This window comes from Ammospiza caudacuta, chromosome 16 (assembly GCF_027887145.1).
Source record: "Ammospiza caudacuta isolate bAmmCau1 chromosome 16, bAmmCau1.pri, whole genome shotgun sequence".
Taxonomy (NCBI): domain Eukaryota; kingdom Metazoa; phylum Chordata; class Aves; order Passeriformes; family Passerellidae; genus Ammospiza; species Ammospiza caudacuta.
This window is the reverse complement of record NC_080608.1, coordinates 1,610,677-1,747,355: the sequence shown is the minus strand read 5'-3', so window position 1 is coordinate 1,747,355 and position 136,679 is coordinate 1,610,677. Positions and strand designations below refer to the sequence as shown.

At 52.0% G+C, this 136,679-nt stretch overlaps 10 protein-coding genes across 16 annotated transcripts; 6 read left to right on the top strand and 4 right to left on the bottom strand.

Moving 5' to 3' along the window:
- Window positions 1–5,718: 5,718 nt before the first annotated feature.
- Window positions 5,719–24,271, top strand: DELE1 (DAP3 binding cell death enhancer 1). The gene is made up of 12 exons (XM_058815567.1): window positions 5,719–5,784; window positions 5,860–6,044; window positions 6,139–6,235; window positions 6,343–6,463; window positions 6,994–7,137; window positions 13,386–13,441; window positions 15,149–15,242; window positions 15,959–16,101; window positions 16,913–17,071; window positions 17,898–17,990; window positions 21,277–21,424; window positions 22,268–24,271. The coding sequence occupies exons 1-12, from the start codon at window positions 5,719–5,721 to the stop codon at window positions 22,585–22,587; spliced, it is 1,626 nt and encodes a 541-aa protein (XP_058671550.1). The 3' UTR covers window positions 22,588–24,271.
- Window positions 24,272–25,339: 1,068 nt separating this feature from the next.
- Window positions 25,340–35,719, bottom strand: PCDH12 (protocadherin 12). Its single transcript, XM_058815408.1, has 4 exons — window positions 32,816–35,719; window positions 32,283–32,377; window positions 30,967–31,178; window positions 25,340–25,941 (listed from the first exon to the last, which is right to left on the bottom strand). Exons 1-4 carry the CDS (start codon window positions 35,717–35,719, stop codon window positions 25,577–25,579), a joined length of 3,576 nt encoding a protein of 1,191 aa, XP_058671391.1. The 3' UTR covers window positions 25,340–25,576.
- A 7,518-nt stretch (window positions 35,720–43,237) lies between these two features.
- On the bottom strand, window positions 43,238–44,163 carry SMIM33 (small integral membrane protein 33). The gene is made up of 2 exons (XM_058815608.1): window positions 44,071–44,163; window positions 43,238–43,637 (listed from the first exon to the last, which is right to left on the bottom strand). The coding sequence occupies exon 2, from the start codon at window positions 43,619–43,621 to the stop codon at window positions 43,238–43,240; it is 384 nt and encodes a 127-aa protein (XP_058671591.1). The 5' UTR covers window positions 43,622–43,637; window positions 44,071–44,163.
- Window positions 44,164–46,300: 2,137 nt separating this feature from the next.
- On the top strand, window positions 46,301–64,737 carry ECSCR (endothelial cell surface expressed chemotaxis and apoptosis regulator). 2 transcript variants are annotated; one of them, XM_058815421.1, is made up of 11 exons: window positions 46,301–46,435; window positions 55,904–55,945; window positions 56,460–56,510; window positions 57,816–57,932; window positions 58,397–58,450; window positions 60,263–60,331; window positions 60,863–60,961; window positions 61,735–61,833; window positions 62,393–62,429; window positions 63,526–63,625; window positions 64,130–64,737. In XM_058815421.1, the coding sequence occupies exons 1-11, from the start codon at window positions 46,384–46,386 to the stop codon at window positions 64,136–64,138; spliced, it is 729 nt and encodes a 242-aa protein (XP_058671404.1). In that variant the 5' UTR covers window positions 46,301–46,383; the 3' UTR covers window positions 64,139–64,737. The 2 variants fall into 2 exon arrangements, with proteins under 2 accessions (XP_058671404.1, XP_058671403.1); XM_058815420.1 differs by lacking the exon at window positions 64,130–64,737 and having other exon boundaries at window positions 63,526–63,652.
- A 1,852-nt stretch (window positions 64,738–66,589) lies between these two features.
- DNAJC18 (DnaJ heat shock protein family (Hsp40) member C18) lies at window positions 66,590–81,984 on the top strand. Its single transcript, XM_058815258.1, has 7 exons — window positions 66,590–66,681; window positions 66,793–66,938; window positions 68,262–68,447; window positions 72,192–72,301; window positions 74,060–74,169; window positions 75,830–76,002; window positions 79,509–81,984. Exons 1-7 carry the CDS (start codon window positions 66,644–66,646, stop codon window positions 79,631–79,633), a joined length of 888 nt encoding a protein of 295 aa, XP_058671241.1. The 5' UTR covers window positions 66,590–66,643; the 3' UTR covers window positions 79,634–81,984.
- Window positions 81,985–85,085: 3,101 nt separating this feature from the next.
- Window positions 85,086–89,785, top strand: PROB1 (proline rich basic protein 1). The gene has a single exon (XM_058815566.1). The coding sequence runs from the start codon at window positions 85,086–85,088 to the stop codon at window positions 89,466–89,468; it is 4,383 nt and encodes a 1,460-aa protein (XP_058671549.1). The 3' UTR covers window positions 89,469–89,785.
- Window positions 89,786–90,384: 599 nt separating this feature from the next.
- Window positions 90,385–91,767, top strand: MZB1 (marginal zone B and B1 cell specific protein). The gene is made up of 4 exons (XM_058815244.1): window positions 90,385–90,642; window positions 90,898–91,004; window positions 91,180–91,284; window positions 91,360–91,767. Exons 1-4 carry the CDS (start codon window positions 90,451–90,453, stop codon window positions 91,532–91,534), a joined length of 579 nt encoding a protein of 192 aa, XP_058671227.1. The 5' UTR covers window positions 90,385–90,450; the 3' UTR covers window positions 91,535–91,767.
- Window positions 91,763–97,204, top strand: SLC23A1 (solute carrier family 23 member 1). The gene is given in 17 exon segments (XM_058815243.1): window positions 91,763–91,829; window positions 91,832–91,886; window positions 91,888–91,957; window positions 92,430–92,501; window positions 92,691–92,792; window positions 92,881–93,038; window positions 93,113–93,201; window positions 93,278–93,345; window positions 94,025–94,206; window positions 94,787–94,907; window positions 95,008–95,164; window positions 95,321–95,468; window positions 95,588–95,693; window positions 95,770–95,899; window positions 96,060–96,203; window positions 96,326–96,421; window positions 96,532–97,204. Coding segments are annotated over 17 exon segments (2,004 nt in total). The 3' UTR covers window positions 96,771–97,204.
- A 1,829-nt stretch (window positions 97,205–99,033) lies between these two features.
- PAIP2 (poly(A) binding protein interacting protein 2) lies at window positions 99,034–107,300 on the bottom strand. 2 transcript variants are annotated; one of them, XM_058815205.1, is made up of 4 exons: window positions 107,183–107,300; window positions 103,687–103,852; window positions 101,368–101,547; window positions 99,034–100,164 (listed from the first exon to the last, which is right to left on the bottom strand). In XM_058815205.1, the coding sequence occupies exons 2-4, from the start codon at window positions 103,822–103,824 to the stop codon at window positions 100,099–100,101; spliced, it is 384 nt and encodes a 127-aa protein (XP_058671188.1). In that variant the 5' UTR covers window positions 103,825–103,852; window positions 107,183–107,300; the 3' UTR covers window positions 99,034–100,098. The 2 variants fall into 2 exon arrangements, with proteins under 2 accessions (XP_058671188.1, XP_058671189.1); XM_058815206.1 differs by having other exon boundaries at window positions 103,687–103,846; window positions 107,183–107,245.
- Window positions 107,301–109,734: 2,434 nt separating this feature from the next.
- MATR3 (matrin 3) lies at window positions 109,735–135,341 on the bottom strand. 5 transcript variants are annotated; one of them, XM_058815627.1, is made up of 16 exons: window positions 135,264–135,321; window positions 126,408–127,489; window positions 122,067–122,128; window positions 121,470–121,511; window positions 121,104–121,207; window positions 120,771–120,821; window positions 120,044–120,096; window positions 119,455–119,580; window positions 118,722–118,847; window positions 118,371–118,541; window positions 116,999–117,130; window positions 115,760–115,803; window positions 114,904–115,294; window positions 112,979–113,372; window positions 112,276–112,397; window positions 109,735–110,800 (listed from the first exon to the last, which is right to left on the bottom strand). In XM_058815627.1, exons 2-16 carry the CDS (start codon window positions 127,296–127,298, stop codon window positions 110,750–110,752), a joined length of 2,760 nt encoding a protein of 919 aa, XP_058671610.1. In that variant the 5' UTR covers window positions 127,299–127,489; window positions 135,264–135,321; the 3' UTR covers window positions 109,735–110,749. The 5 variants fall into 5 exon arrangements, with proteins under 5 accessions (XP_058671610.1, XP_058671609.1, XP_058671612.1 ...); XM_058815626.1 differs by lacking the exon at window positions 135,264–135,321 and adding an exon at window positions 134,903–135,153; XM_058815629.1 differs by lacking the exon at window positions 126,408–127,489 and having other exon boundaries at window positions 135,264–135,341.
- Between the last annotated feature and the right edge of the window lie 1,338 nt (window positions 135,342–136,679).

Sequence of the window (136,679 nt, the reverse complement as noted above, 5' to 3'; positions counted from 1 at the left end):
CCTCAGCCTGAATTCACACCCCTCCCCTGTGCAAACTCTCCTGGAGTGTTTGTGGAAACCCAGAAATAACTTCCCTGGACCATTCAATTACAGACAATCACCACCCAGAGCTCCCTGTCCTCGTGGCACGGCTCATCAATCAGGTTTGCTGTCACCGTGTCTCTTCTCATAGCAGTCACCAGAAGGCTCTGAGCTCCCTCTGAATCCATGTGACATTTACTGTCAGGGGCTGTCAACACCAAGAGATTCTCCCAGGGCCTCTGAGTTCATCACAAAGCAACGAGATCTATGCCCAAAGCTGCTCCCAGTCCCAGCTCTGGATTACAGTGACTGACTGAGGGGCTTTGCAGCATGCCAGGAACAGGGAAGCAGCAGAATGAGCCACAGCTTATGCCCAAACACCTTTATTTCTTATTCTCTTCTCTTTCCTTATTGTACAACTGCTTAAGAGAGGTCTCAGACGTGTGATTAATTAGCCTTCCTCAATAATATTCCTTATAAATTTATTAAGAGAAAGCTGAGATTGTTTACTTGGAAATTTTGCCTTCTCATCTTTAGCATTGATCCTGCCTTCACTCTCTGTTTAACAATATAGTGACCTAGTGGAAAAAATTTATAAAACTTAATAAATTGCAGTTGGCATTATTGACAGAGTGTGTATATGCACATTTGGGTTTGTATGAACGTATTATAAGAAATCTAATAAAGTAAAACAAACACATTTGCTTTGTCTGTGAGCTGTGAAACGAGATATCCCCTGTAATTACACTGTTTGAAGTATATTTGGTCAAAGGGGGATGGCGAGATTTTTGGTCATAAATTTCTGGGTTTAGTTTAAAATAACAACTATTATCTATCAAAGCTTACATGGTCCACTAAGTTACTTTGCACAAGATGCAGAAAAATAAAAATGCAGATGAAACCTTAAGTTAGCAGGAGGCCACTCTCAGACAAGAGGAACTAACTCCAGAGAATAAAGTTCCGGTGCCAAATGTGCCTCAAAAAAATAATCAAAACCTTGGAAATACATTCATTTTTTTCTGCACTTCGAGGGGGAATGGGGATTAGTGACTGTCCAAACCAGTGACTGAAAGAGTGATTTCAACTGCAAAGGTTTTTAAAAGAACTCACAATGTGTATAACCTTCTAGAACTTCCATGTCTATTTTTAGCTTGCTTTCCACAACCAGCCTGGTTCCCTCTTCCAACCAAAATAAATATATTTCTTAAGGAGCACGGTATTTATTTCCCTCAGGAGCAAAGTATTTATTTTCCTAAAATTATCATGATAACAAGCACGGGTTTCTCAGCCCCTTCTGGTACGTTCTGTGTGCTGCTAACCCTCTGCTGACCAGCAGCTGAGCCCAGCAATCCAGGCTGCTTTCAATCCAATTTATAGCCCATCTGCCCATCCACACCTCATCCACCAGGCTGGTTAAACGACACCTTTGTGGTAGAGTCCAGTAAACAACACCCATTATGCTCTGAGCCATCTCATCACTGAGGCAATCGGGTTCCTTTGGCATCATTGTCCTTGTTCCCCATCACCATCTTGCTTAAAACAGTTTCCAGAAGAAAGCTCCCCATCACCTTCTCAAGAGTCAGGTTAAATCAAATGTTTTACAACTGTCCAATCCTTCTTCTTACCCTCCTTATAAAATCCTAGAATGATTTGTGTTGGAAGGGATCTTAAAGATCACCCAGTGCCACCCTGCTTTGGACAGGGACACCTTCCACTGTCCCAGGGAACTCCAAGCCCCAGTGTCCAACCTGGCCTGGGACACTGCCAGGATCCAGGGGCAGCCACAGCTTCTCTCTCCCCACCCCCCTCCCAGGGAGGAATTCTTCACTGAGTGTTTGCTGCTTGCCCTTTCTCAGTCAGCAGAATCTCTCCTGATTGCTGTGACCTTGCCAAGGGCCCTGCAATGACATTGGCCACGTCCCCCACCGCCCCTGGGTGCACAGAACAAAATCCCAGCACCAGCAGGCAGAAAAGCTGCAGCAAGACACTGCACCTGCAGGAGCTCCTCAGGGCTGGTCACCTCCTGCTCCTCAATGTCCTTTCCACTCTGCCTTCAAGGACACAGACTGGCTGAGCTGGGCAACCCCAGCAGCACAACCTCAGGTGGAAGAGTCTGAACATTCTCCTGCCTCAGCCTGGGCAGCTCTGTCTTCAACATTTCCTCCTTCAGCCACGTTCCTGCACAGCAGCCCCAGCTCTGAGCTTTGCCTGGCTCTGCACAGGTCCCTTCACAGACCCCAGAGTGGGTCAGGCTGAGGGACCCCAGGGCTCAGCTGTGTCACCTCGTGCCCCAGCAGGGCCATGCCAGAGCTCAGGGCACAGCAGGGTGTGCTCACAGCTCTGCAATGTCCCCAGGCAGGGACACTGCACAGCCCCTGCACCATCTGCTCAGGGCTGGCACTGCCAGGGCAGCAGTTCTGCCTCCTGGGCAGGGGCAGCTCCTGGGCTCAGGCCCTGCCCGTGGCTCTGGGGCCATGGCTGGGCCTGGAGCAGAGCCTGGGGTGCCCTGAGCCTGCACACAGGGACACACTGGGGACACAGGGACACACTGGGACACAGGGACACACTGGGGACACAGGGACACACTGGGACACAGGGACAGACTGGGACACAGGGACAGACTGGGACACAGGGACACACTGGGGACACAGGGACAGACTGGGACACAGGGACACACTGGGGACACAGGGACAGACTGGGGGACACAGGGACAGAGTGGGACACAGGGACAGACTGGGGACACAGGGACAGACTGGGACACAGGGACACACTGGGGACACAGGGACAGACTGGGGACACAGGGACAGACTGGGACACACTGGGACACAGGGACAGACTGGGACACAGGGACAGACTGGGGGACACAGGGACACACTGGGACACAGGGACAGAGTGGGGACACAGGGACACACTGGGGACACAGGGACAGACTGGGACACAGGGACAGACTGGGGGACACTGGGACAGACTGGGGGACACAGGGATAGACTGGGGGACACTGGGACACACTGGGGACACAGGGACAGACTGGGGGACACAGGGACAGACTGGAGACACAGAGACAGACTGGGGACACAGGGACACACTGGGACAGACTGGGGGACACAGGGACAGACTCACAGGGACAGACTGGAACACAGGGACACCCAGACAGGGACACCCAGGCACCCCCAGGGCTGAGGCCCCTCTCTCTCCCTGGGCTCCTCTCCAGGCTGAGCAGCCCCAGCTCCCTCAGCCTTTCCTGGGCACGGAGCTGCTCCAGGCCCTTGCTCAGCTCCAGGAGCTCCTGGCCCTGCTGTGCTGAGGAGCCAGAGCTGGACACAGCAGCCAGAGGTGTCCCCAGGGCTGGGCACAGGGGCAGGATCAGCCCAGAGGTGTCCCCAGGGCTGGGCACAGGGGCAGGGTCAACCCTGTCCTGCTGGAAAAGCACCCCAGGATCCCCCTGGCCTCCTTGGCTCCTCCTTGGTCCTTTCCTGCAGAGCTGTTTCCTCATCCCTCAGCATCCCCTCACCTTCATCCCCTCACCTTCAGCCGGTGATTTTCCTTCTCCAGGGTCAGACACCAACCCACAACTGCACCATGGACACTGCAGCTCCTGGGGAATCCCCACAACAGGAATCCAAACAGAGCAGCTCTGCTCATGCCTTGCCTGCCACAGAAAATCAGAGTATCCCTCAGCACCTGGCTGGGGACTTGAAAGGAACCCAGGACCAAAGCATTAAAAATTCAGTGATCAGCTGAGAAGATTGTGGATGAACCAATACCAACAAATACAGGTTCAGTTTTTGGAGCATTAATTAGTGGTATCAACCTGATGAGCAAGAAAATTAAGGCAAGATTATAGAGTGGAGATGCTGATATTTCTATTTTGCATGTAATTTTCATCCCCAAACAAACTGTAGTAGCTTAGCAAACACCAGTCTACTAACATGAGACAATTACAGACACATTTAGTGAAACAGGCAACTAAATGACTTTGTAATTACACTATTAAGCCAAATCTGGGGTGAAAAGGATAAAGGATTTGTGTCCCATATGACACTACCAAAAAAAAAAAAAGGCTGTGGAGCACCAAGAGAAATTTGGTAATTTAGAGCAAGTGTTTAGGTTGATGAAGGAGAGCAATTATGGATCTTCCACAGTTGGAATTAAACCTGCAGCCATTCAAGCATAAACCACAGCTAATACTGAACAAGAATTCTGAGCTCATAACAGGAATTACCAGCACAGAAAACATCACATTCCAGAAAGAGACCAAGCTGGAATGACCAAGAATTTCAGTGCCTACGGAACAAAGAAATAAATGAAAGTGTTTAGCTGGAATGAGCAGGGCAATATTCTTTCTCCTGGAGGAAACCCAGGGTGAGGAGGACATGAAGCTGTTTTTTTCTCAGGCTGGCATGGTATGGTCTCTGTTGGGTGCAGCTCTGGGTAAGGGAAAGGCACTTTACCAGTTTACAGTACAATAACAGGAATCCTTCAGCACTCCCCACTATTGAGGTGGTTCCTGTATTTTGTTACCCCCAGGGCTCAGGGAGCACTCACACACACCCCAAAGCCGCAGGAACAACCTGGGTATGACAAGCCTGGGGTGTGTCCCTATCCCTGCTCTCCTTGAGGAGTTACCCCCCATCCCACACAACAGCAGATCCCCAGGGATCCCTGTTAGCCCAAAACTGGTTCTGTCCTCTGTGCAAGAGGCTGATCCACACGGACCCGAGGCATTTGATTTATTTAGTTTACATTTTAGCAAACAAAGGCATCAGTGTTCACTGGCTACATGTCACCTAGTTCTCCTATTAATTAGTACTCTATTTTCTATTGCTTAATGAGTCTCTCGCTTCTCATGCTAATTAGTCCCAGGCTCAGTCCTTCTCCTCTTTTGGGTCAGTGGTTTCTTGGGCCATGGGTCAGTGGTTGTGACCTGCCCCTGCTGGAATTACCTTCTACCCAATCGGAGCTGCCTTCAGCCCAGCTGCTGAGTTGGCTTTATCACATTCTTCCTTATCTTGTGGGTTCTGCAAAATGTCCTCGTGCCTATAAATCCTGCCTTGTGTCCACCATCCGTGGTACATCCTTCTTTACAGTTTCCTCAACCTCCCTGGGGTCTGAGGTCATTGAAATGTGTCCAGCCCTAAACCTCAGCAAGGCAATTCCAAGTAATTTGTCCTTCTGACACTTGGACATCACTTAGAGCTTGTTAGATGCTGTTTGTTCCAGGGATTAAATCTCCTTGCTTGTTGATACAGCTTGAAAGCATACAAAGATCAAGCACCAAAGAACATCCTTCCTTAATTTTAATTTATTCTGCATTCTGCAACAAAAGGCAGCACTCTGTTTCATAACCCCCTTCTCATTCCTTGTTACACTCTGGACAAATTGTTAAATATTTCTGAGTCTGAAAAGTCAGCGTCATTTGCAAGGTGACTCTACCAACAAGCAATCGGTCTTTGGAACACCTGGACATCGCTTAGAGCTGCGAGCTGCTGTTTCACGGACACAATCACCATTGTTGCTGATGAGGCTGGAAAGCACACAGAGATCAGACCCCGGTGAACGCATTTTCTTAAAAATGTTTCACACATTCCCCATTTTGCGGAGCGGGACCCCCGCGCCCTCAGTGCCCACACGGGACCTCCCGGCGGGGCGGCGCTCTGTGCGCGCTCCGTGGCGGCGGGGCCGCTCTACCCGCGCTCTATGGTGCTGCGGCCGCTCTGCGCTCGCTCCGTGCTGCCCGTGCCGCTGGATCTCCTCTCCGCGGCGGTGCTGCCGCTCCGCCCGCCCTCCCCGTAGCCGCCCTTGTCCCCGCTGTCCCCTGCGTGCTCGCCGTGCCCGCAGCCCCGGCCCGCCGTGCCCACGCCGTGCCCGGCCGCCCGCCCGTCTCTGTGGCCCGCGCGTTCCGGCGGGGCGGGCGGGATGTGGCGGCTGCTGCTGCTGCTGGGCCGGGGCCGCTGCGCGCCCACCCCCGCCCGCCCCGCCTGTGCCCCCGGGCTGGGCGGCGGCCGCGGCCGCAGCCCCGAGCGGTGAGTGCGGCTCGGGGGTCCCCGTCCCCCCGTCCCGGGGCCGGCGGCGCGGCCCGGTCTCACGGCGCCCGTGTTGTGTGTGCGGTTGTTGCAGGGCGCCCGCGTGTCAGGATGGCCCGGAGCGAGGAGGACGGCGGCAGCCGCTGCCCGGCCTGGTGCCCCGCTACTCCGTGCGGGAGGCCGTCACCTGGGTGAGGAGCAGCGCGGGGACACCTGGGGGGATCCCCGAGCAGAGCCGGGGGGAAGGGGAGCGGGAGCAGGAGCGGGGCTGTTCCCTGACCGTGTCCGCTCTCCGCAGGGAGCTGTGGGCGCGCTGCTGCTGCAGCTGCTCCGGCAGATCGCGGGGCTCCGCTCGCTGCAGGACGCCCGGGCAGAGCGAAGGCTTCCCTGGCGCTCCCCGCTGCCCCCGCAGCCCGCAGGTCAGCGGCTGGGCCCGGGAGGGCGGCGGGGGGCGGCCGGATGGGATTCCTGCCTCGGGCTGGGATCCTGCTTGGGCTGGGATCCTGCCTCGGCTGGGATTCCTGCTTCGGCTGGGATTCCTGCCTCGGGCTGGGATCCTGCTTGGGCTGGGATCCTGCCTCGGCTGGGATTCCTGCTTCGGCTGGGATTCCTGCCTCGGGCTGGGATCCTGCTTGGGCTGGGATCCTGCCTCGGCTGGGATTCCTGCTTCGGCTGGGATTCCTGCCTCGGGCTGGGATCCTGCTTGGTCTGTGCCCAGTACGGCTGGGAAAGGCTGAGGGCCACTCTCGGGCCCTGGGGAGAGTGTCAAGAGAATCTGTGGTTCTTAATGGTTTGGTGCAATCCCACACTGTGTGCCCTTACCTTTGTTTTCCGTTCTGGATTCTGCTGCACGAACTTTCCTCCTGCTTGTCTGTGTGGTCAGAGGACACTGAGTGCATGCACAGCCCGGTGTTGTCACCCGGAGCAGACACTGTGCTCTGTGTTACAGTGGTGACTGAAGCCTCAAGCAGCAGTCCTGGCGAGCAGCTGGGCCCCCAGATCCTGCAGAAAGCGAGTCCAGAGGCTGTAGCAGAGAATTCATCCTCAGGCATCCCCTCGGGGCAAGCAGAGAGGCTGCCCTGGGCAGAAGCAGGTATGTGCCATGTGCTGCAGGGCAGGATACTGTGGCAGAAGGACCTGGGAGTTCCTCCAAGGCAGGCTTGGAGCCAAGGAGTGTGTAGCCATTTATTGACATTACAGGAGGCAGGTGAGAGTGGAAAGGCAAATTTCAGAAAAATGAATCCGGGTCCAGAGACAGGAGGAATAAACCTCCTGAAGGCAGAGACAAGGCTGTGCTGTAACTGCAGGTGACAACAGCTTTCCCAACAGTGCTCTGCCTTAGCAGACTGATTGCAGCATCCAGTCCTGTTCTTTTACTGTGGACAGATGTTTGCAGCCAGAAGGATTCAGGAGGATGCTGCACCATTGATCTGGGAGACTGGTGTACATGGTGTGAAACTGGAGGAATTATTCTCTTCCTGCAAGATGAGGATGCATTTCTGAGCTCTTATGCCATAGATAAGACAGTGGAAGGAGGTATCAAAGACATTATTAAAATGAGTTTTATAAAAATAGAAAGACTCCAACAAAATTGAAGTCTCGCCCAGGAAAGCGTGTCCTACATAGGGAATTTAAAGTCACACCAAGGAAGATCAGATGAGGCCTACAGCTCACCTGATATAGAAACACTGATAATGGCCTCAGGAAGGCTTTTGGAAGCAGGAAGCCTGCTGGAACAGGTGGCAAGGGGACAACATTCAGTAGTGGTGTAGAAGAGGCACATCAGGAAACCAACCACAGATGTTGGTTAAATCACAGGATCACAAACTGGTTTGGGTTGAAAGGAGCCTGAAAGCTCCTCTTGTTTCCTGCCATGGGCAGAGACACCTTTCATTATCCCAGGCTGTTCCAAGCCCTGTCCAGCCTGGCCTTGGACACTTCCATGGATCCAGGGGCAGCCACAGCTGCTCTGTGCCAGGGCCTCAGCACCCTCACCGAGGAGAACTTAAATAATGAAGGTGCTGCAGAAAAGGTTGGAGCTGTTTCCCATTTTCTGCTTGCCTTCAGAATTTTGGCTTCCTTTTGTGCTGATTTCAGCTAGTGCCCATCACTGCTTATCAAACCTTCTCCTGCCAGAGGTTACCATTCCCATCAGTTGGCAAATGGAGCATTTTGTTTCCATGTCTCCTAATTAACTCCAGGAAAACAGCCAGGTTAATTTACCTAAACTGCCAATTAGACTGTTTAACCCATCTGCTTTAGCCTGGAGCATATTAAGAAGCACTCCAGCACTGGCAGGTGACTGGACATGGACCTCTGGGAGGAGTGGTGGGAAGAAGTGGAGACAGCAGTGCCTGCAGTTGGCACAGCTGAACGTCCTGGAGTGCCTGTGTGTCTGACAAACAGCTCCTACTGAGAGTCAACAGGAAGAGCTTTTGGGCAAACTGATAAATTGAACAGTGACAAGGCACCAAGGCCACGTGGTCTTTGTTCAGATGTTCTTCAGAAGCTGGGAGATCACCGAGCCTCCAAGAACAATCTGTAATCCCATGCTCAAACCTGCTCCGTGGCCAGGGGAATGAGCACTCACAGATTGCACAGCTTGGCTTTTAAAAAGGGGTGGGTGGCTGTTAGTTTAAGGCACAGAACTGCAAAAAAGGTGATTCTAATTTGATAGAAACTCTGTTACAGGGTAGAGGTGTCAGATGCTGGGATGAGTGGGCTGTATCAGAGGTCTTGGAAGGATTTAGGAAGCCATTTCTCAGGCCAGCTTGCTCCCTTGCAGGGACTTGAGAGAGTTGTAAATCTATTAAGACTTCTTTGGAGAAGTCAACAGGCATGTGGAGCAAGATAATCCAGCTTTTAGCTTTCTGAAAATCATCCAGACAGGACAGGACCTAAACCAAAGCTATCCAAAGAATTAAAGCTGTTATGAGGGAACATGGAGGGGTTACACTTGGGCTGGTAACTCCTTAAAGCACAAGAAAGTTTTCACAGTGGAGAGCCATTGCTGTAGGATTCCCCTGTCCTTTGTTAAACCTGTTCTGCTCAGCACAGTCAGCTGTGCTTTGGAAAAAAGAGGTGATGAACGAGGCAGCAAATGGTACAAAATTCTTCAGGACAGTCAAATCTGAAAGTCACAGGCAAAGGTTGCACAGAACCAAAGCCAGGGTAATCCCCAGGTGGGTTAAGTGAGTGTGCACAGGGGAGTGTGGCTGTAAATACACACACAGAGTTATGAGTGTCAATTTAATAATTGTCTTGCAGAGGGAACATTTAAAGTCACTGTGGATGTGCTTTTGATAAGGTTAAGGCAGTGCTCGGCAGCAGTGAGGCCAATTAAATGTTAATTATGGTGAAGGAAGGAGCTGAGGACAAGGCAGTGCTGTGGGTTCATGTGAGTCTGGGATGCAGCCATGTCTTGAGCACTTAAGGAAAAGACAGTGCCTGAAAAACAGGGACAAAACTGCAGAGAAAAGATGACAGGGAGACAATTACATCCAAACACAGACTGACTCTTCAGCTTAAAAAAGGAAGTGGCAGAAAATGTGCTGGTGCTCTGTGAAACCAAAAGTGTTGAGAGAAAGTGAATAGGGACAGGCTTTTTCATAATGCTGATGTTAAAAGGCAGCACAGAAGGGTCAGGTGGCAAGTTTGGAAAAAAGCAAAAGGCATTTTGTGTTTGGCCAGTGCCCAGGTAAATTGTGGAACTCGCTGCTACGGGCCAGAAATACAAGTGGGTTCCAAGAAGTGATTAGGTAAAATTACACATTGAAATGAGACTTAATTGGTCCAGCCAAGCCTCCTGCTCAGATCACAGAACAGCTGATTGCTGGAAAGTTCTGCCAGGGAGAGCGTGACTTTATAATCCCTGCTCCTCACCCTTTCTGCCCAAGCATCTCCAACTGTCACTTGTCAGAGATAATATATGTCAGAAATAATTTGATTTTGCTCTCTACATAAGTCCTCGGGTTACATTCCACATTTTGTTGTGCCTCCATTTTGTGGGAATTTATGGAGAAAAGTCAGAGGGAAGAGATTTGGTAATCTGCACTGAAGAGCCTGAAAAAATGCAGGGTTTTGTCATGTGAGAAGTCCTGGGAATCTTTCCACGGAAAGTGAAGCTTGATGATGCCTTTCTTTCACTACGTTTTGCTTTCTACAGAAAAACCTGCCTGAGGTACAGGATTTTTTTTTCCCTGGTGTTTAGCTAGTGAAAGAGGGTGAGGCTGGCAAAAAGAGGATGCAGCAGGAAGCTGGGGAGAGCAGAAGGAGGGGAAGGACAGACGCCTGGCAGATGATGCAGGGGAATCTGGTAGCAAAGCCTTGCCATGAGAGAGCAAGCTCAGAGTGCAGCAGAATGTACCCTGGCTGCTGCCAGCAATGGCAAGGGATCTTCTGCAGAGAATTCCATGTCCTTCCCCTTTCTCTGGGTGTTTCAGTTCATTTCCACACTTGCTGGTGCTGGTGTCCCTGTGCAGTGACAATCTGCTGTTGTTGTGGCAGAGATCTGTGGGATGGGTCCCAACATATCAGCTTTCCACAAGAGCCATTCCAATTTTGTTGGAGCACAATATGAACAAAATCTATTCCTTTGTTTAAAAAGAAAACTTCAGGAAATTAGCTTAAAACTTACTTTAAGTAGCATTCTAGATATTGCTACTAGCTCTGTGTTCACATCTTATTTTTTCCCATGCAATTTCTGCCTCACTCAGAGGCTTTTTGCTGGGAGTTAAAGGCACAGAGTGAGCAAGCAGGTGATTACAGCCAGTCTCAGTGTTACAGCAGCTGAATGATCCCCTGGGGAGTTGTATTTTACCCCTGGCAGAACTGTAAAATTCGTTATTTCAATTCCGAGATTACAGACATTGCAAAAGTGTGTTTTCATTTCAAAGCACAATGAAACCAATTGGAAACAGTGAAATTTTCCATGAGGCAGAAATGCTGGATTTTGGCCAGCTCTTGTTGTGACTTCGTTCTCCTGGATGTTTTGGGATGAGCAATCTAGGCTGTCTAGGAGAAGATTATTAATTCCTCATTTGGAGCTAGCTGTGAGCAACACTTGATTAGTCCAGGATGAACAGTGAAGAGAGACAAAAATATTTATGAACTGCTGAAGATGTGAGCATTGGGCATCCAGAGCACTGAAAGCTGCAAGACTGCATGGAAAAAAGAATGTGCAGTCATGTTGCATCATAGCATGGGTTTGAAGTAGTAGAAATAAAGTTGCACAGAAAATTCCAGCTGTGATATTCCCATCTTTTAAACATAACCTGAAGAATAATTTATCTTGCCCAGCCTCAAAGGTGATTCTGAGGGAATTCAGGTCCCCCAGAGCAGCTCTGGCTGCCCCTGGATCTCTGGAAGTGTCCAAAGCCAAGGCTGGACAGGGTTTGGAGCAGTCTGGGATGGTGGGAGGTGTTCCTGCCATGGCAGGGGTGGCACTGGGTGAACTGTAAGTTCCCTTCCAGCCCAAACCATCCTGGGAGACTCTGATCCTTCAGGACTGGGTCTGGGTGTCAGGATAGGTTGGTCCCTGTGCTTTTTTCTAGATGTTCTCTGGAATTGGTAACCCTGTCTGTGGAGATTTGAGTGAGGAGGGCTTTCCATGGTAGAGGCGCACAAGATGCTTCTGCAGGCTGACAGAATTCAGAATTAGTGCTGTTTATTTTTCATGGTTCAGTGGTTTGTCCAAATTCCAACATTTTCACAGTAAACGAGGAGTCTCTGATTCAGGAGTAGACACCCATGCAAAATGTACAGTTTCTTTAAAGTGTGGATGTACTAATGCTGTTTAAACAAGTAGTGGGAGAATTCCTAAAACAGACCATTTTTTTTTCCATGGGATTTGCAGTTGTTTGTGTGGCAAAAACCCAAATTACATCACAAGGGAGATACACGATAGAGCCTTACAGTGAGAAATATCAGATAATTTGATGCCTGCTCTGCAAAGAAACAGAAAGCACAACTAATAAATTCACAGATTATACTACTTTAGGTGGAATGCTACATAGAAGTCATGTTTGCCACAGTGATGTTGCTTGTTGGGTGAGTGGGGCCTGTTGAGATAACACACATTTCAATACAGCCAGGGGGGAATTGTTTGTCTGGGAATAATGAGGCTGCAGCTGGCACACAGGCCATGGCTCCCTGCATGCTGTACAGCACAGGCACTGCAAGGAGCACTCCTGCCTGCTGCACACCTCATTGCTGCTGCTCCTGGAGCCAAACACTGCCAGGAATCAGGCCCTAAAAGGACATTTTGTGTCGCTTGTGTTGGCTCTCACACAGCTGGAGAGGGAGGCACAGGGAGGGCACAGCTCTGGCTCAGAGTGGTCCAGGCTCCACCACCTGGAGTTCAATGTCCTGTGGGATCCAGCTGCTTGTGGTGATCCAGGTTTAAAATCCTCAGCCTCCAGCTGTGTCCTCTTTGTGAGGTCATTGTCCCCTTGGCAGGAGTGATGCCACTGTGACCACTCTGAGCAAGATGGCTTATCTCGGGCTGGAGATGCTCTGTGAGATAATTCTGATTGAAACTGGTGACAAAGTGGCTGTCCCAGTGTGTCTGAGAGGGCTGATCACCCCCTGGCACAGGAGCAGGGCTGTACCCTGCAGAGGAATCACCTGGAGAAGGACATGGGGAGGCAGCATCTCAGCTGAGGCTTGGCTGTGATGCCCTGGGTGAGGTGGGAGCTGCAGCAGTTCTGATCCAGGCAAACTGGGCAGGAGGAGGCAATGTCACCCCTCCTGTGACACTGCTGAGAGGGGCTGCGCCTCAGTAACCACGTTGGAAATTTAGGAATAGGAGCAAAAAGTCATAAAATTAAGCAAGGCTGGCAGAAAAGTGCTGCAGTTGAAAGATGTGAATGGTGCAGTCTTTTTAGAATCACAGACAGGAATCAAGAGGGGCTGATTAGTCATGTCAGGACTTTCAAAAGGAGGAATTGGCTTTTTAGTAAAGAAGAAAAAACCTAGAAGAGCCAGTGCCTGGAAGCAGAAACCCAGAGTAGGAGTACTTTAATTTGAAATGAAGCACAGGGGTTTAAAGCAGTGATTACAAGTTACTGGAACATTTAGGAAAAGCAGAAGATTCTCTACTTTTGGTGTCTTCAGATCAAGACCAGGGGCCTTTCTGGAGGCGCTGCAGCCACAGGGCTGGATTCCAGAGCTTGCTTTTGCTCCAAAGGTCAGATTGGTTGGGATTCCTGCTGTTCCTGATGTCCCTGGCTCAATGGGAGATCAGACTTTTAGGAAAGAGGTATGGAATAGAGAGGATGAGAAGAGGCAGAGATGCAGCACTGCTAACTTTGCTTTTTTGTTGGATTTCTTTTTTTAATTCAGGGGAGTTCCAAATCCCTGTGAGCTCCAGGGTGGGGCCAGTTCTCCACAGTGCAAAGGTAAGGTCTCATTTTCCAGCCCCTGTGTCTGCACCTTCCCTGCAGGAACACATCCCAGAGCTACCCAAGCACAGCCTGAGCAACACTCACACACAAGACTGGGAAAAAAAGGGGAGATGGGATATACTGACCTTTGCTATAGCCAGAAAATTCCAGGATTTACAAACTGCCATCCCCAACCTTTGATGTATCTGTGTAACAGGACTGCTGGCAGGGAAGCACTGAAAGAAAATGGTGAGAAACACCAAACCAAGCAACCAAACAAAAAAATCAATTGAGCAGCACCGGTGTGTTGCTGTGTATATGCATTTTGATGCAATCTTTCACTAGGTGATTACATGCTGTTGCTATTTTGGTGTTTACCAGACAACCCATGACTGGAGAAGGTGGTGTCACTCCAACTGCTGCAAATCAGGGCTGGCTCTTGTCTGGTAAAGAGGGAAGCACTTGGGGCTTGAAGAGAGTGCATCAGCTCGAGAGTCACAAGGCCATAAATTATATTATTGTTCTTGTTGTGATTAAACCTGCCAATTTTTTGCAATTCACATCTTAGATGCAAATAATTCCATTTTTAAGATAATCACTCGGCTGAGCAATCGCTCAAGGACACTGTGAGCAGAGTGAGGTAAATTTAGCTTTTAGCAGAGTGAGTTCCTGCAAAAGGCACCAAGGAGGAGTTTGCTTGATCTGCTGAGGGGGTGAGCATGGATCTCTGCATCCTGGGAGGTGCCCCTTGTGCAGGGCTGGAGGAAGAGCCTGCAGCTGGCTCGTGGAGCAGCTCAGGGAGGGGCCTTGCACCTGGCTTGGCCCCTTGAGCCAAGGGGCATTTTCCAGATTCCCTGTGTGCACTGAGCTCTGCTGCCACTCGATGGCACTCGGGGTGTGGAGCTGGGCTGAGCCTCCTCCCATGTCCCAGGCTGTTCATTGCCTAGGAGGAAAGGATTTGCTGTGCCCTGCAGGGTTTCAGCAGCACTGGGCAGTGCTCAGTGCAGCTGGGGGGGCAGCTCAGCTGGCACTGGGTAAAGCAAAGGTGTGAGGGTGTTTGGGCAGGGACCCTGCTCTGGGCACAGTGTGGCAGAGGGAACAAGGGCTAATGTTATTTTTGGAGGGGGGAGTTATCTTAGAATCATGGAATATACTGATTTGGAAGGGATCCACGAGGATCATCAGTCCCAGCCCTGCCCAGACACCCCAACAATCCCTGGCAGTGCTGTCCAAAGGCTCCTGGAGCTCTGGCACCCTTAGGGCCGTGCCCATTCCCTGGGCAGCCTGGGCAGTGCCAGCACCCTCTGGGGGAAGAACCTTCTCCCAAAATCCAGCCTGGCCCTGCCCTGGCCCAGCCCCAGCCATTCCCTGGGTGCTGTCCCTGTCCCAGAGCAGAGCTCAGAGCTCTCCCTGCGCTGCCCCTCCAGAGGAGCTGCAGACTGCTGAGTAGGATGAGGTATTTGCTGAATTCTGAAAGTCTCCTGGTGCCTGAGAGGCTGCACCAAGCTCCCTGGCCAGGGGCAGGGCAGCAGTGTCTATACAGCTTCCCCAGCAAGGTGGCTGTGTAGGACAGGGAGGGTTTTGTGTGTACACATGACCTCACCCTCCTGATGCCTGAACTACCATACTAACAGGTCTCACTGCTTGGTTTCCAAACCAGCATCTCCTCTAGGGTTGATATGATTTAGCTCTCTTTAATAGCTTTTTTCTCTGACTCCTCAGGGTGACCCTGCTCAGCGAGGGCATTTAGAGGAAGCCGCTTTCCAATTGCAGCAGATTTTCCGAATTGATATTTCCATTGCATTGAATATCCTTGGTAATGTGGAGTTGGTTTTGTTTTGCCCTTAAACCACAGGTTTCTCATTTTGGAGGACCTCCAAATGGTTGGAGGTCTTGTGAGAAGGCAGGGATGGCAAATACCCAAGCTGAAGCCTCCTTTCAGCAATTTTAACTGTGCTTGGAGAGATTTATTGCCCTTTGTCCCATCGTACCTCCTGATTTATCTCAGCATATTTCAATCCAGGCTTGCTTGAAGCCTGCACTGTTGTCCTGACATCTGTAGCTGGAAATTAAGCCATCTCTGTCTTTTTTTGCAACACAAGATGTCATATCCTTGTATCCTTCTTTTATTGTCTGAGCTCACGGTTTTCCTGGCAAGCTGAAAAAGCAATTGCAGGATTGCAACTCTAAGAAAAGCAGAAGGAAGATGCAATGAGCTTAGAAAAGTCCCTGCCCTATATACACCACTAGTTGCAGCACTGAAAAGCAAGTTGTTTCTGTGTGAGCCATACGTTGTGTTAGCCTGTGATCCCTCTCTGCCACGAGCCCAGAAAAATCCCTAAAATGCAGTGTTGCCATTTTTCTTATGGAAACTGTGGAAGGAGGGTTGGTGAGCCAGCTGGAAGTGGCCCAGAGCACTTGGTGTGAGCCAAGGAAGGCCCAGTGGCTGTGGGGGAGGTTGCTGCATTGGAGGCTGGGTTGTGGCTGTGTGCTTTTCCCTGTTTTCCATGCTTTGGGCTGTGTTTTCCTCAGGCACCGAGAGCATGAGGGCGGGGCACTGCCGGGTGGCCTTCACCTGCTTCAAGCTGGCGGCAGATCGGGGCTACAGCAAAGCCCAGTTCAACGTGGGGCTGTGCTACGAGCACGGCAGGGGCACAGAAAAGGACTTGGAGAAGGTATCCAGGGCCTGCCTGGGGGTGGGGGTGGGAGCACACATCAGGAGAGGGATCTGTGCTGGGTGCTTGGAGCTTTCTTCCTTTTACATGGCTGGGAAAGTCATGGAATGTCCTGAGCTGGTGGGAACCCCCAGGGATTACTGATCCAGCTCCTGGCCCTGCACAGACACCCCAACAATCCCCCCTGTGCATCCCTGGGAATGCTGTCCAAATGCTCCTGGAGCTCTGGCAGCCTCAGGGCTGTGCCCTTTCCCTGGGGAGCCTGGGAGAGCCCAGGCTCTGAAGACTCAGTAGAAAATGCTGGAAATAATAAAAATTGCAGCTTTGCAGAGCTGCTTTCAGTGTCACCAATCCCCTCAGAGGTGCTCTGAGATCCCTTTCCCACAGCTTCTGAGGGTTCTCCAGGTGCACAGGCTGTGCTACCAGCACCCAGCGGGGTTCCAAGGAGAAACCTGTCATGTTGCTGTATTTAAGACACCACTGCACATCCCAGGGCTTCTCAGATCTCTGCTTTGGCTCCTGTAACTCCAGCCTGCCACCTAGTGCAAGCTGGCCAGCAGCTGCTGGAGCTGGGAAGAGCTGCACAGGCAGCTTGGTTTGAGTCATGGTTGGCCCAGTGCCACCCCTTCAGCTCGGGCAGGGTGGTGCCAGGGTTTGGGGGTACTCACTGTCCCACCTGAGCCAGCTGATGTTCTGCTGTGGGAGGGATGCAGTTTGTGATGGGTCTGCCTGAGAGGTGAAGCTTGAAGGGAGCCATGTCATGTTCAGGGCATGCATCAGCTGGCTTTCTCTCTCTCTCTCTGTCTCTCAGGCAGGTTTTTATTACTGCCAGGCAGCCAGCAGCCATCACCCCATGGCCCAGTACCGCTACGCCAGGTACCTGCTGCAGCACGGCCCTGGCAGCCCCTGGCACAGGCAGCACAAGGCTGTGGCACTCCTGGAGCAAGCAGCAGGGGCTGGCATCACAGAGGTTGGTGTCCCTAGGTCAGAGAGCCCTGACTGAAGGGTTGGAGCCACATCTAGACAGCACTGCAAGGGAAAGCCTTCCAGTGTGTTTGTCCCTGCTCACAGCATGGGGGTTGGAACTAGAGGATCTTTAAGGTCCCTTCTGAGCCAAACCATTCTCTGATTGTCTGTGTATATTCCTGACAGTGTCTGGGAGACAGCCCTGCCTGCAGACAGAGCCACTGTGCCACACGTTGGTTGGCTGTTGTCAGTGGGGCTCTTACATTAAACCTTTGCCTGGGAGAGCTCACCTGTGCTTGAAAACACAGCTCAGTTTTCATCTCCTCTCAATTCCAAGAGTACAGGTCACTGTACTGGAGGAAATTCCAGTGCTTGAAGCAAGAACAGATCCTCGTTTTGTGTCTGTGGCTTTCTGAGATGACTCATCTGTGCAGATCTGTCTCCTGCCCTGCTTTCCCCCTCCAGGAGATGCATTTAGGCATGTGCCGTCTCACCCTGGGAATGCCAGGCTGGCAGTGCCTGTGCCTCCTGGAGCTCACTGGCCACAGGGTGCATCTGCTGGGTCTTGGGGACAGGACATGAGTGGGAACCATTCCCTGGCTCTGACTCCCACAGGAAGTTTGAAATGATACTCTGGCTCTCAAATGTGAATTCTTTGTGTTTACCAAGTCATGCCGGTTTTTCTTAGGGCAGCCCTGACTCTCCCAAGAGCCTCTGCACAGGCAGGGTCCTTACCACACTGCCACAGTAACCCCAGCAGCTTGAAAAGTCAGTTAAAAAGCCAGATAATTAAAATCCTGGCTGATCTGGACCGTGTGGCTTTGTTGCAGGCACAGGCTTATCTTGGAGTGTTCTACATGAGGGGGCTGCAGCCTCAGGAGAAGAGAGGTCTGAAGTACCTGCTGCAGGCAGCAAACAGTGGGGTAGGTAATCCTTCCTTCTGCCAGGGATTGTCCTCAGCTTGGGACCTGCAGGTGGAGGATTTCAGGGTTTCTTGGAAACGGGAGTGAGTGTCAGGATTTTACTGCCCAGTGTGAAGGGACAGAGTGGAGCCTTGGTGCCTCTTGGAGAGGAGACAGACCCTGGGCACAGACCCTGCAGAGACAGCCCTGTTGGGCTGGAGGAGTTCCTACAGCACCAGGGCCTGTATCCAGCCTCCAGCATTGTGCAGCTTTCCCATTATGGAGCATCTACACCCTCTTCAGTCAAAATCTTTCACTACTGCACCACATGGAGAACTTCATTGTGTTTATCTCAAATCTGTTCTTCAAAATTGGCCCTTTGTTTCTCTCCTTTTATACAGAAGATGGAAAGACTGTTTCTGGATTTATTTTCAAATTCATGCACCTTTAGCATACTGAAACATTTGAATCTCCATTCAGCCTTCCCCCATTTTTGCTGTTCCTCTTCACAACTCATGTCAGATCCCAAAGAATCTTATTGCATGCACTTTCCCCAAGTGGCGCAGGCTTCTCTTTTTTGAAGGGCAGTGCCACAGTGTGGGGACAGCACTCTCCTGAACTCCCACCAGGATTTAGAGGAGCACAAGTGTGGATCCCATGTCTTGCAGCCAGGTTTCTGCATCCCACAGTTCTGTTTCTTGCCATTGTCCCCTTGTTTTCAGCTGCATTTTAATGGCCAGGGTTTTTTTTTTCCTGAAGAACTTGTTCATTTTTAACTGCAGTTCCCACAGCTTTTGTGCAATGGAAAATAATGAACAGCTATTGCCTCTTCTGCTGGCTAATAGTTGTGGTTGTGGTGCCCTTTAGTGTGTCCTCTCTGAGTCATTTCTTTTGCAGGCTGCAGTGCTGGTTTAGTTTGTGCCTCCATGTAGTTAAGCTGTTCTACTTTGCTTGTCAGTCTTCTGTCTATTTTTCTAATTCTCCTTTGACCATTTTAAGATGCTTGGACTAAAAGTGGACTCAGGATGGAGGTATGCCATGGATCTCACATAATGAGCTCCTCTGCTTTGTTCTGCATTCCCTTCCAGTAATTCCTAGCCCTGCTTGCCCTTGCCTGGCACTGAGCACTGATGAGATGGTCTCAGGGAACTATCACAGTGTGATACCCAAATTTCTCCCTATCAGCACTACTTTGCATCTGGCAGCACTGTTTCCTTCGTGATTGTGTTGCCCATTCCTTAGGTGTGTGAGATCTTTAATTAATTCCTTATAGTAAGTTTGACCATTTTGAATGGTCATTTTTATATCATTGTAAACTTTGCCACTTGGGGTTTCACCCTCTTTCCAGCATGGAGACACTCTCAGTGTGCTGGGACAAAGCCTGACTTGCCACAGCAGCTCAGACATCACAGTACACAGCATTTAGTTCTAAATCTGCTAAAGATCTCTCCTAAGCTTCATCCTTGGCTCCTTTTTTCCAGCCTGGAGTCAGAGGTTTATGCTGAACAGCATCACATTGAGTTATCCCATTAAACACATGATTGGCATTGACTGGTAATGCCTTAACAACACAAAATCTGGCAGGTAACTGCAGGTCCTCAGGTGCACCCCTGGCATGTTTTGGTCAGAGTTTCAGACCCCAAGCATCCTTCCCCGTGCTGTGATGCTGTGGATGCTTCAGGGTCTCAGCCTTGAGGGCAGGCTGATGGTGGCTCCCTGGGATGGGATGTCCCCATTTTCCTGGGAGAAGGGCTCCATGGACAGGTTCACTTCCCATTACCCTGCAGTTGGAATTATGTTTAGTTGGCTGAAAGAACTCTTGGCATGGATGAGGCAAGGACAGCATGGTTTAGTACAAATCCAGAAAAAGGAAAACAGCACAAAAAGTCACAGATTCAGCATTTCTCTGGTTGTTCTCTCTGCTAGAGCTGAGCTGGGAACTCTGACAAGTGTTTTTCCAACACAAGAACTGTGTTCTACTTTGTTTCCCACTTTTTATCCTCCCTGATTTCCTACATGCAGCCACAGACTATAAACCCCTAATAAAAAGTTCTGTTGAGGAACTGGGCCTGACCTGCAGATTTCCAAGGGTGTCAGTCACTCCTGCCCTGCTAATTTGGGGCTCTCCCCTCACTGCAGGCTCGGCCCTGAGGTGTTCATCCTGTGAGAGATGGTGGTGCAGCTCTCCTGATTGAACCCTATCTCTTGTCACAGCTGAAGTGCCAATCCTTCAACGTGTTCATCTCATCTCTAAAGGAGTTTATTGCTGTCATAAGCTGAGACTTGCAACATTTTGCAAAGCACCCACTCACTGAGTTCTTCACTTGCCTCTACCAGCTACATCCTAGACAGCAGCACTTGCAATATGTTCTTTTCTAGTGGCTTTATTAAAACTTGCTACTTACTTGGAGTTTTTTGCTACTTACTTGGGGTTTTTTTCTGTTTCTTTTTTTTTTTTTTTTTTTTTTTTGCAAAGCCTTGTTTAGCTCATGTTTCTGGCAGTCACACTCTTCAGGCTGTGCTGCTGGCTTTGTTGCTGGAAAGGTCTGTGTGACCACAAGTCTGTGCAGTCTTTTTAATGTCTTCAGGAGTGTCATCCTGCTTTCCTGCTCTCTGAGACCCTTTGTCTCCCATTGGATCTCAAGGATAAAATGTATAGCTGACACATAAACATGTCATGGGTTTGGATTTGGCTTCACTGCAGTGCCAACCTTTGCTTTCCAGTTTGTTCCCAGCAGTTACATATATCCAAGTGGTTCAGGTGCTTTTTCTCTAGTGCATATTTGCTTCATTTACTTCATTTCTGCTGCCTGAGATTTCTTCTGGAATAGAATGAGGTGAGGCTGAGCAGGAGAGTGCTGCACTCTTGTGTTAAAGGGGAATTTCCCAACCCTTGGCAGCAAGTACCTCTGTGCCATTTGTGATGTTTTTACAAGACTTGGACTTGAACTCTCTTAGGGCAGTCTCAGGGCGTGCTCGGAGTTTGGGTGGGATCAGGATGTGGCGCAGTCACTGCTGCCCAAGGCACCTCAGCTCTGACCTCTGAGACAACTGGGATGCTCTGCAGAGCCAGCTGCTCCTTTGTTCCCCTGCCACAGCCCTGGGTGTTGAAGGGAAAACAGTGAATTTAATTGGAAAAGGATAGGAAGGAGCAGAGCCACACATTATGCTTCTCTCCAGGGGACTAAACTACTGAAGACAGAGCCTGGGGGATGGAGCAGTAAACTTAGCAAGGTGACCAAAGACAGAGCATAAAACTCTGAAGAAGGTGCTAAAACTGTTTCCTTTGCTGTGATTGCTGTGCCAGGATGCCCAGAGCAGGTTCCACGTGGGCGTTTGCTACGAGCAGGGCCTGGGAGTGCAGCGGGACCTGGCGGAGGCACTGGGGCACTACCGGCAGTCGGCGGCCATGGGGAACAGGCAGGCCCGGGACAGGCTGCAGGCATGGCAGCAAGGTACCAGGGCAAGGGGCACTGCATGGGCAGGTGGGGCCTGGATTGCCAGAGCAGGGCTCCCACAGGGCCACGGCACGAAGGAGTTCTTTGTGCTGAAGAGAAGACGTCATTTGTCCTCCTCAGTTCTTTCCAGACCAGCTGGAGAAGCTGTTCCCATAGTATGATGGGTCACTGAATCACTTCTGTTGAAAAGACCAACTGTGTCCTGGAGGACACCAGGCCCAGCATCACCAGCTGGGCCAGGAGAGAATTGTCCTGCTCTGCTCTGCACTGGGGCAGCCTCACCTGCAGTCCTGAGGGCAGTTTTGGGCACCACAGTATAAAAAAGGAATTAAACCATTAGGGAGTGTCCAAAGGAGGCCACGAGGATGGGGCACGGTCTGGAGGGGACACCTTGAGAGGAGCAGCTGAGGGCACTTGGTTTGTTCAGCTGGAGGAGACTGAGGGCAGAGCTCATTGTGGTTTTCAGTGTCCTCCTGAGGGGCAGCACAGGGCTCCAGTATCTGCTCCCTGTGACCATGGACAGGACCTGAGGGATGGCTGTAGCTATGTCAGGGGAGGTTCAGGTTGGATACCAGGAAAAGGTTTTTCACTCAGAGAGTGGTTGAGCAGTGGAACAAGCTCCCCAGGGCAGTGGGTACAGCACCAAACCTGTCTGAGTTCAAGAAGCATTTAAACAATGCTCTCAGGCACAGGGTGGGATTGTTGGGGTGTCTGTGCAGGAGTTGGACTTGATGATCCTTAAGGGTCCCTTCCAGCTCAGGGTATTCTGTGATTCTATGGTTGTATGATCAAGCCCAGCCTTTGCCAGTGTCATTAACACCTTGTTTTTTGTACTTTCAGATGTGCACACAGAGCATCCATTCCCTTCAGGATTAAGAGCCTCCTCCTCCAGCCCTGATTTCTGGACTATTGAGTCTGTGTCTGCAGGCCTGCACAGCAGCCAGCCAGGACAGTGTGGCCTCACCCTGCCCCACTCCTGGAGCACAGGCACACTGCAGGTGATGCTGCTCAGCAGTGCAGGGTGGAGCTGTGCCTTCAGAGCCAGGACAGTGCCACTGGAGCTGCAGGGCTGGGAGCCCCAGCACTGCTGGCAGCGAGTGACACCAGCAGGCAGAGGGCAAGGCAGCCCTTGGTGTGGGCTGGAACCAGGCTGGCAGTGAAAGGAAAGAGAAAGCTCTCTGTTCATGGAACAGGAGGCATTTTTAAATACCTGAGCTTTGAGAATAAACCTTGTGATATCTCCTGCACCACCTGCACCACGAAGTACTCTGCCTTCCACACAGGGATGTTGCTTCTGCACCTGCATTTCTGTATTAGAGCCAAGCTGTGGCTGCTCATGGATCTCTGAAATTGTCCAAGGCCGGGCTGGACAGGGTTGGACCAATCTGGGACAGTGGAAGGTGTCCCTGCCATGGCAGGGGGTGGAACAACATGAGCTTTAAGGTCCCTCCAGCCCAAACCATTCTGTGTTTCTGCACCACAGTGGTGTCGTCTGGGGTTCTAATTCCAGTAGCCCTGCAAGTCTTGCTCGTGGTCCCCTAGGGAGGTTTACAAGCCACCATATGGGGACGTTGGCAACTAACCCTGGGATTGTCCTGGCCCACACCCTCTGAGGCAATTTTCTCTCTCTCCAAGTCCTCACAGTGCCCCTGCTACCAGCACAGTGTAGGCTGGCTCTGTGTTGCCATTATGGCAGTTTATTCTGATTCAGACCTGGGCAAGCAAGAGAGGGAATTGTCGTCATTGGGCAGAGTTTTTTATGGGATGTGACAGATCCACCTGTAGCAGTGAGGTGACAGCTGTCCCCAGCCATCCTGCACCATGTCAGTGTCCTTCTGTCCTCACTCCTGCTCCTGCAGCCCTGGCAGGGAGCTGATCCCACCTCTCTGAGACACAGTGAGCAAGGTTTGCTTCGAAATCCATCGTGTCCCTGTTTGCTGAGCACGCCAGCTCATTTTCAGCAGAGTGGATAAGGGATGCTCCCAGCGGGAAGGCACCGCTGGCAGGCAGCAGCAGCAGGCAGCTGGTGTGATAATTTCCTCCACTGGGGCAGCTGAATCCGGAAAAAGGCATTTGTTCACACCAGTTTAAACTGGTTCAAGGGCATCTGTGCAAGCTGCCCAGCTTCCTGTGGCCCTGGTGCTCTGTGTAGATCAGGCTCTGCAAAACAAAGGCAATGGCCCCATTCTGAACTTCTCCAGCAGCAAGGGAGGGGCACAGCCAGCCCTCAACACATCTGATTGTTCTTCTGGTCTGCTCTCTCCTTCTGCTCTGACCAAACTTTCTTAGACCATTTCCTTTATCAAGCAGGATACAAGGAGCAGGAAATTCCTGGGGTGGATTTCCTATGCTGTGATAATCCAGAGTGCGCTTACGCATCGCTCAGGATGGGAGAGGGGCTGGGGGGGCTGAAAGCAGTTTGCACAATCAGGAAATTGAAGCAAGAGGGAGGAATTTGTCTCCTTTTAAACCTGCTTGTTATTAGGTATTTTTGTGTAAGAACTTTCCTCTGACAGGGACATCAAAGAACTTTGCAGAGGTTGTGCTGGCTGTTTGTCCCTCTGCCTGTGCTCCCAAGGTGCAGAGGAATCCCACAGGGCTCAGTCACAAATGCCTCCCTCATGGTTTGCACAGCTGCATCTCAGTTAGAATCTGGCTCTCTGACATTGTTTTGGTGCGAGAACTTGTTTTGTTTGTAAAACAAACCAGCAAGAGATTTGTGTTAGCAGAGCAGCAGCACGAGCTAGCCAGGCCAAACCCATCCATGGATGGATGCCAGACATGGGCTCATCTGTACAAGCATTTTGGAGACTAGAAATAAAACAACATTTTGGATATTAAAAAGTCCACCTGGGGAAATATCACTCTATTGTTCTTGTCATTTAGCCCCAAGAGCAACAGAAAGAGGTAACTTTCTCATTTGCTGTGCTTTAAATGCTCTGTGTGATTGTCTGGTGCTGTGGCTCGGGTGTGTACACAGCTGAAGCTGGGAATGTCACCTCCAGGTACATGGAAAAGAACAGGGGTAGGGTACCCTGAGATGGTCCAGGAGAGCCCAGAAGCCCTTACCTGCCATCCCCACACTGCTGCATGAGCCCATGGGTCAGCACCACCCTTCCCTTCTCGAGGAGTGCAGAGGCACAGACACCTGTGTGCTTCTTCCTTTGTCACCAATACCTTGGTTTCCCCACCCATGCTATTATCCCAAAACTGTCTTACAGCTCCCAGACTGACAGATCAAAGTGAAAACCCATAAAAAGGGTGAAGCTTGTGACTGAATATTTCAAAACAGTGTTTTCACACTTCCTTTTTCCCAGGTTACCTTTGGCAGACTCCAGCCATCTGGTGTCTGCTTTTGGATAAGGACTGTGCTCCAAAATCCAATGGCCTCAAAGGAGAGAACAGAATAGAATGGAATCATTAGGGCTGGAAAAGACCTTTGAGAACATCAAGTCCAACCTGTGATTGATCCTCACCTTGTCACCCAGCTCAGAGCATTGAGTGCCACATCCAGTCCTTACGGAGAAGGAAGTGGTGGGCACTTGGAGCAGCCATAGGAGAGATGCCAGTGCTGATTTTGGGGGCTTTTAAAAAATGCCAACTTCCCAGTGGCAGAACCACAGAAGCTGGAAGGACCCATGGGAGACAACAGGCTCATCTCCCCTTCCCCAGCTGCCATTTCAGGCTTTCTGCACATATATTATGTCAGCTCCATTGCTGACAGAGAGGGTAGTGTTAGAAAAAAACAGTTTTATTTAAATAACTGAAACCCTGGAGCCCAGCTGCAGCAGTGTCCGTGACAGGTATTTTCACAGTCTGTGATCACATGGATGTATCTCACTGTGCTGTGGTTGTTCTCACAACCCCTTTGCCTGGGCCTGTCCTGGGAGGAAAGGCCCTCCTGCTGCTGGGTGGGATGGGAGGCTGGCAGAGCACTGGGAGAGCAGGGTGGGAGAGGAGGAAGGCAAGGACAGGCAGCTGGAGGGGAACTAAAGGTGAAATCAGTTGTGGAGAAATTCGATGGGGCGAGGCAAAGGAAGGAATACACCTGTCTAGGCATGGGTCATACAGTGACCCTGCTGGGGCTGGGGATAGGGCTGGGCACCCCAAATCTCTGAGTGTTCTCTCCCTGCCACAGCCACAGAGCTGCTACAGCCCTGGAGCAGCATCCCCCAGGCCGAGGCCGTGCCCACGGGCCGACAGCTGCCGCAGCAGCCCCGCGCCCGCCTCGCTGTGCACCTGCACCTTCTGGGACAGGATCATCTCAAACAGGGTGCTCATCTCTGACAGGAAGGTGCTGGCCAGCCTCGTCCCGCTGCCACCAGGGTCAGCCCCAGCACCTTTGCCAAAGGTCTCAAAGGTCCTCGGTGTCTCCTGCCTTGCAGCTTCCTCATCCTCGGCGGAGCGCGGCGAGTCGGGGCAGAAGACGTTGTCCTTGTAGCTGCTGGTGAGGGGCAGGGACAGCCGGGCCACCCACTCTGGGTCTGCAGCTGTCAGCCTCTTGAGGGCCAGCTCTGGGGAGGGACAGCACAGCAGAGAAAAGGGGGGAAATAAATTGATAAAAATATTGATAAATGAAAATATCTAAAATCAGCTGAGAGGCATGATGGTAAACAGATCACCGGTGACACCATGCAAACCAGCAGCTAAAAAAAGCCACAATAGAACTGGTTTGAAACTATGGGGGGTTTTGTTTTGTTTTTACTATAATATGTAATAGCCATTTTAATATAATAGCCATTAGAATCACTGTGCATTCTCATTTGTTGCAGTCTCAATTGGCACTTCACTAAATTGTTAGCAAAGCCTGAGAGAGGGAGGGTTCAGGACTGGCTGAAGGGGAGCAGACAATGAAAAGCTTTCCAGGGGGAAGTGTTGGACACAAAGATAGTGGACTTCCCTTCAGGGTCACTCCAGGGTGGGAATTTGCTGTTAAGGAGGCAGATTGAGACCGAAAAGAAATGGGTTACTGTGAAAACAATAACACCAGAATGAAATTCTGGATTATAAAATGCACAGCTGGATGGTTGGAGACTGGGACTGAACAATTGAGCTCTAAAGTAGTTGTTCCTCGATTGGAAACAGCTGAGGAGCAGGGGGAGCCTGGGCTGGGGGCTGGGGCAGGCTCGTTAGTGCAGCAGTAATTTGATTGTGGCCCACAATGGGCAACTGGAATCACACAGAGGACTCAGGGTATTCCCTGCTGGCAGGGAGGCACAGCCAGGGTGGATTGTTACTGGGTCTGATTAGGGGAATTACACACAAATCTGATTATGCATCTGTGGGAGAGGGAGCTGAAACCACACCAGCAGGGAAAACTCTGGAGATGAACCCAGGAGTGATCCAGGCTGACACAATGGAGACCCCAAGAGCTGGGGGTTGCTGCTCCTAAGGAAGCAAGTGCTCTCCAGGGATCTGACTGCAACCTGTCATTAGCCTGAGGAGATATGCGCCAGCAGAGGAAATCTTTATGCTTAAAATAGTGTTGGCAAGAGAAGAAGTGATTATAGATGTCCATGAATAAACATCTCCTGGAAAATAAAGGAAGGACCCCATAGCAAGGAGAGCCTGGAATAGCTTCCTCGTCAGACAGCAGGAAGGGGAACAGGGATTCTTGTTTTTTGAGGTCTCTGGTAAACAAGAGTCCGTGCTGTGGTGCACAGAGGCTGCATTCCAGCCCCTCATTGTTCCTTCCCAAAGCACATCCCAGAACCTCAGGGGAGTTCAGAGCAACCAGCCAGTTTAGGGAAGGTGTTGGGAGCAGCAAAACCTCACTGGTAACTAAACCCAGCAGTCCCAGGGTGGCAAGGGCTGGTGTCACTGTAGTAATAATAATTGTGTGACTCTGACTAAAAAGTGGCATCTGAAAGGAGGGTCCCCATTCCAATGCTCTTGTCCTGCTAATTCCAGAGGGTGGTCAATACCCTGCCACAGCTGGGACCTGGGATCTGCAGTGAGTGACTGAGACAAGGCTCCTCCCTCAGCCAGCCAAGCAATTGCTCCTTTTCCTCTGGAAAACAACTGCCCTGGCATGGGCTGGGGGAGAGAGCTGGGACTCCAGCGTGGTAAGCAGAAAAGGGCAGGTACATCCCTTAGATTTTTGTTTCAGCTGGAGTCCCAAAATTCTTTTGTGTTGCTTCACATCCAGGGTTTCTTTCTGCAATCTTAGTATTTGAGTTGCAGTGACTGCTCCTTGAGACACCACCCAAGTGTGCTGCAGATTTTGCTGTAAAATATGCAGTTTTCTCCTCCCCAGTCTGCACGAAGCCACCTCATTCCCTGAATATTTGGCTGCCTCAGCTCTGGAGCAGGGCACAACTGGTCTGCTCTCTGCAGGGAGAGCTGGGCTGACGGTCCCATGGCCATGAAAACCTCATAATTAGGTATGTTTAATTTGACCAATAACTCTTTACTGCCTTGTTTTAATGGTGTTTGGGGAGCAGGGGTTGTTTTTATCATCCATAAAGTTCTATCTCTCATCTGCTGCTGGGAGTGCTGTGCTGGGCTGCTGGGGGATCAGAGCTAACAGACGGTGCTGCGAGTTCATCCCACAACATCAACAATCCCAGAGCTGCCCGGGATTGCAGTCCCCCCGCTGGGAACAGCACAAAGGCCCAGCCAGCCTCAGCCAGCTGTTAGGATGCTCCTGAGCACCAGCAGTGCTTCCTTCCTCCCTCTCAGGATGCAAGTCCACGGCTCTGTTTGTGTCTGGGAGAGGAGGAAGGAGCCCGGCAGCTCTGGCGGCTGCGCTCGGCCGTCTGTGCAGGCAGCTCTGGGCTCCTGAGACAGGTTTGCAGCTCTGGGTTCCTGGGGAAGGACTGGCAGCTCTGGGCTCCTGGGGAAGGACTGGCAGCTCTGGGCTCCTTGGGAAGGTTTGCAGCTCTGGGTTCCTGGGGAAGGACTGGCAGCTCTGGGCTCCTGGGGAAGGACTGGCAGCTCTGGGCTCCTTGGGAAGGTTTGCAGCTCTGGGTTCCTGGGGAAGGACTGGCAGCTCTGGGCTCCTTGGGAAGGTTTGCAGCTCTGGGCTTCTGGGGAAGGACTGGCAGCTCTGGGCTCCTGGGACAGCTCTGGGCTCCTGGGACAGCTCTGGGCTCCTGGGGAAGGGTTGCAGCTCTGAGCTCCTGAGGAAAGTTTGCAGTTCTGGGCTCCTGAGGAGGGTTTGCAGCTCTGGAACAGATCAGCCTCTAGGCAAGGCCAGCAGGAATCCACACAGCCTCAGCATTCCCTGCTGGCATGGAGCTGCCCAGGGAATTAATTGGTGGAATCATCATCCCAGCAATGGGGATGTGGCACTGGGGACACGGGTCACTGGTGGACATGGCAGTGCTGGGGAACAATGGTCTGGGAGGGCTTTTCCAGATCTAATGATCATATGGAATCCCAGGACTTTGGCCAACTGGATGATTGTCCTGTCAGATCCAAGAATCATGGGAGATGGCATTTCATGGATCAGCCTCACCATAGCTCTGATTTTCCATCCTTGTGTGGGCAGGACTGGATCCAGAGCTGCTGGGCAGCTCCCCCAGTCCCTTTTCTGGGATCAGGGCATGTCAGTGCACCTGGGATGGAGCTGGGCTCCTCTTGGTTCCCTGCTCTTGGCTGCAGGACCTCAGAACCCAAGGAAGCTTTTAGGTCTCAGCCTTTCCTTTGTTTGCTCCTTACTGGAATAAAAGAGCAGGGAGGCAAAGGGGGAGAAGCAGCAGCTTCTACCTTCAGCACCAAAAATGCCCAGCTCTGGAATTCAAACCACCCCAGCAGCAAAGCTCAAGGAGTTTCTTTTCTGTGGAGGAGCACAGAGGCTCCACAATGAAATTTCTGCTACAGGACATGAGTCAGCCCAACTCTTTCAAATTGAAATGCCAAGAGAGGAGATTTTTAGAACAAATCAATAAAAGGAACATGTAGAAAATGTCAGGCCCAGATGGTATTCACCCCGGAGTGCCAGAGGAACTCAGTTATGAAATTGCCTGGTTTATTAGCTGCTGTTCATTAACTACTGCTTCAAATGAATGCAGGATCAGAGGGAGGGGAGGTGGAAATGGTGACAGGAGTTTTTAAGTATGTGAAGGTGAACCCAGCCCAGGCAGATTCAGAGAAATCCTTCTGTGCAAGGCTCAGCAGAGAGAGCCATGGAGCTGCTGCTCCCAGAGGAACCACCTGACATTGTCACATGGGGAATTGTGTTCTGAAATTTGGAAGGGCTGCATGGAGAGTCCTGCATGGAGAGGCTCTGGACAAGGGTCTGGAGTGCCAGGACAAGGGAATGGCTTCCCAGAGCCAGAGGGCAGGGCTGGATGGGATATTGGGAGGGAATTGTTCCCTGGCAGGGTGGGCAGGCCCTGGCACAGGGTGCCCAGAGCAGCTGGGGCTGCCTCTGGATCCCTGGCAGTGCCCAAGGCCAGGGCTGGGAGCAGCCTAGGACAGTGGGAGGTGTCCCTGCATGGCAGGGGTGGCACTGGATGGACTTTAAGGTCCCTTCCCACCCAAACTGTTCTAGAATTCAATTCTGTGAAGGCAGAGGTCACCTGAGCTGATGGAACAGCACCAGCCAGGCTTGCAGGGCACCTGAGCTGTGCCTGAATTTACAGCCAGGTTCTGTAGGGACTAATATGTTTTAAAAGCTGGGAAGTGAGGGTAGGAATAATTAATCTTCCTCACCAAGGGAGGTCATTAGCAGAGTCCCAGAGTATCTGCTCAACACAGTGATAAATGATATGGCAAGGGGACAATGTTGGTGTTGACTCCACTAAAACACCCAAAAGCAGAGGGTTGCTGAAGGACCTGATAATGCTGACTGCCATGAGCAAAGTGTGGCTGGTGAATTTCTGTGTCACCAACTGTCAGATAATTGTCACAGGGAACAACAACCTGTCATGTGTTGATGGCTCTCCCTCCACGCAGAGGAGGGATTTGGGAGCCACAACAAACAGGGCTCAGCGTGGAGCTTGGGCAGGAGAGGAATTAGGAACACACAAGAAAACCTCCTTGTACCCCCAGTGGATCCTAAACACTGCACAACAATTCTGGTCACACATCTCAAAAAAGATAAAATTAGCAGCAGGTTGGTCACAGGAGATGAAGAGGAAGGAGGATCCAGTGGGGCTCTGAGGGTAGATAACATCTTGAGGGGTTTGACAAGGACAAGTGTCCACCTTTCTCACTCTGCACAGACCAGGAGACCACGAAGGGAGGGCTCAGGCCAGCATGGGAAGCAGCTCACCAGCTGCAATGTGCAACTGGCCCTCACCCCTCAGCAATGACAGAGGCCAAGCTCACACGTCCATGGGAGGGAAGAGCAGCCATAAACACATGGAAAGACCAATGTGAAGCTCAGCAAGTCCCTTGGCCTGCTACCAAAAGCCTGCGATGGCCCAGACATGCTGCCCCAAGCACTGCCCCTGCCAGAGCCTCTCTGGGAGGTGCGACATGCCCTGGTTGCTGCAGGACCTCCTGGATAGGGTTAGTGTGGGTTACCTGAGGATATCCCACTGCTGCAGCCCCCCCAGCCCCAGCCTGTCCCAGCAGCGAGGTCACCTCACCTGCCTGTGGCTCCAGGAGGGTCTCCAGCTCCTCTCCCACGAGCTGCTGCACGGAGAGCTCGAAGGCACTGTCGCAGTCGCGGTCGCCGGCCTCGCTCTCGCCGTGCCCGCTGTCCTTGGTGCTCAGGCAGTCCGTGTCCAGCCCTGTGTCCAGCCCTGTGTCCAGCCCCGTGTCCAGCCCTGTGTCCAGCCCCGTGTCCAGCCCTGCAGCCCTGCCAGGGGTCACAACACCCAGGTCACTTCAGCCCCAGTGAGCCTTTGGAAGGGTCTCTATCTCCCCAAAATGCCCCAAAGAGAGGCTCCGGGCAGCCTCCCCATGCACCACCCACAGAACCAAAGGCATTTTGAATGCCCATCAGTTAATGAGGTTTGGGGAGTTGCTCCACATTTCTTGCCTGAAAGGGTTTTTATCCTTCTGCAGCAAGATCAGAGAACCACAGAAGGGTTGGAAGGGACCTTAAAGCCCATCTCATTCCACCCCCTGCCACGGGTAGGGACACCCTCCATAGTCCCAGCTTGCTCCAAGCCCAGTCCAACCTGGTCTGGAACATTTCCAGGGGTCTAGGGGCATATCCTGAGCAAACAGGGACTTGCTGGCTCCTCCCCATTAATTCAGAGGAGCTTTCCCCTGCAGGACCAAGTGAGGAGCACCCCAGATACCCTGGAGCTGCTCTCCCTCCCTCTCCATCCTCTGCAGCTGCAGGTGAGAAAGGTGGAGAAAGCTGTGTCTGCCCGTGGCCTGGCCAGGTGGGGACAGGGGGACACAGCAAGGCAGTGATGAAGACTCAGCATCCTCAGGAGTGTGTACCCAGAGCACACAGCATAATTTAATGGGAACACCATGAAGTTTGGGGATATCTTTAGCACACAGCTGGGATATCTCAGTGCCTCCAGCCCTGCTGCAGTTCCTCACTCATCTGCCCCCTGGCACAGGGTCAGGTGTCCCAAACTCATGTTGACAGGCACTAAGAAAGCATCCAGAGCTATGAGAACACTCATCCTTGTGCTGCTGCCTCCATAGCTGGGCCCCTCTGTGCTCCTGAGCACCCAGAAGCATCAGAGTTCTTGGCAAGGGATGGCTCATGGCCATGGAAGAGCTCAAGTGAGTATGGAGGGACCTGCCAAAGGTACCCCAGGAAGGAGGCAAAGAGCAGCTGGATACCATGAGGAGCACAACCTGCCCCTGAAGGGAGAACCTCCAAACTCAGGAGATGAGGCTTTTCCTTGTGTGTCTCTGCCCTCGGAGGTTTTAGCCTGGTGGGGCTGGGGCAGGGGAAGGGGGCGTGGGGAAGGGAAGTGCTGGGAGCCAGCTTTACCTGCTGCCGTTCTTGGCCGTGTACTTGTTTCCCCTGTAGTTTGTTTTGGGCTGGAACTGGCCCTGGTGCAGCAGGGAGAGCAGCTGGGAGATTTGCTGCAAGGCAGGAAAAGCCTGTTGAGCCCCGGGCCGGCCACTCAAGCTGCTTCCTGCCAGGACGTCCCTCCGAGCCCCCCGGCCTTTTTATAGCGTTTCCTCCTCCTGCAGATGGCTCAGCATCCCCACACCGGGGAAAAACAAGCACTGGGCAGCCCACCTGGGCCCGAGCTTCCCCTGCAGCCCTCCTGCTGTCCCTGTCCCTGGGATTGTCCCCTTGTCACACCCTGTGCCAGCCCCGCTCCCGCCTGTCCCGCTGGGGTGACCCTGCTGGGGTGACCCTGCTGGGTGAGGGGATGCTCATCCTACCCAGGCCTGGGGAAGAGACCAAGCAAAGACCCTCAGGCTGCCCATTCCCACCGCGCCAGGGTGGGCACGGCCCGGGCAAGGAAGGGCTGGGGGTGCCCACACGCCAGGAACGCCCGGAACGGCTCCTACCTGCACTGGGGGCGACTCCATGGCGAACTCCCCGGTCGGGCTCTGCTCCGCCAGGGCCACCAGCGACAGCCGGACCAGGCTCCTGAGGATCTGCTGGTGGGGCTGGGGCTGCCCGGGTCCCCCCGCACCCACGGGCGGCTCGGCTGGCACTCGGGGCTCTCCCATGGGTGGCTTCACCAAGCTCTTGCCGTGCGGCGGTGCCTCCGCGGGGCCCGCAGCCTCCCTCACGGCGTGCTTGGCTCTGTGGGGCGGGCAGGGCCGGCGCTGCAGGACGGGCAGCTCCAAGGTGCCCTGCTGCTCCTCCGAGCCCTTTTGTGTCCTCTGATTCCTCAGGGTCCTGTAGAGAGTGGGCGTGAGGTGCAGGGGAGCCTGCGGGGACTCCCCGGTCGCAGGGGTGGCCATGTCGGGCTGCTCCTCCTGGCAGGCCCGGGGGGGCTCGGGCTCCCGGGGGCGGCCCCGGAGCAGCGGCACCAGGTGGATGTCGGCCTTCTGGATCTGCCTGTGCGGCTTCTTGAGCTGCTGCTGCCTGCGGGCGTCCTCCGCCTCCCGGCAGTTGTAGGCCATGCCGTCCTTCTTGTCCTTCTTGCGCAGGGACAGGGTGAGCGCCAGCAGCAGCACGCAGCCGCCCAGCAGAGCGGCCAGGCAGATGAGCAGCAGCACGGACAGGCTGGGCCAGCCGGGATCCCGCGCTGACATCTTGGAGAAGGCGCCGTGCCGCCGGAACAGCAAGCGGAGCCGGGCCAGGGTGTGCAGGGGAGTGTCCCCCTGGTCACTCACCCGCACCAGCAGCTCCTGCTGGCTGCCGGCCAGGCTGCTGGCATTGCTGGCGTTGAGGGACACCTGCCCCAGCAGCGGGTCCAGGATGAAGAGCCCGGCATCATCCCCACCCACCAGATCATACCGAAGAGCCCCATTGGTGCCGGAGTCCACATCCCGGGCCACGATGGTGAAGAGGAAGGGGTTGGCAGGGCACGACATGAGTGTGGAATTGGTCACTGCTGCAGCCCCCTGGGTGCTCCCATTCCCAGGGACCACCCAGCAGCAGCCGGTGTCCACATTGACCAGGACAGAGAGCGTGGCCACCCCTCCCACCAGTGCTGGCGTGGTGATGATGGGTGCGTTGTCATTCCGGTCAAGCACAGCCAGCCTGATGGAGATGTTGGATGCCAGCTTGGGATGCCCTCCATCCTCTGCTGTCACCAGGAACTCCAGGCTCCTCACCTGCTCATAATCAAAAGCTTGGAGGGCAAAAATGTCTCCAGTGATGGGGTCGACTGAGACCAGCCCCAAAGCAGAGGGGTCCAGGATCCTGTAGGTGACTTTCCCGTTGGAGCCCAGGTCAGGGTCAGTGGCACGGACAGTGAGCAGGAAGGCAGGTGCTTCACCATTCTCAGCAACAGCAGCCTCGTAGGCGGCCTTCTCAAAGGCTGGGGCGTTGTCATTGACATCACTGATGCAGATGGTGAGGTGTTTCAGCACGGCCAGGGACAGGTCCCCCATGTCCCGCACCACCAGCGTCAGGTTGTACTCGGCGCGCCGCTCGCGGTCCAGCGAGGCGTTGGTCAGCAGCGCGAAGCTGTGGCTGTTGGTCCTCTTCAGCCTGAAGTGCTCGTAGCCCTGGCTGAGGGAGCAGAGCACTTGCCCGTTGCTTCCCGAGTCAGGGTCGCTGGCTGTCACCAGGGCCACAAAGCTGTCCTTGGGGAGGGCCTCGGACAGCACAGGCTCCCGCGCGGCCCAGGTGACATGGACATCAGGAGCGTTGTCATTGACATCCAGGACCTTGACCAGGACCTTGCAGTGTGCCGGGATGGGGTTGGCGCCCAGATCCCGCGCCTGCACGTCCAGCTCGTAGGCGTGGGTCTCCTCGTAGTCTAGAGGGAGCCTCAGGAGGATGCTGCCCGTGCGGGTGTCGATGCTGAAGGTGCTCAGCACCTCGGGGGGCGCGTGCCTGCTCAGGCTGTACTCGATCTCCCCATTGGGACCCTGGTCAGGGTCAGTGGCCGTGACGGTCACAAGGAGGGTCCCGGGCTGGGCGTCCTCCTGAACCTCCACCGTCAGGGAGCTCTCTGCAAACACGGGGCTGTTGTCATTGGAGTCGAGGACAATGACTTTAATCAAAGCAGTACCTGATTTTGGTTGCTCCCCATGATCCGTGGCCGTCAGCACGAGGTCAAAGGAGGAGTGCAGCTCCCGATCCACCTCCTTAACCACGACAAGCTCCGCGTGCCTCATCCCATCAGAGCTGGAGACGACCTCCAGAGCAAAGTGCTCACTGGGGGAGAGGGCGTAGGAGCAGCGGGCGTTGGAGCCAGCGTCAGCATCCACGGCTCGATCCAGCGGGATCCGTGTCCGCAGGGATGCGCTCTCTGAGATCTCCAGCTCCAGCTCGGGCGTGGGGAACCGCGGCGCGTTGTCATTGATGTCCATCACCTGAACCTCCACGTGGATCAGGGCCGGGTTCTGGGCAGCCAGCACGTCGAAGGACACCCAGCAGGGATCACTGTGGCGGCACAGCTGCTCCCTGTCCACCCGCCCAGCCGTGCTGAGCACCCCATCCCCGCTGCCCACGTGCAGCGGGAACCTGCCGGGGGTCTCCATCAGCTGAAAGGTCTCGGCCGCCTCGCCGCTCTCGCCGCCCTCAAAGTGCTCGGCCAGGCTCCCTATGACAGTTCCCGGGGGCACCTCCTCCAGCACCCGGTACTGCACCGTGAACGTGGCCACCTCCTGGGCATCGGCGCTCAGGAACAGGTACCACCACCAGAGCGCCGGCAGCCGCAGCGCCGAGCGGCTCAGCCCCAGCACGCTGCTGGCAGAGCCCCCGCGGCCCCGCCGCGCTGCCATGGGCTGTCCCGCCGGCCACCGCATCCCCGCAGAGTCCTCAGGGCCACCGCAGGGCCTCGCCATCCTCTGCCATCTCCGAGGGCCGTGGGCTCCAGCCAGAGCTTGGAAAGGAGGGGAAGTCACAAGCAGGGCTGGTGGCTGTTCCCCGCGCTGCCATCACCGGGGCTCCCCGGCCGGGACAGCCCGGAGCGGAGGGACCGTCCCCGGAGCAGCCACCGGCCGGCTGGCCGGGCTGGGGATGGAGCGGCAGACATCCTATGGAAACCCCTCCTACAGGAAAAGGGAGGACCGGGCTGGTACAATGCCGGGGCTGGGTGGGGGCTTGTGGGGCGGCACAGGCCCGGCAGTGAGAGGGTGTGGAAGTGCCCTCCGATCCCAGCCTCGGGGGACCGTCACCGCTGTCACCTGCAGCGCACACTGTTCAGAAGGTGGTATTCCTGCAGGCCCTGACCCAACACAAGCCTCTTGCGCTTCAGGAAGAGGTGATGGACTCCTGCTTCTTCATTGACGCAAAGCCTTGTTCTTCACACTTCTACATCTCAGACTTTGACATTTTCCCTAAATCCAAGTGCAATCCCTGCTCCTTGCTCTGCCTTTGGAGGGCGATGAGCCCAAGTCACCTTTCCCAGTACAGAGGTGCTGATGTCACCAGTTCCAGCTGGACACACCAAAATGAGCTGATGAATCAGCAGGAGCGTGGCCACGCCAAACACAGCCGGGAGGGCACGAGGGAAGGAGGGAGGTGCTGGCAGACACAGCCTGTGTCCGTTCAGGCCTCTCCCCATCCCTGCATCCGGCTGTCCTGGCTGCTCCCTCTCTTGGCACGTGCTCCATCCCAGCTTGGCTCAGCACTGATTTCCCTGGCGTCACTCCTGCACCATCAAATCCCTTCTTGGCCTTATTTCAGCACCTCACCCTGAGCCCCCACCTTCAGGCTGCCCAGCTGTTGTACCAGTATCACCACAGCTGGCCAGCTGTGCACACACAGGTAGCACAGCCTGAAGGTGTTCCACATATTCCTCCTGAGCCTGCAGAGCCCCCAGGCCCCAGGCTGGGTTTGCTTTGGTCTCGAGGTGACAGAAGGCATTCAGAACAGGGAAGGTCATCTGGAATTTCCCTTGGGTGCTCTGGAGCATTCTCAAGGTGTGGTTGAAGCCCCACCAGCCACAGCATCTTTGTGTCTCCACACCTTCCAGGCAGCCTCCAGCAGCCTTTGGTGTCCTGTCCTCACCCTCTCCTCCTGCTTTTCCAGCCTTGATGGGCACCCCTGTCCCCCCCAGCCTATTCCCATCCCTCCCAGCTCCCCTCACACTCTGGATTTCCCAGGTGAGGTTCTGCTGTCATCAGTTTCCTTTGCCATGGTGAATTTTGGTGTCACAAAGAGCAGCAAAGCCAAAGCCATCGCAGTGCCACGAGCTGTGCCCTCAGCACCGCGGGAGGAAGGGACGGTGCTGCGGGGGGTGGCCGGAGCCCGGTGCTATTCCTGGGCTCGGCCCCAGCTCCAGGTGACCTTTGCCAAGTCATTTCCCTGCTTTGTGCTCGCGCTTCCTCCTGCGCAGCCCGGGGCTCTCCCGGAGGGATGATCCCGCCTGATCCCGCCCGCTCCCGCTGCCCGCGGAGCTCCGGCTGGAGAAGCGGATGTCTCACAGCCCGTGCCCGATTTTGGGAGGGGAGGTGGGAAGGCCACTTCCTTCTGCTGGGGCTGTTATCCCTCCACCTCCCGGGTTTTTAATGCTTTTCCTTTTCAGGGATGGAGCAGAACAGAAGAACCACGCTGGAGCATCACAAGGGAAAGGAAATAAATATGACACCCCAAGACTGTGAGAGTTCCCTGAGGAGCCCTGCCTGGGGTTTCCTTGCCCCATCACCTCCCAATCCCACTGCAGAACCAGCCACTCTCCCCCAGTGCCTGTGTTTAACCCATCACTGACACCACAGGAGGTGAATCCCCCCGACTCCAGCACCCACCTGCCAGATCCCACTTGCTGCCATCCCCACCCCTCAGCTGGGAGGATTCCAAACCTCCAAACCACTCATTTTTCTCCCCAGGTGGGATTTTGAGTACCAGTTCGCTCAGGGAAAGACTGGGAGGAGAAGTCACTGTCACCAGGCTGTGAGCCCCCTGAGCACTGTCCCCAGCCTGGCTGTACAGATCCCAGCACTGGTGACAGGTCTGGCCTGCCCAAGAGGAGCTGGAGGAGCTCCTGCATGAATTATTGATGATTCTTCAGGAATAAACCCCTACAGACCAGGCCTGTGACCCTCAGCCAGCAGAACATTCCCAGCTGGCAGGAGGATGCTGCAAAAGCATGGCTGAGCTGCAAATCAGTGCCGTGGAGGGAGATGGACAGAAAGCTGCAAGAAAATAGGAAAGAAAAACGGGGTCGAGCTGAGACTTGCCAGAAGCACAGGCAGGGAAATGAGATCTGGTGCTAAAAACAAAACATGTCTCCTCCTGTTTCCTGTTCACACCCCAGCAGGCTCCCAACGTGCTTCAGGACCTCCATGACCACTGCGGTGGCTACAAACACAAAAATCCTCCTCTAAGGTTTAGACTGCACCTGAACCCTTTCATTTAAAGCTCAGGAAGAATTGAATTATTACAGCACTTCATGCATTCACTGTGTGCAATCACTGTGCTTCCTTCAGCTCCTGCCCGACTCTGTCCGTGCCCAGAGCAGCTGGAAATGCCATTTTCAGGAGTGCCAGCCTGGCTCTCTGCAGCTCAGCTGCTCCCCAGGCTCCAGAGCAGGGCACGGGCGCACCCTGAGCTCCCAGGGGTGCAGAGCTGTGCTGGAGGCACCACTCTCCCTGTCCATCACCTGGCAGAGAGCAGCACCATCAGGTTATTTCAAGCTCCACTGCACAGCTGGAGATGTTCAAACTTTGTCATTTTGGGCTGACACGGTGCTAGCCTGGGACCAGGAGCTGTGCCGTAACACAGCAGGGAGCAGAGGGCAGCTCAAAATGAGAGTGAAGAGGCTTTTTCATATCTAATAATTTTCTCTGATGAAGACAGGCTGGGAGCTGGGGATGTTCACCTGGACAAGAGGGGACTCCGGGCAGACTTTGAAGCCCCTTCCAGTGCCCAAGGCCTCCAGAGCTCCAGGAGGGTTTGGGCACCATTTCCAGGGATGCACAGGGTGGGATTGTTGGGGGGTCTGTGCAGGGCCAGGAGCTGGGCTGGATGATCCTTGTGGGCCCCTTCCAACTGTGGACATTCTGTGATTCCATGAATTTTCAGCCCTTTGCTCCTCTAGAAGTGTCCCTCCATTTTCAGTGGCCAGCAATCCCTCCCTGAGCATGAGGTGTGTGAGGAGCAGCTGCACAAGGAGCCCAGAGCCTTCCCCATCCCCAGCTGCCTGCAGGGACCCGCGAGGCTCCCGGGGGCCCTTTCTCAGGAGGAAGGACATGATTCCCCCTCTCACACCAGGCACGGAGCTCCGCGGGAGGTGCAGGGACCTTCCCTCGGGGTGAGCTGAGCTCATCTCCGTACAACCAGCAGGTGACACCGGCTGAAGGTGACACTGGCTGAAGGTGACCTCGGGTGAAGGTGACACCAGCTGAAGGTGACACTGGCTGAAGGTGACCTCGGGTGAAGGTGACACCAGCTGAAGGTGACACTGGCTAAAAGTGACCTTGGCTGAAGGTGACCTCGGCTGAAGGTGACACCAGCTGAAGGTGACACCGGCTGAAGATGACACTGGCTGAAAGTGACCTTGGCTGAAGGTGACACTGGCTAAAGGTGACCTCGGCTGAAGTGACCTCCCCGTGCCTCCTGCTCCATCCTGGGCAGTGCTGCTCATCCTCCCCTTCCATCCCAACCACCCGGGTGTCCCTGCGGGCTCCTGCAGCGCTGCCCGCCCGGGGCTCCCGGTGCCTGCCGAGGCCGGGCGGGCCGGGGAAGGCGCAGCAGCCCCGGCGGTGCCTGCGCTGTGCAGTTGGATCGCTCCACCACGAGAGCCCACTGCTGCTCCGCGCTGGGCTCCGCCGCTGTCCCCGCCTGTCCCCGGCGCCGCCCCAGGGGCTGGGGGTGCTGAGCCCCCCAAACTCTCCCCACGGAGGGGCTGCGATCGCCCTTCCCCCGATGGTCCCGGGGGTCTCCGTCGCCCCCAGCCCTGCAGGGAGCCTTGGGCGACGCTGCAGCTGCCTCCCCTCCATCCTCAGCGGATGCTCTGGGTCCCTCCCTGTTTGGTACGGGTTTCAGGTGCTTCCCTCCGTTTCACAGAATTTTCGGGTGTTTCCCCCGGTTTTGCACAGTTTCAGGGTGTTTCCCTCGCTTTCACACGATTTTAGGGCGTTTCCCTGGGTTTTACACGATTTTAGGCAGCACTGCAGCATCACAGCAGTCTCCCCCAAACCCCGCTGTACCCCCGCTAAATCCTCTTTTGGGGGGGTTATAGAGGTGCCTCCCTTCCTGCAGGGCAACACGTTAATTAGGGGGGAAATAAAAGGGGGTGCAGGCAATCCCTGGTGAGGACAGAGTTAATTATGGATGTAGCAGCTCCTGAAAGCTTCCCCAGGCAAAAACCTGGTTTTGAGCAAAGCAGCTCCTGCCTGCTGGGCTCCAGGAGCTGCCCTGCACAGAAGGGACGATAAGGAGAGTTATTGTTGCTCCGTGCTCATAAAAGAATTATTATTAAGGAGGGGAAGAAAGTTGTAAGTGAAGTAAATTGGGCCAGGCTGGGTGTTTGAATAGACAGGAATAATGTTATGGTAATGTCATGCACGGCTCTGCTGCTCCAGGACCCTGACGTGTTTTATAAAGCCCGGTGCTACAAAAAGCAATTCTGTGAGCAGAGAGAGGGAGAGCTGGCCAAAGAGAAATGAGGAGAAGCTGTAAAAATGATGTTTTATTGTGTGGGAGAAAGCAATGAGTTGAGATCTAACCCTTGATGTCCTTCTGGAGGAGAAAGCTGGCAGCATATTGTCGCTCGCTTGTATGATTTAATTTGCTATTCTAAGTCTTACAGTAATTTCTTTCCTGTGCTCCAATAACTTGTATCTAAATTTCTGTTTGCAAATGAAACACATGGAAGAACTCCCCAAGGCTGGGGCCTCAGAGCTGGATCTTCCCAGAGTGCAGGGGGCTGCTGACAGGACGGGGGCAGGGGGCACCCAGCAGCACCACCTTCCACTGCCACTGTGATTTGATTTTAGTTTGACAACCCAAAACACCTGAGCACCAGCCCGGGGTGGGCTCCCTGTGCTGCACAGGGTAAGTGATGGATCCGGGCTGTGACATCAATCAGACCTTTACGAGTCCCCAGCGGCTGCAAATCAATAAGTGCCAGCAATAATTACCCATTTTGTCTTTCTCTTTATTAGTATTTAGACGTTTTTAGTCTTTTCTCTCTAAACATGACGTTTCCCTGCTGTGGGTGTCCTTCAGAGGGAGCTGTCAGGAAAGCTCCTGTTCCTCTAATTACAGGCTTTGTGCTGGATGGAGCTGCTCCCTGAGCAGGAATGATAGAGCCACCAAAGCTGGGGACGGCTCTGCTGCCTCAGCCTGGGCAGGTGACACTGGTGATGTCCCCAGGGGGAGGGTGCGGCCTCTCTGGGTGTCACAGTGCAGATCTTGTGACGGTCACAAGGGGTCATCTTGTGATGCTCTCCAGCTCTTGGTGGGGGTGACCACAACCCACAGATGCCATTTAAAGAGATCATGGAATGGTTTTGGTTGGAAAGGACCTTCAATCCCATCCAGTGCCATCCCCTGCCATGGCAGGGACACCTCCCACTGTCCCAGGCTGCTCCAAGCCCTGTCCAGCCTGGCCTTGGGCACTGCCAGGGATCCAGGGGCAGCCACAGCTTCCCTGGGCACCCTGTGCCAGGGCCTGTCCATGGTCACAGAGAGAATTTCTTAATTAGGAGAAGTCCCTGGAGGTGATTATCTCCTCAGGGGTGCTGTTAGGGATATAGACATTGCAAACAAAGCCCTCTTTTGACACGGAAAGGGGAGCAGGACTCCACGATTTTCAATGGAAATGACAGCCCTTATCTCCTCTAACATGGGTGTAAGAGAGCTGATAATGCCCTATCAGCCCTGGAAAACAAATGGGAACAAATTCTAAACAGAAAACAACCCTCCCAAAAAGTAATATAAATTATGTTTTTTGTGGAGACAAAAAGTTTCCAGCAAGTCCAGCTTTAAAGCAAAAGAAGGGCTGGAAATAAGTGAAAGGGGGGATCCTGGAGCATCTGGCACGTCAGGAATACCTCCAGCTCCTGGTGGAACAGGTAAAGCCATCTCTGTCCAGCTGTGCCCACAGGGTTTGTGCCAGGGGTCTGAGGGCAGACACAGACCTGGCTTTTCCAGTCTGGGAGAGGTGAAGCTGTATCCTGACTTCTGGGGCTGTCCAGCAGAATAAATCCTCGGGGGGATCTCAGAGGCTGCTCCCTCCCCAGGCTCTGCAGACACCAAGGGCCTGTGCCCACCATGGGAGGAGAAGCTGGGACTGCAGAGACCCCAGGGCTGGACAGGGACCGTGCTCTGACAGCCCCAGGAACCTGCAGGGCTCTGGTTTCACCTCTCCCGATCCCTCTGTGCCACCTCAACAAGGGTCTCCCCAGGGTGATAGAGCCACCTCAGCATCACCCCACTGAGGGTGACAGTGCCAACCCCACCATTGGGACAGCACCCAGGGATGGGGACAGAGAGGTGACCACAGCGAGGGTGACCACACTGAGGGTGACCACAGTGGGGTGACCACTGTGAAGGTGACCACAGCGAGGGTGACCTCAGGTCTCCCCTTCCTTTTGCACAGAGATGCTGCAGGCTCTGCCCAGAGTCCCACGTGGACTTCCTCTCTGGTGCCAGCACCTCCAGATGTTCAGCCAGCTGTGATGTGCCATTATCACCTCTTGCCTCTGCTGTGTCACTGCTCTTCTGTCACCCACGTCCACTGGGGGCAGGACACGTGTCCCCTGTCACTGGCTCCACCCAACACACAATCAGGAGCTGCATCCTCTGCCCTCCTCTCCCCTGGCTGTTTGCCCGAGGGGCCGGGGGGGCTGGCAGGGGCAGGACCATGTTCCAGCCCCCCAGTGTGGGAAAAGGGGCTGTAGCATGAGGCAGAGAGAGGCTGGAAGCTCTTCTGTGACATATAAACAGTGTAATGAGGACACCGTGGAGTGTGGAAATATCTTTCACTGGAAAACAATTCCAGATGATGCAACTTCCAGCTACTGCCAGGGGACTGAGCACAGCTCCAGAGCTCCCCAGCTGGGGCAAGGACCCAGGCAGCTCTGCTGGCCACTCCCAGGCAGTGTGGGACAGGTAAAACCAGGGCAGGTAAAACCAGAAGAGATGCTAAAGCTGTCCCACGCAGGCTGAGCCAGCCTCAGAGCCCAGCTGGGACCCAGCTCCTGCCTGGGGACAGTGACACCCCTGAGCTGGACTTCTGGGGGCTGGAGATGGGTCTTGAACCTCCTGGCTGACATTCCTGGGGCCAGACACGGGTCTGGGGAGGTGCAGCCTCTGTGAGTGGGCAGCAGTGAGTCCTGAGATACCCGAACATCCCACCCCAGCTTTTCCAGTGGGACACGTCCCTCGAGCCCTGCCTGGGTGCCCAGGCCGTGTCACAGGTAGGTGATCTCGATGACATTGGGCTCAGCACTCCCGAGGGGAAGGTGGTGGCTGCAGGAGCAGTGGCAGGTCACTCCAGCTGAGCCCATCTTGCCGTGGGCATCCAGGCACCTCCATTGTGTGAGGAGCACGGTGTCCATGTGCTGGGCCATGGGCTCGTGGTGCAGCGTGACCTGCACCGTGCGCAGCTGGGGGCCGTAGTGCACCAGCAGCACGATGAACACGGCCAGCAGCACGAAGAGCACCACGATCACCGAGATCACCGGCAGCGCGTCCGATTTCTTGCTCACGCTCCTGACGATGGACACGGGGGTGAAGGCGGCCACGTCCTGGGGCTCGTGCTGTCTCAGCTGGCTGCCGGCCACCGAGGCGTTCATGGCTCAGCGGGGTGACCTGCCACAGGGACACGGTGGTGACCACCGAGCCGAGCCCGGTCCTGTCCTCATGTCCTGCCCTCGAGCCCGCAGCTCCCGCACACGTGCAGCTGGCAGGGAATGGGACGGTCCCGTGAGTGTCCCCTCCCTCCCTCGGGCTCGCAGCACGGGGGAAGTTTTGGTGCTGAAGTTTGGGGCTCGCAGGATGATGTAATCCCGGCATCCCCTATCCTGGGTGCCTTTGGACACCACACCCGGCTCTTGTGGGGAGCCCTCTGCCCACCCCTCTCCGCCCCCATCCCCACGGTGCTGATCCAGGACCAAACCCCACGGGGACCTCCCAGGGGGACCCAACCCCTCGGTAAACACAAGATCCCGTGGAGCCAGCACGGGTGGGAGCAGGGGGCAGTGAGGAAGGAAGGAAGAAGAGCCCTGCCAGCCCCCCGGGGTACCTGGGCGTCCCTGCTGCCTGGGGATCATCATCTCCGCCGGCGGGACGAGCAGTTGGAGCTGCGGGCTGGCTCTCGGGGAAGGTGCAGCCGGACTCACCTCGGAAGTTGCCACGTCACGGCCCGGCCCCGCCGCCGCCGGGGCTCCCGGGGCACACGGGGAGCGCCCGCTCATCCCGGGGCAGCGCGGCTCCATCCCGCCGCTGCCACATCAGCGCTGCGACCCTCCTGTCCCCCGGCGGGACAAGCGCCCTTTGTCTGGGGAGAAGCACCTTCCCTCCCTCCCCCCTTCGGCTGCAGGAAACCTCCCTGCTGCCACCGGCGGGGCGTGAAAATTGAATGCGGTGAAGGAATGGGTGTAAAAAATCCCCTTGGGCATGTGAGCTGTTCGCACAGCCCGGCACACCCACGCTGTGCTCCGGGCTGGAAGGGCTCTGTCCCCAGGGAGGATGGTCCCCGCCGGGGGTCCCACTGCTGCAGAATTTGCCCATTTGCCAGCACAGCATGGGGAGCTCTGGTTGCTTTGGGCCTCCAGTTCAATGGTTGGACTCAATGATTTTAGAGGCTTTTCCAACCGAAAGGATTGTGTGAGCTGCTGGGGGTCACAGGCAGGAGCCAGAGCCAGGTCAGGGCTGGCACATCCCTCCCCTCACAAAGATACATCCCTGGCCCAGGGGTGCTGTGTGCCACAGCCTCTGCCCCAGCAGTGACCTTGAGCACATCGCAGAGCAGAAAATATGGATCCCTCGGAGTTTCAGCCATTACCAAATGCATCTTCCCATCCTTCCACCCCAAAACACCACTGCTCTTACCTGCAGCTCTCAGCAGACAGGCTGGGGTGAATATTTGGGCTCTGTCCTTCCTGCACGTGGGGACGACACGGTGGGAAATGCCTTTTCCCATCCAGCCGAGCATCCAGAACAGATTCAACTGCGTGTGAGCTTCTGGGTATTTGCACTCATTTCAGGATTCAGTAAAACCTTAATCTACAGCATAATCTCTGAGCATCACATCTGTGCAAGGGACAAAAGGATGGGGGGGCTGCTGGCAGGGGGTTTGTCCCAGCCAGGCTGCTGTGGAGGCCTCCAGCCTTGGGCCTGGTGGTTTTCTTGGGGGTTTGGAGAGGTTGGAAGAGACCCACGGAATGTGAGGAGCGGTGCCATGCACAGGGGATGATTCTCTCCAGTGCTGCTGGAGCAGGGGGCAATGTTGCTAGATGTGGCAACAAGGATCCTGCTGGCAGCATAGGACACCCTTGATGTTCTCCATGCAGTGAAGGAGAGTCTCCTTGGCCTTTGGCTGAGGCTCTGTGGCTTTTGGGGGCTGTGGGAGGGGACTGGAGCAGCCCTTCAGACCAGCAGACAGAATCCTCTGGCTTTGCATCCTGAACACCCACACAGAATCCCTGAGAAGGACACAGGAGCCTTTCCTAGGTGGGAACACTAAAATGCTTCTCCTCCTGCAAACACCACTGACACCCAGCACAGGACAAACCAGAACCTCTGGGGCTCCCACTGTGACAGGCAGGACCTGCACAGAGCAGCGCAACACAAGGTCAGGGCCAAAAAACCAAATCCCTGAGCCCCTTGGGCTGGGTGGGGCAGAACCAGCCCAATTTTCCAGTTCCTGCCCTTCTCCAGGAACTGGGAATGGGGTAGATTCAAGCCCAGCATGTGCTGTGTGTCCTGGAGGGTGCTGCCTGAAGAGGAGCATCCCAAAACCACCATCCCAAAGCCACCATGCCAAGGCCACCATCCTAAGGCCACCATCCCAAAGCCACCATCCCAAAGCTGGCATGTCCCAGCACCCAGACTCGCTGGGGCTGCCCAGGGAGGCACAGGGCACAGGGCAGGCCCAGCTGCTGAGCCACCCTGGCCCCACAAGGAGCAGTAATCCCTAAATTCCTCACGGATGTGTAAGAACCCCTCTCAGGTGGCAGGGAGGCTCCTCCAGCAGCTCTGACCCAGGGCAGATGTGGGGAGTGGGACCTGAGGCACATTGCCCCACACACAAAACACCTCCCAAAAAGCCCCGGCACCGCACGGGAGCCGCCGAGGCCCAGCCGGAGCAGGGCATCCCTCCGAGCGGGACCGAGCCCCGGCAAAGCCCGGCGAGGTTTCCTCCGCCGTCTGTGAGCGATGGCTCACATCCTCCCCGGCCATAATGGGCTGAAAAACACAGTTCCCCTGTGGATTGAGCCCGTTTCCTCCTATTCTTTGACAGGAAGCTGAGCGAGAGTCAGCCCAGGCAGGCGAATCGCTGCTGCGGTCCCTCCCGGGATGGCCAGAGCTGCGCCAGGCTCGGAGCAGCGCGGAGATGCCGCTCCCGTCCCTCCGCGCTCTGCTCGGGCTCCTCCTGCTGCTCCCAGGTGAGAGCCAGGCTCGGACGGGGGATTTGGGGGGTCCGGCTTCACGGGGGGCTCCAAAGGCAAGGCTGGAGCTGCCACTGCAGCCTCGCAGCTCAGGGGTGGCAGCCGGGCTGCTGGGGAAATCGTGGCTTTGTCAGGTTCACAGGGTTGGTTTGGCACTGCTGGAATACAAGGATTTGTTTGCAGCTTAATGAAAGGAGTGTTTCTGCTGAGGCGTTGGGAGTAAGTGACTTTTGTCAAGTAAGAGTCAAGGTGGAATGTTTCAATGTACAGGACATTGTTTTCCTCAAAAATACTTTTTATTTGCACTTTTTGCTCTCATTAGTATCAATACAAAGCCCCACGTGTGAGGCTCGTGCAGAGCACATCTCGTCCTTGCTGTAATAATTCTGCTGCTTTGGGGTAATTATTCTTTAACTTCTGTTTCCCATCTGAGTCGAGGTGTGGGATGAAGGAGCTGGTTTCCTGCTCCAAAGGATGACAGGTTGCTTTTCCCTGCATTGTCAGGCCCCTCTTCCCTTGCTGACAGCTGTAGTAGCTGGGAGCTGGAATACATTCAAAGGAATATAAAATAATGTGTCTCCAACTCGAGGTTTTATCATTAAACCATAGAAGCTGCCTCAGGTTACAGCCACTGTGCTGGTAATAATGGGATTTTTTAAAGGCAGAGAATCATAGAATGGTTAGTGTTGGAAAGGAAAGATCATCTCATTCTGCAGAATATAGAAAGCAATTCGGTTTGTAGCTGTATAATTCCATGAAATAAGAGCACATGGATTGGAAATTTTCTCTCTTCATTAGAGGCCAACACTGCTGCCTTCAGCAGAGGGGGGATTTGTGTCTGGGATCAGAGCAAGGATCACACCAGGGGGCTCTGAGTGCCTTGGCCTCCCTGTGACACTCCTTAATGCCCACCCAGAATGCTGCTTTTCCTTTTAAATCTGCTCAGAAGGGCTTTTATGGGACAGCAATGGCACAGAGGGGGTCAGGCCCCTTCCCTGGCTGGGCTGCACCATGCCAAGGTCCATGGATGGGAATCCCAGAATCCCAGAATCCCAGCTCCCAGGAGCACCTAGGGCTGCAGCACAGGTGGAAGGGATGCCACCCTCCATCCTTCTGTCCTTTCAAAGCCACCTGTCTAAAATCAGGGGCAGGGACCGTCCCCCTCTATGCTCACAGCACTGTCACACCTCTCCCACCAAACCAGCCCTCCCTGGCATGTCCTGCCTCCCTCTTCTGTGCTCCAACAGCCCCAAAATGGCTTTTTAATTTCATTTTTAATTTTACAGCAAGGCCCAAAGGTGGTGCAGCCCCTGGGGAAGCTTCTGCACAAGGCAAAGCAGCAGCTTAGGAGAGGGGCAGTCAGGCTTTGTGGTGCCGCAGGTTTCCCAGCACACCCAGCAGCTGGAAAAGGGAATTAGGGGCTCTGGAACAAGGCTCCCTGCCCTGGGGGAGATGGATGTAACCATGAGGAGACACAGAATCTGCTTAGGCTGGACACTAACACCTGCCTGGTCCCACACAGGTCTTTCTTGCTTTTGCTTGGTGCAAATTCAGTATTTTATTAATTTAGAATTTCCTAAATTAAATTTCTCCATTCTCATGGTTATTTCTGAAGGGAGGTTCAAACAAGGGAATTTCAAACTGTTATTTTGAAATTGCTGAGTTGGGAAGGTCTGGCACATTTCCAATTTGGTTTTCCTCCCCCTAGAAACACTTAGCAGAAAATTTATCCAAACAAACCTCTTCCTATAGACCCTTTCCATTACAATGGGCAGGCATTTCCCAGACAAAAGATTTCCACTGCAAAAATTCCTCCTCAAAGCTGATGGAAACCCAGCAGGATTTCCCACTGTTGTTGTTCCATCCACTGCTCTCCTTATCTGTGCCACAGCCTGTGGATGGATAATGCCATGAGAAATGTGGTATTTCAAAAGCAGACATGTGTTTTGAGATATATTTTTATATAATCAACAAGATGGGGTGTAGCTATAGGACAGGCACCCAGATTCCAGACTTGCATCCTCAACCCAGAGCATCCTAAAGGAGATTTCTCAGCCAAGGGCGAGGCCAGCCCAGCCCTGAGGTGCTGCACAAGGAAGAGAAAGCAGGAGGTGGTTTGGAGAAATGTTTGCTCACACAACAAACTGCTCCCTTCGGTAACACAAAACCCCTGGGTGACTCTGCAGCTCTGACTGAAGCAGCTTCCAGGAATTCTGTCCCATTTACAATAGGTGAGTCAACAACAGGTGTCCTTGCAGGAGGTGGTGCTGCTGTCCCAAAGGCAGGAACGTTCCTGCTGGGAAGCCAGGCTGGAGAAGGGAGCTGGGGCTTCTGCAGGACCAGCAAAGTCCCAGCTGGGAGCTCTCCTGGCCCCAGCTCCCAGAGGAGCCCACCCAGCACGACTCAATCACCTCAGCAGGGGAGAAGCTCCCATCTGAGTCCAGAGCAGGCAGCAGCATGGGCAGAGGGATGGAGCCAGGTTGGCAGAGCTGGGGTTGCTCACCTGGAGAAGGAAAAGCTCCAGGGAGAGCTCAGAGCCCCTTCCAGGGCCTAAAGGGGCTCCAGGAGAGCTGGAGAGGGACTGGGGACAAGGGACAGGACAAAGGGGAATGTCCTTAAGCTGAAGGAGGGCAGCTCTGCAGGTGGGGTCTCAGCCAAGCAGGGCAGAGGGGCAGAACCCCCCCTGCCCTGCTGCCCACACCGTGGGGATATGAGATGTGGGCATATATGAAGAGTTAGGAAATGTGGGAGCAAAACCTGGGTCATTCACCCAAAATCTGGACTCAGATGAACTGTCAGACCAAGATGCTTTACCTGGTCTGTGGCTGTTGCTTCTGAGAGACTGGAACCTCTTCCAAGCAGGGTTATCCTTCAAGTGCTTCCCTGGCACTCAAGCCAGGACACTCAAGAAAAGCAGGTGGAAAGAACAGGAATGATGAATTTTTATTCTCTCTCAACAATGTCTGTCCTATTCCATAGCGTTTCTAAGTCAGCATTTCTTATCTCAAAGTTCACATACAGATGCATACTATGTAAACATTTTATCAAGCTTTGAAAATTCTCTACAAATCCATTTCCTAAAAAATCCCTTAGCCAGCCCCTTCCAGCCCCTTCCACAACTTGTGTCCTGAACCAGTCCCAGCAGGTCACATTCCTGCTTGGTGGTTCATAAACACCAGAGAGCAGCACTCAAATAAACCTAGGGAATCTCATAATCCCTGGAAAGAATAATCAGTTTGGGAAAAAAACTTGGAAAATCTCCTCTGTGAAGTGCTTTGAGTTCTGCTAATAAATAATATTATTTAAAAACTGTAGGTAGGCAAAAAGCACAGGCTGGGCTCTGGGTCCCATCAAGCCTGGATTGGTGGTGCCCCCATTTTTCATTTGCCCTGGGCATGGAGTGATTTCCCCTCCAAAATCCCAAACCCAGCTCCAAACCTGAGGAGCAGCAGGGCCAGGAGAAGGACAGGACCCACATCACCAGAACTCTAAAATAAACAGCTGGGAGGGTGATGGAGCAGCAGCCTGGTGGAGCAGGGGTGGTGCAGCCAGGAGAAAAGCCAGGCTGCTTTTCCTTCCCTTCACATGGGAAAAGCAGCCCTGGGCAGCACAGGGGTGCAGCAGAGCTGCTCCATGCTCGCAGCTTCCCCACATTGTTTGTCTCCCGGGTTCTTTCTGCATCCAAGTGGGTTTTAATTGCCTCCCACTAAGATCTGCTTCCAGACTGGCTCACCAGAGAGGAGCAGGGAATGTGGTTCTTGGAGAGGATGCCCAGGCCCAGCCCTTGAGGACGGGCAGAGGAAGGCAACGATTAATTTTAATTGCTGATGAGATCCGGGATTAATTCCCGGCTCTCTAAACTTTCCATAACACTTTGACTGAGTCATTACAATTCCGAACAACTTGGCAGCCAGTTGCCAACCCCCCCATGCCATTTGGGAATTAGGCACTTGAATACTTGTGTGGATCTGGCCCTGATTTGGGCTGTCAGTTATCCACCCTGCAGAACAACATTTTTCCTCTCTCTCCTCCACAATTCCCACCCCACCTGTTCTGCTCTGAGACCCTCAAGGCAGAGACACCTTATTTAGGCACTTAGTAAAACAGGGTCTAGGCTTTGGCAGGCCTCTCTGCTTTCTAGGTTTCCTAAAAGAGGATTTTTTTTCCACGTGGAAGTCCTAAGCACTGAGTGTTGCTCACTGCTGCTGTGTTTCACCCAGGAAACAGCTGCACCTGTGTTAAGTGGTTGGTGGTTTTTATTTTGTTTTGGGTCATCTGATAGAAGTGCCAATATCTGAGTTGCAGAGCCTATTTTTAGCTTGTTGGATCTCTTTTCTGAAAGTGTTTTCCAGCACAGGGTGACACAGAGGTGCAGCCCTGCCCTGTGGGCTCTGCAGGTGGGACGTCCCCCAAAACTGCCAGGGAAGGGACGAGTCCACGTTCCTTGTCACTGGGAATAGATGCTCCCTCCCCATCAGCAGTTCTGGGTGGACAGGAGCAGTCCCTGTGACTCCACACCAGTGCCAGAGATCCTCCCCAGTGACTCCAGCCCTCCATGAACACAGGCTGGACACCACAAGCCTGCCTTGAGCTTGATCTAAACCCTGCTGAAGCCTTTCCATCAGCTGGCTCAGGTCTCTATAGGAGGCCCTGCAAAATTTGGGGCTTTAAAGTAGTCCCTCTCTTTGGTCACCAGCTGAAAAAACCATGCTTTAAATTGTCACTGGGAATAGATACTCCCAGTCTACAATTGCCAAAAGCAATACCAAAGCAGGAATACCTAAAATTCACCTGTCTTTTGGTCTTTTGGTTGGCATCACCCTCTTTGTGCTGAGGAGTGAGTGGGGTGAGCTGCTGGCTTTGGGAATATCTCAGCTGCCATGAGAGAAGGCTCCAGGTCAGTCTAGACACACCTAGCCCCACAGAAAAACAACTGCCAAGAACAGAAATCCAAAATTCTCCTGTTTACCCTTTGGAAAAATTACCGGGAGAGCAGCGAGCGCAGCGAGCACAGTGCAGCTGCAGCCCCCACCTGCAGCTCCCGTGCCTAACTGGGACTTTCCCATGACAGCACGAGCACAAAGCCCTATTTCCCATGGTAAATCCCTCAGCCAGCTCCCAGTCCCCACCCAGAACTGCACAATCCAGCTGTAAATCCTTTGCACCCAAACACGCAACGAGCTCCTTGGCAGTGCTTGCCCTTGTGGAGGGGCTTTGATGTTTATTGCACTTCCAGCTGCGCCAGCCGTGTCCTGATTATTGCTGGGAGCTGTTTCTGCAGCCAGGGCTCTCTGTGCTGGCAGCAGCCCTGGGAGGGAATTGTTTCCAGCTCCAGGATCCCCTGGGATATCTGCAGGGAGCTGTGACACGTGGCGCGTTGTGTTCAGCCCATGCTGCTGCTCTGCCCCACCATGGGAGCTGGGTCTCATCCTGCCTTGCACAGATCCATCCTGCTCCTGTGGAACTGGGGATGCTGAGCACCCTCCCCAAAGGAAAACACCCACTAGAACAGGGCTTTTGCTTATTTGAGTTGGCAGGGAAGGCACAACAAGCAGCAGCAGCAGCAGCCAGAGGCCGCAGCCAGGCCGGCTGCGCTTTGCAGTGAGTGTGGATGTGTTTAGAGAAGGCCAGGCCGTTTATTCCGGAGCACAATGCCAGAAGGGATCTCCAGCCCTCAGCCTCTCCACAGCAGGGCAAGCATCAGCCCAGCCACAGCAGCTCTGGGAACTGAGCAGTGGGGGAAAATCTGCTTTTTCATCTTTTTTACAATAATCACGAGGTTTAGGTTTGCAAACAGAGAACTTCAGAAGGTCTCCAGTGTGACCCTCAGTGACAGGAGGAGCTGCAGTGAAGAAAGTGTTGAGTACAATAATTTCCTCCTGTCCAAGGGATGCTGGAGCTGGCCCATGGATTGTCCCACCAGGGATGGCAGAGCAGGGCAATGTCACCTCCCTTGCCCTCAGCTTCCTCCCATCCCCAGAGGCTCTGTTCAATAGATTTCTCCTCATCTGCACCAAAAATGATGGACTAAATGTCCAGCTGAGCACCTTCATTTTCCCTTTCCGTTTGGCAAAGGCTGAATGCAGACAGCAGCTCTTTATTCAGCAATTCTGGTTGCTTCCACCATGTCCATGAAAAAGTACCTGGGAGCATTTCTATAAGTGTGCCACAGCTACTTCTCCCCTCAGGAAAACATGGCAATGGGTCCTGCAAGGAATTTTGGAGAAAGGGGAGCTGTGTGAGTCTGGCAGCTGCTGGAGGATGTTGACCCCCAGGACAATCTCAGCACTTTATTTTTTGTGCTGAATGTAGAGAGTATCTTAAGGCATTTGCAAACCAATGTCCAGAATCATCCTCCTTCCTCAAAAGAAGCATCTCTACCTCTTGAGGAAGGGCAAACATGTGCCTAAAACATTCTTTTTTTCCCCATTATATTAATTGATTTAGTAGGTGATGGTACAGCTGCCCATAACCCTGTCTCTTACTGCCCTGATGTCTTGTGAAGGCCGACCTAGAACAGAGGCTGGACAGAGCTAAAGAATAAAGCAGGGATTTATTAGGAGGCCTCAATGGATGCACCTTGGGCAGCACAAGAGCCCAGCCAGGGCTGCACCCAAGATGAACCAAAATGGTCACAAAATGGACAACCAGTCATGGAATCTGTCACTTTGATCAGTTCTGCTCCATTTGCATCTTGGAGTTCATTGTCCAATTCCAGCTCCGGCCCAGGCAGTCCCATCCTGCTTGTTTATCTCTCCTCAGCCCACGTTGTTTCTGCTCTTGGGCCTGAGATTTGGATCATTTGTCCTTGGTCCCCAGCTGGAGCAGGAATTGTTTTGTCTCCCTGCTCTGTACACAGAGCTCACCATCCCATAATATGAAGCCCAGGCCCACACAGCAAAGCAGCATCTTTAGAATCTGAAAATATAAAAGCTAAAACCTGAGGCATCACCCTGATGCTCCTTTAAGTTGCTCTTCAAAACCCCCAGGGAAGGATATCCCATAAATTCTCCAACACAATCACCTCACTAGCCCTGTGCTAAAGCAGGTTCCTATTTCCCAGCCTCCATTTTCCTTGCTGAACATAAAGGTCCTTAGTTCCTGATCTGATCCTGCTCCAAATGGAGTTAGAAAATCAACCAGTCCCTTCCTCTCTGTGTGTTTAAAGACCTGATCCTGACTCCTTTTTCATGGATTGAACAGGACAGTTTTCTCAGCCTGCTGCCCAGTAAATCAGAAAAGAAAAACATTTAAAAGGTCTGAAAAGTCCAGTCTGATTTTCACAGCCAAGCCATGTCTGGGAATAAACCACATTTTATTACATGTTCACCATGGTTTACACGCTTCCTGTCTGGCTGGGATCATTGTCATAAAGCCTCAGACACAAAAACAATTACAGCTTCAGAGCAATTCCATGAGGAAAATGAGATCAATCAGGAACTTGTTACACCCAGAGGGTGCTGAGGGTGAGCTCTGAGCCAGAATCACGCTCAGTGCTCAAGGTCTCCCTCCAGACACCCCTTCCTGCCCAGGCCCTCTGCCTCCCCAGGCACCAGCAGTTCATGGACCTGCCCCTGAGCTCATCTACACCACCCCTGCAGCTCCTGGGATTAAATCCTGCAGTCACAGAGTGGCTTGGGCTGGGAGGGACCGTGAAGCTCATCTCATCCCACCCCTGCCATGGCAGGAGCACCTCCCACTGTCCCAGGTGCTCCCAGCCCTGTCCAGCCTGGCCTTGGGCACTCCAGGGATCCAGGGGCAGCCACAGCTTCCCTGGGCACCCTGTGCCAGGGCCTGCCCACCCTCACAGGGAGAATTTCCTTCCAGGAGAGCAGGTTTGGCTGAAACGGGCACTGCTGTGCCCTGGCTGGTGCTGCCCTGGCTGGACCCTCCCCTGCACACCCTTCAAAGGCACTGCTCCCACCACAGAGCCCTGAGGCACCATGAGGGGACAGTGTGCTGGAAGGATTCAACCTTCCCTGCTGTCCCTTTCTCCCCAAATCCCTTTTCTCCCGTGGGACTCTGGTGAGATGGATCACCAGGGCAGTCAGATTCAGCTGCTTTCTGTACCTGTGGTGTCATTTCTGTCATTAAACTTAACCACAGAGAGCACCAGGGTCACCAGCAATAAACATTTGAAAATCCCAATTAGGATGTGCATTCCAGCAATGACAGACTCAAAGTCACTTTCCCAAAGTTAAACCAGCTGGGTTGGATTTGAGCATTTAAAGTGTATTTACATTTTTCAGGTCTTGTCCTCGAGTGTGGAGCATTTCTTTCTCCCATTTTCAAGGGCAGCATTTTTAATTGCCATCTCATCTAACCCTTGGGGTTGGACTAGATGACCTTGGAACTTCCCTTCCATACTAAAACACTCTGCTCTGTGACTCCATGAGCACAGGACCCCTGGAGCTGGGAGGGGAAACATCACAGATGCTGAGTGTGATGGTGTTCACAGGGGTCCCAGGAAGAGGGAAGACATGAGAATCTGACTCTATGTTTCAGAAGGCTGATCTATTATTTTATGATATATATTATATTAAAACTATACTAAAAGAATAGAAGAAAGGATTTCATCAGACTAGCAAGCAAAGGAGAAAGAATGGAATGATAACAAAATCCTGTGACTGACCGAGACAGTCCAGACAGCTGGACTGTGATTGGCCATTAATTAGAAACAACCACATGAGACCAATCACAGATGCACCTGTTGCATTCCACAGCAGCAGATAATCAATGTTTACATTTTGTTCCTGAGGCCTCTCAGCTGCTCAGGAGAAAAAATCCTAAGGAAAGGATTTTTCATAAAACATGTCTGTGACAGCTGAGAGTAGGAAATGTGAGGGATTGTGGCAGGGATGCTTTGTCATGAATCCAAAAGAAAAGCAAACAAATAAACCAAACAAAGCTCCCTTTCAGCTGAGGAACTGGGGATCCAGGGAACACCTACATAGCCTTGTATGGACCTGCAGGACAACCCAGGGCTGCAGCTCCCTCCAGACTCAGTTTCCCAGGACACACAGGATAGGAAGGAGAGCAGTCCCACCAGCTCCTGGAAGCCTTTACAAACTTCATTCATCCATTCCTCAAGGGAACAAAGTGTTCATCTGTGTCTTACCTCTGAACAGCTCCAGAGCACAGGACACACACTCTGCTGTGCCAGGGCTGGGCTGAGACAAACAGCTCAGGGGAGGGAATGACCCCATGGATTTCTGTGGCTCCCCTAAAGGGGAGGAGGATGTTTATCCTGGCTGGATAAACTCCACTACTCAGAGCCTGATAGTTTTACACTCAGTAAAACTTCTTTGCTACTACTTCTCTGCTAAAGCTTTTGGGGCAATCCCATATTTCTGAATAATTTCAACAGAAGATGAGGAAAAGCCAAACCCCACAGGGAACAAGATCAGCAGTGTGTTAGTGACCGCCACAGATCAGCAGCACTCACCCTCTGCTCTTTCCTTTCAGGTTCCACAGCTCCCACAAACTCCTCCACCCCTGCTGGAACAGGTACCTCTGCTTGTGGTGTGCTTTATGTGTCTGTTTGGACGTGGATGCACGCAGAAATGGGGGGATGCAGACTTGGGGAGAAGCCCCAAATGGGACTCTGATTCCAAACTCCCATCTGTTGAGGGATCTTCTCCCAGGATCCTGCCTCTGCCTGCCCTATCCATCAGCAGGCACCCCCAGACCTGCAGGGGACATGGAGGGCACTGTGCCCCAGGGCTGACCTGCCTTGGCTCCCTTTTGTCCAGAAGGGAAGGAGGCTGTGTCCCAGGAAGCCTGGGGAAGGCAGAGGGATCCTGCCTGCTCTTTGCTCCCTGTTCCCTAGCAGCAGTGGATCCATGGAGCTGGTCCCTACAGGGACAAACCAGGGACAAACCCTCTCCTCAGCATCTCTTGTTCCCCTCACCCTTTCTGCTCTCCTTGGCTACCATGGCCCCTTTCTGATCCATCCTCCAACCCTCCCTGTGGGATCCCACAGCCTGGAAATGTCACCTCTGTGCCTCTGCTTGTGTTCCAGGTCCATCCCAACCAACAGCACCCAGCCCTGAAGCCAAGAACCACAGCCCAGGTAATGCTCAGCTGGAGGCTGGCCTGGGGACATCCCAGTGGGGAACTGGCCTGACCTCAGTCCAGCTGGGCCACCCCACAGTAACTGGGGCTGTGCAGGGGACACTGGTGAGGAGGAAGGACATTTTGTGGTGTCAGGGCTTCTGATCCTGCCAATTCACCTCACAGGGATCAAGGCACAGGTGTGAGCAAAACCAGGGGCAAAAAGAAATAATCACTAAATTGAATAGGGAGAATGAGATCATCATAGAGTGGTTTGGGTTGGAAGAGACTTTAAAGCTCATCCCATTCCCCATGGGCAGGGACACCTTCCACTATCCCAGGCTGCTCCAAGCCCTGTCCAAGCTGGCTGATCTTTAAGATCCTTTCCAATCCAAGCCTTCCTATGATTTTTGATATGTACAGAAAACCAATTGCACAAGAAATGATCTCTCCAGCTCCATGTCTGTTAGTGTCCACTTTGGTATTTGGAGACAGATCTCTTCCTGCTATGTGTCAGGGAAAAAACTAAATATAAACATAGCTACCCTTCCAGGAGAATCCCAAAAATATCAAGGAATAAGATCTCAAAAAGATCTCTGCTTCTGCTTCCAAGCCTTGCAAAAAAAAAGAGAGAGAAACTTAAAACTTCATCCTAAATTCTAATATTTCACTGAAGCATTTGGATAAAGGGGAAAAAACCCCACCACACTAACCTTGAAACCATTTCACCATTTTCTCAATTTATTGTGAAGCCAAGAGCAGGCTTGGCAAGGAAGTTTCCTACAAATTCCCAGCTGGTATCCACTGTTCCCTGCAGAGGGATTATTGAAAGCTTTCCCCCTCACATCTTGCTCTGGATCAGGGGCAGTTTGGAGCAGGCTGAGGCAGAGGATGGACTCTGCAGACCACTTCAAGAGCTGAATTATTTGTGCTTGGAGACTCTCAGTGAATGAAAGGTGGAAGTTGGCATTTCAGAGCAATGGAAATGATCACGTGGTGCCAGGCAGCTGCAGGCAGGTCAAGTGTGTGGTGACAAAAACACCTTCACTTTTCACAGCAGGGAAAGCAGCAGTGGCAGACCCTGACTTTCTCCTCGTGTTTGCTGAGCTCTGCCAGCTCAGCATCTCCTCACAGCAAAAAGAGCAAAAGGAAATTCCAAAGTACAAGAGCTCCTTGACTCTGAGCAGGATGAAGGCTGTTTCCATGCTTCCCCTAGCAGATGATTCTTAACTCTCAAGAAATTTGAGGACTCTGCAATAGCTGTGCCCTCTCCAAGCTGTTTCTGAGCTGAACCTTTTGAAGTAACACCACAATTTCTCTACAGAGCCATCAGTAAAATCAACACCAGCGACCAAACTGAGCCTCACCTCTGTGGGTCAAACTCCTACAGCCAAACCCTCCCCCATCACTACAACAACTCTGACAGCAATCACTGAGAGAGGTAAGGATGGAAAACTCAAATATTTGCTCAGGCAGGGCCTGTTTGTGCCTCCCTCCTTATCCAAGCCAAACTGCAGGCATCAAAATATTGGGCCTAGTCCACACTGTGCTGTTATTCAGCAATTCTGCAAATATTGAATTTCTCAGAGGTTTTTTTGCTGAAAGAGCAGCTCATTCCAGCTCCCCAGATGGACACAGCCAGGCCAAGCCCATATGAGAAAATCCAGATCGTGGTTTATCAAATACTGGAGCAGCTCCAGTCTGCCCAGGCTCCCTCTCCCAAGCTCACCCATCAGGTACACTCTGAGCTGACTGCACACCTGGCTACCTGGCCATCCTGATGTCTGTGTGGAGAGACAAATGCAAATAAAGATTTTTACTCCATGGACACCCAGCAGCTCTCCACAGTGGAATCTGTAGTGGCTTCCCAAGTTAATTGTCCTTTCCCATGTTTTCTTTATCTAGATGATAAGTCCAGTGGAAACAGAAGCACGGCAGCTCCTTCTCCAGCACCTCAAGGTACTTTGTCCTTTTAGAGGCTAACAATAAGATCAGATAATTTGATGGCAATCATTGGCACAGGTTCTCTAAGCACGAGTCTCTTTTGGGGAGTGAGCCATCCAAAATCACATCTGGTGTCTTTATAAGCAGTGATAAAACATGAGATAAATGCTCTTAACATCCTTGAGCAGCCAAACAATGGATGTATGTTTAGGAGAGGGAAGCCCTTTGAAAATCTTTTTAAATAAATATAAATTTGCTTTTGACAGTTTGCTTAACCCAATCTGTAAGCACAAATTAGAGAATTCAGTAAGAGTTTTCTCAGAATAAGGGCAGAATCCAAGTGACTGGAAAACTGAAATCTGACAGCTGAGCTGACTCTCCATTAAAAATTCAGCCCCAAAAATCTGCAGTGGTTAAGAAAGTGCTCTGCCTCTGCAAGTACCTCTCAGATCTCCAAACACAAGCAAGGTGAGGAAGCTGTGGTCAGCTGTGCCCACACAGATGCCCACCCAGCATGTCTGTGCCCAGCTAAGCCAGGAGCCTTTTGCTCAGAGCAGATTGCTGTCCACTCCAGCCCTGATTTGCCACTGAGAAGCTCCACACATCTTTGAATAAAGATGCTGATGCTTCCAAAAGCCATGTCTCCCATTGTGTGAGACCCAACATTTCCCACGGATGGGGTATCCGTGCCAGGCTCAGCAAACCACAGCTTCTGCCTGTGGCTAGAAGAACAATTTTAGAATTAAACAAAGAATTTGATGAGTGGGCAAAAAATTGTACAGCAGCAGACTCTGCTTCTCCAGACTGTTCTGCTCCTTGTGAAATAGCTAGATTCATTATTTCATACCTTTTCCCCTTTTCCTGACTTTTGGCAAAATGCCATTCCAAATCAGGGATGTTTGCTGTGGGACAGGACCTGGGTTCAGCAGCTCCCCAGGCAGTGCAGGAGCTGTGCACACCTCTCCAGGCACCACAAACCCTTGGCCAGCCCTGCTGCTGGGAGCCTGGGCATGGGAAAGCAGGGAAGAAGATCCTGCTTGACCTACAGATGATCTTGTGAAGCTGTGAAGTATCACTTTGAGTCTCCTGACAGGGCCTGTAGATGCTCATTAAGGTTGATGCAGACACACTGGCTGTTCAACAACAGCCTGGAGGCAGCAAAGGATATTTCTTTTCTGTTCAAGTAAAACACACGGGCTGGCTTCACATTTCCTTGCACAGGCACTGGAAGCAGTTGTCACAAAGCAGGCAGCTTCACACAAGCCAGTTTATCCCACTGAGAACTGGAGTCCTTGCTTGGACAATCCTCTGTGCTGCCACAGCTAGACTACCTATGGTGTACAAGTTAGCCCAACTCAAACAGGTTTAATTACTTCTAGACAACCCAGCATAGCAAATCCATTCACTTCAAGTCCAGGGACAAGCCAAACACTCAATCCACACCTAAATTCTGCAATATTTTTTCCCCTAATCTGACTTATTTTAAAGTCCCAATGTTCATGACCTACAGCACATCTATAACCTTCCCAGCTCAGTCTTCCAGCCCTGCTTTGCTGTTTCTGCCCCAAACCTGTAACTGGGACTGCAGACCCTAAAGAGTTCACAAAAGGGGATTTGAATTGTGGTTCCCTAGGTTTCCATTTGGACATGGAAAATGGGACAAAATATGTTTGGTGGGAAGCTTTTAGTATGGAGGTGGGAATATTAATTCCAGGTTTCCCCAGATATCACTGGCACTATTGTGAATCCATTCTCCTCTCCATCAATTCCTTTGGTTCTGGAATGTCACTGGAGGTCAATGCTCACATTCTGTGTCTCTCTGTGCAGGTCAGGATCCCATGAGAAATGAGAGCACCACAACATCAGCGATTCAAGGTGCTTCCTCCTCAGAGACAGGTGATTCCTGCTCCATATTTTATATTCCTCTGCACAGCCAGCAGCAAGGCCATCACACAGCTGTCTTCAAGGCAGCATGGACACCAAGGATTTCCTGAGGGGTGATGAACATCCCATCCAGCCCTTGAAAAGCCTGTAAAGCTCTGCGGAACAGCACTTCAGGGCAACCTCTTGAGCCTGGGAACAGCAGGAAAGGTGCCATTATGGCAAAAGGTTGTAAAAGCAGGAAGGCTGGACAAATTCCTTCCTCAAACACAGTGCCAGTGCTAACTCTGATCTTTCCCCACTGGGGTCCCAGAAGGAAACCCTGTGGGTGCTCTCAGCTTGTCCATAAAAGGGACCCCACCAAGGCAATGATTCCACACAGGTCTCGCTCACTTTGCTGTTAATATTGATGGGCCTGGCCAGAATCCAAACTTGGTCTCTTCATTAAGTGCAAGTGAGAGTAAGGGCCTCTAGGATTGCTAGAAATCCTCTTCCCAGCTGTGGAAGAATGACTTTTATGTAAATCTACCTTTCTTCCCTCTGTAGGCACCTCAAAACTCATCACCCCAACACCCAACTCCTCCGGCCAATTGCCCAGTCCCACCCCGACAGATGAGAAATCACCGCTGACAGTGGCAGCTTTTGGTAAGGTCTTGTGCCACCTGGGGGGAGGAGGGGTTCTCTTTCACCAGGTGTCCTGGTTTAGGGCAGTTTTGGGAGAGAAAATGCTGGTTTGGACACCAAACTCCATGAGGCCCTGGCACAGGGTGCCCAGAGCAGCTGTGGCTGCCCCTGGATCCCTGGCAGTGCCCAAGGCCAGGTTGGACATTGGGGCTTGGAGCAGCCTGGGACAGTGGGAGGTGTCCCTGCCATGGCAGGGGTGGGATGAGCTTTAAGGTCTCTCCCAACCCAAACCATTCCATGATTCCAGGATTCTAAGTCCAAGGGATTCTTAGCAGGACAAATTTCCTGTGCAAAGAATTGAATTATTGAGCCCTGATGTCAGTATCAAATCCACACTTGATTTAAAGTGTCTAAAGATGGTTTATGGGACAGATACCATCACCCACAGCTCTAGCTTGTCTCTCCCTGTTACATTACTTATTTATCTGGCTTTACACACTTTTGGGATAAGATTTACCGACTGTAGCAGGAACATACGGACTCTTATCAATCCCCAGTGTAATCAGCTGACTTCTGCCTTCCTGGCACTGCCTTACCAATTAATTATTTATTGATTAAGTATTCATAGCAGCCCTTTGAGGTTAAAACACAGGAGGATAAAGCTATTTGTTCTAACAACTGTTTGCTTCTCTGCCTATTACGAACCATGCTCACATTAATTAAAATATTGATTTCCTGGCCAATTTTGATGTCAGTCTCTCTGCTGCTCAGACAGTTCTTTCCTCCATCCCCAGGTGTCATCAGCTTTGTCGTTATCCTGATAGTGGTGGTCATCATCCTGGTCAGCGTGGTCAGCCTGAGGTTCAAGTGCAACCACTCCAAGGACTCTGAAGGTATCTGTCTGAGGGAATCTGTGCTTCCCTAATCAACAAATCACCAGTTTCCATGTGGATCTGGCAATTCCTAAAAGATGCATTGGAAAAGCTTACACAGTGGTAGGGAGGTTTGGAAGCCAGACTGGAACATGGATTGAGCAGTCAGGAATGCAGTGTGACCTCCTCACTAGAGCCCCAGCCCAGCCTCATCTGGATGTGGTCTCAAATTTCCTGCAGCTCAAATTCCAAGAGGTGGGCAGCTCTTCCAGCAAAAATCGTGGAGTTTGGCACTCCTTTTCCTTTAGGAATCCCATTTTCCACGAAGCAGTGCCCAGCAGAGGGCAAGGCTGCTCTGCAGCAAGGCAGAATCCTTCCTGAAGCCCAGCAGGGCCAGCAGTTCCTGCCTGTATGTTCCCTCAGCTGAAGGGTTTTCTCTAATCAACTCCCAAGTTTCCCCCACAGTGTCTCAAATCTCATTCAGATTTCAGTTATACCCCTGCACAAAGTAATTCAGAATAGAGCTGACTCATTTTATGACTTCTCACCTCTACATCACCACCTGCTTTTCTCCCCCCAGACAAACAGAAACCAGGAACCTCCATGGTATCAGAGAGGTAAGGATGCTCCTGCCACCCACATCTGATTGAGAGTGCCTGTTTTATCCCAGAGCTAATTTTAGCAAGGAAAAGAATCTGCTTTGGTTATTTCAGGTGGAAGGAATCTTGTCAAAGCATCTTTGAGAGAGTTAGAAAAGCAAAATCAGCTTTGATAACACCTCATCCTCTGATGGAGACATAAATAGATCAATATTTAGGGGGCTCATCTCAAAGCTGAACTGAGAGAAGACTCCCCACCTTCCCAAAGCAGATTGTCTTCCTTGCCTAGCTAGAGTCTTGATGTCTAAACTCGAGTTTCTGGATCTCAGAGCAGTCTCAGATATCTCCCAAGATGCCCATTACTGTTTCCCAGTGAGAGCAGGACAAAGGAGGCCCAGTTCAGAGACTTTTGGAAGAGAAGCATCAAGCAGAGAATGGTCCACCAGAACCCCATGGTCCATCACTGCTATTCCAGAGGAGAGGCTGAATGTGGGAAAACAGCAGGAAACAAGAGCTGGAAGGGACCAAAACATATTGCTGCTATTTTTCCATCTGATAGTTTCCTAAACCCTGGAAAGGGACACAGGGAGCAAAGTCTGTGAGTATTTAGGTGCCAAATTTGCATCAGCATCAGTGGTCACTAAATACCCTTAATGATCATGATTCAAGGGATCTGAAGCCACTGAGGCAGAACATGCCAGAAAATAGGACAGTGCCTAAGGTTTCCTGATCCCAAAGTCATCCAGCCTCCACTGGCAAAGAATGCACATCCCAGCCCTCAAGATAGGAAAAAAGGGGAATTCCACCTTCCCAAGACTTGTAACTCCCTAGATGGGCCTGAATCAGTGGGTGGGGGAAACCAAACCTGGTTCCGCACACCAGCCTTGGCCTTGCCTGTTTGTCTCCAGCTCTCTGCAAAGAAATTTTGTCCCTGGATGTGTCCAAGGAACACCTGGACATGGCTCTCAGTGCTCTGGTTTGCTTGACCAGGGGGTGATTGCCCAAAGGCTGGACTCGATGACCTTGGAGGTCTTTTCCAACCCCAGTGACCCTGGGATTCTGTGGTTCCCTCTCTTGTTTCCCAGAGTAATCAATTATCTCCTTTCCTTGGCAGCTGCTCGGCAGATGCGAGCCAGAAGGGGAACAGCATCACTCTGATCTCCATGAAGAACATCAACACCAACAACAGCATGAGCTACCCCCCATCAGAAAAGGTTTCCCTCTTCAGCCTTGCTTTTTAGGGAATCAGCTGGGGATCATTTCTCTGGCTGGATAAGAGCATAAGAGCATGCCTTGAGGTATTTCTTTGCTCTTTTATTCCTTCAAAAATATGACAAAAAAACAGCTGCCACCAAATTTCTAAAGGTCCAAACTGCTTCCAGTGAGCCTGGTGAAAAGTTTGAGTGCCCATCTCAGGTTTAGCTGGGCTGGCTGAACTTTAGGTGCCAATTTTACCTCATGTACACAGGAGACATCACCTGTGGCCATTAAATGGGGCGGTCGATGAGAAATTGAGGTCTCACCCTCCAGCCCAGCTTATCCACTCCTGCCCCTCAGGTGGCTGAAGCACATCAGGGCTCTCAGGTCCATCCCACATGAGGAATTCTTATCATTTTCAGTTGTTTTGGATTTGGGACTGAGTTTGGGAGAACACATTGCTCCACTGCCTTTGTCAGCCCAGCCAGGCCACTGATGACCACGTTTTGTTCTTTTGGCAGGTGCTATGAAGCCAAGAGCCCAGAGCTTGAAGCTGACACGTGACAACCAGCAGTGGCTTTCTAGGTTTTTTTTATTTTTCCTTCGGGGAAAGAGCAAGGGTGGACTTTATATCTAAATTATTATGTCCTTTCTGATCAGTACATTTACAGTAGTGTCCTACATAGCTTCCCCACCTGGGGCCTAAGGGCTTTCTCCAGTTACAGCCTGCCACACTCGGTGGTTGATATCTAACTCTATTTTTGATATGCCTTCAAACACTCAGATAATTCCAGCAGCAAGAAGCACCAAGGCACCATGCACTCCACTAATAAACCTCTGCCTTAGATGAATGGCCTTTATAGTCTGTGCCAGGCAGTCAGGGGCTCGTTAATCAGCATAGCCCCACGTGGAGCCAGACCTGTGCTTGGGAAAGCCTGATCCGAAGCTGAAGGCCTGATGGGACTGAAATGCCCAAGTTTTGGGTCAAATCTCAGCATGACTGCTCAGAGCCCCTTATCCCTGGTGCCCTCATTGTCCCCACAGCAGTGGGATGGTCACATCACATCCCCCTACCTCACAGGGCTGTTGTGAGGCCTCGTTAATCCCTGTCTGTAAATCGTTTTGAAAGCCATGAATTAAAGGTGCTGCTGAAATGCAAATTGCCATCTGAAACACTTTATTATTATGATTATTATTCATAACAAATGAGCTTCAGGAAGGCAGATCGTTATCTCCCCACGTGCTCAGCTGAGTGTAAGGAACAAAGTCCCTGCATAGATCAGGGTTTATCTCAGTGTAAAATGAATGGCCACGAGCAAAATGCTGATCTCCTTCAGCTCCTGGAGTGTGGCAGCCCAAGTTTGCCAGGAGAGCTTCCAAGGGAAATTCAGGTTGGATATTAGGAAAAGTTTTTCACAGAAAGAGTGATAAAGTTCTGGAATGGCTGCCCAGGGAGGTGGTGGAGTCCCCATCCCTGGATGTGTTTAACAAAAGCCTGGATGTGGCACTCAGTGCCATGGTCTAGCTGAGGTGTTGGGGCTGGGTTGGACTCGATGATCTTGAAGGTCTCTTCCAACCCAGTGATTCTGTGAATTCTGTGTGATCTCTACCACTGCTTCCCCAAAGCTTCCTGGGACCAGGAAGAGCAGCATCCCCTTGTGCAATGCAAGAGGCAGCTGTGCTATGGAGCTGGCAAGGAAATGTTCAGCAAAAAAAAAAAAAAAATGCAACATTTTCAAAGCTCCTGGTAAGAGCCAACACACTTTTAACCTCTGACATCTTCACTGGGTAGTTTGATAAGTTGTTTCTTAATAAATTAAGCTTTTCTGGTAATATTCATGAAAAGTAAAATGCTGACACTCAGCCAGGCTCCACCAGACTGGTGAATTTCCTTAACACAGAGTCCCAGATAATTCCCAATGTGATGGACCCAGACAGCTCCACTTCCCAGAGACCTGGCATTCCACACATCAAGCAGAACAAGTAGACTTTTAGTGAAAGTAAAGCTTTAACAAATCTCCCCAGACCTCTGAGATTCCATAGGATCTCACCACTGCTTTAGTTTTCCTTCCTTTGACCTCCTTCTTCCCATAGGCCCTTGAAGGTCTTAAATTAAGGGTGGGCAGGCCCTGGCACAGGGTGCCCAGAGCAGCTGGGGCTGCCCCTGGATCCCTGGCAGTGCCCAAGGCCAGGCTGGATGAGCTTGGAGCACCCTGGGATGGTGGAAGGTGACTCTGGCAGGTGGGATGAGGGGAAACCACCAACAGCATTAGCAGCGATGGAAGCAACCAGGAAATGTCTTGTAGTGAGGGGCCAGAACAGGACACAGCTCTGAGGTGCCCAGCAGTGCCAGCACAGGGACAGACACTGCCCTGGCCCTGCTGCCACACCAGGGCTGGCGCAGCCCAGCAGCCTTTGGCCTCTTGCCCACCTTGGGCTCACGTTCAGCTGCTGTCACCGGTGTCCCCAAGGCCTTTCTGAGGCTGTTCCAGATGCCCAAAGGAGGGGCCGGGCTGGGGAAGGCTCTGCAGGGGCCACCCGAGGAGGGCTGAGGGCACTGGGCTGGTTCAGCTGCACAAGGAGCCCAGGGCAGAGCTCGGGGAAGGAGGGAACGGCTGCAGGGGAGCTTTGGGATGGACACCAGGGAAAGGTTCTGCCCCAGAGGGTGCTGGCACTGCCCAGGCTGCCCAGGGAATGGGCACGGCCCCGAGGCTGCCAGAGCTCCAGGAGCCTTTGGGCACCAGGGATGCACAGGGGGCATTCCTGGGGGATCTGGGCAGGGACAGGGGCTGGATGGGGTGGTCCTGGTGGATCCCTTCCTGCTCGGGACATTCCACAATTCCATGACATTCCACCATTCCACCATTCCATGACCTCCCGCTCCCCTCAGAACCCCCTCTCATTACGTCACATGCTTTTCCGTGACGTCACGCCCCGACGGCGCCGCCGGGCCCGCTCCCAGCAGCCCCCGCGCACAAGATGGCGGCGCGGGGCGGCGGGCGGTGAGCGAGGGGCGGCAGCGGCCGCGGGCCGACATGACCTACACGGCCGAGCAGCTGGATGGGGTGCAGCGGTGAGCGGCGCCGCGGGGCCCGCGGAAGACGAGGGGGGCGCGGGGAGGGGGAGGGTGGGCCCGGGGAAAGGCGGGGAGCGGGCCCCGGGATAACCCCGTGTGCGCCCTCAGGATCAAGCGGTGCCGGGATTATTACGAGATCCTGGGCGTGAGCCGGGACGCCGGCGAGGAGGAGCTGAAGCGGGCGTACCGCAGGCTGGCCCTCAAGTTCCACCCCGACAAGAACCGCGCGCCCGGAGCCACCGAGGCCTTCAAAGGTGAGGGGGCCCGGGGGGCCCGTGAGGGCAGCGCCGGTGCCGAGGGGCCCGCGGAGCCCGGCGGGGTCACGGACACAGCAGCGGCCTCACAGAACCCCGCTGCGGCTCGGCAGGGTTTGCATTTCTGTCTGCAAAATACACGTTTCCCTTAGAAACGATGGGAAATGCATCCCAGGTGTCATTCCCAGATACTTCTGAGGAGCTTTACAAGGGTCTGGAGGGACAGGACACAGGTTGGGGCCTCTGCACTGTCAGAGGGCAGGGATGGGTGGGATATTAGGAAGAAATTCTTCCCTGTGAGGGTGCTGAGGCCCTGCCACAGCGTGCCCAGAGCGGATGTGGCTGCCCCTGGATCCCTGCAAGTGTCCAAGGCCAACTTGGATGGGGCTTGGAGCAATCTCATCAAGTCGGAGCTGTCCCTGCTGATGGCAGGGGATTGGAATGAGGTGATCTTCATGGTTCCATTCAACCCAAACCATTCTGGGATTCCATGATACTGAAGAAGGTTCAGAACTTGGAACTGACACTGGCCATGCAGGAGAACTGGGTATTTGTCATCAATAACTACTCCTTGTCATGAATAAATTATTATTTTTATATATATGTATGGGAATATGAAATTGAATCCAATGTGCTGTGTCTGGAGTTCCCAGTTTTGCTGCAGTGTTACTGTCTAAACTCATACATATTTCCCCTTTCCATGCAGCCCAGCACGAGGAAAACCAGTGACTCATTCAGTCTGTTTAAACAAGGAGCTTCTGGAGAGCTGTCCTTTATTTGTTTGTGTTTGGCTTGTATTTGTCTATGAACTTGTTCTGTCAGAGATCAAAGAAGAAGATGAGCCAAACTCACCCTCCTAAGTGGTTGGATGTGAGGTGTGAAACAGATGTGTCACACAGCTTCAGGAGCATCTCAGGCAGCAGGAGAAACTTGGGATAGCCCTATGCATTTTAATTGGTGCCTGCAGTTATTAACTTTGTGTTAACTCTCTGTGGGATATGGAGGTGCATTCAGACCAAACTTGACCTGATAAAATGCTCCATTCTCACCAATTTCTTGGCTGAAATGAACTCTCATGTCAGTTTTACAAATATTTCAAGTCTCTCCATATTCCTGGACACTTTTGTGTTTCTGCTGGCATCAGTGACAGCAGGAAGTGGTTTCCATCACAGGTAATGGCAGGGCTGTTACACACCTTTTGCAGAAGTTGCTCGGTCTTTGATCAAGCACAAATTTCCTAGGCTTGTTTGGGCTTTTTCTGCTGCTCCACTTCCAGAAGTGTGAGCTCTGGGAATGTAACACGGGTTCTAATTCCCTCTCCAGCAATAGGCAATGCTTTTGCAGTCCTGAGCAACCCTGAGAAGCGGCTCCGCTACGATGAACTCGGGAGTGACCACGAGCACGTCAGCTCTGGCCAGGCCAGGCACTACAATTACTACACTGAGTTCGAAGCAGACATCACACCAGAAGAAATATTCAATGTGTTTTTTGGTGGGCACTTCCCTACAGGTCAGTACCTGGCTGCAGTGGTTTCAAAGGGCAGTGCACTGATTAACCCTGAGGGTGCAGCTGGAGCTGGGCTAGGGCAGGCTCAGGCTGGATTTTGGGAGAAGTTTCTCTCCCCAGAGGGTGCTGGCACTGCCCAGGGAATGGGCACAGCCCTGAGGCTGCCAGAGCTCCAGGAGCCTTTGGGCACCAGGGATGCACAGGGGGGATTGCTGGGGGGTCTGTGCAGGGCCAGGGGCTAGATGATCCCTGGGAGGTCATTCCAACTCAGCATATTCTGTAAACCATGAGGAAGTTCAGCTTCCCTTGGGACTGCTCAGGGAGTTGATGACACATTTGAAAAGAGCAGAAACTTTTTCACATTGGATTTCTGCCTCTCTTTTATTCCCTCCATCATCTGAAGCCAGTAATGCTATGGGAGGTAATACAGGCTGTGAATGAGAAGGGGTCAGAGTTGTTTTCCATGATGGTGGGACTCAGTGACCTCAGAGGTCTTTTCCAACATGAGCAGTTCCATGCCTGGGTTGTACTTGAGGCACCTGCCAGCATTCCAGGCCAGCAGGGGCCAGCTCCTGGAGCTGTGCTCTCAGGGGGAGCAGGAGCTCCTGTGCCTCACAGCAGCCTGGCCTGTAATGGAATCACAGCCTGGGAGCTCAGCAAGTGCTGCCTGCCAGGAAAGGAGCATCCAGGGGCTGTGCAGGGACTGTTCAAGATCCCAGGGGCTGTGCAGGGGCAGTGCAGGATCCCAGGGATGTGCAGGATCCCAGGGATGTGCCGGGGCTGTGCAGGATCCAGGGCTGTGCAGGATCCCAGGGCTGTGCAGGATCCCAGGGGATGTGCAGGATCCAGGGCTGTGCAGGATCCCAGGGGTGTGCAGGATCCAGGGCTGTGCAGGATCCCAGGGGTGTGCAGGATCCCAGGGCTGTGCAGGATCCCAGGGCTGTGCAGGATCCAGGGGCTGTGCAGGATCCAGGGGCTGTGCAGGATCCCAGGGGCTGTGCAGGATCCCAGGGCTGTGCAGGATCCCAGGGGGTGTGCAGGATCCAGGGGCTGTGCAGGATGCAGGGGCTGTGCAGGGGCTGTGCAGGATCCCAGGGGCTGTGCAGGATCCAGGGCTGTGCAGGATCCAGGGGTGTGCAGGATCCCAGGGGGTGTGCAGGATCCCAGGGGCTGTGCAGGGGCTGTGCAGGATCCCAGGGACTGTGCAGGATCCAGGGCTGTGCAGGATCCAGGGCTGTGCAGGATCCCAGGGGCTGTGCAGGATCCAGGGGTGTGCAGGATCCAGGGCTGTGCAGGATCCCAGGGCTGTGCAGGATCCCAGGGCTGTGCAGGATCCAGGGCTGTGCAGGATCCCAGGGGCTGTGCAGGATCCAGGGGTGTGCAGGATCCCAGGGGTGTGCAGGATCCCAGGGCTGTGCAGGATCCCAGGGCTGTGCAGGATCCAGGGCTGTGCAGGATCCCAGGGGTGTGCAGGATCCCAGGGCTGTGCAGGATCCCAGGGGCTGTGCAGGATCCCAGGGGCTGTGCAGGATCCCAGGGGCTGTGCAGGATCCCAGGGCTGTGCAGGATCCCAGGGCTGTGCAGGATCCAGGGCTGTGCAGGATCCCAGGGGTGTGCAGGATCCCAGGGCTGTGCAGGATCCCAGGGGCTGTGCAGGATCCCAGGGGCTGTGCAGGATCCCAGGGGCTGTGCAGGATGCAGGGGCTGTGCAGGATCCCGGGGCTGTGCAGGATCCCAGGGCTGTGCAGGATCCCAGGGGGTGTGCAGGATGCAGGGGCTGTGCAGGATGAAGGGGCTGTGCAGGGGCTGTGCAGGATCCCAGGGACTGTGCAGGATCCAGGGCTGTGCAGGATCAGTGACACAGCCATGGGAGCTGCACCTGGAGTAGCTCTGTGCATCTCTCAGCCCAGCCTTGGTGTTTGGATTTGTAGGAAAAATAAAAAGATCCTGCAAGATCAATGGATTAAAAGGAAATCTGAAAGTTGTGGGGACTTCAAGGGCCTTCCTGGCAGCATCTAAGGAGTTGCTTTAGCCCTCCTGGGAACTTTTCACCTTCAAGGTGTCACAAAAAGTGAGGTACACACCAATTACTACAGCCTGAAGACACACAGATGATGAGTGGTGCATCTTGCAGCTAAGGGGACCTCAGATCCCAGACTTGCACCAGTGGATATGCAAAGCCAACCCCAGCATGGAGTCTGCAAGTTTTCCATCTCTGACTGTGCAAGGAATTGCACCTGGATGTGCCCTGTGTGGGACATCACCCTTGTGGAGTGGGCTGGGGGGGACAGGAGTTGAGGACATAAAATTGAGGAGCTGTGTGAAGAGTTTGGGTACAGGGCATGGCAGGTTTATCAGGGAGACTGGCATGAAGGAGAAAATGGGAATTTTTGGCAAAGCAGCAAAGAGTAAGAAAATAAAAATATAATTTTGTAGGAGTGGGTGTTGGTAGTAAACAAGAGTTTCCTCACTGGGCTTTTGAGGGCAGGTCTGTGGCTTTATTTTTACTGAGCATTTTTCCTCTGTGGATATTCCATGGAAAAAGAGTTAAATTTAAAATGTTAAATGTGATGAAACTCAAAGGAGACTCCACTTGGCAGTGTTGCAGTTGTAATGAAGAGAGGCTACAAGTTCTTCACATAAAAAATAAATGCAAATGGAACAAAAGAAACTGCCAGAAATCCTTGGAGAAACTGAAAATTTGGGAAAACTTTTTTCTAGGCACCCCTATAAAAGCCATTCTTCTTTTCCCAGCTTGATAAAATCCTGTCTGAGCAATGTTGAATGATGGAAATAAACTTTCTTTTTTCCCAAAAGAGACTTTCCTCCTTGGGGCCAGCCTGGCTTGGCTCACTGTTGGAGCTCTGACTGCACACATGCCTGGAGCTTGGAAAATCTTTGAACAAGCAGTGGAACAGAGGTTTTGACACAATAGCAGAGGTCACCTTTGCCCAGGTTTCTTGCAGAATTCTCTGGGAAACTCAAAAAAAAGGACAGGATAAGAGTATGAAATAATGTGACATCTTTCCCAGGGCTTAAAAATAGTTTTGCATTTCTGTTGTGATGATAAGACACAGATTTTAATTCTCTAACACAAAGATATTCTGAATTTCAAAAGAGGAGAGCACGGCTATTATTAAGATACTCATATGGTGATAAAATCAGATCCTGAGCTTCAAATTGAAGCAGCAAATGCAATTCTTCCCTCATTTTAAATTTTTTAAAAATAAATCAACCACATTCTGTGTGCAAGAAAGAAAATCCTGAATGGTTCTACTTTTTTACTCTTTTAAAAATCTCTTTCTTTATTATAAAATAATTAAGTGAAATTATTAATGGCTTGAAGGCAGAGGAATTAGAATGGAGGGTAGAAGACCACATTCAGTAATTATGGGAGACCATAATTCACAGCCTGAGCCTGGTGAAGCAAATTCATTTTCCTGCCACAGCTTTGCAAGTGAATGTGACACAAACAGCATTAAAATATGAGATGCAGTCATACAAATCAGAACATGTTTCTGCAGCTTGATTCAAATTAAGATGGATTGGGGCACACTACAATTTCTCTGGTAGGCTTTTTGGAATAACATTGTGCTGGTGTTTAATTCTGAGGTGCTTTGTGCTTTTTACTCTGAGATCTCCCAGCTGTAATTCAGGCTGTGGAGTATAATTCAGTGGAAGCTGAGGAGTCCAGGTGAGCAGCAGCAGCAGCTGGTGAGCCATGGGTCTGTGCTGGTTTCTTTGCAGGGAATATCCACATGTTCTCCAATGTAGCCAGAGATGCTCACTACTACCCACGGAGGCACCGGGAGCGGGCGTGGACACAGGAGCCAGAGGAGGAGGAGCACAGGCCACAGGTAGCCAGGAGCAGAGATCTGCTCAGCTTAAATAATTCAACAGCTCAGCAGGGTGAGGGATCTTCTTGCAAAGCCAGGACAAGCCCTCCCATGCTGGAGTGCTCAGAGTTCATCCTCAAGGGCTGCAGCCACAGAGGATGTTTTCTTTGTCACTGGGTTGGCTTTTATGAACCACTGCTGTAAAGATCCATTGTATTTACAGCATCTCAGGCCCTCCAGGTTCTATCACTGAGGTTTTGCTGCTGCTTGCTTTTTGCAAGCTCCAGTGCTTGGTAATCCAGCAATGAGTCCAGATGGGGACTGGTGATGGATGTGGAAGTTGTGGCTTGTCCTCAAGGTGTATTTAATCCTTCAGTAAATGAGCGCCCAGGGGCTGCACAGGCCTCTTCCAGCTGGGGACAGGATGGGCCTGGGACACATTTCTGCCTGCTGAGACTTACAGATGAGACACAAGGTGTCCTTTGTTGTCAGTGCACATACACACCTGCCACCTGCCTTGGCAAGATCTTCCTCTGGAGACAGTCTGTTAACCTCCAGGGATCGTTCTCCAAGGAAGATGAGCTTTGCCTTGTGAGTCTCAGGCTCAGGAAAAAAGCCTGGTACAGCTGACAGACAGCTAAGCTGGGGGAAGTGAATCCAGCTCCTCATTTCAGGGGAGACACTGAGGGGCTGGAGCGTGTCCAGGGCAGGGAACGGAGCTGGGAAGGGGCTGGAGCCCCAGGAGAGGCTGAGGGAGCTGGGCAGGGGCTCAGCCTGGAGCAAAGGAGGCTCAGGGGGCCCTTGTGGCTCTGCACAGCTCCTGCCAGGAGGGGACAGCCGGGGGGGTCGGGCTGTGCTCCAGGGAACAGGGACAGGAGCAGAGGGAACGGCCTCAGGCTGGGCCAGGGCAGGCCCAGGGTGGGCACAGCAGGAATTTCCCCATGGAAAGGGGGCTCAGGAATTGGGAGGGGCTGCCCAGGGGGGTTTGGAGTGCCCATCCCTGGAGGTGTCCCAGGAAGGGCTGGAGGTGGCACTGAGTGCTCTGGGCTGGGGACAAGGTGGGGATGGGGCAGGGTTTGGACTCGATGGTCTGGGAGGGATTTTCCAGCCTCAGTGATGCTGGGATCCTGTGAATCCCACCTAGTGCTGCATCAGGAATCCTTGTTGCTATCCCAAGCCAGAGGGCAAAGCCTAAAGAGTTGCATATATTATTTTCCTGTGCATAAGAAAAGGCATTTTAGAAGCCAGTTTAGAAAGAAATTGAAGAGCAAAAGGAAGCAGCAGTGTTTTTTCTTTGATAGTGTTTCCACTCTTTTGTTTTGCCAAATGAATCCAATCAAAAGCCCCAGTGCTTGCATCCTGTCTGAAGTTACACTGCTGGGAGCTCTTAACCCTTTACTGCTCAGGCATTAAATGCAGGCCTTGGGCAGAGGCTGAGATCTTTACAAAGGGGAGCAAATTCCGAGGCTGCAGGAAAGCTGTAGGCACACAGGAGATGCAGGCTAGATTGGACACTGACAGGTACAGTAGTGCTGTGGGCACTGTGAAGGAAGGGGAAAAGATCATGGAAAGAAAATTGTGTTCAGGAGTGTTCTGATATTATTAATAAAGGTTATTTAGAAATTACAATGTCTCCCCTCTCAAAATCCCAAAATACTTCCTCTTTTTTCTTCAAAGTTTACATGGAACACGTTGATCTGTGATTGATAGCCTGGCTTTTGTGAACAGATGCCTTTTTCCATCTCTATTTTCTTGACTGCTAATCCTTATACTTTTCAGAATTCATACTCCGCATTTATCCAGTTGATGCCAGTTTTCATCATCATAATAGTGTCAGTTATAACCCAGCTGATGGCCACCAACCCACCCTACAGCTTATTCTACAAATCGTAAGTCCTTTCAAACCACATTTTTCTGCTGCTGCTGTTTGCAGGATGGAGGCTGATGGAAGTTGGGTTTGATAACAAAATGCACATTAATGTTCTGCTCTTTATAGAAAATGTTACCAGTTTGTAAATAAGGAAATACCACCAGCCTGCACTGGTGAGTTCTGAGCGCTGTGAAGTTACCTGTGGGGAGCTTCAGTGCACAGGGTGCTGAACTGTGAGGGTCAGCAACCTTCCTCAGCTGGTGTGGGATGGTTTTGAACAGTGATACAGGATGGGGAGTGTGGATGTAGATCAGCCTCTCATCTGACTAACTCCCAGAATCTGTGGATCACCCCTGAGGTTCCTCTGGAAAGCAGCTAAAAAATGAAACCTATGGTTTGCAGTATAAATCCAAATCTTTTCTGGAGCATGAATTGCACTGGAAGCTCAACAAATCATTAAAGCCTTGAAATGCCCTGGTTTAACCTTTCCAGAGAAGCAGGGTCCTGGGGGCTGGTGGTCTCTGGGAGCAGCAGGACCCCACCAGAGCTGCTGTCCTGGGAGCTTGTGGGGCAGAGGGAAAGCCATGTGCTGCTCTCAGCTTCCAGGGCTGGAGCAGGGAAAGAGCTGACCTGGGCTGGCCCTTAAAGAGTAGGATTGGCAGGTTTGGGGCAGCCAGCAGAGTGTTCCAAACAGTCCCCTTGTTCCCTTCTGGGAGCAAAACTGCTCAGGTCCAGCCTTCCCTGCTCTCCTGTGCCACAGCAGCCCAGCAGCCCTCATTGTTTTACCACACGATGTCAGTGTGAGGCCCTCAGAAAAGAGCAGGAGGCTGGATGTTTTTAGGGTGGCTTTTTTTTCCCAGGGAGTGTTTTTGCTATCTGCCAGTCCCATGTGAAACCTCCCACGCTGCCCCCACAGCAGCTGAGCTGCTTTTCTTCACCACCTCCCCTTCTCCTGGTGATGGGAGATAGTCAGGCCTGAGTTCACAGTTAGGCTGTTTATCTAAATCATGGCCTTAAAACACTGAACAGCCTAAAAACCAAGAGAAACTGGGGACACCTCTGAGACACAGGGAGGAGAAGGAAAAGAGGAGTCCAGGAAAAAGGGGCAAACAGGATTGTTTTGAGTGTAACCTTGGTGTTTTGGCTGCCTGCCTCTCTCTGTGGGCAGTGATTTGAGCAGAGGCCTTGGGTATCTGCTCAAATAAGGAAATTCACTCCAGGAGTGTGGTTTAACCCAGTGACTGTGTCAGAGGGGCTGATTCTTCCTACAGGGTATTTTCCAGCCTGTTCCATGCCTCACTTTGCTTACTTATGATAATAAAACCCTGAAGAAAAGTGTAACTAGAATCTCCCCCGCTAAGTTTTATTCCTACTAAAGGATCCAAAAAAATGGGAAAATCCAGATCCAACTGCATTGTTCCCTAAGTTTTTATAGATTCTGGGATATTTTCCTATGGTTGTAGCAGGAGGGTGGATTCTGTTTGTTCTGCACAGCTTGCTGTCCCTGAGATTGTAATTTCCTGACTGGATGGTTGAGGGAGCCATAATCCTGCAGAAATGAGCTGTACAAATATTGCTGTAAATATTTTCCTCTGGAAATGCTAATATGGAGAAATAGCTCTTGATTTTTTGAGGTCTGAACTGCTGAAATATCTGATTTCTCCCTGCTGCTCACACAGGTCCATAGGCCACGTTGTGAGCAGAGAAACAGAGAACTTGCAGGTGCCTTACTATGTTGATAAAAACTTTGAAAAGAATTATCAAGGAGCAGAACTTCAAGAGCTTGAGAAAACAGTTGAGAAAGATTACATAGACTATATTCAGACCAGCTGCTGGAAGGAGAAACAGCAAAGTAAGTTATTTCTGTCCCAGGGGTGTTTCAGGGGCTGGGGGTGGCTGTGCTTCACAAAGCTCTGCTGGTTTTAACCTCAGTTTCCAATCCTTGTAACATCTCAGCCTTGCCTGGTTTAAAGTGTCTCACATCTGCTCTTGACACTGAATTTGCTGTTCTTGAGATCTGTCAAAATCCATTTTAAGTGATTCTGAAAGATGTTTTAAGTGATTCTGAAAGATGAGTGGAAAGTAGAGTTCACCATTTGAGACACTTTTTTCCGCTCAGGTTTTATGCTTGAATAACCCTTAGTGATGGTTTAAACATACAACCCACCATATTTTTCTAGCCCTGACAGATTGCTAGGCTGGAAAAATCTTGAGACATCACCTATTCCATGTTTCCTTTGCTGGAGCAGAATCAGTTTTGCTTTGACTGTCTCCACAAAAAGTTCCTGTAACGTTTTCCTTAAAATTTCTCCAAGAGAGTCCAGAGTGTGTCCAGGTGCTCTTGGCTCCCTTGCAGTGGGCTGTTCCTAGTATCAGTTTTCAGGGCATGCTTCTGTGGTTTGGTTGTTATTTGCATTTTCTATCTTTAGCTAAGTTGGAGATCATGTTTTTCACCATTTTCAAGTCTTTCAAAAACAAGAATTGAATGCAGAAAGGAAGAGCACAGATGTGAGCAAAAATTCAAAATCATTATTCTCACTCAGCCCTGAGTGGGTCAGTGGCACAAATAAAGGCATGTTACCCCATATTTTATTGCTTGTTAATTGCTACTAATCTGTTTTGTTGAAGAGACAGCAAATTCCTGCTGTTTGCACAATGGTAAGAAGTAACAAATCAAATCCTAAGGAGTAGCTTAGGCTGGGATGTTGTGACTGGTTTTATTCGCTGATTTAATTCACTTAAAGAGCTCAGCACCTTCAAAAGAGTCAACACCAAGTAGTGCTGTGTGTAAAGGAAGCTGAACAAGTTGTGTGAGTGTTCAGTAGCAGCAGACAAGCTGCTTTCACACCCTGGTGGGGGCTTTTAATTGCTCTGTGCAGAACAGTCCTCAGCACACTGCTAAAAGGTGCCTTTGCACTTTGTTTTCAGTTTCTTTACCAATTTATCTAAAGAAGACTCATTTAATCCTAAAGGAGAGGTAACAGTAATGTTGCTGACTCCAGGCTCTTTACAGGTGTTTGATGGGAAGGTTTGTTTTGGCTTATTTTACATGAAAGTTACCAATCCTGCTTTTAAAGAGAAATTAAAAGATGTAGGCTCTGAAGTGAAAAAGGAAAAGAACATACAATATAAGACCATAAAAGCCCTGAAGTTTTTGGTGTGTTTGATTTGTGAGCTTTGAGTGTCTGTGGCTGGCAGGAGCAGCCTCCAGGATAATGTGGGTGTTCATACTTATTAATGTACACTTGCTAAAGGGAGAGAGTTTCTTTCCTACAGAAAAATCCCTTTAATTGACCTTTTGCAGATGAGAGTCACCTCATTGTCTCTTCCACAGAGAGCAGGAGCTGAGCAGAGCCCAGCCCCAAAGAGGGGACAGGGTTTGTGAGGCTGAGGGAGCCCAGAGAGGGGACATGATCCAGCCTGGAGTGCCAAGTGCCTGCCAAGCCGTGCTCCCCCAGAGCTTTGTGCACTCAGGGGCTGCGTTAGTCACCAGCTGCAAATACATTCACAGCAGGCACAGTTAGCACAGCCTGAGGCCACTGCTGTCACTAAAAACTCACCGTTTTCAGAGTGCTTCCCAGCCTGGCCATAGCTGAGACTGGGCTGACCTTAGGACAGTCATGTGTGTAAAAATAAACTCTGAATGCAGGATGGAGTGCTGGGGGAAAGTTCTGCAGATGCTGAGGCAGTTCTTAGTCAGCTGTTGCTGCACGCTGTTGGTCCCTTAATCCTTGCTGAAGTGTTGGAATTGGTGTGATGAGCCTCTTGTCAGTTGAATGTCTATTTATAGTCCATTTGTTGTGTTTACTGAGGGCACGTTTCCCTTGAGCACCAGCAAAACAGACAGAGATGAGTAGTGCAGGAACAGCTTGGGTTTTAAAGTCCTTGATTTTAAGACTTGAAAAGCATTATCTGGTGTCCAACAACCTTAAGGAAAACATTTAATATAATGGATTGGTTGTATGTCGTTCAGCCAGGCAGTTCTACAGTGCTGCAGCAGACTCTCAGCAGAGCACTGTGTGAAAGTTGGGTGTGCTGTTGGTTTGGGTCCTCTGAAATCTGGGGCACAGTTGGGTTCAAAAAGCACATGCCAGGTTTTACAGGAGATGGTTCAGCTGGGATGGCTCAGTTGTGAAGTGAGGCTGCAGAGAGCTTGGGGTCACAAAGAGGCAGCTGAAAACCAAGTCAGGATAAGTATCACAGAATCATGGAATGGTTTGAGTTGGAAAGGGCCTTAAAGCCCATCCAATTCCACCCCTTGCCATGAGCAGGGACACCTCCCACTGTCCCAGGCCGCCTCAAGCCCCACTGTCCAACCTGGCCTTGGGCACTGCCAGGGATCCAGGGGCAGCCCCAGCTGCTCCGGGCACCCTGTGCCAGGGCCTGCCCACCCTGCCAGGGAGGAATTCCTTCTGTATATCCAATGGAAATAGAGTTGGAATTCAATATTTTAGAATCTCCTTGAAGAAAAGGCTTCAGAAGAGCCACTCTGTGACAGATTGAAACCCACAAGGAGCAAATGTGATGGAATGAACACTGCCAAAAGTGAAGGGAATCATTTTCCTCAATTGGATAAGTGTAAACTGAGATTCTCCACTGCACAACTCCAGGGACTCTGGGCTCAGGGACAATTACCTGAGCCTGGTTTTTACTGGAGGCTTGACAAGGCTGTGCCCAGCACTGCTTGAGTGGCATTTTGGTTATAAACCTGTAAATGGATTCCTGCTCTAAAATGAGCTATTCCTGCCTGTCAGTTTGTGAAGCTTTTCAGTAAGTGGGAGGAGGGTTAAATGGCTTTAAATTTCAGTGGGACAGGGACAGAGGACGTAAGGCATGAAAGGATCTATTGAAGTTCTTTCCACTCTGAATAATTTTGTAAAATGAGGGGCTTGTAAGGTGTATAAAAGCTCTTTGAAAAATGGAGTGTCATCAGGTAGCCTGTGCTTACGGAGATGTTGACCTTTTCAGAAGTAAATTACTGCTGTTCTCCTCGGTGCATCTAATCCTGAAGCCAAATTATTCTGCAGGGAAAAACCTATATTAAGACTTCCTCAGCTAATCAGCAAAAGCAACTTCTCTGAATTACTGGGAGGAAATAATTTAAACAATGGGATTATTTCAGTTTTATGTGGCTTTTGAGAAGAAGGGGAACAAAATGCAAAGTACATTTGAGATTGTTAATGAAAGGGCAGGGAGGCCTTTCAGACGAGTCCCTTGGGTAGCTGTTCACCTCCCTGGCTTCAGTACCCACCAGAATTAAAATTTAAAAGTGCCACAAGAATAGCAAAGCACTTAGAAACAGTTCTTTAAAGGAGGCTCAGGACTTCATCCTAATACTTTTTCTTTTTCATCTTTCAGAGTCTGATTTGTCCAATTTGGCCAAGCTCTACAGAGATGAGCGGTTAAAACAGAAAGCAGAGTCCCTGAAACTTGAGCACTGTGAGAAGCTCTCCAGTCTGATTGGGATGCACAAAGGGGGCTGACCAGGACGCACACGTTCCATACTTTTTATTTATTGCTGGTTTAACTTATGTTTTTATTTTCCTCCATGTGAAAAGGAAGGAGTCTGTTGTACAGAGTGTGGATATTGGAGTCCTTCTGCAGGCAGTGCAGAGAGGGCCTGGCACAAGCTGCAGGGCTGCTGTTTGCTGTAATATATCTTGTACATTAGATTTGGGTCCAAGGACCAGTGGCACTTTGTAAATTCATTCCCCAGGACACGCTCTGAGCTCAGACCCAGCTGTCTGGGTGGTTTGTCTGCCATCCAGGCTGTGTGTGCTTCCCAGGAGAGCAGGCTCCCCTCTGCTTCCCGTGTTTCCTATGGATCTGCAGCTCCCTGGATCCCCAGACTGTGCTCTGGTGTCACCTCCCCCTGTCCCTCCGGGCTGTGCCACAGAGCTGGGGTGGTTCCAGTGCAGGAGGGACAGTGGGAGGGACAGTCCCTGCCTGAGGGCAGCCCCAGAGCACATTCCCAGCTCTCCCATGCTGCTCCAAGGGAGGGCTGTGCCCATCCTGACACCGGCATGGGAGTCTGGGCATTGCACCCATTCCAGTGTCTGCCACACTGCTGGGAAAGCAGAACTGTGGTCATTCCCTCCTCTGTTTCCAGTGGCATATTTTGAAGCTGGCTATTCCATTCTAGTTTTTATCTGCACACTCCCCCAGCTCTCCCAGGATCCTGCATTTTCTGGTACAGTTCTCATGTAGCATATTTTTACTCTGTTGAGCAGCTATGAATGTTTCACTGTAGACATGATATTGCAAAGAGAAAAATCCACGTGGCAATGTCCTGTTTTTTCTTGATCCTCCTTCACACAGCCAGGCCTTGAAGGGCAGGTTGATGCTGGGTTGTCCTGGTGAGCAGCAGACCAGTGTTAGAGCAGTGTTGCTCCAGCTGAGCACCATGAACCCCCTGAGGCAGTCTGGTGTGTGCCCTGCATGGAATGAGCTGCTCTTCCAGGGAATTCCTGCCTGGGGTGGGGGCTCACAGAGCAGCACTGCTCCCCTCTGGGAGTGGGAGTCAGTGACACCTGAGCAAGGCTCTGCTGTTGCCACAGCCTGAAACTTGAGTCACACAGGATGCACAGGTGGCCTTGGCTGAAACCTAAGGAGTAACTGCTCAAAAGCTTGGGAAATGCCAGGATTTAAAGCTCAGACTGTTTGTGTGCTGGGCACTGGTGCAGGGGTGTAGGAGTCCCACTGGATGGAAGTGGGGATGTTGGTGCCACAGTGTGTCCCTCCATGTCCCTGTCCCATCCATACAGCCCTGGGAGGTTTGGCAGGAAAGGAAGCTGGGAAAAAACTCTTTTCTGGGTTTTCTGGGGTCTGCACGAGGATGAGGGGTTGTTTGAGGCCTGGTGCTTCTGCACACAAGCCCTGAACATCCCAGGAGAGGAGGAGAACAGTCCTGGGACAGCAGCAGTGCTCTGGTTGGATGTCATAAAAAGGAAAAAAAATGACACAGTGACTCTAAATTTCATTTTTATGCCCCATTTGTAGGAAACCTTGTAGGAATGTGGGGAGTTGAGTTAAAATTTTGGGGCACCTGGAACAGGAAAAGCACCAGTGAAAAGGGCATTTTGAGGGGGTTGGTGTGGAGCATTCTTGGTGCCAGGGTTTAAGGGCAGGAATGGGTGATGATTCCAGGTTGGTGGCTGGCACAGCAGGCAGCCTTAATGCTGGTATTTCCCACTTTTCAGCACATGAGTGTACAAAACTGAAAATAATGTTGCTTTTTATATAGTAAATAGCTTGTAGAATATATTAGGAATCTATTTAAGTGGTTGGACTTTGTTCCAGGGTTGGAATCTTCCCTGCCATTCCTGTGTGACTGTAGAGGGATGCAGGTAGGGAGACCAAATCTGGCAATTTTCTGGACTCACAATGTCCTGCACGGAGCTTCAACTCCTCTACAGCATTTTGCACTGAAACCGGCTTGTACCTTTCATCCAAAGACCTCGAGTACTTGATGGAGACCTCCTGTGGGAAGCACAGTCAGCTGGGAAACGCTGGAGGGAGGTAAAAACATCCCCAAAAGCAATAAGTGTTGTGTTCCTAGCCAGGGTCAGGGTGCTGGTCCTGGCGTGTGCTGTGAGGGAGGGCGTGTGGCTTGGGACCTCTGCGGTGACAAACAGGACACTTGTGTTTGTTGGTGCTCCTCGGGGAAAAGGAGCCCAGCGTGGAAATGCATCGCTGTCCTTCTCCAGGGGGTACTTGGGGTTCTTTGTGGGGCTCTGACGGGAGGAGAGGGTGTTCCTGGGTGCACCAAGCGCTTGAACGTGAGTTTGTGTGTGTATATATATTTATTTATTTTTAAATAAAGATGTGACTTCGCTGTGCCTGTCTGTGGTGGTCCGAGCCTGGCGCCGGGAGGTTTGTGGGGGGTGGCGGGGCCGGGGAGGAGGAGGCGGCCGCCATTTGCTGCAGGGTGCGGGACATGGCCGAGGGTTTGGGATCGGGATCGGGATCGGGGACCGAGCCCTGCCCCGCGTGTGAGGGCCCGGAGGGTCCGTGTGGGGGGGCTGCGCTCCCGCCCTCATGGCAGGGGTGGGGCCTGGGCGGGCCCCGCCTCGCCCCGCGGCCTGCACGTGACGTGGGAGTCGGCGGGAACGTGATCGGGAACGGGACACGGGACTGGGAACGGGACACGGGACACGGGACTGGGAACGGGACACGGGATTGGGAACGGGACACGGGATTGGGAACGGGACCGAGGGCTGGGAATGGGACATGGGACATGGGACACGGGACTGGGAACGGGACCGAGGGCTGGGAATGGGACACGGGACTGGGAACGGGACACGGGATTGGGAACGGGACCGAGGGCTGAGAATGGGACATGGGATTGGGAAGGGAACAGGGAATGGGGCAGGAGCAGGGAACAGGACAGGGGGCTGTGAACGGAGCTTGGAACGGGACAGGGGGCTGGGGACGGGACAAGGGAGCTGGGAATGGAACAGGGGGGCTGGGAGCGGGGCTGGCCCCTGACACGGCGCCGTGTGGTCCCGTTCCCCCCTCCCGTTCCCAGGTCGCCCCTGCCCCGCCTGTCCCAGCCCGGCCCCGCTCTCTGTCCCTTGGCTCGGGGCCCACAGCCCTGCCCGGGCATCGCCCCTGTGCCCCAGCCCCGGGGCTGTCCCGGTGCTGCTGCCGTGTCCCGGATGCCCCGGTCCCTGCTGAACGGAGGCGGCTCTGAAAGCCCCTGCCAAGCTGGGCCGGTGTTTCCTGCTCCTCCGGAGCTGCAAAAAGTAGCTCCAGCGTGGGAGAGGCACATCCTGCTTTCAGCAGCTACCCGCAGCCTTCCTCCTCCTCCTGCTCCTCGCTGCCCGTGCCAGGCTTGCCAGCACTGAGGTGAGCACGCACCGAGCTGGCACGAAATCCAGGTTAATAAGCAAATGCAGTGGTGAGGCTGCAGGCAGTATCACGCTGGCTTAAACATAAATGAGCGTTTAATTAGCAAGTGTGGCTCAGCCGGGGTCCACCCGCTGTTCTGTAACGTTTGTGCCCCACAGGCACAGCCCAGCCTGCTCTGGGTGCTGGAGGTGCTGGTTGGGTTTTTGTGGCAGGAGGAGCCCAGGGGTCTCTCCATGGCCTCCACACCGAGGGACAAACCCGGAGCAGCAGCAGGAGGTGCAGGTGTGCAGCGTGCCCTGGGCTGGTGGCAGCCTGGGGCTGCAGCCAGGGCAGTGACAGCAATGCCCGGCCAGATGTGCTGCTCCCACAGCACCCCCAGAGGGGCTGTTCATGGTATCCTTGGGATCCCAGAATCACAGACTGGAGAGGGTTGGAAACAACCCCAAAGGCCACTCCCTTCCACCCCCCACCATGGCAGGGACACCTGCCACTGTCCCAGGCTGCTCCAGCCCCAGTGTCCAGCCTGGCCTTGGGCACTGCCAGAGATGCAGGGGCAGCCACAGCTGCTCTGGGCACCCTGTGCCAGGGCCTGCCCACCCTCACAGGGAACAATTCCTCATTCCCAATATCCCACCTAATTCTGCCCTGTATCAGTATGAAGCCATTCCCTGTGTCCTGCCCCTCCATCCCTTGTCCCCAGTCCCTCTCCAGCTCTCCTGGAGCCCCTTTAGGCCCTGCAAGGGGCTCTGAGCTCTCCCTGGATCCTTCTCTTGTCCAGGTGAGCACCCCCAGCTCTCCCAGCCTTTTCCCTGCCTCACTCCAACACTCGTATCAGCACAGTCCTTGCTGCTGCTGCCACTGCTGTGACACTCAGGTCCTGCTAAGGCCACAATAGTCACAGGGACAAGAGCTGTGACAAGTGACACACCACCACTGGAGGCTGCGAGGGTGGCAGGAGAGCAGCACTGGACACCTGGCTGTGGTGTCCACCCCCTGTCCATCCCCTGTCCATGCACTCCCTGGCACTGCTGTGGGTGCTGTGGGAGCTGGGCTGGCCCCAGACACCCCCTGGAGCCCCGTGGAGAAGCAGGGCCAGGGATGGCGACCCCAGCACTGCCCTGGCAGTCTGTGCCTGTGCCTGACCATGGAGAAAGGGATTTGGGGGTTTGAAACCCCACATCCACACTCCTTCTTGCACAAGGCCACCACGCCAGTGAGCACTGCCCACAGCAGGTCCCCTGCAGTCCCTGTGGGCACAAATGCCACCTGCAAGCCCAGCCCAGCTCAGCAGGGAAGGGTTAAGTGCCAGCCCAGCTCTACGGGAAGCTTTCCTCTCCTCCTTGCCAAGGTTTAATTTTAGTCCCTGCATGAACCCAGAGGACGTGGGCATCGGGTTGCTCCGGGACTGGCAGCACTGGGAAGCACCTGCTGCTGCTGTTTCATGGCAAAAATTCCCCCAAAAGCTGGGACTGGGCTGCACCAGCAGCACTTGGGGTGGGCAAACTGCAGAGATCCTCATGTCACCCCAGCCACCCCACCACTGGCTTGGAGTGTCCCCAAAAAAGACACACATGGCTGCAGTCCTTTGGTCAGCTCCTGTGAATCCCAGCGCTGCTCCATGCCTGGGCTGATCCCAAGCCTTGAGTTTGCTCCTGGCCGCTTGGATTGGCTGTGTGGGAGCTCCTGCCAGGGGCAGGGTGTGTTTAGGGGAAAGGCCAGCTGGACACACCATTGCTGTGGCACCGGGAAAGGAGCCGTGGTGGGGATGGAGCTGCAGCTCGGGGTCCTGCCGTGCCCTCAGCACCGCGGATGGGACATCCCCAGAGGGGTCTGCGGGTCCAGGGGCAGCCCAGCCGTTCCATGGGGTCACACCCGGGAGCTGTATGGGTGTCCTGGGACCTGTATGGGGTGCCCTGGGACCTGTATGGGGTGCCCTGGGACCTGTGTGGGGTGTCCTGGGACCTGTATGGGGTGCCCTGGGAGCTGTCCGGCGCTCTGGGGAGAGCGGGGCGAGCTGAGGGGCAGGGATGAGCCGGCGGCCCCCGGCAGGTCCCCGAGGCTGGGGGCGGCGGTGGCATCCCTGCAATGCGCTTGGCGTCGGCTGCCCCGGCTGGCGCTGGCCGGGTCCATGTGATCCGGGCTTGCTCTGAGCCGCCGCCGGCTGCAGCCGCCGGGACGGGAGGGAGCACAAGGTCGAGCCAGCGGCCCCGGCAGAGCGGCCCCGGCCCCGAGCAGCGCTCCCCGGCCCCGGCCGAAGCCCCCGCGCTGCTCGCTGCCACCATGCCCCGCGGGAAGAGGGAGCCGGTGCTGCTGAACCCCGCCGAGCTGCCCGGCCCGCAGGGCGAGGGTCCCCGCGGAGCTGGGGACGGCCCGCGCTCCGCCGAGGAGGAAGAGGAGGAGGACGGTCACCTCCCGGGGCTGCCCCGCGACGACCTCACCAAGAGCATGTCGAGCTCCTCCTTGTCCTCCTACCACTCCGCCCTGTGCTCGGACGGCACGGAGACCTTCAAGGACTGCCTGGAGTTCCCGGATGAGGAGGGATCGCCCGGCCGGGCTGCCCCGGCCCGCTGGGCTCCGGCGGGGGCCCCCGGCGCTCCCCCGCCGCCCGGCCCCCTCGCCCGCCCGCAGCGGGCTCAGCTGTCCAGCGCGGCTAAGAATAGCCCAGCGCCGGGCCAGGGGGGCAGGATGGGTCCCCTCGGCGGGGACCGGCAGCCCGTGCCGGCCGCCGGGGAGCCGGCCGTGCCCCGGCAGCCCGGGCCGATGCTCGCCGGGGCTCCCAGCGACTCGGACGAGGTGGACGGCGAGGTGCAGGCGCTGACGGCCAGGGCTTTCCGCAGCCTCTCGGGGCTCCCCGGAGCTCGCCTCGACATGTGCAGCTCCCACACCTCCTCCAGCCTCTCCAACTCGCTGTCCGAGGACGGCGGGCGGCCGCGGCGGTGGCCGGCGGGCGCCGGGGAGCCCCGGGTTGCGGGGACAGCTCTGCACGGCAGGGTGGGATGGCCCTTCCCCGCCGGCGTGGACGGGGAGCTGCTGGGCAAGGAGCAGTTCGAGTGCGTGGACGTGGAGCTAGAGAACGGCGAGGCCAGGAAGGGCCACGGTAAGAAGAGGACGGTGCCCAAGCGCCAGATCCTGCTGAAGAGGAAGGAGAGGAAGGAGACGGGCTTTGGCCCGCGGGGGGACGGCCCAGCGCCCCAGCCCCCGGCCAGGAAGGAGCCCCCCAGCAAGGGCAGAGCCGTCGGAGAGGACTTCAGGTTCAACTACCAGCAGTTCATGAAGGCGGCGTCCCTGGAGGCCGGCACCGACAGGACCAGGGCGGCCTCGTGCCTGGTGAAAAACGTCCTGGCCAAGAAGATGCAGTACGAGCAGCGCATCAAGATGGAGCAGAAGGGGCTGCGGGGCAGCTCGACCTCCTCGGGGCCGTCCTCGGCCGGCACCGACCTGCTGGGGGATGCCCTGGAGGGCAAGTCCAGCTCGCTGTCCCGCTCGGACTGCAGCTTCTCGGCCGAGGACCTGCGGGGCGGCGGGATGGCCAGGGCGGCCGCGGGGAGCGCCGCCACCACCACCCATCCCACCAAGGGCGTGGTGCTCAGCGAGGCCACGAGGGAGACCGTCTGCAACCTGAGGAAGACGTTCAACGAGCTCAACCAGAGGATGAAGTACCAGGAGGTGCTGGAGGGCCGCTGGCTGCCCGCGGCCGCGGAGGAGCACACGTCGGAGAGGATCTGCTACCAGCGAGCTCGCGCCCTGTTCGAGGCCCAGCCCGGGGTGGGGAAGGTGCTGGATGTCGCCCCCCGGTTTGCGAGGGCGCCGAGGCCGTGGCCCAGCTTGAAGGAGCGAGCCATCGGCCCCATCCATTCCCAAAGCCTCCCCTTCAAGGCCGAGAGCCGGGCGCTCCCCGCCGCCCCGCCGCGCCGCCCCTTCGCCTCCTCCCGGGCTCATGAGGCGAGGCCGCAGCCGCCGAGCCGGCCGGAGAAGCCGCCGGCAGCGCCCCGCCGGCCGCCCAGCCCCGGCACCGCCCCGGCACCCCGGGGGTCCCCGCCCCCCGCTCCCCCCAAGCCGCAGGAGAAGGGCAAGGGGCGCGTCCCGCAGCCCCGCGACGTGCGCAAGCTGGTGAAGAGCAGCTACAGCCTCAAGTTCGGGACTGCCGGCGCCTCCCGCGGCACCGCGGCGAGCAGCGGGGAGCCGCCGCCAGCCGCCCCTCTGGTCATCCACTGCACCTCGGTGCGCCGGGAGCCGCCGCCGGAGCCGCCGGGAGAGGAGGTGCCGGCGGCCCCCGGCCGAGAGCCGGCCCCGGCCTGTGCCGAGGGGCCCGCCAGGCCCCCGCACAGCTCCCCCATCAACATCACGAGGGTCCAGGCCACGCGGAGGGGAGCGGCCCCCCCGGAGGAGCCGCCGGCGTCGCCCCCGCGCCGGGAGCGCAGCGAGCTCCGGCTGCCCCCGCGGGCAGAGCGGGTCCCGCACGTGGAGACCCATCTGCACGTCCTGGTGGGGCGGCCGGGCCCGGAGAGCTGCCCGGCCCAGAGCAGCGCCCTGCTGCGGGCAGAGAAGACCGTTCTGCTGCCGCCGCCGAGCCCCGCCGAGGGGAAGGAGCTGCGCGGCCGTGGCAGCAGCGGAGCGCTCCCCGCTGCCGAGGGCCCGGAGCCGCCGGGGCAGCGACCTCGCAGCGGGGACAGCCGGGACCCCCGGGCCGGAGCCCCGGGCGGCAGCAGCGCCGGGGGAGAGCCCGGGGCCGGCAAGCAGCGGCAGCAGCAGCCCGGCAGCGGCCGGCGGCTCTCGGTGGGCAGCGGGGGCTCTGCCGGTGGCTCCGGCCCCGCCGCCCCGCTCCGAGCCGGGGACAGCGGCGAAGGCTCCCCTGGGCGGCTGCCGGAGCACAGGGAGGCCTGGGAGCACTCGCCGCTGTGGCCGGCGGCTCCAGAGCCCTACCCGCCTGCTGCCCCGGCAGAGAACTCCAACTACTTGGCAATCCCCGAGAGAGCCCCCAAATCCACGCTGATGCCAAAGCTGCCCTCGGTCCCCAACCCAGGCAGTGCCTCCTTTGGGACCCCCTTTGTCCCCGTCCCGGCCAGCACCTCTTTTGGGGGTCACTCAGCCCCCAACCCAGCCAGTGCCTCTTTTGGGACCTCCATGGTCACCAACGTGACCAGCTCATCCTTTGGCTTCCCATCAGCCTCCAGCCTGGCCAGCACATCATTTGGGGCCCCCTTGGTTTCCAACTCCAACAAGTCTTTTGGTGCCCCTCTGGTCCCCAATCCATCCAGTGCCTCATTTGGGAACCCCTTGGTCCCCAATCCATCCAGTGCTTCCTTTGGGTCCCCACTGGTGCCCCATCCGTCCAGTGTATCCTTTGGGTCCCAGCTGGTGTCAAATGCATCCAATGTATCATTTGGGTCCCCAGTGGTCCCCAATCCATCCAGTGCATCCTTTGGGTACCCCTTGATCCCAAATCCATCCAGTGCATCATTTGGGTCTCCACTGGTCCCCAATCCATCCAGTGCCTCCTTTGGGAACCCCTTGATCCCAAATCCATCCAGTGCATCCTTTGGGTCTCCACTGGTCCCCAATCCATCCAGTGCATCCTTTGGGTCTCCACTGGTGCCCAATCCATCCAGTGCATCCTTTGGGAACCCCTTGATCCCCAACCCAGGCAGTTCATCCTTTGGGTCCCCCATGGTCAGCAATCCAGTCCCCACTTCCCTTGGGCATCCCTCAGTCTCCAACGTGGCCGGCTCTTTCTTTGGATCCCCTTTTGTCCCCAGCCCAGCCAGCGCTCCGCTGGGTACCGGTGCCTATTCCCTTCCTGCTGGGGAAGTGCCCTGGAGCAAGCCCAGCCCTGAGCCCCCCCTGCCCCGACCCCCCGAGGGCTCGGCTGCTGTGGAGCCCCCAGCCCAGCCCCACCTGGAGGATGCTCCTCCTTTCCTCAGGAGGAGCGAGGGTCCCTCGCCGAGCGGGAGGAGCCGGCAGAGCCCCCCCAAGCCCTTCCCCGCCGCCGTGCCCGCCCAGCGGAGGATGCTCGTGGATCCCAGCAGCGGCAAGTGCTACTACATGGAGCCGCCGCGGCAGCCGCAGATGAAAACGCTCTACGACCCCGAGACCGGGCAGTACCTGGAGGTGCTGGTCCCGCCGGTGGCATCACACACCGGGCTCTACCAGGCACCTTTCAACCCGCTGGTCATGGCCCCGGGGGTCTACAGCCCACCCTACGCACCCTACGGCGGCTTCCCGGGGCTGCCGGCACCGGCGCCCGCCGCCCCCTCGCCGCCGCACCCCTCGCTGCCGCCGGCCGACAACCCCGGCACCCCCGGCTCCGCTGCCAAGGGCGAGGGCTCGTCCCCTGCCGGGGGTCCCGACTGCGGCTACCTGGAGAGCCTCTACTACATCCCCACGGGCATGCGGGCCAGCCCCGGCCCCGAGCAGCCCCCGGCCCGCGCCAGCCCTGCCGCGCCCGAGGGCTCCCTGCTCCGCATGTGACGGGACGGAGCCGCCGGGACGTCCCTTCCCTTGGCCCGGCTTGGCCCAAAATCATCATCACCCCTGGCACGGGAAGGGGCAGCGGGCACTGGTTGGACTTCAGTGGCTTCTCATGGAAACGGGGACAGGAAGGGCGTGTTCGGTGTCAGCAGCTGGCAGCCCGAGGGGGACATTGAGGTGGCCCCGGCCAGCAAAGGGACCACAGAGGCCCCGCTTCCCCCTGTCCTGCCAGTCCCATCCCAAGGATGACCCGGGCTGGTTCGCACAGGGGTTGATGGCCTGGCCACCCCCAGCTCCCCCAACCACAGCTGCAGCACAGACACCCCAAAATAGTAATAAAAATGCTGAAACGGCTTTAAATCTGCTTCTTCATCCTGTGTTTGTGTGGTAAAGGGAGGGGAGGCGCTGAGGCACTTGGAACCTGCAATCCTTCTGTCTGTCTTGGAGAGTCCCCCACATGAATCCCAGTCCCGAGGAGCAGGAGGGGACTCTGCAGCCATCAGTGAGCCCTAAACCCCAAACCCCAGCCCTGAACGCTAAACCACAACCATGAGCCACAACCACAACCATGAGCCTCAAACCCCAGTCCTTAACCCCAAACCCTCGCCCAGCCCCTGTAGGTCCACACCATCCCAGGAAGGACTGAGGTTGAGGAGAAGGGATCATGCTGAGTTACAGGACGGAATTACAGCAAAACCCTCCTGGAGAGGGGGCACGCCCTGCACATCTCCCCATTCGTGCTGCGATGCCCGGGTCGGACGGGCCGCCCCAGCCGGATGCAGGTGTGCGCTGCCCGCGCCTCGGCGCCGCTCGCCGGTCCCGGGGGGTTTGTAGCCCGCCCCGGGGGGTTTATAGCCCGCCCCACGGTTTATAACCCGCCCCGGCGGTTCACAGCCCGCCCCGGGGGTTTATAGCCCGGTTTGCAGCCCGGCCGGGGGGTTTGTAGCCACCCCACGCCTCCGCCCCGCACTCTCGGAGCAGGATGCGGGCGCCGCTGGCAGCGTGGCTGGTGCTGACCCTGCTGGGGGGGACAGGGGCCGAGGACACGTGCGGGGACCCCCCTGCAGTCCCGTCCCGCTCCGTCCCCGCGCCCCAGCTGAGCCCCGAGGAGCGGCTCTCGCCCCACATGCCCGAATCGCTGCGCTGTGACGCCTGCCACGCCATCGCCTTCCAGGTTGGGAGCGGGGACACGGCGCCCCAAAAGCGGCAGTGAGAACCCTTGTGGGGAGGCTTCAGCCTGGGGAGATGCTGCTGCTCCTCATCGGCGCCTTAAAGAAGCCTTTTGGGCTCTTCATGGACCCTCTGACCCAGATGTGCTTCCACTGCTGGGGCCGCACAGACGGGGATGCAGAGCCCAGCCCCGCTGGGGACCGGGGTCACGGACAGGCTGCCACCCCCAGTGCCCCGATTCTGCCTTTTCTCACCCCAGATTGAGGAGCAACTGCGCAAGGCAGAAGGGAAGGTGGGCAAGAAGGCTCTGAAGGAGTCGGACTACATAGAGGTGCTGGAGAGGAGCTGCTCGCAGGACTGGGAGAGGTGAGCAGGGTGTCCCCGGATGGGGGTGTCCCTGGGATCAGGGTGATCCCGGCTACGGGCGAGTCCGCAGGGGTCAGAATGTCCCTGAGGATGGCGGTGTCTCAAGGATCTGGTGTCCCCAGGGACAGGGGTGTCCCCAGCGACCACTTTGCCTCTAACCCCCCTCTCCCCGCAGTTACGGGGTGCTGGAGCTGGACGGGCAGAAGCGGCTGTCGGGGCCGGGGCTGCCGAGCCAGCAGTCCCTGAGCGTGCTGGTGTCGGGGGGACCGTGGCCGGGCAGGTGAGCGGGGGTTCGGCGGTGCAGGGGGGCCGGGCCGGGTCCCCTCTATCCCGGTGACCCCGCGGCTCCTCGCAGGCTCTCCAAGCTGTGCCTCGGCTACGTGGGCGAGCGGGGCGAGGCGCAGATTTACAGCGCGCACCGGCGGGGCCCGGCCGCGCTGCGGCAGCTGCTGTGCCACGGCGACAAGGGACCGTGCGCCGGCCGCAAGGAGCGCCCGGAGCCCCGCAAGGCGCCGCAGAACGAGCTGTAGCCCGCCGTGGTTAATGCTTAATGCCCCGGCGACCTTCGGAGCCGACTTCGTCCCCAGCGGGAGCCGACACGTGCCGGGGTGGGCGCCTCGCCGCTGTCGCCTGTCACCGATGTCGCCGCTGTCGCTCGGTGTCCGCTCGGGCGAGCGGGGAATTACTGTGTAACCCACGGGCTCTAATGTTTCACCGGGCGCTGCTCCGGGCGGGGGCAGCCCCAATTAAAGGAGTTAATGGCTGATCCGTGCCGGGGCTGCGTTCGCCGCTTTCACAACCCCCAGCCAATGGCCGCCCTCCCCCCGCCACCGCCACCGCCCGGCCGGGGACTAAAGTCCTTCCCACGGCCATAAAACCCCCCGAGCAGCGACAGCGCCGCCGGGAAGCGTCCGAGGATGGGGACCCGCTCGGGAGACCTGGCTCAGCCCCAGGTGAATGCAGGCGCCGTCCCTGTCCCCATCCCCATCCCTTCCTCGGTGTCATCCCAGGGCGGTGGGGAGGGAGGTGGTGGCCGGGCACACCGAGCCAGCCACGGCCAGCTCAGGGTCAGGATGCCCTGCTGGGGCTGCCAAAGGCCAGGGGGAGCCTGGGGACTGCGGTGAATCGCGGGACCGAGGGGACACGCTGGAATGCTGCGGCTGGGACCGGCCGTGCCACCTTTCCCATCACCTGCAGGGGGGATCCCCCTCCAGACTTTCCAGGAACAAAATACAAGGCAGGGATCGGTGGGTTTGGGAGCCCAGACCCCTCCTGGAGGTCAGAGCGGGCACCGGGTGGGACTGACAGGAAACACGCTGGGCCATGGCCCGGTGTCACCCGCGTCCCTCAGAGCAGAGCCCAGCCCCTCCCCGAGGGACAGCCGGGTCCGCACTGACCCAGCTCCTCCCTCGTCCCCACTGCCAGAATGGGAACTTGGCTCTGGGCCCCGCGGGCTCCCCGCACGCCCCTGGGAAGGATCTGCCTGTGGCGGGCAGGGTGAGTACCGGGCACCCCGTGGGCAGCACCGCACCCCAAATCCATCTGTGACACACCTGCGGATGGAGCCCGGCCAGCCGGAACCCCTCCCCTCCCCGCGGGCACAGGGGCTCCCATGGGGCCGGGTGGGCTGCCCGTCCCTGCACGCAGCCCCAGGGTGAGACAGGCTGAGCTGTGCCCCCCCAGCAGGAGCCCGGGACGGGCACCAGGCCCCCCCAGCCGGAGGTGGACATGCTCTACAAGATCGAGGACGTGCCCCCCTGGTACCTCTGCATCCTGCTCGGCTTCCAGGTACAGCCTGGCAAGTGTCAGACCCCAAATCCCCGTTCCCCACGGTGTGGGGCACCCCCAGCCCTGCTGAGCCCCCCTCGCCCCCCAGCACTACCTGACGTGCTTCAGCGGCACCATCGCCGTGCCCTTCCTGCTGGCCGAGAGCCTGTGCGTGGGCAAGGACCAGCTCACCGTCAGCTACCTCATTGGCACCATCTTCACCTGCGTGGGCATCACCACCCTCATCCAGACCACCGTGGGCATCAGGTAGAGCCACGGCCCCACGGGCCCCGTGCCCAACCCCGGGCACAGGCACAGGATCCATCCCTCTGTCCCCGCAGGCTGCCGCTCTTCCAGGCCAGCGCCCTGGCCTTCCTCGTGCCCGCCAAGTCCATCCTGGCCCTGGACAAGTGGCGATGCCCACCTGAAGGTGAGGGCAGGGGGGTGCAGGGGGTGTCCGGCTGCTCCCCGACCCCCAGGACCACCTCACCGCCCTCCATCCCCAGAGGAGATCTACGGCAACTGGTCCCTGCCACTCAACACGTCGCACATCTGGCAGCCCCGCATGCGAGAGGTACAGCCTGCCATCACCCTGCCACCACCCTGCATCATCCTGCCATCACCCTGCCACCACCCTGCCACCACCCTGCATCATCCTGCCACCCCCTGCCACCAACTTGCCATAATCCTCCCTCAATCCTGGCACCAACCTGCCACAATCTTGCCACCATCCTGTCATCATCCTGCCATCATCCTGCCACAATCCTGCCACCATCCTGTCATCATCCTGCCATCATCCTGGCACACCCTGCCACCATCCTGCCACCATCCTGCCACCCCCTGCCACCATCCTGCCACCACTCTGCAGCATCCTGCCACAATCCTCCCTCAATCCTGGCACACCCTGCCACCACCCTGCCACCATCCTGCCACGACCTTGCCACCACTCTGTACCATCCTGCACCACCCTGCCACCCTCTGCCACCACCCTGCCACTATCCTGCCCCATCCTGCACCATCCTGCACCACCCTGCACCACCCTGCCACCACCCTGCCATGACCCTGCCACCACCCTGCCACCCTCTGCCACCACCCTGCAGCACCCTGCCACTCCCTGCCACCACCCTGCCACCCTCTGCCACCACCCTGCAGCACCCTGCCACTCCCTGCCACCACCCTGCCATGATCCTACCACCACCCCGTGGCACCTTGACTCCCCAGACGGCTGCTGACACTCTCTCTGTGCCCTGCAGATCCAGGGGGCCATCATAGTGTCCAGCCTGGTGGAAGTGCTCATCGGGCTGCTGGGGCTCCCCGGGGCACTGCTCAGCTACATCGGGCCGCTGACCGTCACCCCCACCGTGTCCCTCATCGGACTCTCCGTGTTCCAGGCGGCCGGTGACCGGGCTGGCTCCCACTGGGGCATCTCTGTGCTGTATGGCATGGGGACACGGGGGACAAGGGGGACATGGGGACAGGAGGGCAGGGTTGTCCAACACAGAGCCAGGAGGATGTCAGGGGTGGGAGGTGATGCCTTGTGAAGGTTGCCCTAGAACAGAGGCTGGACAGAGTTAAAGAATAAAGCAGGGATTTATTAGGAGGCCTCAATGGATCCACCTTGGGCAGCACAAGAGCCCAACCAAGGCTGCACCCAAGATGAACCAAAATGGGCACAAAATGCACAACTGGTCACAGGAGTCTCTCACTTTGATCAGTTAGCATATTGGAGTTAATTGTCCATTTACAGCTCCAGCCCATGCAGTCCCATCCTGCTTGTTTATCTCTCCTCAGCCCACGTTGTTTCTGCTCTTGGGCCTGAGATTTGGATCACAACACAACAATTTGTCCTCGGTGCCCAGCTAGAGAAGGAATTGTTTTGTCTCCATGCTCTGTGCAGAGAGCTCATCATCCCCTAAAATGAAGCTCAGAATTACACACTAAAGCAGCACAGAATCTGAAAAATATCAAAGCTGAAACCTGAGGCATCAGAGGGATCCCATCTGTCTCTCCCCCAGGACCATCTTCCTGATTGTCCTGTTTGCCCAGTACCTGCGGCAGGTCGCCATCTGCCTGCCCGGCTACCGGCGGGGCCGCGGCTTTGTCCTGCTCCGCGTCCAGATCTTCAAGATGTTCCCGGTAGGGGCTGGCTGGGAGCATCCTGGGGCGGCCCCACATTGCCCCGTTTGCCCTAGGCGGGCTCGGGAGCGGTGCGGGAGGGTGCCGTGTGTGCCCGCAGATCATCCTGGCCATCATGCTGGTGTGGCTCATCTGCTACGTGCTGACCCGCACCGGAGTGTTCCCCAGCCGGCCCGACGAGTACGGCTACAAGGCCAGGACGGACGCGCGCGGGGAGATCCTGTCCGTGGCACCCTGGTTCCGTGTCCCCTACCCCTGTGAGTGCCCCGATACCCCTTTGCCCTGGGGATGTGGGGACCTGGTGCAGCATCACCGGGGCTGGGAAACACCCGGGGGGCCCAAATGGCGCCGGTGAGCACCGCCTGGGGGGTCCTGGGCTGTCCCCAGCCCTGAGATGCTCTGCCCCCGGGCAGGCCAGTGGGGGCTGCCCACGGTGACCTCCGCAGCCGTGCTGGGCATGTTCAGTGCCACGCTGGCGGGCATCATCGAGTCCATCGGGGACTACTACTCCTGTGCCCGCCTGGCAGGAGCACCGCCGCCCCCGGTGCACGCCATCAACAGGTACAGCCGGCTGCTCTCCCCTCCACGGCACCTCACTCGCACCGCAGCATCTCTGGACACCGGTCAGGGAGGCTGCAGGACAGTGGGATGGGCACCAGCCCCGCCGTGTTGTTCCGCAGGGGCATTTTCACCGAGGGCATCTCCTGCATCATCGCGGGGCTCTTGGGAACCGGCAATGGCTCCACGTCCTCCAGCCCCAACATCGGCGTCCTGGGCATCACCAAGGTAGCGGGGCCGGGGCGGGTCCCGGCTGGGCCGGGGGGCGCAGGCACCGTCACCGGCTGCCGCTGTCCGTGTGCAGGTGGGGAGCAGGAGGGTGATCCAATACGGCGCCGGGATCATGCTCCTGCTGGGCACCATCGGCAAATTCACGGCGCTCTTCGCCTCCCTGCCCGACCCCGTGCTCGGCGGGATGTTCTGCACCTTGTTCGGTAACTGAATGCCCCAAACGCAGCCCTGGGCCTGGTCCCCGCAGCCCCGGGGGCTGGTGAGCCCGAGGGCGGGTATGGGGGGAACGGGGGCCCCTCGCACCCACTCGCGGCTGGGCCAGCCCCGGCTCCGCCGCCTGCATCGCCGCATCTCTGCCGGCAGGAATGATCACGGCCGTCGGCCTCTCCAACCTGCAGTTCGTCGACATGAACTCCTCCCGAAACCTCTTCGTGCTGGGCTTTGCCATGTTTTTCGGGCTGGTGCTGCCGAACTACCTGGATTCCCACCCCGGGGCCATTAACACAGGTACGGCCCCACGGAGAGCCGCGGTTTGGGCAGTTTGGGGAGACAGGAGCGCAGATCTGCCGGGGAGCAGCGGGGAAATCCGACTCCTCACAGCATCCCGGCCGCGTCCCACGCTGTCGCAGGTGTCCCCGAGCTAGACCAGATCCTGACGGTGCTGCTGACCACGGAGATGTTCGTTGGGGGCACTCTTGCCTTCATCCTGGACAACACCATCCCGGGTAACGGGGCACACGGGCGGGCAGGGGCAGCGGGGCTGGGGCAGGTTCCTGTCGGTTTAGAGCTGCCAGGGGGGATGGCGGGGCCGGGGGTGACACCGGACACCCCGCAGGGACCCAGGAGGAACGAGGGCTGGTGCAGTGGAAGGCAGGAGCGCACTCGGACAGCTCGAGCAGCGCCAGCCTGAGGAGCTACGACTTCCCCTTCGGCATGGGCGCGGTGCGGAGCAGCCGCTGGCTCCGGAACGTGCCCATCTGCCCGGTGTTCACCGGGTTCCGGGCCCGGCCGGGCGGCAGCGGCTCGGTGGCCGCAGAGGGCCCGGACGGGGGCTCGGTGTGCACCAAGGTCTGAGCCAGGGGCGCTCAGGTCCTGCCCCAGCGCCGGAGGAGCCGAGCCGAGCTCCCGGGGGGCTCTCGGGGTTCGGCAGCGCCCACCAAGGGCACAGCCAAGGCTGCTCGGCTTGAACGCGGGGCTGGGGAAACACAACGCTGCTCCTGGGGACCCCCCGAGCTCCGGGGCACAGCCTGGGCACCGCCACCCCGTGCCAGGCTCCACACGAAGCTTTCCTGGCTGAGACTCGTGCAGCGCTCGCTGGAGCCCCTCAGCCACACCGGAGCCGGCCAGAGCCCCGGAGCCACCGACTCCCACCCGGGGCCATCGATTCCCACCCGGGGCCGCGGATTTTCACCGCGCTGTGCCCTCGGCTCCGGCACGGTGAGCCAGCAGCTGGCACGGACTCTGCGTGGGGCAGGGTCCAGACCAGCCTTAGGATGCCTAACTTAAGATGTCGCATTAAATAAGATAATATATTCAAGTGCACGTGCGCCACCAGTGTCTGTGCTGCCTCCTGCGCCGTTCCCTCGCCCTTTGTGTACCTTTGATCCTGCTCCTCCTGGGCTGCCAGGCACTCAGACACCCTGGAGTTCTTCCAGATGGGCTCTGCCTGAACCCGGGGCTGTGGGAGAGGCAGCTCAGCACAAACCCTTCCTGGCCCGGGAGCTCTGGAGCGCTGGCCCTGTCCTGGCCGTGCTGGTGACACTGCCCCAATGCCCCAGGCTGCTCTCAGCTGCAGCCACGGAGGTGGCTGACCCACACCACAGCGGGGTCAGGCCAGTCCTTGGCCTGGATTTAGCACCAAAGTTGAGCTGAGGCAACATTGCGCAACCCTGTCACAGCCCGGGGTGGCACTGTCACATACTCACTCCCAAGCCTGAGCAGGGAGAGAAGTGAGAAAATCTGTTAAAAGTGAAGTTGAGGGAAAAAAAACACCCCAAGTTAAAATAACCCCCAAGGGATGCAATACAATCACTCCCCACCTCCCAGAGCACCAGCCAGGCTCTGAGCCCCTCTTTGGCTGCTGTCCTGGTGCTGAGCAGAGTGTGACAGTGTGTGACACTGCTCTGGCCAGTGGGATCCCCTCCCATGTCCTTGTCCCCACCCGCTGGGGCAGGAGCAGGACTAAGAGGGAGTCTGGGGGCAGGGCCAGCACTGCTGTGCCAGGTCTGGGTGCCACCCCTCTGCTGCAGTCACACCCCAAACCCAGCATCACAGGGCAGCTCCTCCCCAGTGAACATCCCAGTGCTACGGGACACAGCAGAGGCATAAACCCAGCTCCAGCAGAGCAGCCACGGCAGTCAGGGCAGCCTGGCTGCTCCACGTCCTGGCTCCTGGCTGCTGCACTCAGCTGCCACCACCCCGAGGTGACAGTGGCCAGGCCAATGCTCGTGGACAAACTGCAGCCACGCAGGACTCGCTGTGGAACTCCCACTGCAGATAGAAACCAGCTGTGTGTTATTTGCTGACCTTTTCCTTTAGGTGCTCGAGTCTAAACTCTCCCAGGTCAGTGGAAATCCTGGAGACATTTTGCCAGCTCTGTGTGTTGGAAGGGAAGGCAGTGCCCAGCACGGAGCCGGGGTAGCTCCATGACCGTTCTGCAGAGCAGAGCAGAGCAGAGCAGAGCAGAGCAGAGCAGAAGGGTTGGTGCACCTTCCCCAGCAGGGAGAGGCTCTCCTGACACAGGGCAGCACCTGTGGGAAGGCCCCGCCTCACCCTGCCCATCCTGCAAAGCTGCAGCTCAGCTGGGCCTCACTTTAATCCAAGCTTAAAAAGGAGATACAGCGAGGCTGGGCTGTCCTGAGCAGGCTCTGGGCTTGATCCTTGTGGGTCCAACTCAGGGTGTTCCATGAAACAAGACTGGATGGGGCTGCAGAAGCTGTTGGGCCAGCACTCGACTCCAGCTCTGGGGCTCCAGTGCCAGGCACCAGCAGCAGCTTCTGAGAGCCCTCAGCTGCTCCCGGGGCTGCCAGCAGGGCCAGCCTGGGAACAGCCACAGGGAAAATGATGGGAGAGCATGGAGAGGGAGAGGAACAAATCCCATCCCTGGAAGCATCCAAGGCCAGGCTGGACAGGGCTTGGAGCAGCCTGGAACAGTGGAAGGCATCCCTGCCCATGGAACTGGGTCTCTCCAGTCTCTTCCAACCCAGAGCAGTCTGTGATTCCATGAAGAGTCCAGCTCCAACCACGATCCTGGGGGTTCCACAGTGCCAGCCCTGTCCTCCACACGCTGCCAAGTGAGTTCCCGTGCCAGATGCCCAGTTATGAGACAGCCACCACATCAGTTCTACTATTATTTATTTTTTTAAATATTTTTGAAAAAATATAATTTTTTTACAATATTTTCAACTTAAACACTATTCACACTGAACACGTATGGCAGCTTAACCTACCCAAATATGAAGTTTAAGAAGCCAAAACTGTTCTAGCTTTATTAAAAGAAAAAAAAAAACCAACAACCAAAAAACAAAACAAAACAAAAAAACCCCAAAAAGTCGTTGTGCTGTAGACTATTGTGTAGTGATGATTAAACAAAGCAAGGGAAAAGCACCACTCAAATCACTAATGCTGGGGTTTGCCTGGTTAAATCCAGCTGTGGGGAGTTGGATGCTAAGGGTTCCATAGGCAGTGCTGTGTGGGATGCCTGTTCTTGGCAGGAACTGTGATGGATCTCACACCTCCCTGAACAGCACGGGAAGGGAAGGGAAGGTTTCTAACATGATCACACACTGCAAAGGACAGGGAACTGCTTCCTCCCAAATGCCTGGATGTTAGTTCAGGAGCTGAGATCTACGACTCTGCACAGGTCTGTGAGATTTGGGGTAAGCTCACGCTGCTTCCCAGGATCACGATGTTTTGTAAGGGGGGAAATTAACATTAGTAACAACACTGATACCTCAAAGGAAAGTTAGCTAATTTGCATAACAATCAGATCTCCTCACTTTCACTTGGAAGTTAAGGCATTATCAGGTGCAAGCTAGCACCAGTTAACACATCTTTAGTTAAAAACAGACCATTCACCGCAAATTCCAAGTCCTGTTTAAAAAGTCAGAGTCTGCAGAAGGTTTTATTAACGTGGTACTTTGTCTCAACTTGACTGGTGCTTCTTACCTCACTGCCTCCTTCGCACAGAGCCAGGGCCCAATTATGTTTCCATTAAACTTTTGACAGATTTACTTAATAACAGTCTCAGCACTTTTATTGAGCATGCAAGACTAACAAAACTTTGGCAATGCATAAGTGTAACACAGTGACAAGAAGAGAGAGCTTTTACAATTAAATCTTCTAATACTGGCTTCACAGTGTGGAAATTGTGCTACATCCACCAAAAGAGGGCCCAGTCTACTCAAATGTTTAAGTACTTCACCCCAGGAACAAACTCCTTTGCGTTTGGATTCAGATTACTCTTGACCTGAGGAAGGGAAGAACAGAAATCAGGGTGAATTGTTATTTTCAGCTTCCATTTTCAAGCTGAAGGCAATCAGAGGCAAAGGTTTATGGATTTAGAGGAACAATCAGGTATACAATAGGCTTCTTACACTTAGCAGCAGTCTATAATCCCCAGAAAAGCCCATTCCTCTCCCTGAGTGCTACTCCCTGAGTTGTCCAACCTTCCTTAGCTCCACCTGAAGTTTCAGCTGGATGAGGGCTCAGGGAATAAGCAGCAAACCACAGGCATGCACCAAACACAGCAGCTTCCTCCTCATGCTGAAATAGCCTTTTCTCAAGTTGAGCTGTTAAAACGTGCCATGAGCTTTTTAAATTTTGCTTATTTAAGCAAGAGGTGACTTGTTCCAGGAACTTCAGCCACTTCTGGGAATTTCATGTGTATAAGCACTGTATTGATTTTTTACATGTCTCTGTCTGTGGCTCCCCTGTCCTGCCCCCTGGCAAGCTGCTGCTGCTGCTCCATGTCCTGCAGTTCAAGGTGGGCACCAGCACCTTCAAAAGGAGTTCTTTATCACAAAGAAATGAAGGATTAGGCTTTTCTGATCCTCACTGAGGCTGAAACTGCTGCCTGCAGCTGCTTCAGCTTGGGAAAGTCATGGTCTGCATCTGAATCTCAGAGCAGTTGTGTGACAGGATCATGTGGGGTCTGTGCTCTGTTAGAGCAACTATGGATTCTGTGAGGGAAAAGAAGCACATGCTGCCCTTTCCTTTGGGCTGAGCTCTGCACAGAAGTCAGACAGCAAAAAGAGGGAAACAGTTACAGTTTGGCTGCTTTCCCCTTCCCTAGAATTGTTCCAGGGATCTGCTGTGGCTCTCCCAGTCCCAACCAGACCCTGGGACAGGGCCCAGACCAGCCCAACGTGTCAGTGCTGGCAGATGCCCAGTGACCCTTTCCCAGCCCTGGCTCCACTCAGTGCCCTTCTTTCATAACCTCCCACCCACTCCTGGAGTTGTGCCATGGGAAAGGCTCCACGTGGGTATGAAGAAAGCCACCAAACAGGTCACATCCCATGGAGACACCTCCTTCCCACCTACTCTGCACAGCCAGGCAGGGTTTAGCAGGCTCCTTTCTGCTGGAAGGACTTTCTCCTGCCATAAGCAGCAATAAGCCCCAGCCTTGCACAAAGACTTGAGCTTTAGAAACAGAATGAGAAGCTGAGCTTACCACCAGATCCTCCAGCGATGAGCTGTCACTGATAACAAGGTCATTGAACTGGTCCTGGATTTGATCCATTGTTTGTGGGAGATCACGGGCTGGAATAAACCACTCATGCTCCTCCTCCTCTTCCAGCATCTCCTGGAAACAGCGCTCGATAAATTCTTCTTCCCACAACTCCTCTTCGATCTGTGCAATGAAAAGAAACTGCTTCAGCAACAGATCCATTCTGGGCTCCTGGGGGGCTCATTCCCAGGTGTGTGCACCCAGCTGACCTTCCCAGCTGTCAGCAGCACCCCAGCACCACATCCATGCAGCAAGGACATCAGTGCTTTGTGCAAGGGGTTGGGGCTGCAGCTGAAAGGGAGAGGCAGGAGAACCCCCCAGCCCCAGCTGTTTGGTTTGCAGCTTGTTATGACCTGAAGGAGAAGGAAAATGTAGGTCCCAAGCAAAGATTTCAGCTGTACCAACTGGTCTGGACTGAGCTCGCTGCAAGTATGAGGAAGGGAGCTGTGCCAAGACACAGAGCCAGGAAACACTCCCCAGGAAAGTGTCCTGCGGGACTCCTGGGGAAAAAATAACCCCTGCCTGTCACCTGGAACAAGCAGCCTCTGCTGGCTGCCAGCGTGTGCTCACCCACTGTACTCTCCTGGGGAACCCCACCTGATGCCAGCAGCTGGGAGGAATGCAGCCCTGCTGTCCTGGGAGCAGCACAAACCAAGCCAGGCAGAACTGGCACTGCAGAGATTAAAGCAGTTTTCCCTGGTTGTTCAGTAAAGGAGATTTGGAGCGAGATCATCCTACAAACTTTCCATGTCCTGAATCAGAGTGTGTGAGAGGAAAGCAGGGAAACAGAAGCTGGTGTGAAGGACTGGCCCAGACACAAGGGAATGGAAAATTGATTCAGGACAGATTTAGAAGTTCACTCAGTGGAAGCTCGAACAAGTTTTCCCATCTACCCTTTGCTCTGAAATCAAACACCTCCTCAGTCCTGGAGTGGAAATTCAGTTACCACAAACACCAAATCAAAAACATTAACACCAGATTATCAGGAGTGCTGTGCAATCTGGGTCCTTGCCCTTGGGGCAAACACACCCACGAGCTCATCTGGTGCTCTGGGGAACGGGGACTCATCCTCACATGCTCAGAGGCACCGCCCAGGCACTGCCGAGGCACTGAGGGCTGACTCAGTGATTCCCCAGAGCAGCACTCCCTCCAGGAGGCACTGCCTCCCTCCTGCTGGGGGCACATGGTCACAGGCTCCTGTTACACAGGGCTTGCCCAGCTCCAGGGGCTTGGTTACAGGCCTGTACCCCTACAGGTGCCTCCATGGCAGCTCCAGCAGCGCTAAATAACATTTAATTCCCTAAATGCTGGAAATTAGGACTGCCTGTTTTTATTTTCCAGCTCCAGTTTAACTTGCTCAGGCTCCCAGAGGGCTGTGTCTGCAGCAGCAGGTGACCAGGCTGTCCCAACTGTGTCTGAGCATGACCCTTCTCCCCTCTGACTCCCACCTTTCCTCTGCTCTGACAATGGAATCTGTGCCTGAAAAATCATGGCACAGCTGAGCTCCTTTCCAGAGAACTACACCCCTTGTATACCAACTGTGGGATAGTTCCCAGGGGGAAAAAGCCACCAAACAGGAAACAATGCACAAGAGAAGAGAGGTTTTGTGAGCAAACCTGGCTCTGAGGGAGCTCAGAGCTGCTGGCACCCTGAGGATCCTGTGCTGGTAACTCAACACCTTGCACAGGCAGCAGCTATGGAGGGCACAGAGCAAGCTGGGAATGGGAAAGGGGTGTGGAAAGAGGTGGGCTGTCCCCAGTCTCCAGAGCAGGAGAGAAAAGGGTGACAGAGGCAAGGTGGCAGAGGGAGGTAAGGCTTCCTTCCCACGGGATGGTGAAGGGAGCTGTAAGACTCAAGTATTAAAATGAGCAGCTGTCACCAGCACCCTGAGGAGCAGCAGGGCTGTTCCCAAGGCAGGTGTGCACCTGGAATTCCCCAGCTCAGCACTGGGGCACTCAGCACGTCCACACACGAACGCCTCCCGGGCCAGCCCTTGCCAAGTGCCACGTACTTCTGTCAGCTCTCTGCTCTCCCCTCCCTCCTGCAGAAGCAGGGAATTAATTAATGGATGCATTAGAATGTGCTGCACTTCCTGTATTTTCCACCAGGACTGCAGAAGATCGGCAAGGGAGAGCTGTTTGTTCCCCAGGATCACTCCAGAGAGCCCATCTGAAGGAGGGTCAGTGGTGGACCCCAGCTCTGTCCCTTCAGCTGGGAAGGGACAAAGGACAGAGGGGCCATGCAAAGCAGGGAGTTACTTGCCTGCCTGTTGAACTCCTCCTCGTTCTCCATCCACATGTACTCAGCAAAGGGGTTGTCATCCTCGTGGGAGTGCCCGTTGATGATCACATCCTCGCTGATGATGCTGGGGCTGGTACTGCTGCGACTCGGGTCCTTCATGGCTGCCACTCGGATCCCAAACCTGCAACTGAGGAGAGCACCATCAAACACCTGCAGGCTCCTCATTCCCTGCTGCACCAGCCCAGCCCAAGGGAGCAGAGGCTGCACCTGCATTCAGGGGCCCCAGGCAGCCTGGCCCTGACTGCAGCAGAGCTGTGAGATCACAGCAAGGAGCGGCATCGCAAGCTCCGTTCCCATTGTGTGCGGATTCCAGGCACAAATTAATTTCCCAAACTGAACCTCACCCAAGCCAAGCACCACAGCCAATGAAAAGTGACAGGAAAAAACAGTAGGAAACTTGCCAGTAGGAAAATATTTAAACACGCAAAAGGAGAATTTGTTTTCCAAAGCACTTCTAAGTGTTGTGTGTGATGGCACGAGCCAGGTTTCACAGCCCTTTCCTGCTGGGAAACCTTGCAGTGAGCAGAAACCACGAGGAACTGACCCTGCACAGGGCCACCTGGAAATCTGTGTGTTCTGAGGTGACACAACATTGCTGCCCTTCTGTGCCATGCCCAAACAAACAGATCAACACTGGAAAACCTCAGTATTTGTTGGATACTAACACTGGGAGTATCAATTTTCTCTAAACAGTACACAGAGTCAGGCAACGTCATAAAAAAAGACCTAAAAAAAACCTGACCAAAAAATCCATTACTCAAGTCAAATTTTAATGTTTTTCTCATGTTAAAATTCGCAATGAAAGTTGCAGCAAAAGTGAAAATATTTTTATTTTACTAACAAAACTTAGTTGTCTGCATATCAAAGAGTGCCTTCTTCAGAGAGGAGGGTGTTAAAATGCAGCCTTGTTGTTATTAGAGTACAAGGGCTTATCACCCAGCACCTCACATTTTCTCTTTGCATTCCAGTTGGTTCTGTTATCTAGGGAATTAATGCAGGTTCAAAACTCTTGCTGATACCAGCTAAAAACCTGCCACATCTGAGTGACCAGTTAAGAAAAGCACAAAGCAGAAGGAACCTGCCTGCTTGCTGTGTTCCACGTTTCTCTATCAAAGGCAAACCCCAGCACAGAAGTCACTGCAGCTCCCTGGGAAGTGCCACAACTGGAGCAGATGCTTGTATTCCACTGGGTATTCCACCAGGGAAAACAGGTTCTTTTTGGTGTTCTTTCAACACAAACTTGCTGAGGATTACTGGCAGCATTTACATAAAACAGGAAAGGACGTTGTGTTTAACACCCAGATTCAAGCTTGAAATTGCTTTAAGCCACTTCAGCTGTTCCCAAACCAACACATGGAATGGAGTACAGGAAATAAAGCCTAAAAACCCCAAATTTCTTTCCCCCCCACTTTTGACTGTCATGTCTTTTCACCTTCTCTTTTATGGAGCTAGTCTTGACATAATTATTTTCCTGAAAGTAACTGCCTCAGCAGTGAGGAACTCAGGCAGCTTCTACACAAAGGTGACTGTACCCAGACAAGTCCAGAATGGTAAAAATAATTTAAAAACCAACCCAAACCCAACAAACCAACCCTACTTGTTTGTGTAAAAGCTTGGAAGGGTAATTTGTTGAATCACGGGCCAGCTTTCCCATTTCTGAAGCGTTCCCACCAGACAGGAGCTCCAGCTTTAGGAGGGAGGGAGGGAAGTGCAGCTTGGACCAAACCAGCTTTGTCCACCACTGCCCAAGGGTGATGGGGAGGATCTTCAAGGCTCATCTTCTCAGCCTGAACATTTAAAGTTTATCTGATGAAGCCCTCAGACCATTCATGCCTTTCCCACACTCACTTATCCTGCAGGAACTCTGAGGAAGCCCCAGGCTGGCTCCTCACTCACAGCACCCCTGATTTAATTTTCTGCAGCTTCCAACAGAACAAATAAACCTTCCCATTTCTCCACTTTGAGACACAGACCAGGTTTCTGTGCTCACGTGTGGGAACAAGCTCAGTCCTGTTCCACCAGTACTGGTACAACCTTTTCAGTCAGGGAATTCTGAGGGCCAGAGCCAAATGCCACCTCAGTCTTGCAAAAAGTCCCAATCCAAGCAGGCTGCTGCAGGAAACAAGCCCCAGTGCCAGGCTACACTGCTGCTGGGAATAAAAATAACCCATTTTCCATCTGGGAGTAGGTGGGAAGCAGAGGAGCTCAAAGCTCCTCACTGTAGAAGAGGAAATGTAACACTGGCAGTGCTAAAGAACAGAAAACAGGGAGAATTCTGCCACGGTGACACACTGTGAGGTTCTGACCCAAGCTCCTCTGGGATTTTGGTGTGGAGTGGGGGTGGTGGAGCAAGCACACTGCAAGTGCATAAGGAAAGATATTAATAAAAAATAGTACTTGTATCTTAGGAATGAAGACAGAAGTAAAAAATCCTGTTACAACAGGCTTTCAGCTAACCCTGAGCTGTTTTCTGTATGCAGTGTGCAGCTTGTTACTCCAGAACATTACTAAGGCCCAGTAATTCACCCATTTCCCTGAATTTTGCTGCAGTTACAGCCATGAAGAGCCCTTGACCGACCATCATTAAAATTCAGAGCTTTGTGACTGAAGAGGCTGCATTTAAAACCCAGTCACGAAAGAAGATTATCCACTGCCTTCTCCGGAGGTGAGGTCAGGCCTAATTCCAAGCAGCAACCACAGCTCCTTACCCGCCACAGAAAAAAGAGAATTATTAAGTAAAAAAAAAAAATACAGTATTTGCTTTAGGCACCCAAAACTAACATGGTTTTAGTGGGAGCCGAAGATTAAAGGAAGGTGTTTTAGAGCAGCTGGGACAGAAGTCAGCAACTTGTTTATCAGCCGGTGATTGCCCCTGCGAGTCGGCAGCACCGGCCCAGCTCCTCCTTATCTATCGAGATTAGCACACGGCTCTTATCGAGGGAGCTGATTAAAACCGCCTAATAATTATACTCGCCCAATAAACAGATTTCTTAATCAAATCCACGCGGGACGCCAGCGCTATCTGATAGAAACGCCTGGGAGGCTGCGCTGGAGGTTACCGAACGCAGCCGCCTCCCCCGCGCGGGGCTCAGCCGGGGCTTGTGGGAGCAGCGCCCCGCCAGGGACGGGGCCCCTGGGCGGACCCGCTCCGGGGCCACGTTTCGGCAGCAGCGGGGCCGCGAGCCGGTGTTGTCGGTAGCCGGTGCCGGTAACCCCGCGCCCCGCGCTCGGCCCCGCGCGGGCGGTAACGCGGCAGGGCCGCCGCCCCCCGGCCCCGCTTTGTTCGGCACCAGCCGCCCCCGCAGGCCCCGGATGGCGCCGCAGACAATACCGAGGGGCGGCCCCGCCGCGGGGGTGGAGGCCGCGGCCCGGCGCCGCCTCAGGGGAGGGGGCGGCGCCCTCGAGCCCCCGCGGCGGCGCCGGCGGTGCGTGCCCGGAGCCGTTCCCCGACTCTCACCTGCGGTGCGCAGAGGAGCCGCCGCTCCGCCGTGACCCGCCCGGACCCCACCGGACCCACCGGCCCCGCTCCGCTCCGCCCGGTCCGCGCTCGGCCCGGCCCGCCCCGCTCCGCCACACACCGCCGGACCTGACGTCACTTCCTCCAACGCCGGGCCCCCGCCGGCTCCGCCCCCCCTCCCCCGGAAGCGGCCGCGGCAGGCGCGCGGCAGGCCGCAGCATCGGCGGGGGGGCGGCGCGCTGCACACTGGGACATGTAGTCTTTTGCCCCACCCTCCTCCCGGCGCGCGGCATGCTGGGAGCTGTAGTCCCGCACGGCACCTGGCGGCCATTTCGCGTGGCGGCGCGGGGCACACCGGGAAGCGCAGTCCGGCGGGGCGGCCGCCATCTTGTGGCAGCGGCGGTGAGGGGGCGTGGGCCGAACACCCCCGGGACTCACGGAGGGATCCCCGAACGGCCCCGGGGCTCTCACAGGGGGTGCCAACACTCCCCGTTTCTGGGCACCCCCTGATGCTCCCCCAGCCTCCCTCGGGACAGCGGCTGACCCGGGAGGCGCAGACCCCTCGCCTCACTGAGGGAAGGGATAATGGAACACCGAGGAACAACACTGCTGCTCACAGCGGTGTTTCTGCCGGGCTCGTGTGTTTCACGGCGCTGAATCAGGAAAAGGGACATAACAGGCTCCTTTCGAGTACGTGCCGAGGCTTCAGCCCCAGTTACAAAATGGGTTCAGAAAGCCATTTTTATTCTCTTTTGTTTCTGCTCTCCCTTTTCCTCAGGGGAAGGTGGGAATGCCTCTCTGGCCCATTCACAGCCTCACAATTTGGAGCCACAAACCCTCCTTGAGCCGGCTGCCCCAGCTGGAGGTGCCCAAGTCTATGTTAGTTTATACTGATTTTACCAGCCACCATTACCAACTTGGTCCCAGGGCCCAAGGGTTTTCCCACACTCCATCCAACACTGCAAAACACCTCTGCAAGCATCATCCTTAAAAAAGCAACACTGTGCTCTTGCTACTGTTATTTCCACAATTTCCAACTCTACAAATCCAGCAGGATGTGGTTTTCTCACCTGGAAGAAGATTCTCCTACTCACTCCCCACAGCAATGGGACAGCAGTCTCCAGGTTACTCCTTACAACTGAAATTTGTGTCTGAAGCAGAGCCTGACATTTTACACTCACCCTTGTGCTCTGGGATTTCCCTCACCCTTCACAGTGCAGTTACTCCCAAATAAGCAGCCCATGACACCAACGTGTGTGTCTGCAATCTGTCCTCAAGATCAGGTTTTTCTGGCACCTTTTCCTCAGAAATTACCCTAAGGGCTCTGTTCTTCCTGACCTCTGCACGGGAACAGAAGACACTTTGCAGAAGCAGTGGGTTTGATTCAACTTCTGACATGTAAAAGCACCCTAAAATCACTCACACCCGGGAATGCTTTATGTTTAAATGCTAAACATGATGTACACATTTACCTGTACACAGGTCAGCACTCACACAAGTTACAGTTACAAGATCAGCATGGGTATTAGCTAACAAAAGGCTACTTTAAAAACTGAATGTAGGATTTTGATACATTAACCTTAAATGAACATTGTAAGGAAACTTAAAGGACCTTGGAAATAAATTATCTGCCCACCTCAGAGAGAAGGGGTGCCTGGTCTGCAGACTCAACAGCCTTTCAGGACAGATGAGTGACAAATGCCACCTAACCAGGGCTCCAAGCCCATCCTTATGCCTTAGTTCTGCTCTAAGGGCAGAGCTGCTGGTGCCTGCGATTTCTTTCAGGGGCCTCAGAAAGCTTTAAGATTCTATCAGTGCCTGACATTTAATCCATTTCCTACCAACCCAAACATCACTTTGCATACTAATGAGTGTCTTGTACAGAGCAATAACTGCTCTCTGTACAGGGATGAGTCACTGCATGGTAAAACTTTAATTTGGATGCGCTACTTCAACAAACCCTGCACTGGAGCTGCTCCTCAGCACTTCTCCCCTCTCCGGGCCCCCCAGATCCTGCTGCCCTCGCTGGAGGTGGCTCAAGCTCTGTGAGGGACTGCAGCCCCTCGGGTGAGGGTGCAACACAAAGTCACAGCTGGAAAAACAAGTTCTCGAGGCTTGACTTGCACACACACAAAGTCCTGTGTCTGCTGGGTGTGCCTGCTTTAACTTCAGCAGCATTCAGCCTCCTGCATGCCAAACCCCTTCCAATCCTCACTGGTGGAGGCTCAGGCTGGAAGAATGGGCCCCAGTCTGTTTTGTCTGCATTAATGGAATGTGGCTTCAGCTTTGATGAGAACACCCCAAATCTCCAGAAATAAAAGTGTCAGCAGAATATATCTACCAGGGTTTTAACAAGTGGTATTTTAATTTGTTTGGAAATGCAAGAGGGTTTAGGGAAGAGAAAGAAGAGTTATGCAGGAAGCTGCTGAAGCACAGGTGTTAAAAACATGCACATTTTAAAAGGAGAGCTTGAGTTTTGGTGTGGTGACATGACACAGGATAGAGTTCAGCAGACACACTGGTTAACATGCCAAACATCTCTAACAAATCACTGTGGTCTAGCTTTGTTTATTGGGAATCACTTTAGTAACCTGAAGTCACAAATAAGCAGTAAATAACAAAAACTACAGATAAACACAGGTTACACATGCAAATTCCTGTTCACATCTCACATGTGCAGGTACATTAAATGCACAGTTCTAAAGAGTCTTGACAAAACCAAGTTTTAACAAAAAAAAATGGTGTTAAAATGCAGGTATGAAAACTTCCATGTGAAGAATATAAAGATACCTCTGTCCCTTTTAGGACTCCAATGCTGCTTTTGATATACCAGAGATGTACGACAGCGACAAGATTCAAGTAAAAGCAGGAAGAGCTTGAGGAAATAATACTGGTCAGAGAATGGGCATTTACTTCTCACTAAAAATACACGGAATAGCTGAATAGGAAAGTCTAGCAAGAGCTTAGGAAAAAAAAAATCACAAAGTTGTAAAGCTGACTAATCACTAATTTTCCTATTTGCTATAGATAACAGCAGTGACATTAAAAGAAACTGCAATTCAACATTTAAAAATGCAACTTACATTTAACGACTTTTCCAAAGTGAAATGCAATGACAGCCTTACACTCAAAATTAAACAGCGCTAGGCTCAGACCAAAATACGGAATGTTCTAGATAAAATAAAAATACAGTATTACTTTTCATTTTTTATTCAGAATGGAATTGAAAGACAATTTCTGAAGCTTGAAAGTAGTAAGTTTCATTTAAACGCAGTTTTCTTCTCATAGATGAGCTTTCCACAAGGGTGCAAGATTTCTTTTTCTGTAATAGCTTGAAGTGTCAAATGAAAAGTTGTTGCCATTCTCACATTAAGAACAAACTGTTGTCATTAACTTAACTGCATATGCTTTTTGCTACAACATTTAAACACATGAACAGACCTATAATGCCTACTGTATCTCACTAAAACAAAAAAGAATACAGTATCTCCATCTACTACTTGTACTGCTTTTAAAAAAGATTAACATTAAAAACAAAGCCACGTTTTCCTTACATCCTTCTTTTTTTTAACCTTCTTTCTTTTGCCTGAAGTCTTCTGCCATTTTATCCAGAATTTTCTGTTGAAAGAAAGCAGTTATATTGGGGATATATTTAAAGAGTTTCTCACAGGCACAACATAAAGAACAAAAACATAAATCCAATTTCCAAGTTTAAAATCTGTGAGCATCAATTGCAATTGCAAAGGTCATAACCAACAAGGCTGGCACTTCTCCCCACCCTGGAGTGGAGCTCTCCTTGGCAAGCCAAGGGAATTCCCTCCCCTTTTGTCATGGACTTGTGACTGAGCCACTTACCCGGGTGGAATCCGCCCTCTAGAGAGGCAGGGACACAATAGCTCAATATCTCCCTTCCCTGAAGAAGGGTTAATTTGGAAGTCTGAGGAATTTGGTACCGCTTTGGTGACATTTGGCAGCAACATCAATTCACCTATTTCATTCTCCCAGCTCTCCAAGAAAAGGAGACTCCCATCTCCAAGCAAGTGTCACTATGAAACAGAAGCTGCATTCCCCCCTTCCCTCCCCAATTCCAAACCCCACCACAGTCACACAAATCACCCACAAGCAGCTCACTGACCATGGAAAAAGCAAAGCAAATCATGTTTCATTCAAGTAATAAAGCTCCCAAATTAGCATTTTCCCCCCTTCCCTTTTTACATCAAGGCTTTAATGTCCCATAAGCAGGTACCTCAATGGAAAAAAAAAAAGAAAAAAGAAAAAAACACCATGGTGATGGATGAGGTGAATTTTCTTCCTACAAGATCCTGCATGGGAATTGATTTTCTGATCTACTCCTTCACAGTATTTGGTGACAATTTCTGTGCCATCTGCCTTCCTGGGCCCTTTGTTTATTTGGGGGTTCCCTGTTACTGCAAGAAGGCAAATGTTTGAATTATGAGGTGCCACATTCTCCTTCTCTGTGGAGCCCTTGGGGTTTGCTTTCAGCTCAGGGATCAACTGCCCTGCAATGCATTAATGTGACACTGCAGGACTATCAGAATTCCTCTGGGATTGCCCTTTCCTGGAGGTCATGTTTGCAGCTCACAGTATGAGGTTACAGCAGCAGCATTGTCACTCATGCCATGCAATCATGTGATACCTCATCCACTTAGAAAATGGAAAAAGTGCTCACAAAATCAGAAGTTGCAAAGGTTTTTCCTTTTTTAAACATATAAAAGCTTCATCTTAAGCTTTGTTGACTGGTTGAAAACATTCCCAAAGGGACAACTGGAAGGGATCTGGGCCATCTGTATTTACTCTGCATCACTACTTCTAGGCCTGGCCTTATTCCAATTGGAATTCCCTCTTTAATCCAAATTTACAAGATGAAAAAAAAATGCTGGAGCCACTCTTTAAACTGTGTATTCTGCATACTGTTTTCACAAGATGATGTTTTGGAGAGGTCTATCTAGAGTTGAAAGTGAATAAGCCAATTTCCACTGCCTGAAAGGTATTTTTATTGTCAGTCCAGTCTCGTTGAGCTCTATTCCCCAGAAAGAATCAAGCCATTTAAAATGAACAAGTTTTTGCCTTACCTTCAACTTTTGATAATGAGGAAGGCTGCTGCAATGGGTCTTTTTTGCAACATCTTCATTTGTGTAGAACAGGGAACACAATTTGCAATAAAACCCTGTTTTGGGTACCACATAATTCACACCTAGAGGAGTAAACACCACAAAATAAACTAAGAGATCTACTCTACATAATTTCTTTTAATGTCATATGTCATTTCAGCTAAATCTTAAAACCATAATTCACTTTACATTAAAAGCTGCTTTATCTTTAAAAGTCTCTGTTTTAGTTTAGTCAAGGAGGGGCCTAGTAGTAACTAAATATGTGCAGTTTTTTTTTTTTTTTTTTAATTTAAAAATCAATCTTTTGGTTTAAGAGTCCATTTTATTAGGTCCTTCAAGAACTCACAACGTTTTGTGATCAGTTTTGGAGTATTTAATATGACTCTGAACTATTACCACTGTTGTGCTAGCAATTGAATTTGTGTTGCTAAAAGATACCTCTGTCAATTTCTGCCTAAGGAAGGGGTTATGAAAACTCTATGAAAAGAAGGAATAAAGGAAGAAAGTACTGGGTTTAGGGCAGGAGTGAAAAGGGGGAGGAGGGGAAAGCCCTAAAATGAAAGGCTATGGGGCAATGTATCGCCAAAAATAAAAGTCAGATGAAATGAGAAATGCTACTGCGATGCACAGAGACATTTTGGAAAAGAAACGGAAACAGCCTTACCAACAGGAATGTTTGGCTGGTATGGCCCAATCCTAAACTCATCTGGGACAAGAGGTTTCTCCAGAACACTCTTTGTTTCCTGCTCGCCCTGGGGGTCTGTGCTTTCCTGGGTGCTTTTCTCAGCATCCTGTGCTGTCGTAGCATCAGAACCTTCAACACTTTCAGCCTTGGCGTTCTCCTCGCTTTTTGTTCCGTTTTCTAACGTTTCACTCTCCTGCTCTGGCTCCTCAATCTTGTCCACCTTGATCTCTGCCAGGCTGTCCTCGCCCTTGCCCGCAGCCTTGGCAGCCAGCCCGGACTTGCGCAGTTTCTGGTGGTCGGAGTCCTCCTCGTCGCCCACCTCGTCCAGGGTGACGAAGCCCTCCATGCTGCGGGGGAAGCCGCCCACGTAGCGCTGCGGGGACAAGGGGCCGTGTCAGCTCAGCCTGAGTGCTGCCCTCAAACTCCCTGAGCTTCAGAGCACAAATACATCCCCCAAACTCCTCCTGTGAGAGCTGCCTTGCTCACTCACTCAAGGTTTAACCAGCTCTTTCTGTACCCCACTGCCCCCAGAATCAAGGGTTCCCAGTCGCAATGAGTTTTTTTTTTTTGCATCTGGAGTGGCCACTGTTTCACCACAGCAACGTAATTTCAACTTAAGAACAGAGCCAAAATCACTTAAATTCTCAAGATGAAAGTTCTTTTAACATGAGTACCTTAAGTGAAAGTAATTTTGGAGTGCACAAATTTTGTTTCTGAGAATCCCGCAAGATCCTTGAATTCATGGCCTGAACAGAAGGCAAAACCTTACAAGAACTATTGTCTCCACTAATGATATGAAAGTTCATCATCCACATTATAACAACCACTAAAACACAAACAAAACCCAACCCAAAGCCACCAACCACCCAAACTGTGAAAGCCTCTCAAAATCCAGGTTTCATTAGAAGAGGCACTGTCTAAATTCAGAATTTTTGGAAATGCTCCTGCTGATATGGAGATATCACTATTCCACATACTTAACAGCAACTGAGAGCAGGACTGAGGCAGCATCAGCTTTGTGAATGTGGGTTTCAAAGAATAAAGTTTGGCTCTGAAGCAGTTTGTCACAGCCAATGCCCACATACCAATAAGGAACACTAAGAAAACTGGGAAATGCCATTTGCATGGCCAGTATCCATCTCAGCACCATTAACCAGGTTCCTGACAAGGATCCCCCAAAACTCAGATCCATGCACATCTCATTCACTAATCAGGAACGTGCCTTTCTTGCAAAACAACATTCCAAGTCAACAAATTACTACAACTTTGCACACTACTCCACAGAACTGAGTGTGATTAACAAAGCAGGCAGGACATAAAAACCACAAGAGTGTGGGATATGTGGTGAGAAAAAGGGAATTCACAGCAAGTAGCTTGTGACTGGAAACACCTTGAACACATTTCTTGTCTTTCTCCAGTGGGAAAGGGGCCCTGGCTGACTGCAGATGGCCCCAACTGCCCCTCAGTTTAAGGTGTAGCTGTACATCCAATTCTGTCCAAGCCCAGATTAGCCTCAAGCTCCCATTCCACTATTTTCGAACATAATTTCTGGCTCATGGGTAACTGCAGGCAGTTTGCTGAGAAACTGCTTGGGAGAACACAGCTCCTGGCTAGAGTATTAATCAAAAAAGGGGTGAAAAGCAAGCAAATCCCCAGCAAGCAACAAGGGTAGAAGCCCCAAAATTAAAGCTTCTGTCAAAACAGAATCAGGGATCTATAACTGAATCCACGTGCAAGTTACACCCAGTGAGATCTTCCATTTTCTTCACAGAGCTTTAACACCTGTTCCTCTCCAGACAGGTGTTTTAAAGGCCCACAGAGGAAGGTCTGCACCAGAATGTACATGGTGTGCTACCTAAGTTAGACAGGGCTTCCCCCACTCAGCAGCTCACTGTGTGAGTTACCTTTTTAAGCTTTTTCTTGGCTGCTGGAGTGGTTGCAGCATTGCCCTCAGTTTTTACAGTTGCATCATCAGGCGTGTCCTTTTTTTCCTCAGTAGCCACATCACCTAAATTGGCAACATCTGCATCCTCTCCTGCTGAGCTGCCACTTTCTAACAGTGCTGCTGCCTCCTCCTCATCCACCAGCAGCTCATCTTCAGACTCCAGGAGTAAACTGGGCTCATCTTGCTCTGTCTGTTCCCCACTTTTGGCACCTGAAGGCTCAGCAGCATCCTCCTGTTTCTCCTCTTTTGCTTTTTCTTCTGTATTGCCACTTTCAGGTTTCTGAGCAGGTTCTGTTTTGGACTTCTTATCACTGGGAGAATCTTTGCTGTCTGGGGAATATGTTCTCTTTCTGTAAAGAACAAAGAACATTGCTGCTTGTAAACCTGGAGAGAGTCCAGAAATTACTAAAGAAAAAGATCATATTTCTTTAGACAACCCTAGAAACTATTGTGTTTCAGTTCAGAAAATGGAAAGCTGAGGGAAACCCTGAAGGACATCATTCTTCAAACATACAAAAGGCTGCTCCAAGGAGAAATTATCCTTACAAGACAGGACAACTGCTTGTGGGTTTAAATTGCAGGAAGGCAAGGCTAATTAGGGACTGCAAAGGATTTCCTGAGGAGCCTGAAGAGGCTGTGAAATCTCCATCATTAGAGGAAGAGGGTGGGTAGCATATTTGAAACAGTTAATCTCTGGGCACAACCTCCAGCCATTTGATCTCAAAGCTTGCCTTTTTTGTATTGTTTCTATACTCTGTATAAGGTATTTTCATATTTCCTTTAAACAATATCATGCTTTAACAATAGGAAATTACCTGGTTTTATCCTTTTTCAGCAGTTCAACTCCTTTGTTGGGAATCTACAACAAAATTTTAGAAATCTGTGAGTCACAGCAGATTATGACTTACACAACTGCTGCAGCATTAATTCAGACCAGAATCCAATCCAGCCAAGTCCTTCCAGCTACATTAACCCCCAGGAGCTCTGTCCATGTCACCCACCAACTGATCAGTAAACCTTTATTTCATGTCAGACAGGATCTGACCAACCTAGAAATCCCCTGCCTGTATTCACAGTAATTATTCAATACAAAACAAATGGGATATCCTGCTCCAGAAAATTCACATACAATTCTTGGTTTGTTTATGAACCAACAGCATGTAGTGCAGGCACTGGCACAAATCAGTCCTAAGCTGTACTTTTTTCCATCATTAATGAAAACCTTTAGCAGACTCCCATCACTTGAACTGTTTATGAATTACTGAACAGGAAATGTCACTTGTAGGCAGTAACAAGGAAATCTATTCCAATTGCCTCTAAGTGCTCATTTTGCTGCACTACCATGTGCATCACTAAGATTTCTTCAAGCTCCACAACAAAGCTGATGTTTCTAGGAGACAGCCTGACACTTCAGATTTCTCCTACTTTCATTATCACAGGACTTTATTATTATCACAGAATATTCTGAGTTGAAAGGGATCCATAAGGATCATCAAGTCCAGCTCTCCAGTGAATGGCCCAAAAGGGTTGAACCCACAACCTTGGCATTATCAGCACCATGCTCTGACCAGCTGACCTCCTCTCAGTTTTCTACCTACTGTCACAGTCTGATGAAGAACCACCTATAATTGCATGGATATTACCCTAGTGTTATGTAAAAAAACCCTTCAGTCAATCTTTCCCTCCCTTATATCAGCTGCACAGGCAGAGGTGCAGTTCTAATACATTGTAAGTTTTCACAAACCTTCTTCATTTTCAAAGATGAAGGGGAAAGAAAAAGGATCCCACATTAGAGAATGTTCTAAATGGAGTAATTTTAATTAAAATCTACATAATTTACTCTAAAATCTGAATTATAGCAACTGGGTTTAATCTGAAAGGAATATCCTTTAACTTGTCTCATAACACCACACTCATGCCAAGTAACTGCACTTGAGGAGCCAGAAAATATCACATCCAACTGTTCAATTTTACATGCAACACTGAATTTTCAATAAGCAATGGCTGTCATCTACTTCCCTTTACATGTTCAACTACAATTAAAAATTCCTTACCCTTAACACCAGTTTCTTGTATTTTTCAGATAAATCCACTTTGACACATCTGCCTTGGAACCAAAGGGCTTTGTTGGCACAATGCTCAACCATGGCCAAAGCATCTTCTCTGGTCTCCATCTCAATGAAGGCCTGAAAAGATTAAAACACACATTACAAAGGACTCTGAAACACACAACACTTTTCCAGGCAGTGATTTAACTTAAAACACAGCATTTCCAAATACTGAAACAAAATCATGAGGTTTAACTACATCTATCCTCACCAAACACTAACATTTACCCAAGTGCTCTACAAACCCCAGCTTTTCCACTCAGAACATCTGTCCCATAGACAGTTCTGAAATTAAACAGGCATTCGAATAATCTGCCAAAAAAGTCACCATAAAGTAAAACATGATTTAAATAAAAAAGTATCAGGACAATGAAACTCTTATTTAGTGCTTATGTACCTGGGAATTTCAGGGTAGCTGTGAGACTACCTCAGTATTTTATTTTTGGTTTTTGAGAGAAGGCTGAAACAGAAAGGCAGCAACTGCTGCTCCTCCAGCTTTGTGAGGAGATCTCATGAGGCTGCTGAATGAGCTTTAAACCAACACATCTGGGTTGGAGTATCCTTGCCAAAAAAACTGAAAGCTGTTTCAGCAGCCAACTTAGACAGCAAAGGGATTTTGTTTTTCCAGTGAAAAAAGGTCAGGGAGGACTTCCTAGGGGTCACACAATAGTTCAGTAATTTTTCACTTCTCAAGTGTGGCATTAGGGGATTCAGGCACCCATCTCTTTGTAAGAGCAGTAGAACTTTCTTTTTTACTCAAGAGAGCAATGAACTGGGACAGTAAAGCTTAAAAAATTAGAGCTAAATAGTTTAAACTCCTGTATATTTATAGAAACCTTGACCATGCACATCCAAAGCATTTCACTACACACATGCAATGGTCTGTCTTCAAATCTTTCTCTTCCAAGCTAGAAAAGCACAGTAGGACTGCTTTTGTTTAAAGAATGAAAAATAAAGGGTGAATAAAAGAAACATGTAACAGTGGAATATATTTATGTTTCATAGAAAATGTTTTTTCAGCCCTAAGGAAACAATCCCATGGGTTTTTCAGCCCTAACAAAACAAGGCTCCAGGCAGGAATCTGCATAATCCAGTAATTCAACTTCCTTACTGAAATACATTTGTTCTGTTTTTAAAGCAGTTCATATCCCAGGGACATCCCACAGGAAGCTCCAAAGCAAACCCCTGACCTAGACAGACCCTGGGTCATTTCCAAACCTATGCCAGAGCACCAAGTCCATATATGCCCCAGGTGAAGGTGTAATTTTTTCCCAGTTAACCCCCCTTCAAGGCCTGCCCCAGGATTCCCCTGCTTCACCTGGCTTTTCATTCTCATGAGGATGTAGTTCTTGATCTTGCCATAGGGCTCAGCCAGCTTGAGCACGGCGTTGTCGGAGTAGCCCGAGTGGGGCAAATTGCTCAGGTGGATCACACGACCGAGCTCTGGTTTTGGGGGCTCAGTCTTTTGGTCAGGCTTACCCTCAGGTTTCTAAGATTAAAAGGGAAAGGGTTTTTTTAAGATCCATATAAAAAATATAGTGACTGTTCCTTGATTAATCTGATGCACTGAAAAGTACAGAAATTAGGAATAACTAAAATGCAGCAGCCTCATAACACTGACTGCCCCAAATTAAAATAAGGCAATGCTAAAAAAGCAGAAGTGTTTTACCTTTATTCTCTTGTATTTCTGTGACAAGTGGACTCTGACTGGTTTACCAAACACCAGGGCAGGTGTTGTTGAATAATATTCCACTGCAGCCTGGGCATCTTCAGTGGTTGACATTTCAATAAATGCCTGAAATCATACAAAATCAAATTAAGTGCTGTTCTTTCAGGAATCTAATTTTGTTTCAAATTTTCAAGCTCTTCCATGCTTCCTTATAAAAATAACTGCATCAGAAATGAAAACTGCTTTTTGGTTACAACATGAACTGACCTGCAGAACTTGGCAGACACTTTATTTAGGTGCACAAACAAAACAATTTTGTTTGTTTACATTCCACCTAGATTTGGATTCAAAACATTCAATTGCTTCCTGCTTTTTCCACTTCTACAGTATTGCTTTTTTTCACACTTCAAAATAAGGCACACTCCATAATACAAACTAAGATCAAGTAAGTTTTCAGATAGCTTTCAAACAAGAGCAGAATGTGGTGTTGTTGAGAAAGCAATGAAAACCAACCAGGAGGATTTTCCAATATACAAGTGAAAATGCAGAAATGAGCATTGCTGGAAACACTCCTTTCCTTTCCTTCCCTTTCCCACATGCCCCGATGCCAGATGTGCCATCTCAGTGGGTGGCTGAGCAAGTCCTTTGCCAAAAACAAAGCTCAGACAGTGACAGGAAGCCCAGCAGACACAGCAGCCAGCCCCACCAGCAGTGCCCTGGGACCCAACCTCACCTCATTGATTTTGTTCAGAATCAGGTGATTTGTGATTATCCCAAAGGGTTCAACAAGCTGCAGCAGCTGATATCTCAGGTTCTTTCCCCTCTGGAAATCCATGATGTGCACAACTCTGCTTGTTTCCTGTTGAACACACAGCATGAGAAATCCTGAGTACCAACAAACCTAATTCGGCCAAGGCTCTGCTCTACTGGTGTAACTGTTTAAGTTTCTAAAAACTATTTTTAACTATCTTCACTAGTGACCAAAGGATGCATCCAGAAAAGGCACAGAATTTCTATGGATTTCCAGAGCAAGATGCCTGCCATGCCAAAGCTCCCTTTCCTTAAGTTCATTTCCCACAGCTTTATGATAAAGAGAACCTCTAAAGAAGTTCTGTACACTTTTGGAATAAATATTTTGTAGAGTACTCAACACAACAAACTCCCAATCTCCTGCCAAAGTTTCAGTACTTCCACACAAATTTTAAAATCTCACTTCTAAAGACAATCAACTAATTAAAAACAAAATCCACACCTTAAGCAAACACAGAAAAATTGTACAACAAAAACGTGAGTTAAAAAAAGGAAATAATTTCAATACTAACCACTCTGCCCTTCTGCATGTGTCTGGGTCCTTGCATATTTCCATTTCCAGCTCCTTTAAGAAATTAAATTAATAAACAATCTTAGTTAAATCTGTAAGACTGGGATTAATGTGTCTCATCATGAGTTCTTAAAAGATATGTCACTTGTAATACCAGAGTGCGATCAAGTTCTTAAAACTAATTATTTCATTGCACTCTAAAAAGGCTTTTTATTTATTTCAGAGCTCTTGTAACCTGGGGTCCACACATCACCAATTCAATCACAATACCCATTAAAAAAATCCAAAAAACCAAACACAAAAAAAACTCCCTTTCAAATAGTTTGGCCTACAGTTAAATCTGAGATACTTTGAAAAATTAATTATGTTATTTTAATGTTATAAAGTATGAATGCATCTATAATCTAAAAAGTGCAATATTTGTAAGTAAACATAGTAATGTGTAATATTTGTAAAAAATTGTGTAAAAAAGTGTAATATTTGTATGTAAGCAAGTAAAATATTTGTACTCTGTCAGGATATCCAGGTAAATTAATTAGTTTTGCTCTTTTAGTTATTTGAACTATCTAAAGGTAGGAAGTAAGAGCATCAGGCAAGAATCTGATTCTTAACCTCCTTTCCTGAGAGGAAGAGGTTTGCATCATCCATCTTCCCACTTCTATTCCAATTTATTTCTCATATTCACTTGAAAATAGGGGGAAAAAACACTTAGGACACTGAATTCTTACCAGAAAACTGCACCAACATGTAGCTACTCAGAACACAGACAGAAAAATCTCCTACATAGGAAAAAAAAATCCAAGTGCTCAACACATGTAGATTAATCTCAGTTAAAAATCCCCAGCCATAGGGAGGTGGCAGCTGGCAAAAAGGTGAAGTGTGGGAACTCAGTACCAGTCTTTAATCCCACCACAGCCAAAGTATTTTAGCTCTAGTGCTGAGAAAAAGATTTTCCTTTACTGTTTGAGAACACCAGTGACAAATTAAAGCAAGAATAAAAAAAAAAAATCACAAAACCCCTGAAAATAAGCCTGGTGAAGGTAGGTGCCTGCTGAGGTTACCTCTGGGCCCAACAGGAGGTCCTCCAAGGTGGAATGGAGGTGGTGGTGGTCCCAAAATTCCCGGTGCAGGGTTTGTAGATTGCTGCAACATAAAGGGATCACCCCTAAAAAAAAAGGAGAAAACACACTGTCATTTTAAACCAAGGAACTGTGAAGCTTTCATTCACAAAACACCCTAATTTCTGCAGAGCTTCTATGCACACAACTCAGGCTACTTTTACTGCTGCCCTTCAGATGGACAACAAAGGGAGGAACCCATTTGAACAAAAAAAAAAAAAAAAAAAAAAGCTGTTCACATAAAATGTTAGGAACTCCCTCTGCTTCAAATAAACAATTATAAATACTTCAAAATTAATTACTACTTACATTCCATGTCCTGAATCACTGTCAGGATTCCATTCTGGGTATCTTAAAAGAAACAAAATTAAAAGAAAATGTAAGAAACATGCCATCTCCTCTAGCTGTGTAACACAAGCAGCAATACCTGGAGGTGTAAGACAGCTGCAGCACAGGCAACACTCCAGGCCCACTGCCAGAGCCATGAGCAGCTGACAGAAATGCTGCTCTTCAGGACAAACTCCCTACTCTGTTTGCATATCTGCCGGTTTTACAAGAAAAATGTACAAGTGGTATCAACAACTACAGTTACAACAGATTCTCAACTGCTAAGTTCTAGCTGTTACATATACATCAGTAGGATTCCAAAGCTATGAACCAGGATCCCTTTTTGTCCTGAAGATGCTCCAAGTTGCTTTTATCCCCTAGAAGGCACAGTAAGTTTTCTAAACTTGCTTTGTGCAACTGTTATTTATAATCAGGGAACACTGTGAGCTGGAAAGGACCCCCAAGGACCATCCAGCCCAGCTCCTGGCCCTGCACAGGACAGCCAGGAATGGCAGGGTGTGCCTGAGTGCTGTCCCAGGCTGAGCCCTCCTCCCCAGTTACTGTACTTCCAGTTCATACATTTCGAGCAGCAGCTGACAGCGGCGGCTGTGAGTCGCTCCATTGATGTGATGGTTCCACTCCTGCACAAAGTAAACAAGGCACAATTAGCAGCCACACAGGGCGGCCCTTCCCACAAAGTCATGGCCTACAGCAGCGTCTGCTCTGCTAAGCTGCAGTTTTGCAGATCCATAGAATGGAATCTGTGCTGGTGCTTTGAGGAGACACTGACACTGGACCTACCTCTTCTCTGCTAACCTGGCTCAAAAGGTGCCTGATGGGAACGGGGCTGCTGCTGCCTCAGAGTGCAAAACTCCCTGGAAAACTCCAGCCCAGGCACAGAGGGCCATGGCAGCCTTTGCAACTGAAGGCTGTTTGTATCTCTTCAGGCATTGCAGAATTTCCTCTACTCTGCTTCATTCCTCAGATTTCTACAGATTATTATGAAGTAAGACTCAAATTTTTAGAACCATAAAGAGGCCAAGAAATTGCACGGAATTCAGAAAGGAAAGACTAAAAGAAACCTAAGTGCATAGCTAGGACAAACTACAAATATATAGGTGAAATATAAAATATATGACCACTTGAGGGGAATAATAAAAGAAAAAAGCAGATCTAAACCAAGATGGTACAAAGGAGAAGTAATGAAATTGAACCATATTATCCAGGTAAAACCCCTCCTGGTTCTGGTTTAAGCACTAGAAAGGAATGAGGGATTTCTGCTTTTTCTCTGCAGACCATTTTAACTACAAAGGGAGTTACTTATTTTAGTGCCTGAGCTCTGTATCTTTATACTCTTACAAGTACAAACACAAATCTGTGCTTTATTCACATTTGTGAAGTGACAGAAGCTCTGGAGTTTCCCTGCTGCACATCTGGGAGCCACAGCCTGACCTTCACTCTGCTGCTCCTCAGGGAAGAAAAGCACCAGCAGAGATAAACAGGGGGGAGAGTTATTCAAGAGCCTTGGGGCTGAAGGTTTTCTCCAACTGAAGGTTTTTTCTTATCAGCCACATTTTCAACTATGAACACAAAGTGCACTGGCAACTGCTTTATGCGGCTCTTCTTAAATGTCTGCTTCTGCTCAGCACCCACAAAGGATTTTTGCCTAATCCCTTATCTTTCCAGATTTTTGGTCTCTGCCACACTACAGCAGTCCTGGATACAATGAGACATTCCCAAGGCTCACTGTAGTGTTTCCATATGTTAAATGCCTATCCTGCACTTCCTACAAAGGAGAAAAATCTGGATTTAAAGTCTCTCATAAAGTACTACAATATTACTCCATGATGCTCCTGACATGGAGCAAGATGAAGTCATCCCTTTTAGCAAGATGTAAAATGAGAGCACCACTTTTTCTTGTTAACTGCACAAGATGTACGCTCTGCAACTATAAATAGGCTGGCAATTAGGATGAAAAATACCCACCAAAAAAAAAAAATCTATGAACCATTCAATACAAAGTTTCTTCAGTTCAGTACCTGCTACCAAGTGTTAGCATTACACTCTAGAAAATAGTCCTTTAAACCCTAAACCCCTCTAAATTCAGGGGCTGGTTCCACCAGACATAACATGCTTTGAATCTGTCTCAACACAAAACTGATGTAGAAGTTATCTGCAAACCACAAGCAAAGTTTGGGAGATTTAATTCTATTAAAATGCTTTCCAATTGGCAGAAAAGGGGGATGTGATTGCAAGTTCAGATTTCTCTTCTCCCCCAGGGAACAATGGCAGCTCATCTACAATAACTTTTTATTACACAATTCTTAATCTGGATTCCCTTTGCTGCCTGCACCCATTTGGAAGCATCCCCTCCCCAGAGTTTTGGGGCACCAGATTATTTGTATTTACAGGAACTCTTTAACACAAAGGCCCCAAGCTGAGAGAGAGAAAACCTGAACTGAGTTTCTGGAAAACCCAGATTCCCCTTTGGCTGGGTTGATGCAAGCCAGAGGACACTCTGTTCCTCAGAAAATGAGGCCACACTCGAGCACCTAATTTTAGCCAGCCCTCTCCCAGGGCCACAGCCAGGTTCTCCCTCTGAGATGTACCAGGTTCAAGCACTTCACCTCCAAATTCATCTGCTCAGGTTGCATCAGCCTTTTTGTCTCTGGCAGGAAAACAATCCCTCCACATCTAACACCTCATTCCCTGATAAAGGGATCAGGATTGACAAAATGCCTGAAGAACTGGGGCACGATTTACTTCACAGACAGAAAATAAACTTCATCTTAAAATATACACACATCAAATAAAGAAGCAATTAAGAACATCACTAAAATTTTTAAAAAATAACACCAGAAGACTACTCTGCCAATTTAATTTACACTAAGGATATTTAACACCTTGCTTGCATTTTAAACACACATAGCTTGATCAAACACTTTTTAAAATCACCGATATTTTTATTTGGAGGTGGGGAAAATGATATTTTGTTACTACAGTAATAAATTTACATAGTCCCAGCTATGAAAAGCATTCCCTTTCTGCTTTCCATACATTTCGGTTCAAATCAGATTACTTTAAAAGTTATGTTTTACTTGATTTGATTTTGTGGGAGACACAAAATAAGGAATTGTGTAATGGTTGGGTATACAAAGCAGAGGAAAGAAGGAGAGAAAGAAAATTCTTGTGGTGACATGATTTCTGAAATCAGAAATAAAGCCTCGACTTGGGTCATAAGAACCAGATGATCCAACCACAAGTATTTTACTGTGTACTAGCAGTTTTAAAGTCAGAGTATATTCCTAAAAAGAAAAAATCTTTTACATGTTACAGAAGAGGTCAGCCACTTAGGTTATGCTGTTAAAAGAATTTGGTATTTCTCATACCTGGAAAGGTATTTCCATGAGGATATCCTTTCATTAGATCTGCAGTCCAAAGCACACTAAGAGTCACGAGCCTTTAAAATAAAGAGCTAAAAAGACCCCTACTTACAGGATTACTGGTTGCCATCTTCAAGGACCTCAGAAGTTAATGTTTTCAATCTAACCAAATGAAGTCCTTTTACAGAACTGAGCATGGCAGCTAAGCTGTTAACACTTAAAACTTTAGTGAAAATAAACGTCAAATACAGGAGACGAGAAACCTGGATTACTGTATTTTGTATCAAAAGTAATTAAAGCAACACAAGTTCATAAACTGTCAGATCAGGTGGAGCCATACAGCTTGTGCTCTAGAACTGGTTTGATCCTTTCCTTGCAGGGAAAGAATAATTCTTGTGTTTCAAAAAGATCAGATGTACAGAACAGCACTTTTTGAGAGGTAACTGTAAAGAAATGGTTAGTAACAGCAATTCCACATTGTATCAATTTTACAGTAACAGCATGTATTATGTTTTCAATTGAAGGCCTTCAAGCTAATTAGCCACTAATTGAGACAAGAGGGGCACTGTATTAGCCAATTAGCCAATTAAATTGCCTAGTACACTGGAAATCAGCAAGATGAGTACATTGGAAAAGGTGAAAGTGAGAAGGCTCTGAAAACACCATCTGAATCATGTTGAGCAACCTGCTCCCTTTGCAGAGCTGCACTAGGTGTGGATAACTAAGAGGGAAGTTCCAGCATCACCGAACACACCCGAAGATCCACTCTACTCGTGAGCCAAGTAAAGAACACTACTAGGAACACAGAGCAGGATACTGCAACAGCAGACTGATTGCTGGGAGAGTCTACAGGGATAGATGCAACATGTGACAATAAAAAGTGAGTCTGAAGTGTTCTAAGAGAGTTGTGAAAAAAGGAGAAAAATGACGACAAATTTCAGCCATAGTATGAGATAGAGTGTTAAAGTGAAATTAAAAAGGCAAGAATGAGCTAATCTAAAACGTGGTTTTTACTTTTGCAAATAAGTTCCAGGGCTCTACATTAACTCTTTCCCTCTGGACAGGGAAAAAGCAGAACTGTGCAAGAATGCATCTTAACTACATATAAATCAGCAATCAAGACAGATGTGGAGGAGAGCTGAAACTAGCTTCCGGAATGGCACAGTAGATACACTGCAAAAAAACCCCAAACCAACAAAAAAATACCAAAACCCACCCCAAAACTGCTTGAATGCCAGATGTTTGTGGTTAAGAGAACATGTAGATGTAAAATATAAACAAGATACCCCAGTAGATGATAGCTGTTTGACTTGAAGTTAAGCAATCTGGGCAAATAAAATACATTAATGTAAAGCCCTGGTTTACAATGTTTGTCAACAATTACCTTGCAAATAAACCAAGTGCCTTTTTCACTCTCAAACCAACTTTCAGATCATTTCAAAAGCAACCAGGCCATAGAAATAATTAAAGAAATAGGTAAAAACAGAACAGATACTACAACGTAAAGGAAAATAGAAGTATCTGGTGCATAACTCACCTTATTAGAATGAACTGGCATATCACATATAGAGCACAGATGGGGATAACCCTTCGGTAAGAATCCATGGAAGTCTTCAATATTGCTATTTGGAGGAGCACCTCTCTTTTTCTCAAAGAGAGATCTCTCGGGACCAGGACCACGACCCATTCTGTCATACTCACTGTCAAATTTATGATAGTTATGCGAAGTCTCACCATAAAAAGATTCATCCCTACACCTTTCTCCATCTCTCAATCTGTCATCTTCATAATCCATTCTGTCATAATAACCAGATTCTTGAGAACGACTTCCATGGTCATAGTCAACCACTGGGTTGAGACTAGGACCACGATCATCAAAGCTATCTCTTCTAAAATGCCTTTTTTCTTCCCAATCATCCCTAGGTACTCTGTATGGTGGTTCCCGTGTGGATGATCTGCCATCTCTACCATAACCTTCTTCAGCTCTCCTCCTTTTAAGTTGTAGAAGGATCTGAGGCAAGTTTTCAGGAGTGATCTTGTCCTCTGGATAGCGACTCAGTTCATCTAAGTCTCTAGCAGACAGACCAAAGCTGGCCAAAATGTTTGTGGCCTGGTCTGCATCTCCACGGTGCTGAGAAGACAAAGGGAGCGGACCTCTACTTCCAATGTTAAATATAGACTGCAAATTATGGGAAGAGGTACTACCAGAAGACAGTGCACTATGAGATCCTTGTTGGTTCAATGAAGAACTCATTCCAAGATTCATTAAGCTAGCAAGGCGTGCAGTACCCTGGTTCATCCTTCCAAGAGATGCTGGCATATTTAAAGACTGGGTAGCAGCAGCAAGAAGGCCTATTCCTGCAGAGAGGTCACGCCCATGACCTTGTGAATCCCTACTCAGAGATGACTGCTGGAATGACTTGGACATTGTAGAACTAGAGCTTGTCTACTTTATGGATCAAAAAATTCTTTTTGTTTAGTTTTTTTTTTTTTTAAGATGGCTGCAAAGAGAGCTCACACTAGAAAGCTAGGCAAACTTCACTTCAAAAACGGTAACGCCAAGAAAGAGGATCAATAATGACTGCAGATCTTCTTCAAGCTGAGAAACACCAGACAATTCTGTAGAAAAACAAGCAGTTTTAGTCATAAATCCCTTTAAACAGATGCAGTTTTAAACTTATGCATCATGTTGAGCTAAAAAACATTAAAGATCTCAATCTTACAAGGCTTTTATCACATAACAGATTCAAGAGGTACCCAGAACCTACATATATTATTGCAGATAAAAATACAGTAGTGTTTCCTATACATACTACTCTTCTTCCACAAAAAGCTACTTTCACACTGAAGAAAGGTGAATTTCAGAAGTTTGTGATGTCTGAAAGCATCTATAAAGTTTACTGACATGTAAGTCTTGATCTCTGGTTAATGGCTTTATTCTTACCCTACATTACTGTACTGTGTCTGTGAGAAGAACACAAAAAACTTAGGCCCATAGAATCCAAGATGACTTTGGCATATAACACATATTTGAAAATGAAACCTCTAGCACCACAGAACAGGACGAAAGGAAGTTAAAAGTAACTGAAGTTTGGGCAAAAAGTTTCTGCTATAAGATCTGTAAATAAGACCAAACACAATATTCAGTCTTTACGCAGTAAAATTCCAATTACTGATGTGAAGACAGATGTGAACAAGAAAAACAAGTTTTACATTTTGCAGGAAGTAAACAAGACCTCTTGTTCCAATTGCAGTTACACTGCTAACAGCATTTCTGAAGGGATTCTTTACTCTGTTACATGGCAGCTGTGACACACCAGCCTGTACTCTCAGACCTCAAACTAAACAAGGTCAGGCTTAGTGCAGGGATGGGAGACCCAAGGAAAACCCTGCTCCTGCAGGAAGAGACCCCAGTGAGTCAGGAGATGGCACCACATCCCAGTGGCACTGGGGCTGGCACTGACACCGTGACCACCTGTGGGAGTTAAAGATCCTAAACCACTGCTCACAAGAGAGAGGTGACTCTTTGGTGCCCCACTAAACACTGACCTAGCACTCCAACATTAGGTTCAACTGCATTTACACAAAGTTCTAACTAAACAATCCATTAATATCCACAGCATGCTGCAATGAATACATTTCATAAAATGTTCTTTCAGGACAGAGCAGGAATAACTGTAATACTTCACCCCATCCTCCTCCAGCCTTGGAACAGATACACAAAGTTCAAAGCAATTCAACACGTGAAAATATTCCAGCAGGAATAATCTGCTCCTGGGTCCCCAACACTGCCAGTGTGGGCAGAGCAGCTCTGCCTCTCCAGCAGAGCCACCGAGGAGCACATCAAACACACAATCACTGGGAAAAGAAACAGGCACAGGCTGCACAGCTGCAAATGAAGTCAGCTCCCAAGAGAACAGGTAGTTTGGGGAGGAATGGAAAGGACAAAATGAAAGCAAGGATTTTCCTTGAAGAGACCAGCTCTGCAGGAGGCAATGGCTCTTGTACTGGAAAGAGAAGGAAAAAGGTCAAGGTTAGAGGTCTCTAGCTCCACTGCCTGCTCAATACACAGCCTGTTCCAACACTGCACAAAGCTGAAAAGCACTTGGGTTTTTCTCAGTAGCAGCATGTCACAAAACTATGCATTTATGTAAAAAAAACCAAAAGATTCCCTGAAAAATACACAAAACACACATAACTCCTACAACTCCACCTTTGCCAACTAACTTCTTTATACAATTTGCTACACACTCTGTTATCAATGCATTTAAACTCATCTCAGCTACATTTTTAAGATTCAAATATGCTGGAGTCATTAAAATGAAGCTTAACTGTGTGACATTTGTTAAGAATAAGAGATTGAGAAACATGGGTATGAAAATAAGTTTGAAAGTTCTGAGGCAGAAGACAGAAAAACACTGCAGAAAGCTTCAGAGGAAAACAGTAACACAAGAACAGAGGGGGAACATACCAGGTGAATTCTGAGGGAGATGTCCCAGAGAAGGGGGCCACACTGGAGGACACCCGAACACAAAGCACTGAAGAACTACATTGTAAAAATCAAAACTCTTCTGAGTTCAAACAGAGAGGAACTCTAATATTCACCTGGGTACCATGCTTTTATCTTACATTCATTCAGTGTTCTTTGAAGTACTTTTATGACAATTTTACAAGCTAATCCTTACTCATTTAATTTTTACACCTGAATTTCTTCCTAGTTCATTCACCCTCTTTCAGAAGGGTTTGAAGCTGAACTTACTGGGTTCTTCATAAAATCAGGTATTCCAGAGGGCCCTCTGAGCTGAGCCAGCAGGAATTCCACAGATACCCCTGTGGTCAGGACAGGCTCACTGTGTCCTGCTGTTAGTGCAAGGACCAACATTATTCAAGTTTCCACCAAATCAGGAAAGTTCTCCACTTTTGAAAAACACCCTTTATCTGAACAAATGCTCCCTAATCCTCCTGTCACAGCTGTCAAGTGGCAGTTCATTGTGTGCTGCTGCAGAGATTAGCAGGGTGCAAACCCCATGGCACCCCAGGCTGGCAGGACCAGGGCTGCAGGACCCGATGGTGCCATGCTGAGACCCCACTGCAGAGCTTCACAGAACCACACCCAGCTCCTGCAGCTGCAAACACCCAGGGAAGGGGCAAAGGGAAAATAAAAACAGGAAAGATGGCAGAATAACCAAGACAAAGACATAGAGAGGGACAATCTTATGGAAAAGCATGAAGTGGGACAGTAAGACAAGTGTATGATGAAGACACAGCACAAGTTGGCAATTGGTACTAGTCAGGAAATGCCCTACATCCAATTAGGTACTTGAGTACTTAAATTAACCAGTTTGAATATCCTCAAAAAACCACTATTTATCACACCATCATCTTACAACAGCTGCTGCACTCCACTCCTAACCAAGCCCATCCTTTAAGACAACAGAAAGAGGTGGGGAAGAGCTCTACCCTCACTCCAAGGATGTTTAACTTCCACAGGGTCAGGTTTAACGTGGTCCTAAGGCAGCACTTGCTGTGCTGCTGATTCCATCCCAGTATCTGATGGGGACAGGTTCCCATGGAGCAGGGCCAGCTTTTGAGACAGGGTGCCATCAACTGAGTCACAGCAACAAGATGGGCAGGACTGAACAGAGCTGCCTGAGAGCCAGACATGAATTAGTTCAAAGTGTTGTGCTACTTGTTCTCCATGAAATTTCAGCTAACTGGGAACAGACAGCCTTGCAGGTAACACCTTTTTTAAAGATCTCTGGGGAAAAATTTGGCCATATTAAGATTTGAAAATATATATTATCAAGCAATCTTGAAATAAGTTGAAAGTCAAAATGTTATTAGATTTCCAGACAATGAAAACAATTTGTATCTACAAGTTGCAAAAGAGTGTTCTATAAAGGCAGACAACAAAAATAAGGAATTTGAATCCTACAGAGTACACTGTTATCAAACAGAGCCCAAAATGAGGCTGATTTTTAAACACTGTAGAAGGTTTTTCTCTTAGTGTAAATCTGAACATATCTTTTCAATAAAGCTAATGAATATGAACTCTTGCTCCAATATTAAGTTTGACCTGACAACAGTTTAATTCAGTGAATTTTTGGAATATATTGATCATGCTGAACACAATAACCTCAGCTTGTCACCTTTTATGGAACACAAATAGGCTGAAAATAAGTCCCCAGCTCCCTGTTCCTTTTGCCACTCTCAGGGGGTTTTAACTTATGCAGAGTTACTGTAATTTTAATGGTAATCTTGCTCTTAGAAGAACTCTTTTTTTACCCATTCCTCTTCCACTATTTATAAAAAAAGTGTTAAAAATTACAAGTAACTGTTTTCACTTTCTAGTCAGCTTCACTTTCACTTCAGAACACATTGAATTAGAACAAATAAATCAGGTAAAAAACCAAAATTTTATGGTAAAAACCTGAAATTATCTACAAGCTGAAAAGCACACCCTCATTTTGTAACAACACAATGCTTTTGCAGACCGTACACCCTTGGGAAAAAAGTACCACAGAAGTTTTTGGAAGTCTGCTCTTTATAAACATCTATAGGTTTTCCTTATCTCTTACACATCATACTCTGTGTGGCAATCCCTTCTGCCATGGGACAATTCTTCTGCTCCTTGGCAAAACTGGCTCCAGCACATCATGGCAAAAAGAGCTATTGAGGGAAGAGATTGGAATTTGGACACACAGCCCCCCCACGCTGGTCTGAGAATTAATGGTAGCAAAACCAAGAACTTGCAAGGAAATTGGAAGCAGATGTTGTCTAGTTGCTGAATGACCAAGTACAATGGATCTCAAATCCAAGGGATTAACTTTTGGACAACACAGCAAAGGCCACTGCATTGCCCAAAGGCAAAGGAGGAATTGCCCAGCTGCCTCAGAGAAATGCAGATTCCTGCTCATTTCAGCTGCCAATACTCAGAGTGGTAATTTATTTAGTATAGCTGTTCCACATGCAAGAAAAGCACTCATCTTGCTCAAGCCACCTCAAAGGTCATGCCTTCATGAAACTTCAGGAGCACCTGGCACACAGGACTCACGCTTTTTCTGGGCACAGATTAACCACTCTGCTTCAGGCACAACAACTGGAGGAGTTTCAGTTCTTAGGATTATGTTTCTCTTCATCCCAGGGACTTCCTGATCAGAGGAACACAAAATAATCTGAGAGTTGAAGTGACTGTAACAGAGGATTGCTTCAGAACAGGGAAGTGTGACATCTGAACAGAACATTTACAAATGGGGAATTCAAATGACTGGTTTAGCAATTAAGAATCTTTAAAGAACTTACAGTTTTCAACATCTGAATGCAAAAAGGAACATAAAAGAGATTGGTTTCCTATTTCTGTTCATTATGTAATTTAATAAATTCAACCAGGCCTCTCATGTAAGAGGTGCATTTTAAAAGTGCATTTATTCCTTTACATAAACAGAAGTAGAAAAAAGAAGACTCAAGAACAAGAGAAAGAAGGCAAAACCCACTTATTTTTTGAAAGGGAAAGAAGTTTACACCCAGAAACAAGAGGTAACTGTTGTCACTGTGGTGACCACACCACAAACACCTCTATGGCTTCCAGCCATTCCTTCCCACTGCTTTCAATCCCAGGGACACCTTCAGAGCCCCTGCTCTCCAGTAAGAAGATGCACACAGGCTCCTAAAGCTCCAAAAAGCTCCATGGAGGCACTAACAGAGGGGCTCTGCCAAAACCAGTCTGTGTGGAATGCTGTGGGGTTTTACTGGGAAACTCCAGCAACAGAAATGTGCTCCCATGCACAACAAGGACACAATCCTCCTGCATTCCCAGCAGCTGTGGGGACCAACAGCCCCTCAGACACCAAAATTCTGACATCAACCCCAGAACAAATCACAGAACAATTTTTACCATTAAAAAAATTAAAAAGAAAGAAAAAAAAAAAAGAAAAAAAAAAAAAAAAAAAAAAGAAAAACCTCACACAGAACAGTTGTGTGTTCTGATCTGGTAACCTGAATTTCCATCTGCCTTGAGGCATTTCCAGGGCTGGGATAAAATCCTGGTCTTTCCCAGCTGAAATCCTGCTTGAAGTTGCAAGAAGCTGCAGAGAAAAAAATCAAAGAACTGTTTCACTGGTTCAGTGCTCAAAATAAAACCCCTTTTGTTGAAATTATAACTGCACAATATGGTATTTAAACACTCACAAACTAAATGAGTTCAGAAATATTATGAAGTATTTGCTTTTGTTTTCAAGACTTGTTGACTCAGAGAGCTGATGAAGAAAGGAAGCAGCATTAAAAAAAAACCTCATAAATGAACAAACTGAATGGAAATAATTTAATTGCAGCTCTGCTTGCAACAGCTTCTCTCCCAGATTTGTTGAGCCACCCAGAAGCCTCCTGAGTATTACATTATAAAATACCTTTGTATTCACCAAATCTCTCAGCAGAGACATGTGCAATCACAGCAAAGGGCAGCACACAGCTTTTCCAAATTTCTCACCCAATTAATGAGTGCTTTTATTTAAGTGCAGTTTATTCCTGAGTAAACCAATGGTTATAATATAATAGCTATACAAAACTTCAGTCTGGAGCCCCAAACACTGACTCTTCTTCCCCCCTCTTGAACTGATTTTCAGTTTTTATCTTTAGGAACATGGATATCCACATTTTAAGGACACATTTAGGAATTTCTCTGGTGTTCTTTTCCCATCACTTAGTTCCAGGATGTATGTAACACCAAGTGCACAATGTAGAAGTACAAACACTGACTTATCACTTCACAAACACATCCAAGGTCTGAGTGCCAGTATCCTCACTCAGAACTCAGTAATGAATCATTCTGGGAAGTTTTTTTGATAAAATTCAAGACAGAAGTTCAATAATTTCTTGGGAATACAATAAAAACCTTAGTATGTTCCACTACATGTTATAAAAGTAATTTACCATTTTAGCACATTGAAAACATGAAATATTAACGTTTCAAATAGGAGAAGATGAAATCACTGGATCAATAGATTCTTTGTAAAGAAGCTCCTGAAAATGCACCCTTTTCTTCTCCCCATGAAAACTACACAGACTGCTTTAAGAAACTTACATTTTCGACCAGAGCTGCTCCCTACTTATCTGACTCCAGGAAATCAGGACCACCTACAGTTCAAAAAACCTGAAGAATTTAAGGCTGAGTAAAAAGAATGAAGATCGTTCAGCAGTTTGAACCACTATTAGATACTTTTTTCCCAAAGGTCTGCATCGTGGAAAGAAAAACAGCCACACATTTGGAATCTGAGGGATGGTTCAGCTTTCTTTCAACAGCGTAAATGCCTCATTTATCATTTAACAAAGCAGTTTTTCAGGCTCCCAGAAAGTTCTTTTCAACTTCTGGAGGTTTTCAGAATAGGTGAACTTTGTATCTCATTACTCTGACTCTGAAAGCAGTGTGTGTACATTAAAGAAACGGAACGTTATCAATCCACCAGGAGAAGAAAAAAAACACCCCCGCAGCTTGATTTGTAAGCACAGCCTGAATTATATGAAAGTGAAACTGAGTAGAAAGAGGGGTCAAACGGCTGCCTGCACTGACAGGATTCTTGTTACTCAATTCATTAATTCTTAAGGCCAGATGGACATCAAAACCAGCGGTTTTAGGCTCTAACGGCGTTTAGAGGTTAAGGAAGGAGGGAGGAACAGGGCCGGCAGCGAGGCCGCGGCTGGAGCGGGCAGGGAGCAGGGCAGAGCTCCGGGCAGCGGAGCCGGGCCACGGCTGCAGCGCCGAGGGCCCGAGCGGGAGCCGCAGTTCCCGGGCCCGGGGGGCGGCGGGGGGGGTCGGGGCTTTGTTCGGGCCCGGCGCGGCCGCAGTTCCGGCTGGCGGCGGGCGGGGGCGCCCCGGGGGCCGCGGCACCGGCCGGGCCGGGCCTGCGCGTGACCGCCGCGCGCCGGCCCGCGCCCCCCCCGCCGCGCGCTCCCGCCTCGCCCCCCACCCCTCACGGCGGGGCGGCAGCCGCACGACCCCGAGATGGCGGCGGGCCGGGGGCGCGGCGCCGCTCCTACCTGCGGGCCGGCGGGGACGCAACGCGGCGGCGCCTCCCGCTCGGTGCGGCGCCGGCGGCGGGGGAAAAGGGACGAGCGGACGGACGGCGGGACTGAGGGAGGGACAGAGGGACTGAGGCGGCTGCGCGAGCCCCGCGCGCGCCTCGCCGCGCTCGCGAGAGCACGCCCGCCCGCTGCCCGCCTGCTCACGTGCCCGGCGGCGGCCGCCCCGCTCGGCTCCGGTATCGCCTGTGAGTCCGCGCCGCTCCCGCCGCTGGCCGGGACCGCCCGCCCCGCCCGCCGTGAGGGATGTGGGGTGTGGGATGGGGACGGGGAGGAGGCGCAGCCGGTAGGGCTCTCGCGAGAGGTAGGGGCCGCTCACCGTGCTCTCGCGAGAGCGCCGCTGCACCGCGCGCCGCCAGCCCGCCGCCCGCGCCCCGCTCATTGTCCGCGCTCCCGCGGGGTAACATGGGAAGGCGCGGGGGGCGGAGCGGGACGGTGGCCACGCCCCCCAGGAGGAGCACGGGGCCCGGGACCGCAGGTTCGCGGCTCCCCTCAGCCGCTTCCGGGCAGCGGCAGCGCCGGCAGCGCCGGCACCGCCGCCGCGGGCTGTGCCCGGGCTATCCGAGGCGTCCGGGGGATCCAGGCTGTCCGGGATATCCACAGTATCCTCTGGTCCCCACGCTGTTCTCTGTGTCCCAGGGCACGATCGCGGGCAGCCGGCCCCGCCCCGCCCGAGGCCGCTCTCCTCAGCACAACGCAGGTGTCACCATCGCTAAAATATTCAAAACTCTGGGCCCTCGCTGGCTGTGAGGCCGTTAGAAGGTTCTGGTAAAAAGGCCCTGCCGCCGATGTGCAAGGCTGTGCTGTTCCACTGATCCAACATTGCCACCTTGTGCTGGATGAGGAGAGGTCCCTGTGCCGCTGCCCTCCGGAAACCCGTGAGCTGTCACCAAAGTACTCGTACAACCCCTCAAGTACTATTCGTAATTTGGATTTACTCCGTAGTAATTCCAAATTCAACATCTTTCTCCCTATTTAATTTTGTGGCCAAAGAACCGGTCTCTCCATCAGCCTGGAAACTGTTGCGCTCCAGCAGCTTTAGGAAGGTGAGGGTATGTACGTGAATTCAGGGAAAGGAAAAATCTACCTCTTCAATTCATCACAGGCTGATTTTTCTTCTCTGTAAGTGGCCGGAGAGCACAATGAAACAACAACACAAGGTATTTTTAAAAAATGGAAGTGGTACAATATATGTGTTGAAATAACATGGAAATGCTCAGAGAACAATCACAAGAAATTCAGCTCTTAACAAGCTCAAGGTAAAAAAACAATGAAGTGCTCAAAAACAAGCCCATAAATCTAAGTTAACAATCTTCCTGTGCTGTGGTGCTGCAGAGCAGTAAAAGCAGAGCAAATGTAAAGCAATCCAGCCACTTTTGCCTAGCAGAAGTCAGATATGGATTGCAAAATGTATGGTTCTCCTGAACAGAACCATAAATCACATTGTCATTTCCCAAGAACAAATGCAGGTCCTGCTCCATTTCCTGGCTTTATTTCACTGCCAGTCTTGGACCTCATGGGTTCTCTGCCAATTCCCTTTGCTGTCCTGCACTCGGGGCACCAGACCAGGTCCAAGGTGACTCATTCTGACCTTTACTGATCAGCTGTGTGCTGCAGAAGGAGCTGCACGGTGCTCACTGTCCCCTTCCTGCAGAGGGGACACCCTGAGCTCCAGACCCTGTGCTGACCATTACAGAACCTTCAGGACATCCCTATTTTTTATTTCCCAGTTTTG

Excerpts from the sequence above, each read along its gene's own strand:
- DELE1 (XM_058815567.1), top strand. The coding sequence starts at position 5,719 with ATGGTGCTGCGGCCGCTCTGCGCTCGCTCCGTGCTGCCCGTGCCGCTG. Across the intron at positions 13,442-15,148 it reads CAGTTCTCCACAGTGCAAAG|GGTGACCCTGCTCAGCGAGG; the intron begins GTAAGGTCTCAT and ends CTGACTCCTCAG. Across the intron at positions 21,425-22,267 it reads GCTGCAGGCATGGCAGCAAG|ATGTGCACACAGAGCATCCA; the intron begins GTACCAGGGCAA and ends TTGTACTTTCAG.
- PCDH12 (XM_058815408.1), bottom strand. The coding sequence starts at position 35,719 with ATGGCGAGGCCCTGCGGTGGCCCTGAGGACTCTGCGGGGATGCGGTGG. Across the intron at positions 32,378-32,815 it reads TGGAGTCGCCCCCAGTGCAG|CAAATCTCCCAGCTGCTCTC; the intron begins GTAGGAGCCGTT and ends CCTGCCTTGCAG. Across the intron at positions 31,179-32,282 it reads ACGGCCAAGAACGGCAGCAG|GGCTGCAGGGCTGGACACGG; the intron begins GTAAAGCTGGCT and ends GACCCCTGGCAG.
- SMIM33 (XM_058815608.1), bottom strand. The coding sequence starts at position 43,621 with ATGAACGCCTCGGTGGCCGGCAGCCAGCTGAGACAGCACGAGCCCCAG.
- ECSCR (XM_058815420.1), top strand. The coding sequence starts at position 46,384 with ATGCCGCTCCCGTCCCTCCGCGCTCTGCTCGGGCTCCTCCTGCTGCTC. Across the intron at positions 58,451-60,262 it reads TCCTTCTCCAGCACCTCAAG|GTCAGGATCCCATGAGAAAT; the intron begins GTACTTTGTCCT and ends CTCTCTGTGCAG. Across the intron at positions 60,332-60,862 it reads TGCTTCCTCCTCAGAGACAG|GCACCTCAAAACTCATCACC; the intron begins GTGATTCCTGCT and ends TTCCCTCTGTAG.
- DNAJC18 (XM_058815258.1), top strand. The coding sequence starts at position 66,644 with ATGACCTACACGGCCGAGCAGCTGGATGGGGTGCAGCG. Across the intron at positions 72,302-74,059 it reads AGGAGGAGCACAGGCCACAG|AATTCATACTCCGCATTTAT; the intron begins GTAGCCAGGAGC and ends TATACTTTTCAG. Across the intron at positions 74,170-75,829 it reads TACAGCTTATTCTACAAATC|GTCCATAGGCCACGTTGTGA; the intron begins GTAAGTCCTTTC and ends CTGCTCACACAG.
- PROB1 (XM_058815566.1), top strand. The coding sequence starts at position 85,086 with ATGCGCTTGGCGTCGGCTGCCCCGGCTGGCGCTGGCCGGGTCCATGTG.
- MZB1 (XM_058815244.1), top strand. The coding sequence starts at position 90,451 with ATGCGGGCGCCGCTGGCAGCGTGGCTGGTGCTGACCCTGCTGGGGGGG. Across the intron at positions 90,643-90,897 it reads GCCACGCCATCGCCTTCCAG|ATTGAGGAGCAACTGCGCAA; the intron begins GTTGGGAGCGGG and ends TTCTCACCCCAG. Across the intron at positions 91,285-91,359 it reads GGGGGACCGTGGCCGGGCAG|GCTCTCCAAGCTGTGCCTCG; the intron begins GTGAGCGGGGGT and ends GGCTCCTCGCAG.
- PAIP2 (XM_058815205.1), bottom strand. The coding sequence starts at position 103,824 with ATGAAGGACCCGAGTCGCAGCAGTACCAGCCCCAGCATCATCAGCGAG. Across the intron at positions 101,548-103,686 it reads AGGAGGAGTTCAACAGGCAG|ATCGAAGAGGAGTTGTGGGA; the intron begins GCAAGTAACTCC and ends TTCATTGCACAG. Across the intron at positions 100,165-101,367 it reads CATCGCTGGAGGATCTGGTG|GTCAAGAGTAATCTGAATCC; the intron begins GTAAGCTCAGCT and ends TCCCTTCCTCAG.
- MATR3 (XM_058815627.1), bottom strand. The coding sequence starts at position 127,298 with ATGTCCAAGTCATTCCAGCAGTCATCTCTGAGTAGGGATTCACAAGGT. Across the intron at positions 121,208-121,469 it reads AGTGATTCAGGACATGGAAT|GGGTGATCCCTTTATGTTGC; the intron begins GTAAGTAGTAAT and ends CTTTTTTTTTAG. Across the intron at positions 110,801-112,275 it reads CTCATTATCAAAAGTTGAAG|AAAATTCTGGATAAAATGGC; the intron begins GTAAGGCAAAAA and ends TTCTTTCAACAG.